At 39.8% G+C, this 117,619-nt stretch overlaps 6 protein-coding genes across 12 annotated transcripts; 3 read left to right on the top strand and 3 right to left on the bottom strand.

Moving 5' to 3' along the window:
• Window positions 1-5,562: 5,562 nt before the first annotated feature.
• On the top strand, window positions 5,563-60,785 carry nfatc3a (nuclear factor of activated T cells 3a). Of its 2 annotated transcripts, XM_077563133.1 has the most exons (10): window positions 5,564-6,144; window positions 19,262-20,447; window positions 22,923-23,085; window positions 37,272-37,471; window positions 37,853-38,025; window positions 38,385-38,525; window positions 42,079-42,134; window positions 42,818-42,944; window positions 45,392-46,483; window positions 58,978-60,785. In XM_077563133.1, the coding sequence occupies exons 1-10, from the start codon at window positions 6,054-6,056 to the stop codon at window positions 59,058-59,060; spliced, it is 3,312 nt and encodes a 1,103-aa protein (XP_077419259.1). In that variant the 5' UTR covers window positions 5,564-6,053; the 3' UTR covers window positions 59,061-60,785. The 2 variants fall into 2 exon arrangements, with proteins under 2 accessions (XP_077419260.1, XP_077419259.1); XM_077563134.1 differs by lacking the exons at window positions 42,079-42,134; window positions 42,818-42,944 and having other exon boundaries at window positions 5,563-6,144.
• A 129-nt stretch (window positions 60,786-60,914) lies between these two features.
• On the bottom strand, window positions 60,915-76,686 carry esrp2 (epithelial splicing regulatory protein 2). Of its 5 annotated transcripts, none has more exons than XM_077563136.1 (16): window positions 76,539-76,686; window positions 76,209-76,361; window positions 75,637-75,765; window positions 71,397-71,510; window positions 70,742-70,856; window positions 70,469-70,564; window positions 70,132-70,186; window positions 69,481-69,591; window positions 69,259-69,391; window positions 68,734-68,776; window positions 67,309-67,610; window positions 66,841-67,068; window positions 66,564-66,762; window positions 65,159-65,351; window positions 64,568-64,781; window positions 60,915-61,721 (listed from the first exon to the last, which is right to left on the bottom strand). In XM_077563136.1, the coding sequence occupies exons 2-16, from the start codon at window positions 76,338-76,340 to the stop codon at window positions 61,560-61,562; spliced, it is 2,226 nt and encodes a 741-aa protein (XP_077419262.1). In that variant the 5' UTR covers window positions 76,341-76,361; window positions 76,539-76,686; the 3' UTR covers window positions 60,915-61,559. The 5 variants fall into 5 exon arrangements, with proteins under 5 accessions (XP_077419262.1, XP_077419261.1, XP_077419265.1 ...); XM_077563137.1 differs by lacking the exon at window positions 76,539-76,686 and adding an exon at window positions 63,090-63,190 and having other exon boundaries at window positions 61,574-61,721; window positions 76,209-76,532; XM_077563138.1 differs by lacking the exon at window positions 76,539-76,686 and adding an exon at window positions 63,090-63,190 and having other exon boundaries at window positions 61,692-61,833; window positions 76,209-76,532.
• Window positions 76,687-79,560: 2,874 nt separating this feature from the next.
• On the bottom strand, window positions 79,561-81,372 carry LOC144050663 (leukotriene B4 receptor 1). The gene has a single exon (XM_077564154.1). It carries the CDS (start codon window positions 80,733-80,735, stop codon window positions 79,707-79,709), a length of 1,029 nt encoding a protein of 342 aa, XP_077420280.1. The 5' UTR covers window positions 80,736-81,372; the 3' UTR covers window positions 79,561-79,706.
• Window positions 81,373-82,133: 761 nt separating this feature from the next.
• On the top strand, window positions 82,134-92,178 carry LOC144050234 (E3 ubiquitin-protein ligase AMFR-like). Its single transcript, XM_077563319.1, has 14 exons — window positions 82,134-82,300; window positions 82,727-83,038; window positions 84,403-84,495; window positions 84,568-84,732; window positions 86,183-86,335; window positions 86,421-86,461; window positions 87,291-87,423; window positions 87,504-87,637; window positions 87,740-87,850; window positions 88,005-88,201; window positions 88,278-88,381; window positions 89,542-89,682; window positions 90,469-90,668; window positions 90,751-92,178. Exons 2-14 carry the CDS (start codon window positions 82,784-82,786, stop codon window positions 90,905-90,907), a joined length of 1,884 nt encoding a protein of 627 aa, XP_077419445.1. The 5' UTR covers window positions 82,134-82,300; window positions 82,727-82,783; the 3' UTR covers window positions 90,908-92,178.
• Window positions 92,179-92,795: 617 nt separating this feature from the next.
• On the top strand, window positions 92,796-97,380 carry gnpnat1 (glucosamine-phosphate N-acetyltransferase 1). 2 transcript variants are annotated; one of them, XM_077563322.1, is made up of 7 exons: window positions 92,796-93,012; window positions 94,085-94,155; window positions 94,771-94,938; window positions 95,359-95,421; window positions 95,549-95,676; window positions 95,802-95,863; window positions 96,565-97,380. In XM_077563322.1, the coding sequence occupies exons 3-7, from the start codon at window positions 94,785-94,787 to the stop codon at window positions 96,710-96,712; spliced, it is 555 nt and encodes a 184-aa protein (XP_077419448.1). In that variant the 5' UTR covers window positions 92,796-93,012; window positions 94,085-94,155; window positions 94,771-94,784; the 3' UTR covers window positions 96,713-97,380. The 2 variants fall into 2 exon arrangements, with proteins under 2 accessions (XP_077419448.1, XP_077419447.1); XM_077563321.1 differs by lacking the exon at window positions 94,085-94,155 and having other exon boundaries at window positions 92,800-93,012.
• Window positions 97,381-97,722: 342 nt separating this feature from the next.
• styx (serine/threonine/tyrosine interacting protein) lies at window positions 97,723-101,419 on the bottom strand. Its single transcript, XM_077563320.1, has 11 exons — window positions 101,174-101,419; window positions 100,867-100,899; window positions 100,227-100,280; window positions 100,049-100,146; window positions 99,910-99,970; window positions 99,783-99,819; window positions 99,679-99,718; window positions 99,361-99,411; window positions 98,761-98,833; window positions 98,361-98,451; window positions 97,723-98,270 (listed from the first exon to the last, which is right to left on the bottom strand). Exons 1-11 carry the CDS (start codon window positions 101,348-101,350, stop codon window positions 98,197-98,199), a joined length of 789 nt encoding a protein of 262 aa, XP_077419446.1. The 5' UTR covers window positions 101,351-101,419; the 3' UTR covers window positions 97,723-98,196.
• Window positions 101,420-117,619: the final 16,200 nt, after the last annotated feature.

Genomic DNA, 117,619 nt, shown 5'->3' with positions numbered 1-117,619 from the left:
ATACACGAAGACAAATTGGTGTGAACATGAGTGTGAATGCTTGTCTACATACAGTAGGTGTATGTGATTGAATGGTGACCAGTCCAGGATGTACCCTCATGAGGCCCAGCTATAGAAAAATGATGGCTGTGAATTTGTTGGCCTTTTCTTTAATATTGTAATCCATACAGCAATGTTAAAAGGTGTCAATCAACTGCGGTCAGGCAAGCACTGATCCTGCAGTATTGCAATGAGAACATTCTAAAGTAGACTTTTATTAATTTTTTCACAACTAATTAAAGTTTTAAGGTTGGTTAGTCTTTGTGTGCCTGCTCTGGGATTCTTAGGGGGATAATCCAGTGTTGCTGCTACGCCACTGGACATTTAAAATAATAACAGGTCACTAATCTCCTTTTAGTACCAAGAGAAAGGGGTCCGAAAAGGGGGTTACTCTTTTGAATGTGTTCATCAACATGTTTCAGTCGTCACATTTACTGTATGTGCTGCTGGCTGTTGTAGAATTGATTGCACACAAGCTGGTGTGCTGAATGAACTCAGCCCCAGTCATTGATTATCAGTATCATCAAGTCTGTCACAAATTAATGTTTTGGCTGTTGGAATCTGGACTCCAACCAGGAATTGTATTCATTCTAGTCAGGAAATACACTGTGTTTCTGAGTTTTATCACGTTCTTTTGGGCCTTCAACCTGCTCATCAAAGCAGTTTCACCAATTGACCACTAAGGGGAAGCACGAACCAACAACTCGCCAGTGCACTAAGCGTATGTCCCTGTATAAAATTGGAGAATTGAAATAGTAACATACTGTCACTTTACTCTTCTCATATCACACACTATGTATATTTCAAAACTATGTTTGGCTCATTAAGGATTCTAAGTTGTCCTTAGGTGTGAATGAGAGTGCCAATTCTTGTTTGTCTGCATGAGCCCTGTAATTGAGTGGTGACAAGTCAAGGGTGTACTCCCCCCTCTCACCTAAAATCATCTGGGATAGTCCCCAGCTCACCCTTGACCCCAATAAGCGATTTTAGGAAATGAGTGGATAAAGGGGTTTCTCAAATATTTGTTTCTTGGAAATTCATGGTTCCTGTAGCAAATTCATCTACTGTGTTGGACATTATGTTGAAGTCATGGGAATAGACTACGCAATGTATTTGAGTGTGTTTAAGTTCTGTGAGGGTCCACATTTCTAAGATTGGGGCAACCCTGCTGTGTGCTCTATTAGACATCTTCCACAAATCATTTTGCTGCCATTTATTGCCTCAGTGAGTCCTTATCTGTCCACATTCTAATACAGGACTGCACGTAACTTGATATTTGTTGACATTTAGCAAACACCTGTTGCGTAGGTGCTTACGTTTGCTTTTCTGCAGCAAGTGTGTGTGCAAATCCTTGAAAGGAGAGCGACGCCTCAAAAGCACACAAAAATAGTGTGAAATGGGGGGGAACGATGCCGCTTGCTTGTGTTTTTCTTCTAACTTTTCTCTCGAACAAACCACATCGGCAGCCTCCCACACAAATTGCCTTTGATATCGTCTGCCTTTAAATGTCATCTCCGATGATAAGAGGTGCAGGTATAATTGAAATGTGACATGGGTGTGTACGCAGAGGAGAAAGTTCAAGCCCTGTCAGGTGACTGCCACAAAGAAGGATATAGATTATTAAAAAAATATATATATTTTGTCGGTGTTTGTGTGTGAAATTAGCTTCAGAATAAAAACAGTGTTTAAACAAATGAGTAAACATTCAAATTGCATTTCTATCTAAATATGAAGAAAAAAATGCATCAAATTTAACCATTCAACACAGATTCCTGTGACTATTCTCATTCATCCAAGTCATTCTTTTCTTCGACTTCATCGGTTCATGCAACAAGGCTCGGCTAGAAGCTTCACATCTGTAACATAGACATGAAACAAAGTTCTCAGAAACACTGCTTGTAGCCTATGGCTAAATATCAGATTAACAACTCACAGGAAAGCAATGCAAAGTACTTTAATTTATACTGTAATTTAAATGTTTGAGTTGATAAAGAAAAATGCAACATAAATGTGAAACGGTTCTTGGAACGACCTCGATATTAGTCCATTGACTCACAGGAAAGCAGTATTTTTCAGTTTAACCGCTAAATCGCATATACTTTGTAGTAGAAGTTTGTGTTTTACAGAAAAATGCAATTTAGATGTGAAGCAGTTCCCAGAAACACACAACTTGTAGCTAAATATCAGTTAGTGACAAAATTATTTAAACTTTTTTTTCTTCGTTCATACAGTAAATGTTTGAGTTTATAAAGATAAACACAATAACTTATAATGCAAATAACCATCAGTTCAGTGGCTGACAAGAAATTAAAATATACATAGTACTGTGTTTATCAGTTTACACAATACATTTTTTGTGTTTGAGTTTGGCAAGAAAAATAAAAGACAGATGTGAAACATACACTTTTTAACTCCAAACATTTGTTTAATGTCTCCCTAACCTGGCAAATTTTAGACTAAACATCCCTTTGTATGAGTGGAGTGTTTTTCTTTTAGATGTGAATGGCACAAGAAAGTGACAAAAATCAGTGTGCAATTTGTTAGCAATATTGAAATGTTTGCCATGTCTTAAATTATTTTAATTATTCATGTTCACAATCTTGGAAAATTGTGAGGAAATTCAACCGATTGTTCTGAATGACTTTGTAACAATGAGATTTGGAACTCTCATCAAATCATTTTGGACATTGATATGCTGTACGTATTGATAATATGTACTACTGTCATGTTCGGCTAAAAGATTCTAAATTTAAGTGACGATAATTCAATGTTTGCATATGCTGTCTGTGAACATGATGTTTTTGCATGGAAATAAAAGACCACAGGAAATGTGATATTGATGCTTTCAGATGTCTTCTGTGCACCGAACGCCCACATGCATCTGGCCTCGGTGTCACAAATAAGCGGGTGCTGTCTACGATGAATGTATCTTTTCTCAAGAGAGAGTTTGGAAGTGTTTCAATGTTACAAATGCTCTTTTTCAACTGAACAAGTGAAATATGTACAGTAAAATAAGTCTAGGTCTCTCTCTTTTTATATATATATATATATATATATTTTTTTTTTAGCAATTATATAACAACTTTATGACTCGAATGGCACTCTGGATATAAATGCCAAAATCACTGTAACAAAAAGTTAACAAAACAAAGAGCATTGTATGTACTTGTACTGCAAATTATAATAAAAAGCAACACTGCACTCACCTTAATTAACTCTATAAAAAATGTATTGTGAAAGTTATGACGTTACACTTCAATCATTATATGTTTATTACTGACTGAAATAGCTTTAAAGCTTTGTTGCAGAGCTTATCTGATGGCGGCACACCTTTTGATCAAAAGAAAACATGACTCTCATTTACACACTGATGCATAATAGAAGAGCACATCGATGTTTAAGACATCAAAACAACTCATTATAGCTTTAGAGTGCATTAGCCTGTGTGACTGTGTGTGTGCAGTTGTGTATGGCCGCCGAATCGCAAGTGAAGATTAACCTGAACCTGAAGAGATGATGGGTTGGATGCAAACAGAAGGGTTAAAAGGAGTGGGGAAAGCCTGTACAAACGGATTTCTATTAGCCCTACTTTATCTTAGCTGCAGATTTGCGTCACAGGAAATACCAGGAATTGAATGTCGATGAAAGGCAGTACTAAAAATAACATTTTATTCATACATTTATTACTAGACCACTTGCTCATCAAAATGGTTACTGTGTCACTTTTTCTGCATTTCGCATTTTCATTTAGTGACATCATGGTCTTAATTATTGAATTGCATGCAATTGTCCTCAAGATGTTTACACCAAGTACCAACTCAAAAAGTAGGCTACTTGGCACCCAAAAGTAACGCCACATTAACCAACATTAAAATATGTAAGTGTACTAGGCTCGTAATAGATTGCGCTCAGCAAAAACAAGGCTGAGATTTTAGTTCTGAAACGTATGCAATGTTCAATATTATTGTGAGGCATTGGAACAACAAATGTAACGTACTGGATTAAAAAAAAAAGTCCCTGTAACATTACAAAACTAGAAAAATTCTTACAAAATTATGTACGGTTTATATAAATTCAGTAATTCAGTAATTATTTTGCATACCACTGGAGGGTGCCCACATACACTCGTGATAAGTACAACTCTGCCTAACATTCTGTCCCTTATTAACATTAAAGAAACAAAAAAGAAATATAGATCACCTTAAAACTTAAATGTATATACATAACTTAAATGAATACTAATTAATATTTTTTTAGAACGTTTTTAGTCTCTCACAGTAAATATTTTAATTGCATAAATTTTTCAAAATGGGGATCTGGCTGGCTAAGCGGTACCGTCGCTTGCCTTCGATGCAGGTGGCGTGGGTTCACTTCCTCACCCGGGCGGGGGAGACCATGTTTGTATGTGTGAGTGAGTGTGCTTAAAAAAAAAAAAAAAAAAGAGAGACCAAAAATTTAAAAAATAAAAATGGATCACTGTCTGCCACCTAAGAAAACAAAAAGAAGAAATATAAATCTGCTGCATAACATTAACATTGCTTATTCTCCCTGGGCACACTCTTGACAGTGACAGCACACTCCCACCTACTGTAGTGGATGAGTAATTACACTTTATTCTAGTATGCCCCCCCCTCCCCCAAAAAAAATTCCCTGGGGTCACATAATAAATTTAACTCATTCACTGCCATTGACGGCTATTGACGTAAAAAATTCATTTGAACTATTTCTATTAGTTACATTTTTTTCCACTTTTGTTAACAAGAGTATGAAAACCTAGATTTTTTTATTGTACATTTAGAACAGATAAAATTTATGATTAATCGTGAGTTAACTATTGAAGTCAATAATTAATTACATTTAAAAATTTTATTCACCCTGACGCAAATTAGAAAAAAAGAAAAGATGATTAAAAAATTAGGAGCGTCAGGCAATTACATTTTTTAAATCATTATTAATTGCATGACTTCACAAGTTAATTCACGATTAATCACAAATTTTATATCTGTTCTAAATGTACAATAAAAAAAATCTAGGTTTTCATACTCTTGTTAACAAAAGTGGAATTTTTTTTTAACTAATAGAAATTGTTACAATGAACATTTGCCGTCTATAACCGTCAATGGCAGTGAATGAGTTAATAATAAAATTGGCTGAAAAGTATTTTACTATTTTCCCTTAGTATTACATATGAACATTGAAATGTTTTAATCAATTGTATTAAACAATTAGTCAATCATAATTATGTCATCAACAATACAAACAGTGAAAATATAACGAGACAACTGTTTTATAATTAAAATTGAAGGATTTTACACTTACTCTTATTTCTTTTGATTTTAGTTTGATCTCATTTTAATCTAATTAAATTACAATGGAACTAGCGATTGTTATATGCCTAAAATCCATTTGTAACAAGTGGTGCCCCTACTGGCGCTCCCAGTCGTCCCCAGCAACAAGCGCGCGTGTGTGCGTGTTGTGTGTGCGTGAGGAGTGTGTGCGTGTGTGTGTGTGTGTGTGTGTGTGTGTGTGTGTGTGTGTTGTGTCTGCTGACATCACAGCTGGAAGTGCCTTGTCACGCGGGGTTAGTAAAAGTTGGGATCGGAGCTCCACGGGGCGAGAGAGACACAAGACAGGCCGGCGCAGAAGCAGCGAAACCGGGTTAGACGTTACCCGACCGTTCGCTGACATTACGAAGACCATTCAAACGCCAGCGGGAGACAACTCTTCTTTTTGTTTGTATAGAGAAAGAGTGGCGTACTCGGCGAGGGCGGCTTTCCCCGAAGTTTAATCGCTTTTTGCCAAATAAGAAGACTATTTTGGATTTGTAGAAGAAACGAAGAAGGACACTTTGGCTCCGAGGTTGAAGCGCCAAATGAAGCAAAGTTGAAGTTCGGCTTCGGCGTCGTGCCACTCGGTAAATGTTGCGACGTTTACGGAGAGCGTAAACCTGCTTCTACGGTCGAGCGGCGGCGTGGGGGGGTTTCGAAGACAAGTGAGCCGAGCTGTCAAACCCGATGACGACGGCAAACTGCCCCGGTAATGAGGAGCTGGACTTCCGACTCATCTTCGGGGAGGACGGGCAGCAGCAGCAGTTGGGCCCCGCAGGTCAGTGTGCTTGCCCGGTGCCAGCCATGTTTCCCCCATACATATACTCAACTCATTTATTATTATTATTATTTTATTATTATTCCAAGTTTTAAAAACGTATTTTTGCTACTTCGCCGTTTAACCCTGTGAATTTAACCTCGTTGGGGTTTAGTTGTGCTTGAGAAAGTCAAATGTTTACATATCACTTTTCTATGGCCGCCTGCCAAAGAATAGCAGCAGCTGTCATTAGCCTGACATGCTAACTGGTAATGTAATGGAAGGGTTATTGCTTCAAAAAGTCAAAAGCGATTTTTGCTTTGCTGTTAACATCTTTTGCTTTGTTTTGCTAGTAATATTTACTTGGCTGTTAACAAAATCAGGTTTACTGAAGTTAAATAAATAATAACAATCTAATTCTCACATGGTGTAGTATTCATTAATATTTACTTAATGGTTGTTTGGCATTATCAATATCTACATTAACTGTACAGGATTTGAGTGCATGTTTAAATACTAAATTATGTTATTAACTGTTTATACACAATAAAGTCTAGTTGGGTTGTGTCTCAATCAATCCAATTTATACATGTTACTGAACTATTTTGCTATGTTTTGTCACATAGTCAAAACTGATACCTGTGAGTTTAATTGCAGTACAAGGTGTCAAAACACTTCCACTACTGGTGTCTCAAAACTACAAAAAATATACAGTACTTCAAACCCAACTCTATACTGTGAGTTTTCATCTTCATTGCAGGCCAGGTAATCAACAAGCATGTCTACAAAATGATCCTACTGTGTTTGCTTTGTTCAGCGTGTGAGGTGAGCGCTGCAGCAGGACAACTTGAGCTGCTCACTTCCTGCATCCAAAAGTTCTTGGCAGAGAAGAACTTTGCCATGCAGGAGCAACCTCAAAACGTACACAACCTAGCTCTGTGTGATTTTTCTCCCCCTCTTTTACAAGCGCAAAGGGGTCATCAATGGGACTCATTATTAAGTTGGGGATGACATCAAGATGATGGTGGTTTGGAGGATTCCAGAAGAATCCTTCCAGGAGTGTATGAAGGCATGGCAGAGAAAGCTAGGAATGCGCGTTAAGACTCCAGGGCGATTACTTCAAAGGAGAAAACTTGTAGTTTGGATTTGAAACATCTTTTCTGACACCAGTCCTGAAACTTTTCTGACACCTATAAATTTGGACTAAGTGTCAAAACTGTCACTATCATAGTGTAAAACATTAATTAACAAAAAATGCATTTTCTAAAACATTCTTAACTGTGTACAAAGAACTGCTGTATAATAAAAGTCTTACAAAAAATACATTACAGGAAAATTACTCAGTGTAGCATTCAAAAAGTGGCTTTGGAGGCACACGTCCAAAAGTTAACTTCATGCATCATGCTTTTTATCATTGATTAGCGCCATACGAGTGATAAAAGAAGTCAGTCGCTCTATATTAAATCTTTAGCGCAATACAGTACATTGTCTGTGTTTAAAAACTCTGACGCAGGCTGGTACGCATAGAGATTATTATGTGTGGGAGGTGAGTGTACTCTTTACACATTACCACTAAACACATTGTGCTGAGAGATGTGTGCAAGCTCCTCACAGTAAGATCCATCTTGTTTTGTGATATGTTACCATACTGCATCTTTGGTACCATGCTGTGATGGATAATGCCAAAAAAGTAAATCCTTTTGATACATTGCATGATATTCTCACGTGTTGATGAGACATCATGTATTTTTACAACCTTTTTGAATCACACTACAAAAATTGGACAATAGTCCCTATCCTGACCATTTTAAGTAGCTTACCTCAGTTGTTATGTTTTTGTTATAACTTAATAAATCAAGGTACATGGCCCAAACAAACAAACAAGCGTTTTAATAATAAAGCCTCAAGTTGCTTCAAAGAGGATGTGAGTAGGTGTAGAGCATTTTGCACAATACATGTAGAATACTCCCAAATGATGCAAGATTGCAGCTATTTAAAAACAACACGTTTGAGCCATACTTTAGTTGTTGTAATATGTATTTGAGTCACAATTGAGTCAAGTCTTGTCTTTTCATAGGCTCAGCGAACTACAGTATAAACGGTTTGAGAGCTTTTTCTTTAATCTGTTCATCCAAGCTGTGTTTAGATGCTTATTAGTTATGTCATTAGTTATGTCATTGACTCAAAACCAGCAGAACCAATGAATGCTCCCACTGTGTATATCTTAAACTTTGGAATATATTCATGGAACCTTTGCAAGCCTAAATCCGTTTTTCCCTGGTTAGAATGGTTTGAACTGCCGATGGCTCGAGGGGGAAAATAAATTCATCACTTTGAATAAGTAGTGCTGTAGTAAGAAAAGTGAGTTCAGTGCTTGGATGGTCCGACTTGGCCCAAAAATGGGTGGGTGTGGGGGTCGGGGGTAGGGTCCTGTCTAAATGAATAAGCGGAGCGTAGAAGCAGGATCACAGTAAGAGGGAGTGTCACAGTCTTTTTTCCTTTCTCTGAAGGCAACACTCGTGTCACGGCTTGTTTTGTATTTTTTTGGTAGCAAGCTGGTGAACTTCTACTTTGTTTCGAACAGGTTTCTACAAAGCGCTGCTTTGTTCCGTCGCCTGTTGCGGACCGGGTTTGGGCTGATGTCTTTTCACAATTTGGAATTTGAGTCTTGTAAAAATATAGAGGTTGCACTCTCAGAAGCAAAACATAACAAACGCTTTGTTACACTAGTTTTGTTCAAAAGTAAAGTATCCTGTATACATTATACCCGAACCTGCATTGCCTATTCTATGATGCTGGTTGTTCAAAACAACATTCCGGTATATTTGTTATACTTAGTTCCAGAGTCAGAATTGTCATGAAATCATGTATTAGCTGCACAGGCAATCTTTAACTAACAGTCACCTTATTAATGGTCAAACAAGTGGTAGTAGTAGTTTACCATCTATTATTAACTGATAAAAGCCATGCAAAATTCTAAGCACTCAAAAAATAAAAATCAACCAATCCATTCGGTGGATAGTGTGAGAAGTTAACATCTTCCATTTTCCACATCTTCTCTATTCCCCATTTCTTGTCAAATCGCACAAACAGATGGTCTCAAAAGCACTGCAGCAGTCACAGAATTTCCAAATTGAAATCCTTTCATCAGGAAAAAAAAAGCTCAATGCAGGCTGAGAGTCCTATTAAGCCAATGGGAATAGAAAAGAAAAAAAGGAAGTAGAAACCTATCAAAATAAAACCACTGATAATACCACTGATATACAGTACATGGCTTAATAAGAGAAGGCACACTTCTGTTTAGTCATCCAACATGGCAACTGGCGATCATCTCCATCTATTGTGACATAAAACACTGACATACTCAACAAATGTACTGTATTTGGAAACTTTATGCTAAATCTGTAACTTAATGTACATTCTTCTTCTCCTCCTAGCTCCTTGTTTCAAAATATGTGTCACATCTATAAAGCGTCAAAACACCCGCAGAGTTAATCCTTTGACTCTGGCTGACATGAGGTTCAATGAGATTTTCTTTTATTTGCTAAGGAAATTACTTACACCGCAATCTCAACTCTCAGATGTTATGCTGCCTTTCTACTTGCATAAGTAAACACGAGACATTAATATTGATTAAAATCTGAGTAATAGTGTGCATTTCTGTACAATGCCAGAAGCCTCTTCTTTGCTTTTTCCATCCTGCTCCTCCTTGTCTAATTATACGTCTTTCTACCTTTTCTTTATCATGCTCTTTGTGTGTTCTTTGTCGCTCAGGAAACGACGTACGAGGCGAAAGTGAAATATGTCAGAGCTATTATTTAGATGCTCAAGCAAATTCTACTGGTTGGGATTTTCCCAGAAATTGCATGGGAATGGGCTGAATAGAGCCGCCCTTGAACCAGACTAATTAGAACGTTGCTGTAACTGCAAGTAGGAACATTTTTATGGAAAAAAACAATTGAAGGGAAAGACCAAATAGTAGGATTTATTTTGTTGCCCAAAATAATTACATAAATGGAGGATGATTGCTGAAGCGGTGAAATGTATCTATTGGAAACTGTGAGTGGTAGATATGTTGTACCTATCTGTAAATTGGAATTAAGTTGGCTATGTGTAGAGAAACATTGGAATGAGGATGGATTCATGGTAGAAAAGTGGTGGTTTGAACAGCTATTGTAGGTTGCAATTAAAAACTGGGGGATATTGTCAATGAACAACATTTTTGCTCTCACTCACCTTGTCTACTGCTCTTTTTCTGGTTGTCATTCCATATAGTTACACCTAGGGCTGAACTATCGTTATCATATTGATATCTAGATATGAACATTCAAGATGTTAGTATCGTAAAAATAAAGAAAAAAAAGCTTGAGGTGTTGTGCAGGGCATGCATAGCTTACAAATTGCAACAAAATAAGGTAGCAAGCCAGCACGTTATGTTCCATCACATGAAGCAACACGAGACAACAGTGTTTTTAGTACATCAAGCAAGGCTGAACAAGAATTTTGACAGTTCCTGCTTGAAAACAGACATGATCAACAAGCGAGTATTCTTAGTGAAGACTCTGTAGAAGTTGCAATGTAATGCTAATGCGTCAAGGCACGCACTGAAGAGTGAAGACTATAAGATATTGCGCTGTTGTTTCACCTTCCACCATCTGCAACATAATATATTTGTTATTTATTGGTACAGCAGAGCTGCAATAACAAAATTGAGTACTACTTGATTTTATGATGACTTCATTTAATGTTTGATAACTTAACAGTGATCTATAATCAATAAAACTGCACTTTCCACATCGTTTTGTATCTTAAATCTTAACTTAGCAATTTGCCTCGCTTCTCCATCTTTCTTTGTCATGCCTTTGAACAATACCTGTCAGAAGTGTATCTTGTAGCCATGGAGACGGTGATTACTGATTTAGGAGCAACTGCGCAATGTGTTAAGCCCACTGATCTGTACATATTACTAGATAGCTGATAGGCCAAGACTTTCAAAGCCTCCCACGAAACGTTTCTCAGCATACGATCTTATACATTTACAGTATCGAAATTGGAGAACATTTGAGACAGTACTTAGTAGAAACAGCATGATTTATGATCTTTTAAATTTGCTAAACATAAACAAGAGGACTTCAGACATTTTAAAACGTGCCTTTAATACATGTATAAATTATATGCTTAATGATGTTTACAGGAGGAAACGTGTATATATTTTTTAAATTAAAGAATTATAACTGTAATTCAACAAAAGATGCCTCTGCCGCAGCACATACCGTCCACTTGTTAAAAAATAGTGACCACCCCGCCATACAGTATTGGTTACTCAGAACAAAGACAAAGGTACCATTTAGTTGTGAATTCATAATGTCATAATACATTTCATTTCAAATTCTGTGGTTGTCATCAAGTATTGCTCATCTTTGCCTGGTACCCTTCAGTGGATTACAGAAAGTGACGTTAATGTGCTGTAATCGTATGATGGACTAAAGCCTACTGAGATAAGTTGAATGCTAATATGGGGACAGTTGGGGTATGCAAACATAGTAAGATAGAAACCTAAGTACAGAAAGCAACACATTTGATTGATAAGGATATTACTTGGTGCCTAGTGGTCAATGCTATTTCAAATAGCAATTTGTAACAGGCTGGCATGCTGGCCCAGGAAATTTCCCCCAAAATATTGATTGAATTGAGCGATTCCTCTAGATTTTGGCGCTTTCTGTTATTGACTTCTGAACCGATTCCATCGCAGTCCTCCTCATTCGGGGGAAAGACTGAATGACTGACTGAAATTACATCGCTCTCATGGTGAACTATTTTGAGCTCCCAAAAGAGAGCGGCACAGGGCAGACAGCAGTTTCTGGTGACTCGATCATAGTCAGTGTGCGTGTGGATCTGTCTCGTCCTAGCACGTCTTTGGCTTTTTTTTCTTTACTGCTTGGACACTTCATGAACTTAACGAGGAGAGGTGTAGAAGAATGCTGTGCGCCACATCTCCAGGTGAGTGTCGGCACTCCGAGACTACAGCCAGGTGTGCGTGTGTGTGTATGTAGACGTAAAGGTTGAGGGGTGGTAGCAATGACTCGACCCGTGCAAGTACGAGCTCATGAGGTCTGTCAGAGATAATGTTATCCTTTCCTAAAAGGCCAGAAGACACAAAATGGTACCTGAGCCCTTTAGCGACAGGTCTTGAAAGTTAGTTTACCATCCCTGCAATGGATGAGCAATGAGCTAAACTAAAATCCAATTTTGTTAATCTACCAGCAATTTGGAATTTTATTATGCTCCTGGAGGGCATACTGTTGAAATCTTTTACAGTTGATAGTTGTTAAGACTTATTCATTTGTAACTTTGTCCACCGTGTTTTAGATCACGCATTTAGAATTCCTCCACAACTCTCTTTGTAATTAAATTTTTCACTATCCCCAGATATTCTCTATACCAGAAATCTAGAAGTTCTGAACCAGACATTCTGAATGCATCCATCACTCTTTCTATGAGATTTTAGACTGTATCCACAACTCCACTATACATTTTTAATTTCCCCCTCCACTCTTGCCGCCAACAATGTAGAATTTCTCCACTCTCACCCTACTTGAAGTTGAGAGACGAAGAAGTCTCTAACAGCCAACAAGTGCACTTTTTGCGAATGACCATGACCCAAATGACTGAGAATCTGGCCAGATGAAATAATTGGATTTACACTGACTGTAGTTTAAAGACAAGTGAGACTGCATGCATTTTAAAAGTGACTTTAAGTCACCACCACCTTGTAATCTCCATGAAAATGTAAGCGGCAAAGAAGTCAGAGGTCAGACAGTCATGTACGAGGTCAACATGTGGAAGCAGACCACCACGTGGGCGCCCCTAACCCGACTGAACTTCGGGGGTCCCAGCACCCCGTGTGATGAATGAGACGTTTGTTTCCCCGGGGGCGAGGCATGACTAACTATGTGAGGCATCTGTCTAGTTTAAATTTAGTGTAACTGAAGCTACTGCTGGCTGTGCTGTATCAACATATCAGAGGCTGCATTACACCAGAGAGAAAGCTGTTTAACTCCTGGATCTCCTTTCATTTGTTTTTCTCTCCCTACTACTCCCTTTGTACTGTGGGGCACAGGGATTACAGTTGTTTGAATCGGAATTATTTTAAGAAACACCTTTAAATGACAAGAATACCAATACCAGTTGGTATTGTCATCTTTACCGCCAGTCTCCAATGACTGGCCAATGCGGGGATTGTTTCCTTTGATGAGGCAATTGTTAAGTATCCATAATAAGAGTAAATTCCAATATGTGCTGCACCAGTAAGAAAATCACAGGATGATGTTCCACATTCCAACTGCGGCCCATAAGGTTGTATGGACCCTACTACATGGGTCATAACCGGAATGCGGACCATGTGGATCCTGACAGCTGGGCAAAAAGGGCTTTTCGCGCCAACTGTGAATAGAGTTCCAACCATACGCATCACCTTTTATCCCTCTGACCGTCATAAACAGCATCCAGCTTCCCAACATCCGTCCTTTGAAGATTCCCGTTAAACGACAGTGCTCTTCCTATTTGGAGCAAAGCATGCTGTTTATTGTATATGCCAACCTTACAGGTGAATCTGACATGCTTGCTTTGTTTGGAGGTCACTGGATATTTTAGTTGTGGCACATTACAAGATTTTACAAGATTAACTACAAGTCTGATAAGAAGCTTTCTTAGCCTTTTTTTCAGAAAAAAACACATTCATGTATCTTTAAGACAATCGTGTGTCAACGGGATCTTTGTGGGTATTTAGTTCAGGTTGTTATTTGGCACTATATCCTTATCCCATCATGTTATCTCTGCATGAGATTGTTAATTAGGAGCCTAATTTAGCTGCCAGTGTATGTTAACGTTGGCTTAGGGTGAGCCTCTGTTGGCTAGTGAATTTTCTGTGACAGCACAGGAAGGCTTTATGAAGTAACCCTCACATAAACGTTGCATAACATGCAAACACACGAAATGTAATAATTCAACAGAGGCCAACAAATTAAGATGTATGCATCTTATTCACCCAGACCGACCTCTCAAACACTATCTGAGATTTCCATTTGTATACAGACTTTGTACATACAGGGAACCCCGGTAGGCTTGGCACAAACCCAGGCAGGAAGGTTTTAAGCCACAGGTGATGGCAAACCTTTGTAATACGTATGTGTGTGCGTCACAGGTTCCCATTTGAGAAAAGTAGGCCGCCAGCCAGCCCACGGGATCTAAAAATAAAAATAAAAAGCTTTAAAAGAATATAGGGTATGCGACTTGTTACTTAATGATTGTGAATGAATGACCTAATAAAAGTAATAGTATCATGTAAAATTCATTTTCATGATAACTTTTTGTGTTCCAATGAGCATCTGAATTTGGAATAGTATCAGGCACTTTAAAAAAAAAAATCCATTGTTTAAAGTGTGTCCCAGGTACTGAATTAACCCGACTATGGCATTGGAATATAAAACACTTACTTACTTACTTACTTAGAAGGGTCTTCTCTGACCTGAAAGGTCAAAAGTTCGAGAAGTGAAAGAATCTCTTGTTTTAAGAAAAAATATGCTGTTTTCACACTTTTTGCGAAAGTGGCTGAAGTCACCTCAGACCACTAACTTAGCAGAATCATACCACACACTAAGAAGAAAAATATAATTGAAGTGACAATTATAGTGTGATTGTTTCTCCTTGAGAGTCAGGGTTAGTGGCATAATTCTGCTGTGAGCTGTTGCCCAGCAGCAACTGACGTAGGTTGAAAGAAGAGAACAGAGCCCAGTGGTCAGAATACAAAGCCTTTTGTACACATGGGGTGTAAGCAGATCTGGTTCTAATCAAGTTGCATGCCCACCATAAAGGGAACCTGGGGTTAGGTTACCTCTAGCTCCTGTGCCACATGGTTTTGTGGCAAATGCGTAATCCAAGACTGTGATATGTTTTGGTGCATGAACATGCGTGCCCAAATGGCTTTTTACGGAAAAACTCTTTTTACTCATAATCTCAATTAAAACAGTATTGTCTGATCAGTAGTAGCTAGCTTTGTGCTCATACTTCATAGTGCAAACCTTTCATTTAACATATCTAAAAGTCAATTGCCTCTTACGTGTGTCATTTGCAACTAGAAGATACAAATTCAACAACTATTTTCACTTAATCTCAGAATTTGGATCTTAATAGAGGTTAAACTGAATGCATTAGTATTGGTTGAAAGTGAGGCCAACAGCATTAACCTGAATCTGCTCAGGGAGAGACTAACCCTACTTCTCTGTTGTTAACTGGACTTTCTCAGAATGTGGGCTTGTATGTCACTGCCGGTCACAGGACCCTGACACACTTTGTGTGAGGATGGGGAGGAGGAGGAGGAGGGAAGAGCAGAGTCCCTGAGCCTTATCCCCAAGCAAGAATCTTCAGGCGGTGTGTTACAATTACTCCAAGGATTAGTGAACTTTGTAACAGTAAACCCAAGTGGATGTCAGCGTCACCAACAAGGTTTCCCCGTAGTTATGGTCACTTTATGGTATGTCACAAACATTGTGCTTCAATGAAATGGTGTGGTTAAGCTATTAATAACTGAGGTACAGCAAAGCCTCTTAGAGATCTTTATTTAAACGGATTGGCTGTGATGTATGGACACTTGAGGAGTGTGTGACGCACTGGGGTTTCAAAAACTGCATAGGGGATTTACATCTAAAGGCATTGATGAAAAAACGGGTACGTTTCTCATTTGTTCTCTGTGACCTACTTCCGCAAGGTGAATAGGATTTGACAGGGGGTTTCCCCATCTCCCGCTCCTTTCCCCACTCTGGAGGTTTAAGGTCACGGGCTAATAATATCTGGGACCAGGTAGCATGGCCGTCCTCTGTATGACCCTGAAACACTGTCCCTGAATATGTGTAAGTAAAAAAAGCAGATGGACCTGGTGACATTTGACTTTGGCCACTCGTTCTCAAGTACAACAATAACATCATGAAAAGAGAGCAATAGTTTCATGGCAATTTATAATATGTTGAATTTGAATTGATAATTTATAGATTATGGCACTGAACCGTTGGATGAGATGGTTTCGTAATCTTGCATCTAACTACAGTGCTAAAAAGACAGACCTTAAAAGGTGACTGCTCTCGTTTCTACCACCAAGCCAACACAGACGGACGGCTCTCAGATACTCCTATTGCTTGGTTTTGGCAAATTATCTCATTATCTGGTCTGGCTGCATACCGACAAAACTATAATCATTATAAAGTGCCTATGGTACCATCTTGTGACTTCTGGTGATCAGAGTTTCTCAAAATGTACTCATCGTGGTGGTGCATCACTTGACTTCTAATGACAATCACAAATAATGTATGACTGAGAAAACTCAATAAGAAAAATATAGTTTCATGCCATTTTTGTGTCTGCGACCGCCTTCAGCTTAATGACCTTTATTTAACAGACTTGCGTATTACTATTTATGCACTGTTACTCTTTATGTTGTCTGCACTTTGTTTCACTCACTGTTTCCCTCACGTAATATCTCCTGTCTCATGCTTCCACTATGAAATTTGCAGCTTTGTTTATGTTTATGCGTACACGATGCCTGTATGTCGTCTGTCAGTCAGATGCTGTTGTCAGAGGAACCCATGCTCAGTCTTGTGACAGGCACCCTGGAAGCTGAGCAGCTCTAAATATAAAGCTTGTCGCGGCTCCCGCTGTTGCTGTTGTTAGGAAGAGAGTGTAGGGAGGTCAGCCTCCCTCTCTGTCCTTTAGCCCCAATATCTGATTTGACAGACTTTGGTGGTTACAAGTTGAGAGAAAGTTGGACGCTAACCACAAAATTAGAGCATAGCCCAATGTTTCATTTTTGCCATTTTATGCAGAACATGATCTCGAGAATTAAGGGAAGTATTGTGAAATCATTTCACAATATTATGTGACTGTTACACATTTTTTTTAATATGCTCTGTCTGCATGCATTTTGTAGGTCAAAAAAATACTTGTATAGTACACCCGTCACTACGTGACAGTCTCAAAGATGCGTTTTCACCTATGCCTCCTATGTGTGGTTTGTTAGCAGTGTAACTAGAAAAACTGTGTTACAGATATCCACAATAATTTTGTTGACGTGTGTTCCAAGAGCAAAGGAAGAAACCATTACAATGTTTGTATGTCCTCTTTCAAGAGTAAAAGCACAAAGGCTCGAGGTATTGTTTATTGAAGGTAGAAAACACCACAGTCAATATCCACAGAACATTTTTATGTATGCACATATACATACATGTGCCAAGGAAGACGCTGTTGAAGTGAATCTAAGGAAAAATGTGGACAGTGCAGTTTATTAATCAATTCAATTTTCGTCTACTACTTCTACTTTCTTGTGTCCTTTGAGTCACGATAGAACCATTGGCGTCACCCAGAATCAAATATAGTCTAGCCTGGTTGTCCCATGTCATCCTTCATGAACCCAGAAGTCGCCTGCTAGCATACAGACAGAAAATCAAGCACAAACTAAACGTTTCAGTGACCTGGTCGAGGTCTGCATTTGTAATATGTAATATGTAATTATCATCTGTAATTTAGTGCTTTAAATTTTAAAATGTCTCAGTGGTCTTGTGCCTAATCTGCTTTTTCATGTTGTATTTCTCTTATGTACAGACTACTAGGGGAAAAAATACCATTATCTAGAGCTATTATTTGGACTAGGTGGCTCACCATTTGACGAGACATTTTCTGGCCGGGAAACACTCCCAATAGGTGCTGCAGAGTGCATCCAGTGGAAGTTTATCAATAACCACTAACCCAGTGGAGCCAATGCGGACAATGTGCTCTTGACTATTTGTTTGTTTTAGTGTGTGTGCGTGTGTGTATTTGTGAATGTTTGTGTACATGCTGCCTGTGCTGAATGACTTTGGGTATAAATAGCCTGCCAGTGCAGTGTGATGACAGCTGACAGCACGCACCACTGTGTGAATTTGTTTCCTGAGTAGTGTTGTTCATCAGTTATCCCTCTTGAAACAATGCCTGTATGGCAGACAGTATGTGGTAATACTCTTCCATTTATATGGTGGCACTAGTAGAGAGATTCTATGACTTGTTTGGTCAAAAGAAGTGGAAGCGGAGGGAGTTACTGTTAGAAAAACTGCAGTATCAGGAGAATATCAAATAATTGTTTGAGTGCAGTGGAACCGGTAAGATCTTAATACGTTCCGCCAGTTTGGATCTGGAGGTAATTTTCCCTCTGGGAAATTATTAAATACAAATAATCCATTTCAGGGTCAAATTGTTGTCAATTACCAATATAAAACCTTTAATAACTCTACAAGTAATTTTATTTAAATTTTTTACAGTAGCAGTTAAGTGTCACCAGTCATATAGAGATTCAAAAAAGTTAGCCACCATTAATACGAACACATAAAAAACATTGGAAATTATATTCATTGTCATGAATGTAACACTTTGTTGGTTGATGATTTACACAGAACAGTTTTGAGATCTCAAGAGCACTCACTGGTCCTATTGCTGCCATAAAAGTACACGCTGCGAGCAGGATTCAAACCTGCGCGGGAAAATCCCATCGGATTTCGAGTCCAACGCCTTAACCTCTGCACGCATCACAGCTGTTGAGGATTTCATATTCAAGAATACTAATATAAGGGTGCAAAGTCACCTAGGATGAGCTCCCGCTCATCCACAACTAATTAGGAAAATCACTATTAATAATTAGATGCACAAATTAGTGTTGTTCCGATAACGTTTTTTTGGCCCCCAATACCGATTACGATACCCAGCTTTGCAGTATCGGTTGATGCCGATACCATACCGATCGATACGTACGTTTTTTTTTCTCAACATGAAAAAGCTTTCCTGCCATTGGTTCAGAGCATTCAAGGGACAATAGGATATCTTAGCTCGGCATGCAGTGAACATGTCACACATCAGTGACTGTCGTGTAAGAGCAAGACGCAAGATGCTGCATCCAAAGTCCTATATTAGTGTCAGAATAAATGGTATCGGCATGTTACTTGTAAGAACTCCCCAATATCGATACCACTGTTTTAATGCAGTATCGGGGCCTCGGAACAACATTAGCACAAATCCACGATGACTAAAAGACCATGTGTTAATATTCCATTTCTCCTCTCAGATCTGGAGCCAGACGACAACACCTCGTTCTACATTCTAAACGTCGGGCAGCCCCCATCAGTGGTCACGAATCACCAGTCAATCAGCGTCCCCCGTCATGGCATGCAGTCACACTCCCCGATCATCAGCACTTCGCCTCGCCTTCATGCACACAAACAAGGAACCATGCACCTGACTTATGATGCACAACACTCTAAGTATGGCACCTCCCCCTTGCTCCATTCTGCCCCAGTGGAGGCACCAAAAGCCTTCGAGTGCCCCAGTATTCAGATTACCTCCATCTCTCCGAGCTGCCAGCAGGAGATGGATGCCAATGAACAAGATCTGAGGGCAAATGGCCCTGACAGGGACTACCACAATGAGAGGCCTCTGTCCAGAGACCATCTGTATTTGCCTCTTGACCACTCGTACCGGGACTCCTCCCTCAGCCCCAGCCCAGGCAGCAGCCTCTCATCTAGGAGCTGGTTTTCTGATGCCTCTTCCTGCGAATCATTTTCCCATGTCTACGACGACGTTGATGCTGAGCTCAATGAAGCCGCCGCACGCTTCACCCTGGGCTCGCCGCTTACGTCCCCGGGCTGTGCCTCCCCTCAAATGGGCGTCGGCAATCTGGAGGAGCAGGCACAGTGGCAGCACCCTCACCCCTCCTTCGTCCAGCATCCCCAATCCGTCACGCTGTCACCTCGACAGTCCCCCTGCCACTCACCGCGCACCAGTGTCACTGATGAGAACTGGCTCAGTCCACGGCCACCTTCTCGGCCCTCCTCGCGTCCCACATCACCCTGCGGGAAGAGGCGCCACTCCAGTGCCGACATCTGCTATCCTGGCTCCGTGTCGCCACATCACTCGCCCTCACCCACGCCGGGACCTTCACCTAGGGGCAGTGTGACAGAGGACACCTGGGCTGGCAGTCCCTCAATAGGAATGTCGCCCTTCCAGTGCTGCCAATCTGAGGCAGACATCCCATCCAAGACAAGGAAAACTTCACAAGACACAACAGCTATGCAGCCCTCAGCAAAAGGAGAGTTGGGAATAGATGACAAAGGAAATATGTCTCCTAATCTAGACTCTCCCTCAGAAGAGGCTCTCCACAGCCTCAAGAAGGATGGGCCTGGGGAGCAGTTCCTTTCCGTGCCCTCCCATTTTTCATGGAATAAACCCAAGCCTGGACACACACCTATTTTCAGGTAATTCATTTCATGTTAATCAAAATGTTGCATTTCAAAACTCCAAGAAAGTCAAGTATGTTGATATTGTGATGCGGCGTAGCATTATAGAGCATCAAGTCTGTATAATGCCTCTGAAAAAACATATTCTCTCAAATAGTGGACGTGGTACATCATCCAGGGTAGAAAAATAAACAGCTCCCTCAAACAGGGAAAGAAAACAGATTGCAACTCTAACTCCATTCATTCATAGACGCTAACAGTCAACTGCTGACCCCATTTGACAACAACCTACCGATGCATACAGTCTCTCCGGTGTGTAGAGTCTTACCGCATGGTGTGAATGAGTTCCCTACACACTACTGAGTTCCCTACACAGTACTGATTGTACATGATCATTATTTGAAGAGTGTTTCTTATGGGGATTAGTTTTCCTGCAGACATAGGATTGCACTACAATGTTCTGAGTGTCCATGTTTACAGCAATTTACCACATCCACCAATTTTGCCACTGTTCGTGCCATTTTGCTACATTTAGCCATAATAGTCCTATTAATTTTTGTTTTAAACTCTCGTTTCACTTGACAAAAAGGTAACAGTGTTTATATTTTGTAGGGCCTGACCAATAAGGTTGTTTTAATGCTGATTCTGATGCTGATTAACCCTTTATATACATACATATATATATATACACACTAACATGTATATGCCCACCCCTAGTAAGCAGGTAAGCAAAATGTTTTTATTTGAACAACTATTGGGAATTTTCCTACAAGATTGCAATTCCAGACACTGACAGCTATCTCTTTTATGATTATGAATGCTAACACTACTTGACGAGAGTTGAAAGGCAATTAATTGGTCAAGCCCATAAAAGGACCCATAAACAAAGTTTGTGCACTGTTGTGAGCCGCCATAAAGATTGAACGTTTTGATCTTAAAGACAAATAACAGTGTTGTAAGATCAAAAGAGCATTGACTAACTCATCTTTGACTGGAACACTGTGCTGCAATGTTCAATAAAGGAACTTTGAGCTGTGTATAACCAGTATAAATCTTAAATTGTTACACTATAATGTCTATGAGGAGAGGTGTAAGTAATATCCACATTAAAGGTTGATAAATAAAGTTTAAAAGTTCATCATGTATTATTTTAGGTTAAAAGTCTGCTGTCAATTCGCCATATGAAGGCCTTCCAGGCATGCACTGGCCCTTATAGTGCTGTAAATCAGCAGAGGGTGCATATGGTAACAAGGTCAACAACACCCACCCACACACTTGTGTACACAGACTGATGTAAACATCTGAGGGTGCCTTGGAATTGGAGCAGCCTTTGTGTACTGTTATTTCATTGTCAACGCTCAAAGGACGCAGCCTCTAAATTGGGACAAATTTAGTCCCTAGAACCCAGCAAACAACCTTGAACTAGAAATTGGACAAAACACAACAAAGATAAACTGATTAAATGAAGTGCGTTGTAATTTTTACTACCTATTATTATTATTTTTGTATTATAGCGTACATCTGCTAGTAGGCAGAGCCTCTCTACAGTGGGACTTGGACAATAGAGATAGGTTATGCTGAGACAATGTATAGGCCTCCCCCTTTGTCTCCGCTCACGTTTCATCTGCCCTTCTCTACTTCTATTACCGTGGCAGCCTTACAAGTCACACTTGATCAGGTGGTTATGTAATGGCGCCTGCCAGGATAACGTACAGATGAACAAACTACTATTACAACTGTGGCATACTTAGTGACTTGGAAATAGTACAACTTGCTAAAAAGTGAACAAAGAGAAGAAACTTTTGCGATCGACATGGGGACCAAGTAATGGTTCTCCTGGGCAAAGTCTGGTGTTTATCTGACCCATCCGCCACCCGGAACACCACATGGGCTTTCTCGCTATATTTAGCTTTCACCACATTCCCTTCTTTACCTTACTTTTTGCACCAGGCTGCATTCGTCTCTGTTGTTTGTGTTTCATACTTTCCGACAAACTTACTCTTAAGTCATAAAGTAGTACGTGTATGCAAATGACTAAGTTACTACTTTGATTTTTCAGCAGACCTTTTTTTATGCAATATGTGTGAACATTGTTACCACTGGCAAGACAAAACGTTTCACATTTTGTTGGATGGTTAGTAAGCAGGATTGTGCAAAACTTCATACTATAAATAGTTTCCAACGAACTTTTCAAAAAATTCCAATTTTGGTGCATATTCAAATTAAGGAATTTATTCAAAACCATTTTACCTTCTTGATGCAACACTCCACCCTCAATCATAATGGAACCATTCATTTATTGTAGCGTATTTCGTCATCCACCATGCAAGAGGTTTGCCAGCTAGCTAACAAAGCCAGGGACAAACAAACACTTCTTTTTTTTTGCTTCATGATGTTTTGCTCCCCTTGGCAGTTGGCACACATCTTCTTACTGAATACTCTTTTAGTTTGAATGAATCGTTTGTGTGTGTGTGTGTGGTCTTCTCTCCTCAGGACCTCCTCACTTCCTCCCCTAGACTGGCCGCTGCCAAGTCAGTTCGGACAGTACGAACTGAAGATCGAGTTGCAACCCAAAGCACACCATCGAGCACACTATGAGACCGAGGGCAGCAGAGGAGCTATCAAAGCGACCTCGAGTGGCCATCCCGTTGCCAAGGTATCACAATTTAACACTTTGACACCAGCACATTGTTGCCAACTCTTTTAGTGCCATATGCTATTGTGCCATTAAACCAATTTGAAGCATACTATTTGAAAACCACATTGCCAAAAGTTCAACTCTTGCACCCTTAAATGCACGTTGTACAGACTGTTTCACAACTTTACAGGGATTTCCTTCCGCATTTGAGACACATTGTGCTTTTACCACGAACATAGAAACCCCCGTTTGAACTTGGAATACTTTTCATACTTGAGGTGCAGATGCCAGTAACTGATAATGTTATGGAACTATTTTTACTGCCTCCAACATCCTGGTGTTCCCTCAGTAGTTTTTACCAGATCAGTTAACTGTTCAATATTGTACAGCTGCTCTATGTTGATAATAAGCATCTACTGTGTGATTTTATTTTACATATATATTACACAAATTTTCAAACCAGCACTGCATTTGCCTTTAAAAAATTATTCTGAGGAACCAATAGTAAAAGACCTCGTTCTATTAACAATTTACGGCTGTGGAAACAAGCATCCTCCAATGTGATTAAAGTAGAACCTGTTGTGAACCCTTACAATGGCTGCGTTCCTGCTTTGAGCTTTAATAGTGGTGCTATCAGCCTATCAAGAACACTGCATACATTCCATTCCCCTTAACTCACAACTGTATCGTTAATGCAATCGTAATTATTTTAGTCGTATTTTCCAAAAATGAAGATATCTGTGTAACTTTACTTCATATTGCTTAATTAACAGTCTATCATGCCTCAAAAGTAGAATAAAAAACTGTGATATCAGTATATTACACAAGACCTACATCAATTAAACATTACCTAAAGAAGATTGTTTTATTTTTATTTTTTTACTGTGACTTTTTGTTATTTATTTATTTATTTAAAATGTGGAACACTTGGGGCACATCTCACCTTTCCAGCTTTAAATTTATCAAGATAAGACAAAGACATTTTACTGTATTAACATTTTACTTGTTGGACAGCAAAGAATCTAAGAATGAAAAAAAAGCCTCTTTGGTTGATAAAGGTTTTAAGAGGATTTTTTTTTTTTTTTTTTTTTAAATCAGAACACATCTGAGGCTGGATTACGTGTTTCTGGTCTCTCTGCCTTTGGCGTTTCTTTTATGTCATCTTTTGTTGGCTAACAGGCTCAGCAATGCATTAACTGTGCAGATCAAGCGCAAGATTAGACAGTTATAACCAGGTTTAGAAAGGTTAGAACAAAGTTTCAGGTGGAAAGGTCGTACAGCTGTTGGCATGAAATCCCTTGAAAAGAACCCGGAAGACCAAAGTCTTAATGTATAGTTGCCGCTTAAGAAACAGCCTCTGTCTGTTCTCACACATTCAGTCAGGCAGGCTCCCCCTCCAGGCTGATAATTAACCATTTCAACCTCAGCGTGACCAAGATTCTATCCTCCCATATGTGACGATGCATAATTTAGCGGTCAAAGTTTGTCAACCAAGCTTTGCTGTTCACTTGTCCTGATTTCTCATCGTTTGTTTGGGTAACGCTATTGCTTCACATCCTATAGTGTTTTATACCAGTATGCAATAAATTACGTATTTGTAGTTACTGCCATTTGAAGTTTTCTAGCTAAATGACCAAAACAACTGTGGAATTCGGTAACCCATTGGTGGCCTTTAATAAGACAGCATAAGGCCTACTTTACACTGACCATTTGTGGGCTACTTTTTTTCTCCACATAATAAACCATTAACTATTTTGTTTTTATTAGGGATGGGCAAGTACTAACCAGGTTTTGTATCGGGCTGATACCGCCCCTATTTTTAGGCATTGGGTACTGCTGGAGTCTTCCAATAAAAGACATTACTAAAGGCAAAGAAAATCTGACACTGATTAAGTCCTCCTCTGCAGTAGGTGGCGCTATACTGTGGCAGTTTGACACATCAGACTCATGATCTGTCAGAAAAAAAGGTTTTGTTCACATTTTTTTTTTGCATTATGTTAAAAATGAAAATTTTTAATTAAATATTAAAAGTACTGGAAGTGTCAGGAATCAGTATTGGTGAGCACCCGAAGAGTGATATCAGTCTGAAAAAAAGCGGTATTGAACATCCCTAGTTTTTAGTAGATGTCAATTTTAGTCCAGAAGATGTACAGGTATTTTGGGCCAAATAATCTTTATTTTATTAACTGTCTGGCACTAAATAAACTTAAAGAAAAATCAGAAAGCAGCAAAATCTAGTATCTCCCAGATGCTATGGTTACCTTAACATGTACTCATGTTGTAAATCACCAAACAGTGAAGCCGCTGTAAATCTAAAATTCACCAAAAGTCACCGAAAAATAAGCCAATGGTGGCGTAGTATGACTGTAAAAGAAGGTGGGACCTAAACAGAAGCCCAAGTCACAGCAAGAGGAGTTGTCTTTTTCTGAATAAATTAATGAAATCACAGATGATCTTAGAATCTCTGTGGGCACTGCTGCTGGTTAGTTTGCTGTCTTGAAATGTGTCCTTATAAGTGTCACCAAAACTTCAAAATAAACATCTGCCTGATGCGATGCGAAGAGTGTTTATTATCAGAACTTGCCCTTCAGGTCTCATATTGTTTACTAAACATGTCATGCGCCATAGTTTGTCTTCATCTTAAATCAACGTTATTGCCATTGTGACATCATTCTTGTTATTCCAAAAACATATACTACATACAAAACAATACACCTGCACCTTTTGCACACACTACATGCAGTATTAGGACAGATTAGTTAGTAATGTGCAAAAGGTAATAAAGGGTTAACTTTTGAGTCACTTGACCCACTCCACTGGTTGCAAGGGGGTCAGAGCACATGAGTGTAAACAAGCTTGTACATATCGTGTTTCCCAGGTGCACCGAAGGTGTGGATAGTGCTATTCCCTGGAGGCACAATCACACTTGTGCCAGCAAAATCTGATCACAGTCACCCAGCCGCGCAATTTGAATAATTATCAGGCATAATTGATGTTACAAATAATATTTTATGAGTTGCAAAGAGGATGACACAATGCAGTTTTTTTCCCTGCTTTGCATCTTGTCTTGTCATCTTATTCCACACACCAAGCAAACTGTAGTACTACTCCAGAAGCAGCACCAGCAGCAGCCCTCTGTTGCAGATTCCCCTCTTTCATTCCTGTGAGCCCTGCACTATATTCTCTGTGGGGCTTGAATCTAGTGGTGTGATGTCACCCGATGACGCCACGGCTGCCATATGGGCATGGCCATGACTTCCTTTTGTGACTGTGCTGTGCACCGCTGAGCTGCTGTATCAACAGAAAACAAGGACTGAGAACAGGGACTGCAGGGCCGTGTACAGTGTATACATATTATGTTTGTTTTTACGGGACTCCTTTGACTGGCACTGGTTTGTTTTGTTGTTGTTGACATTTTGGACTAAGAGGGTTAAATAAAAACAAAACAAATGTCTGCGTATAACTGCATACTAATAATAATGCATCGGATTTATATATATTTTCTAGACTCTCAAAGATGCTTTACAATGGAATGGATACATTATTAATGCACTCACACATTCACACTGTGGTGGCAGTAAGCTATTTAAGTAGCCACAGCTGCCCTGGGGCAGGCCTGACGAAAGCGTGGCTTCCCGTGTGCTCCTACGGCCCCTCCGACCACCACCAAACCTTCGCACCTTCCATACATGTGTGTGAAGTGCCTTTCCCAAGGACACAACGACACATGACTTGGGGAGAGCGGGGATCGAACAGCCGACCTTCTGGTTACTGAACGACCGTCTCTACACCCTGAGCCACGGCGGCCACAATTTAACTGAATTGTGGATTTTTGAAGTCTGATTAGCATTAGACCACAATGAAGCGCACCCCAGACTGTCAAGCACAGGCCAAAGCAACAATTGGCAGCTATTGCAGTGTGTTCTTCATATCAGACTGCCATGTAATTGAGTGGCAACCAGTCCAGTGTACGTCCCCTGCTTTTGGTTAAAGTCAGGTGGTATAGGCTGGATGGATGAATGGATGATTGTTGAACACGAGATCTTTTTTCATGTAATGATATATTATAGAATGGCCATATCTGTGCCCGACTGACTGCGGCTGTGTTAGCCATTCCTCAGGGGCTAGCCACAGATCACAATCGGTACACCTGTTGCTAGGAGACATATAAGTCCAAAGCCTCTCTGGCTGGCTGAGGTATCCTTGTGCGTATTTAACCAGCTTAATTGAGTGCTGCTGTGCCCACACAAATACAAAGAGCACTTTGGTAATACCTGCTGGGCCGCGGATGGAGGCAAGCAGACACAAGACAAAGGCTGGCGGATATGACGAAAGAGCATGCAATTTTTTGCAGAACATTATTACACAGCACATTTATCCACGCTGGACAATAATTGCGTACGGTCACGTTACAAAGATGCAAAAAAAAACACCCCCTCCCCCCCATAACGATTCAAATAACTCTAATTTGTACAGACTTTGTTTTGAGCTAACCACTGAATAATGAGGTTCAATAAAGCTAAACTAAAATTAAATGACTCACCCATTAATGACGCATGACGGAAGCAGGGAAAGGCAGGCTTGCCAAAGACACTTCATACAAATAGAAAACTAATTGAAAGGCTGATTATGAATACTTGGAACAAGTACTGTATATCATGTACTCACCATTAACTGTGATGACTCGTGCCTGTGAGATGAGTTTCTTCACCATATCACTAAACAGAACTAACCTTGCGGTATTCATTAGATTTTTCATTTTACTGATGTCAAACTATAAATGACTTATTGTACTGAGCAGCCAGGACAGAGACATGTGGTTGTCATCATCGGAAATTGTAAACAAGTTAGATGATTCAATCGTGCATTTTTTGTGACAGATTTGAGTACGTTTCTCCACAGAATTTGGGTTGAACTCCAAATTCTGCGACTTTAGGGGCAGTTGGCAATAAAATAAGTAGCTGATGCATCTGTTGAGTTTGACCATGTACAGTATATAAGCGCCTCAAACTATTATGGGAGATTTAGATTTATTGTTTTGATTGCTTAGCTCTCTCACCCCCTTTTTGTTTTGCAGCCCGTTTATTTCTACATGCCGGCTCCCTAAATAGACTGGCTGCCATAATTGGCGTGTAGACAACAATTCCAAGGCTTCTCACTTGAAGCTGCTGTTATTTTGCCGCCGGGCTTTATTTGATATAAACATGGTGGAAGCCGTTCGTCGTAATCAGGCTTAGTGCACAGCGAGGAGACAAGTCACAAGGAGTATGAGTTTCATGGAGAGTTCGGGAGAGGATAGAATGAGAAACAGGAAGGAGTGAGCGCAGGCCCGTCCTCCAAGGCCATATACAGCTCTGATCCAGTATACAGTAAATGCTTGTGCGTGTGTGTGTGCACATGTATTGACCTTGTTTAAACAAACAGTCAACTGGCCCCCTGGCTCCCTCTGCCCTCCCTTGCGTGCTGGGCAAACAGCGAACATCTGAAATCAACACAGTACATATACATGACAAAAAAACAAACAAAAAAAAAATAGAAAAGCAGCTTTCTAAACATTTTCTTCCATAGGAAGTGAATAATCTATTTGAGGCGCAAACGTTTGGCATTATAAAATCTTTATTTACTGTACACTACAGCCAATATTTTAAGTGGAATTATAAAATTCCTAATTATATAACTTTAAAGAGATGTTAACTACAATATTATACAAACGGTTCATCCATCCATTTTCTACAGCACTTGCCTCATTAGGGTCACGGGTGAGATGTGGCCTATCACAGCGGACTCTGGGAGAGAAGTGGGATACAGTACTGTACATCTTGGACTGGTTGTCAGTTAATCACAGGGCACATACTGTATGGAAAAACAACTATACTGTAGTGTAACACTAACACCTATTTAAAAAAAAAGTAGTTTTATGGAATGTGGGACGAAGCCATAGGACCGCCCTCTCTCTTTGTCACGTGGACGTTATTAGCCGCGATCGCCGTGACACACACACACGTCACACGCATCTTGTCTGCTGCTCCACCCCAGCCAGGTAACTGTTATGAATCCAGTGAAATTGTATTGTTTGTTTGCCCTCTATTCCAATCATTTTGTTGTGAAGTAGCTGTCTCATACAGCACAAACAACATAAGCGGGTACAACTAATGACGGTGAAAGGAAGCTCTCTGTGGTTCGTGCAATGAAAAGCGTTGGACTTGAAATCATTGTAATTTGATATGTGGGGATTATTTTGACTTCAAAATGTGATGAACTGTCGTTTGTGTCTGGTTTGTATTGTGCTAAGTAGTCACAGGCAAAAGCAATCCAATATGTCGTCGGTGGTCGAAGCATTTGCATTGAGTTGCATTGTGGAAATATCAGATGTCCGGATGTTTGAAATTGACAATTGCCTGTGAAAAGAACCCTTTTGCCTTCTTGTATTGACAACAGTCAGTTTTATTCATTCTCATGCCCTTGGTCATTGTAGCATAATGCCTGAGAGAGAGTCATGTTAACTAGTGTTTAGCACCTTTTAAAGCTCCCATTTTAATATTGATTTGGTCTTTAAGGTTAATTTTATTTAAAAATCTTAAAAGCTGTTGACATGTTATTTTCAAGTGGTTTGTACTAAATCAGCAGGCATGAAGCTATTATTAGCTAAATTATTAGCTATTATTTTGTACAAACCATAACTAAGTTATGTCTTTGCTACAAGTCTTGCAGTCATGTTGCACTAATAGGCTGTTATTAAAATGAGCTGTGGGGTAATATTAATTATTATTATTATTAGGCTATATGTATGAGTAATGTTTATTTAGTTTTTTGAAAAACTTCTATTGACAATTCTGAACATCCGGACATTTCTGATACTTCCCCAATGCAACGCAATGCAAATGCTTCATTTATACGGTGAAAACAAACGTCGGATTGTAATGCTTTTGCCTTTGACTATCATACAAGCCACACCGATTGTTATAGTAGTCAAATGATACCTCATCACATTTTGAAATCAAAATAATCCTCACCAATCAAATTACAACGATCCAAAGTCCAATGCTTTTCAATGAGCGGATCGATTTTGTTCACCAAATTGACCGCCATCTTGACTTGTGACATCATCTCAGAATTCTCAATAAGCTATTCCATATGCCCCCCCCCCCCCCCCTCAACCAAAATTATTCAGATGAACTCTCATGATACTTGCTGAAGTCTCGCCTGACCAAACTACTGTCTGATAAAAATGACCTTTGCCGCCATTGTGCTTGTTTCCACATCCGTCACATGCATACACACACACATACTTAAACCCGACTATTAACCCCTGAAGGACCATCATTTACACTAAAGTTAACGTGCTCCATCCCCAACCCCCTTCCTCTCTCAAGCATAAGTTGAAGAGCGGCAGCTTATGTGCGTATAAAGGCCCTCGCTCACTCGCATACATACGCACACACACATACTCAATTGCATACACAAAAAGTCTCACCATGGCAACGGTGCAGCAACACAGGGAAACAACTTAGCAGAGTCAGGCGCTGGATGTAAGAAAGTGTCGAGTTACGGCCTGGACTGAGGTGGACGGTGACAGAGCCTTGTGACAAGAGTCAGGAAGCAAAATTGTGATAGCAGAGTGTTGAGGACATGTAAACAACAAATTACTAGCGATTTGCATTTTACATGTAAGAAAAGATCAAAACATGAATTCATGCTAACAGGATAAGCAGTATAGAAGATGGATGGATCTATGGATGTTTTATGCTTGAGACTTGGAAAAGCTGTAAATTAAGCAGCCTTCATGTTACCATGACTGTATAGAAACAAGACTAAAATAGCACCATTTCATCAAGAGCTGCAAAACAATATCTCAACTGACTTACTTTACTTGCGTAGGGCAAATAGGCAAGCTCTAAATTTTCTCATTCCAATGTGTACCAGTTGTTTTTGGGGCAACGCTAAAGCACTTCATCCTATGCTCCCACCCCCCTTCCTCTTCTTCTACTGTGGAATAATGCCTCACTGGAAAATCAGCTCCCCCTAGTGCTCATACCCATGAACCGACACTTAATATCTCCAAGTTTGAACCAAATCTGTTTCCATTTTTTCCCATAGGAAATAATGGAATTAGAAATGGTCTGTTCCAGGATCGAACTGTTGCCATAAAACGTATACAAGTCATTAAAAGTACAGGCAATTTTTCCAAGTAGAATGTTAAAGGCCTTTTCACACTGCACTTGGTTTTTATGTCGTTCACCACGGGGTAGAGTGCAGAATGGCGTAGAAACAATGGTGGCCGGGTGTGAGTTTGTTCATATTTGGCACTGGTTGCTAAGCTACCAAAAAAATAGTAGCCTGGTGCCTTTTCCCGCTGGTTTAAAATATTTGGATGTAAAATATTTAAACAGAAAGCCCTGGCTTTCCTAAAAGGAGGAGCAGACGTGATGAAAGTGAAGCATGTGTTTATGTAGCTACGCTATATTTATATTTTAAGCTAAAATATTTTATTGTTAAAATTCTGAAATCAAATGTTTCTACGCTTTTACCCAACCTGGCATATTCAATATGGTGGAGATCTCCTTTCCATTCATCGCTGTGCCGATTTGATCAATTATCATTAATCATGCACACCAGAACTCGGTACAATGGGATGCCACCATCTCTCCTGAGATGAACATTTTTCAATTTAGGCGAGTCAATCTTACTAACGTGAAAATATGTTAACTACTTTTAAATGTTGAAAAAAAAGTCGTTAAAAATAGTTTGGACTCAAATGCGAAATAAAAATACAAATAGGCAGAGTATATGACTCTGTCGTCTTACTACTTGTTCTTTTATTGAGGCGGGTTACTCTTTTCGATTAAGTCAATATGAGAAGCAAAAAAATAAAATTAAAATAAAACATGCACAATACCAGTCATCCTCTGACACTCATTGAACTGTGCTTTCTTTAAAGTACCATCAAATGAAGTCCTATGATGCTGGTTCATCACAAATTCCAAATTATATGACCTTCAAGAGCGTTTGACTTCGACTAGCACATGTGCACGTAAATGGAAACCCAATTTGTGTTTAGGCCAGGTATTACCTTGGACACATCTTTGCCGCGTGTACAATTTCATGTTTACACGCAGCCCTGGAAGATGTTTTTGCCCCTGAGCTTGTTGCCCTTATTACTGGACCAGTGGAACAGATGAAGGCCAAAAATAAATGGGGACTTTATTTAGTGGGAGCTGGATATGTAACTGTATCCAGCTGTTTTATTTTCGGGGAGAGAGTTCATCCCCAGCCCAAATCCAGTCTAGTCAGAGGCAGCAGCAGCGGTTACTGTTGGTTAACGGCCTTTAATATAGAAGTGATCTTTTTTTAAGATCCAGCTTCTTGCTGACCCGTCAGCAAAGTCCATACAGTTTGCTGTGGACTGCCGCAAAAGATGAGTTAAAAGTGCAGAGACCACCCTCCTGCGGTATTTCACACTAAGCACAGATTTAGGGGGTGACTCCAGAATGTGAGAAGTCAAGAGTGCATGTGGTCTGTTTTTTGTTGTTGTCAAGACGCATCCTCAAACCAGGACCCCTTCTTTTACCCTCATAGGGCCTATGTTTTTAACCCCCAGCCCCCCCTTCGAAGAGTGCTTGGACTGCCATTCGTCTTTTGTTGTTTCATAAACACATTGTATTCAAGCCGGAGCGGTTGTGGCAGATGACTTGCACAAGGTCTAAAATTAACACGGCCAAGTCCAAACTAGGGTAGATTTTCCATTTGGGGCATAAATATCTGAAGGCTGAAGGCAAATGTTTGTACTAAAATAGTCCATGTCATAAAAGACGTTGCTGAGTGTCTTTACCACGTTTGATGTCATTTACAGGCTGTCTCAATTTGATACACACATCAACACACCAGCATGTGTCTCAACATGGTGCAACTGTCTGGAGCAAGTTTTTTGGCACTGTCTATACTTTAGGACCCAATCCAGCTTTACACTGTCTCCATGCTCAAAGTTGCTGGGGCTCCACACGATTTGCTACAAACCTGTAAGGTTTAAAGAAAAATCCAGTATATGACCTTGAACGACCATCATCTCTGGAAAAACGTCACTACTTTCTCCTTGCCTGAACTTTTTCCCTGTTTGGCTATCATTCTTCATGTAGCTTTACCCTTATGAGCGACGCATTTCGCGGTTCAGTTCTTGTTGTTAAAGTAAATGTTATTCTTCAAACTATCCCGGCTCATATGTTTATTTTATGTTAACAGAGACGGTTTTGTAACACTTGGGGGCTGATACTTGAAGCTCCCTAATTTTTAGAACTAATTGTAATTATTGAATCAAAGAGAGAGTGAATTGCAAATAATCAGCATTTTAGAAACATTAGAGTGAGCGAATAAAATAGTCCGTCTGTGTTGTTGCAACATGAAAGGGTCTTATCAGGGTTTCCTGCTTGCTTGGAAAGATACCCTGGCTTGCCAAGTGTTTATTAGTCATCACGCCATACCAAATCATAAAGAAATAAATTAAAGCTCCAAGAAGTGATGAACGGGCTTGCACCCCCATACAGCCATTACACTTGTAATGGTGGATGGATGATGTGTGTATTTCGAGTTTCACGAAATACCAAGTTTCAGGAGCAGAATGTCTTTTTATTTTAGCCAGTACTGGGTTTGTAGTTGTCAAATTTCGATGCCATCCTCCGACTCAAGGGCTGGTTTGTCTTTGAAAAACAACATAGCCAAAAGGACTCAAGAATAGTTGCAGTTGACTTTGTAGACATTTTTTTCCCCACCCGCAAAAACTGCCAAACAAATACTCATAAATATTGGAAGACCATGAATATTGCAAAATCATCCAAATTTATGTGGTTGAAGAGTAAATAACAGGCAATTTCAAGAGGGCTTAAATATGATGGGTTGAGGCAAAGAAGTGTAAACTGCACTTTTCTATTGCTTTTGTTTTTTGTTTACTTCCGGCCTGTGGCAAAACATTACATGATGTTGGACTTCATCAGTTTTGGTGGAGCTTCTTGTCTTTCCACATGCAACTCTTAACTCATTTTATACCGTCTGCGGCACATGTGCTGCTGCTGCAGATGAATGGTTTGCACTGCATTCATGAGCAAGCGCTGACCATCTGGGCAAAACAAGTGCGACCGTGTGGTTTTCTGAATATAAAAATCGTGTCATTTACACTCATGGCTCATTCAGACTTGGATGCATAATGACCTGTTAGCTTGTTACTAGCATGATTTATTCTTTTATGTGGCTCTTAAGATCTAATGTGGTTGCCAAAGATGAGCCCATGACTGGTTATTATGGAGGCCACATGCTGCTCCTTAGTGTAACTTCCTTCCGAATACATTTCAAGTGCCAGATACTGTATTTTACAACAGAATGAGATTCTCTTCACTTTATACTGCAGCAGAATTTATCTTCTGTTCGACTTTTTTTTGGTAATACTCAAATTGACTGTAAGCCCAAGCTTAAACTCAGCACACACTTACTGTTAATAAATAGTCATGTTTATCCCGTCATGCTTATACTGTCATGCTTCCATTGCGTAACACAATGAAAAGATTGTCTGAAATACACAGAATCTGTATAAACATCTCTTAGGTCTTTGCTTCACAACGAAGCCGAGGGCATGGAAATTTGTAGTTCAAAACGAAACACTTAGCAAATAAATGTATTTAAATGGTACCAAAAAAAAAGATCAACAGAGGTTTCGTGCCGTATTTCCTGCTGAGCAGTAATATTTGGACTTAAATGCAAATCTGTTTGAACTCTTAATTCGTCAACGCTTTGGGGTAAAGATAACATTACTCTATAATTTGCATTACATTTTCTGGTTGTGGTTGCTTGTATCTTTTATAATAAGCAATTATAATTAGAGAGATTCCCTCATAATTCGCATTTGAATTCTGAGAAAGGGCAGCTCAAGAAACAGCTACATGGACTATGTATGACACTTAAGAGGGCACACTGTATCAATCCCAAAATTCATTGCAAATACTGCATGCTTTATATAGGCAGTATAGGAATAATTACTAAATTTCCATTGCACAGTACTGAACTGGCTCACGTCTGCTCATCTCCTTTTCACCAATAGTTGACAAATTGTATCCCAGGAGAGACTGGGGGCAGCAAGAAAACGGAACGTTGCAGTATAATGTTGACTATAGAGTATAGCACTGCAGTGCCCAAAGCTAAAGGCAAAGCAGCAAGGCAAGCTAACGTTAGCATCTGTGTTTATTTTGTCATTTCTGGTTTTAGCAGTGAGTGACCAGAAGTGGTTTATGCCACCCATTTGGTTTAGGCTCTAGTACCTGCATTTGCCAATATAAACGTTCTTTATCTAGCCAGTAGAGACTGAACTAGCTGAGTAGTTAACAGGGATGTGATTTTTCCGCTAATTCGCGGAATTCCGCTTTTTTTATCTCCCCCCCAAAAAAAAAAATTCAGATTTTTTTTTTTTTGTAGTAGTAGTTCATTGTTTATGCACATGACTCCGACAGATAACATCTCCTGCTATAACAAAGACATTTGTGGTATGCTCTAATATGAGTTACTTTTCATTTGGTCATGATACAATTATTTGTTCATGAAATTTGAACTCTTCACCATTATTTATGTGTTAACTTAGTAATCACATTAGTTAGATATGATGATATTCTCAGTGATAGTTTTTAAAAGCAAAGGCAGTCCAATGTTTTTGAATGTGACTGATTTTGAGTTGACTAAAACTGCCATTTTATATGGGATAGTTCAATATACATTGAAAATTTATGCTGTTGTTTTGTCTATTTCTTTGTCATGTGAGTGCATTGAAAGTACTTAAAAACACGGAAAACCCATGAGCCCTGGACCTAGCTGGGTGCCAGCGGCCCCCAGACCCCCGGCTAAATTTTCAGATAATTTCACTTTGGTCAAATCACATCCCTGAGTTAACAAGCAGTAGTAAAGATGTGTAAGGGGCACTACTACTATACTGGGATTGCTTTTCTGAGCTGAGCATACTTTTGAATTCTAAGTAATTAATTGCCTTTTGATTAAGCATGTTGTATTCACATAGGTTAATGTAGTTCAAGGCATGATCGTGACTATTCACACAAGCCTTTTCACTCAGGTTGATTTTGGAACAGCTTGTGACAAATCCCACTTGCTCTCCCTTCAGTTACCACAGTATTGGACAGAGGGTTGACGCGGTGGCGTGTGACGCAAAGCTTAGATGAAGACGGGGTCAGTAACCAGCTGCAGCTCGGTTGAGGCTTGGCAGTTCCCAGGGTGAAAGCAGCACTGAAAGACCTTGTTCTCTGCGAGCCTCGCAGAGCTGCCCTCCATCTAAGCTGGGGATAGATCGGGGGGTGAACTATGAGGGCAGTACAGGGCGTGCAAATGTGAGCGGGGGTGCCATCCTGCCGTCAACGTGTCTGCCAAGCACAACATTACAACAGTAGTGGGATTGTGCGGCTTCTGGGTTTCAGAATAAGGTCCTCTCATTTCCATGTTGCCCTCGACTCTACCAGACACGCAACACTTTCCGCCATCAAATATCTCACCTGTCTTCTTGAGTGGAAACCGGGGTGCCAACTCTCAGGACAAATGGAGAAAGCAGCTGCTTGCCGTTTTGTGCGAGGCCAACATAGTTGGCAGGCGTTAGAAAACTGTATTTGAAAAGGACGACAACATTATTACTGGCAATTTTCTCTCCTTGTCATACTCTCTTGAACCATGAATGGGCTCTGTTTACACTCTACTTTAGAGGAAAGTGCATCATGCTACTTTTTTTTTAACAATGGCTTTTCCCTAGCTGGTACCCTGAAAGGTACTACGCTAAAGTTCTACTCTGAACAAGGTACAAATGTTTAGCTCTGGGTCCAATATTAGTGTTACGGTTGTAGCTCGCACCTTGAAAGACAGAAATGTCCTCGTTTTTCTTAATGTCATATTCTCGCTTTACCATAGTAGCCCGAGGTGAACTTCTGTTTTTGGGCATTACCGTCTCCCGTGCCAGGTATGGAATAGGAAAAAACGATTGAGGCCTATTAAGTGAATCATCAGTTAATGTCAAAATGCCAGATGAATCTCCAATGCCTTTGCCAGAACTCCAACAACCTTGACCCGACATTTGAAATCCCTCCCAAACAAAAGTCAGACAGCTGAATGTTTCTTTGTTCACACCTTACAGCTGGACTCACATATGTTTGATTCCGTTTTCTGTCATGTTTCAGCTGGTTGGCTACAGCGAGAAGCCTGTCAACTTGCAGATGTTCATTGGAACCGCAGATGACCGTTACTTGAGGCCGCATGCTTTTTACCAAGTGCACCGCATCACTGGGAAAACCGTGGCCACAGCCAGCCAGGAGATTGTAATCACCAGCACCAAAGTTCTCGAAATTCCTCTCCTGCCTGAAAACAACATGTCCGCCAGGTACATGTCACGAGTATTTCCAGGTAGCATTTTTCATTTACGAGCTTCCTGCTGTGAGGGAAGTCCAACCCTGTTTATGGGGTTTATGGCCTCTTCCAATGTGAACTTTTATGTATTTTTAATTTAAACCAACAGAAAGTGGTGAGCACCAAAGGAGTAGAGAAACAAACTTTATGTGGCTATTTAAGATTCTGCGTCATGACAATATTTGCATAAGGCCCTGTTTCATTTGTTTACATTGGAATTAACTGGAAAGGATGTGGTCTGGACTTTCCCATTTATTTTACATTTTAAATTTAATATGATTCTTCCAACTCCTGCTGTGATTATATTTGGTTTTCTCTGGATTTCACTAACTACTTTCCCGTCCCTTTCCCACAGCATTGACTGTGCGGGCATCCTCAAGCTACGGAACTCAGACATTGAACTGCGGAAGGGGGAGACGGACATAGGAAGGAAAAACACCCGGGTACGGGTGGTGTTCCGAGTTCACATCCCTCAGCCAAACGGGAAAGTGCTGTCGCTACAGGCTGCCTCCATTCCTGTAGAATGCTGTGAGTTGCAAACACTCACAACAGTTCACGTTTCTCTCAATTAAATTAATCAAAGACTTCTTTTCACCAAGCAGTGCCTTTTTGTTAAGTTTGGAATGATGTGAAATGAACACAGTACAATATGCTGTCAACCGCCCTATTCATTATGCATGTGCTACCGCGGTGCAATGGTGGAACACTTTGCTGCTGAGGTTGACAGCGTGCGGGATGGGCATCAGCAGAAACCTTGAAAAATTCAAACTGTACCGCTTGGTTAAAACTCCTGACATAAATGCCTTATTTTCCTTCACGTGTGAAAAAAGACAATTTAACAAATGATTACTCTTTTTTAACTGTAAGTTCTGCTGCGTCTCCCTCAGCCCAGCGTTCGGCTCAAGAGCTGCCCCAGGTTGACAAATCCAGTCTGACCAGCTGTCTGGTCAGTGGGGGAGAGGAAATGGCCATCACTGGGAGTAACTTCTTTCCAGAATCCAAGGTCATCTTCTTGGAGAAAGGCCCTGGTAAGAGCTTTGTTGGTGTATTTTTGGTTGTGTTTTCTGAAGAAAATGACTGGAGTTGGAAGAAAACAGATTCCATGATTCATCACTCACTTATCGTCTACTTTCTAGAGAGCTCATTAAATTTGTTGTAGCTAATGAAGTATGTCTAACAGAATTCTATTTATATGACTTTCTCTTTGCAATAAAACCACAAAAGCCGTTGCCTCACATTGAAATTTGAAATGGAGAACATTCTCTGAGCCAGTCGCTGCCTGCCCCAACCATCGTTGTTCTGCTCTGTTAAAATCTAGTTCACACATGGCAGAAAGTAAAGTCGTGTGAATGGGAGACCCTTGCATAGATCTTTGAGGGAAATAAGGAACAGGAATGTCTTCAGGCAGCTCTTTCAGGGGTATGCAGTGATGCATAGCATAGATATTGCAGCGTGGTTGAACGGTCCAAAAACAGGAGCAAAGGGAAACCTTGGAGAGGAGGTAAAGCTGGGCCGCACGGGTGCATGAAGGAAGTGGACTGTAGAAGAAGGCAGGAAAAGTGAACCAACCAGAAGGTTATGATAGTGGTGGTGGTGATGATGATGATGATTGAGGTTTGTTTAAATGATCATCCTCATCTCAACTAATCTTCCCGCTTTAGTGCAGAAAGGTCTTGATTGAAGTAATTGCTGCAATGGAAGAAATAAGAAAGAATGGAAGGCAGTGATTGATATTTTTCCATTTGGCCTAAGTGAAAAACAAGTAGTTGTGTGATTATAGGATGGTACAATAAATGGCTTCAGTCTGACAGTGATCCCTTGACTCCAAGCACATGTGATCCAACTAGGAAAACAAAACAGAAATCACTCATCAGCTTTTTCATGTGTACATTTGTAGTCAAGACTGATGATATGAGACCAAGACTAAGACTTTGGACAAGTCAAGAGTAAATCCAGACCAAGACGGTGAGTAGTTTAGAAGAGTCCAGACCAAGACTTTGTCGAGCTCAGACCAAGTCTAGGCCAAGACTGAGAAGTTGAAACCACGTCAAGACCAAGATTTTCAGAGGTCAAGACAAAATCCAGGCCTAGACTTTGAGGAGTCGCGACCAAGTAAAGACTTTGACCATGGCAGGCGGTCGTTGAGACCAAAACCAGATTAAGGGTTAACGTTTTTAAATCTCTAAAATGTGAGGACCACTTTATGAATAAATGTAATTTGAGGATCTAAAACTCATTGTAGACGCTTTCAAAATAATTTCTGTGGGGGAGGGGGTTACAAAATTATAATGAATCATTTGTGATGATTTAAACTACTGTTGTCCCTACAGTCTCGGTCATTTGGTTTTGCAGAATCAATTCTGATACTTGACCTAGAACCAACCAAAAAGAAGTCTTAAATTTTTTCTCGAGACCTTAACTAATCTTAAGTGCACTGCCATAAAGCGTACACCATTCAAGGTGTATCTTAAAGCTAAGCACTTTGGAGGCTTTTTTGCGAACACAGTTGGACAGCACAGTTTTAGCAGCCAGAGGAGGTAATTGTTAATATCAGGAATTATAAAACATAGTTTCTTTCATTGTTTTATTTGACACTTTTAACTCTCCGTGCAGTAAAACGCAGAGAATCTCACGTTGTTAAAAATTCCATAATAAAGTACCAATTCAATATATTTGTGTACTGTAGATTCTCAGTCATCCAGGTCATGCTAATCCTCACAGATTGAATTGATGAAACCTTTTCTGTTTGTTGAAAACGTTTCACCTCTTCAGTTCTAAATTTTAGGTGTGGAGTCTAGCAGAGGATATTAAATCAATGTTGAATGTTCAGAAGGTTGATTTAACATTGATTCAACGTTCATTCAATATTGATCCAGCATCCTTAGCTATTTGTATATGTAAGTGAGGGGTGTCCCGTGAGGGCGGTCAGAATAGGATTTTGTCACTAATGTAGAACTAAAGAAGACTTTTGGATAAAAGCTTGAATGTTTTTAACAAACAAACAAAGTCCAGTTACCTTAACTCAACTGTTGCAGACTAGCAATACAATGTTTTTGTTTGTTATTGGACAGCAATGGGGCAGCACGGTGGCTGACTGGTTAGCACGTCCGCCTCCCAGTGCAGAGGACGTGAGATCGAGTCCGGGCTTCGGCCTTCCTGGGTGGATTTTGCATGTTCTCACCGTGCTTGCGTGGGTTTTCACCGGGTACTCCGGTTTCCTCCCACATTCCAAAGACATGCATGGCAGGTTAATTGAACGCTCCAAATTGTCCATAGGTGTGATTGTGAGTATGGTTGTTCGTCTCTGTGTGCCCTGCGATTGGCTGGCAACCAGTTCAGGGTGCACCCTGCCTACTGCCCGAAGCCAGCTGGGATAGGCTCCAGCACCCCCGCGACCCTTGTGAGGAAAAGCGGTCAAGAAAATGGATGGATGGATGGACAGCAATGATAAACAGTACATAAAATTGTCTAGTATTTACCGTATGTATACACACCTTAAGTATTTATTTAGAATAGAATCGTACAATAACCACACTTCATCATACATTCAAGCTAAGATTAAATAAAGTATATCAACTTTACAAGGATGAAAGTGTATACAAATGAGGCTCTGCTGTAACTGCCCTCCACCTGAGCAGTGACAGAAACACGCACGCTATCTTGTTTCACAACATTTTTTCCCTAATAAAAGCCTAGTTGCAGCTTCTTTCTCCGCCTGACTCTGGCATCTGCCCGATCCAAGTCATTGTCTTAGCATGGTATGAGCTTCTTGTTGGTGCTTGTTGTCTGACAGAGCATGTGGGGCCCTTGCTCCAGCCTGTTGAATGTCAACACATTATAATGCACTGCTGTCAGCTGCAAAGACATTGAAGGTTGTTTCATCATCGGGAAAGGAAATGTCTCTCTCAATGGATATGCAACTGCCTACTGCATTACCACAACTGAGGCTTTGGTTGTTAGGTTAGATTGCAGCTACAGAAGGTTAGATTTAAAGCTACAGAAAAGCGAAAAGCCGAAAATGTTCCTGAGATTAGAGAGTGCACTCAATGTACACAAAGACTCACCCTTTCTGCAGACACAGATGTCTATGGTGGGAATTACGAGGTACGCCTTTGGTCTTTGGGGGAAGACGCTATGTAGGTGCAAACTGTGGTAACATCATTGAAACACAAACTTCAAATAATGCTACATTCTGTGCTAGGGTAGCAAGTCAAATAAACTTTTAGTCAATGGCTGCAGTGTCTTCCAACCACAGGGGCCTGTCAGTGTTCCCTATTCCGAAGTCTGGCCAAATAATTAGATCCATCATAGGAAAACGGCAAAGGATGTTTTTCTGTAGTTAAAATAAATACAGTCATTCCACTGCGCTCTTTATAATGTCAGCCAGACAAGACAAATAGAAGGATTATTTAGACATTTGATTGTGATTAAGTCACAGCTACTAAGATTTTCTCCACGTGGCTTCTGGGCCTCTAAAAGGACACGTTGCTCGTCAATAACAAACCCTGCAGTTCCTAAGCCCCATTCGATTGTGCAGATGGTAAAAGTTATTTTTCCCCTCTTCTCTCAACTGTCTTCTAGATGGCCGGCCACAGTGGGAAGCAGAAGCCAAAATCATCCGGGAAAAAACTCAAGGCGTGAGTAGTCTTTTAGTTACCTAAAGTGTAAATAGAGTGGAACCTCCGGAGTGGAACACAATCTGGTCGACATCTGATTTCCACACAAAATTTCCCATTCAGATGAATTTTTGAATAATTTGTCAAAAATGTCATCATAAAACCATCAATACAAACTATCTCGCGCAAAAGCAGACTCAAATGTCACACATCTAATTTGTTTACACTCACTATCACACTGAATACAATTACATCAACAGGTAATGTATTGTTAATTGTAAAACAGACATAAAACTCTACCTTTTCATCACCAGTGTCAAGCATTGCCGGCTTATTGGTCTCCAGCTCGCGGCTAATGCGAGAAGCTAACAGCAGCTAGCTAGCTAACATCTTCACTCAGTGCTACTTCTAGCAACAACAATAGATGGACTACATGCATGACACCAGTCTAATCAAAGCCAATTCCAAAGTAATTTATGGGAAATGGATGTGAACATTTAAAGTACACACACATAATTAGTATTTTGATGCTGGTTGAAATTAGATCAAGTGAGTTGCAGCAAAATTTGACATTGGTTGGTGAAACCCCAAATGTTACGAGCCATGAGACATTTGAGAGTTGAGGTTCCACTGTACATCTTATTTTTGGTAAGTATATGAAGTGCATTTAAATAATAATGTCGACTGTTTTGCCTTACACACAGTCATGTATCGTCGTGGAAATCCCTCCTTACCACAGTAAGACTGTGAGCTCAGCTGTGCAAGTGCAGTTTTATGTCTGCAATGGAAAACGGAAACGGAGCCAATCCCAACGTTTCACTTACCTTTCAGGTGAGGTTAAAAAAAAACTGTGATCATTTTTATCACCTGATTGTTATTATTCATCCGTTATTTTAAAATGTTGCTATTTCTACAGTACAGGCCTTCAGGGAGAATCTACAAAAATAGTCATGAAAAAAAAAAGCATTGCATGAGAGGTGTGTCCAAACTTTTAGCTTGTACTGTATATCGACACCTTCTTAAAATAATCGCTTAAGTAATTTGTTTTTAGATTTTTCAGGAAACGCAAAAAATGTAACCATTTGCATTGTGAGGAGAGGATTTAGGCAAAAAAAAAAAAATGCAAACAGGAGATATGCTGTTTAACCAATTCAATTTATTTATACACAGACATGATGCATTCCTCATTTTTAGTTTGCTGCTTCCTGTTTCCTCCCACGCTAATAGTTGTAGAGAACATTTACGATGACAGAACACTATTGTGTCAGTACCCCATTTCGTCAGTCTCAAGAACCTGACTGTGACGCAAGGGAGTAGCGCAATGACACAAACACCTGCTCGCTGTCTATTTTGTAGAACTTTCACCAACTCGCAAGCCTCTTTATGTCTTAAGTCTTTTTCTGCTCAATATAGTGGGTGAGTGTAGGTGAGTGTCTAATGCCGTAATTTGTGTGAGTGTGTGTGTGTGTGTGAGAGACTACACGCGGCGTCGCCCCTCCACCCCGTGTTCACTGTATTTCCGAGCACGCCCACTCAGGCGGTTCCTGTTCCTGTTCTCTTTTGACAGGTCGGGGCAGCCAATGACAGCAGAGCATAGTAAACCCTGCTCTGTTTGTTCGCAAAAGCAGGTTTGCTGTCACCATCAGAGGCACCGCAGACACTAGCTGCTTTATTGTGCGTGCGTGTGTGTGTAGGAGATGGTGGTCTTCTAATAAATCATGTTTCCTGTCTTGTTGTGGGCTGGGTGGTAACGACCCCTGTAGCAGACACCACATGCTAAAGCGTTAGACATGCACTATCCCACTGTCATACTGGAAATAGGAATCAACGCCCTTTATGCTGTCCTGTTATTGCTGATGTAGTCTGTTTTACAAAGTCACACTGGAAATTAAGAATTTTACTGATAGAAACAAGATGTTTTTTTGTTTTGTTTAGAAAAACAATTTATATCTTGTCAAGTTGTAATACAAGTCTTTTCATATCAACATTAGATTGGTTTGAGTATCAGGACTTTGGAGCAATTGTGTCAAAGACAGGCTTCGAGGGGTAGTTAACAGAACCCTTTGTTTTGTTTTGTTTTTGATTATGAATTATTCTGGGGGGGGCGGGGGGTAATTGGCTTGTCACCTTATTTTCATAAAAATTACAACTTTTTCCGAAAAATAATTACATATTAGATTAAAATGTATCTTCTTGAAAACTGAGTTATTTTTATTATTATTATAATTTTCATCATGACTCCTTGTAAAAATAATGTTTTTTGTTTTTCAAAGAAATGCAGTTTATTCAAAGTAAATTTAGACTTTATTCTTCCAGAATTAAGACTTGTTTTGATTACAACTTCATGATTGTAAAATTAAAAAAACAACAACAACAACTATTAAATAGTTTGGCACGGTACACCCTGGTCACCAGCCAATCACAAGGACACATATAGACAAATAATTATTCACACTCTCATTTACACCTTAGGACAATTTAGTCTTCAATGAGCCAACCATGCATGTTTTGGGAATTTGGGAGGAAGCCACAGTAGCTGGATAAACCCATACAAGCACGGGGAGAACATGCAAACTCTACACAGGAAGAACAAATCCATAGCCTGGATTTGAACCCCCAACATCAGAGCCGAGAACCATGTTTCACTGTCAACGAGATTCTAGGTTCAATTTCAAGTTGTTTGACTGGCAATCTGTTCAAGATCCAAGGCTCTGATGAAAATAATTTATTTTTGCATACCATCATCTCATATTTCTGTGTACTCATTGGGCTTCTTTTTTTTTTTTGCCACTCGTCCCTCCATCCCAGAGGCGTGATGGGGTGAGTCGAGGGCGTGAGATCAATGAACCCGTTTGTTCTGTTGCTCTGATCCGTGCTTGGGGGCATTCGGGCAGTCAGCTTGTCACACAGCGTTTCACGTGATGCCATCAGACACACTGGCAGCATATGCTCGCCCCCTAATTCTGAGCTGGATAAAAATGAAATAAAGAAAATCACAATTGGGTACAGTTGGGCACATCTCAGAGCTGAAGTAATTCTCTAGTCTATTATGTAAATGTAAAAAAATATATTTTGCTCAATCAGGGCTTGAACAAGAGTCCTTAGTCCCCGCCACATCCCTAAATCCTAATTATTCATCTTTTGACTTCTATTGATCCAACTTAGAAGGGACACTTTGAGGAAGACATACAAGTTTTAAATGCCGCCACGGTGCATTTCTGTGAAATGAATTGCGCAGTATTAAAGCGCTAAATTGATGATATATTTTCTTCTCGTAGTGATGGTGAAACAGGAGCACCGGGATGAGCTGGACCATCCCGCTGTCCCTGCTATGTCCATGCCCCTGACACATGCTGCGAGTCTGGTGCGCCCTCAGCTGCCTTCCCCCGATCAGGGCCACCCGTCGGAGAACCTTCTGTCCACTTCCCCGCACGGCCTGGCCTCCGGCTCGAGACCCGTCCTGCTGCCCCTGCAGGCTCCCTGCCCCTCGATGGGCTCCCCGTCCTTCCAGCATCTGCCTCACCTGCAGGGTCACAGTTTGCACCACGCCCCCGCCGACTGCCACATGACGTACCATCCGAGCTCCTCTCCTGTCCCCCTCCCAGCCACCTCCTCGCCCTCGCGGCCCTCGTACCAGCCCATGCAACGCAATCAGAGTCACCCTCACAGCCTGTCCTTCAACGGCCAGTCCAGCTTTTCACCTCAGAGTTATGACAGGATGCCTTTCCAGCAGAGTCCCAGTGCCGCGTCACACCCGCTGGGCATGGGGATGGTGTATTCCTCCTCCCCCTGCTCGTCCCCGTCAACACCCGTGTCGTCAGGCCCCATCGCGGGATCTCCGCAGGGCCACCAACCTCTTCTGGCCCCTTCGTCCCCACACCTTCACACGCTCGGGGGCTACCACTGCTCCCCGAATCCCTCTCAGGTGCCCTCACCTACTGGCCACCCACTCGTGGGGCCTCACACTTCCCAGCTACAGCGGGCAATGGGCTACCACCCAGTGAGTCAACGCTCAGCCTCCTGCCCCACGCCGTCCACCGCCCCTCCTCCGCATATGATCCCGTCAGCTCACTCCGGGCCTTCTTCCCCTCAGCTCCACTCGCTGCCCTACCACTCTCCCACATCCTCTTCGCCAGGTAACAGTCCCTTGGGTCCCTTGCAGCATCCGCATTCAGGACAGCCTTCTCCTCAGGCGGCCAGCCCGGTCATGGCCGGCTTGTCCCCGACTGCTGCCGGGTCTTTGGTGCACCCGCTAAGCCCCCAGGGGCCCTTCACATCGGAGGACGAGAGGCTGGACATCAAAGAAGAGCCGGAGGATAGGGAGCCCACCTTCCGCTCGATAGGCCTACAAGACATCACGCTGGATGATGGTAAGCTTGATCAGACCTTACTAAAGTGGGAACTCTGCATTTGAATGTGCAGATTGGAGTTGAAACACATTTTTGTGCCAGTATTGGCAAAAGGGAAATCACCTAACCTTATAAGGAGTTGCTTAGTGGCTAAAGTGGACTAGCATCACTGTCCTGGTTTCACAATCCAATATAGCGAATTCATGTTTAGTCTTGTTGTACCATGCAACTTGAATCCTCCCTCCGCTTTGTCACTGCATTTATCGTGCCCCAAGAATCAGTATACGTTTTCTTTTTCTTTTCTTTTTTACACACATACATATAAATAGTATTTTGTATTTAGCAATAATGGGCAAAAGCTGTCAAGATAAAATCCACACTGTGAAAGAAAACAATTGATCAAAACAAATACATTACATTCATGGTACATGATGGATGTTCGGTCATTTTAGAATTTTAAAATAGTCATGAATACATAAAAAAAAAATCACGAGAGACAATTCGGACAGTTATTGACTCCAGTTAAAAAACACATTTTAGGCAAATATAGAGAAACTATAAAATGTAACATTTTGTAGTGTTCACATTGGATTTCAAGATGGCTGACACAGCATTATAATTACAACATATACCAGACCAATTCACATAATCAAAAGCATAGACACAAAGTTTGTGATTGTGTGTAACTCACTATGTGGCTTATTCAACTTTTTAGAACCAGACATTTTGAAAATGGTGACGTAAAATGGGGTCGAGGTGAGGAAATTGAACTCTAATATCTCTGGCTTATTTGAACCCCACCTGAGCCAAAAAATCTTTTTCAATCAATGACATGCGGCACCAGACTAAAATGTGTGAATGATTGTTTGTATATGTGTGCCCTGTGATTGGCCAATCACCAGCCCAGGGTGTACCACGCCTCTCGCTCCAAACAAACTCATCTTGGATTGGCGCCAGCAACACTAATGAGGACAAGCACAATAGAAAACGAATAGATGGATGGCGTTGCACCATCAAAGTCCATCAATTGTCTTTAATGCCGTACCTCCTGCCGTTAAGATTTGAAAAGCGCGCAACATAGAGATCAGGTGAATCTCTGAGAGACAGTGAAGGACATTCGTAGCAAGTGCTTGCATAGATTACTGCAAGCATTCACATCTAAAACAAGACACCGCTTTGGGTTTCAATTACATCATGTGACATGCTAGGCAAATCCATACCCCATGATGTAAAACAATACTCGTCAGCATCAGTTTATTTTCTGTGAGCTAAATCCTTGGTGTTTGATTACAGTGATAGTGATAGTGTTTCATCTGTCAGTGTCGCTATAGAGGCAGAATTTTGAAATGTGTACGAACGACACACAGGACTGATAACCAAAGCATCAGATTAAGGCTCCAATCTATGGCGGCCATTAGGAGACTAATTACCTCCACCAGTCAAGGGTTAGCATTTGTTAGCTTCTCTAAAAAACAAATACATTTAACATATTAAATTCAGGCTTTAATCTGGATAAAGGTGGAGAACTAGGAATGTAGGCGCAGTTTTCCATTTGACTAACTGTCATGGTACGGTCCATACTAAAATCAAGATAGCATATTGTAACGTCTTATGGCTACGGAAGAGGATTAGGGCCAGTGAAGAGAAAAAAAAAAGGGTTGGCAGGATTCTGACTTTATTCTCAGAATTCTGTATTTAAAGTGAGAATTCTCACTTTAGTCTCAGAATTCTCACTTTAAATGAATTCTGACTTTATTAGTGCTAATATTATTCTCACTTTAAAGTCAGAATTCTGACTTTAAAGTGAGAAATGTGACAAATTCTGACTTTAAAGTCAGAATTGTAAGATTAAAGTCAGAATTGTGAGATTAAAGTCAGCATTTGTCACAATTCTCACTTTAAAGTCAGAAATTTTTGATTTAAGTCAGAATTCTGACTTTAAAGTCAAAATTCTGAGAATAAAGTGAGAATCCTGCCAAACTTTTTCTCTCTCTCTTCACTAGCCCTAATCCTTTTCCGCATTTGTCAATATGAATTAAAAAAAAAAAAGCTCACTAATAACTAACTAATAGACAAAAGAAATCTTTATTCGGTGAAACCTTTTATACTATTCTAGTTCCACTGCATCATTGTAAGATCATTGCAAATGCACAGATTGTGTGTTGCTGTGGTTATTATATCCTGTGTGTGTTTTCACAAGTGTAATTGGGATGCTCGAGAGAACATGTTGACTTAACAATTAGCAGTGAAGTCGGTGCAAACTGCAAAGCATGACGCCGCAGACTTTTTCTCCCCCTGGATTTCTTTTATCTGAAGTACATGTCTCCAAACAGCCTCTTATCTGCCACTCAGGAACTTGGCTAGTTCGCCATATTCAAATCAGGGTCCTGCGGGCAGGCGGGGGGTTAATAAATAGCCTGACGAGGCCATGTTGGGAGGTGTTACATTGTGTGCTAGCACGGGTCAGCCTAATTAACACAGGCCACTTGTCAATAAGTCATGTGTGAAAATCCAGTCAGGTTCATCGGGGAGCTGTATATATGCAAAAGCACACGCCACTGTCAAGATTTTTTTTTTTAAAGATTTTAAATTGAACGTGCACATTAAAGCATTTTTTTTTCTGACATACTCATGTACTTTCGGGGGGCTGTGCTCTTTTCCGAAAAAGTTTGCGAGTGACACAGTTCAGCCGGGAATGTGAGCTCCCCCTTTGAGCCCGTGGCTAAAAATAGCATTGTGTGCCAGCCCGGGCTCTGTAGGCCATGTTTTGAAGTAGCAACATGGAGCCTGGCCCCGCTCTGTGTTTTTAAGAGGTCACTGCCTACTCACTAAGTAGACCGGATTCATTCTGTGCCACTGACAAACCCGACGTCCATTAGCATGATGTATGCCTCGCTAGGCTTTCTGCTGATGAGTCATGACTAAAGGTACGATTACATGGCAACAAACAGGTGTTTCATTAGAAAATACTATATTATGCGTAGTGCTTCAAATAGCGACACTTCACCCTAAACCAGTGACTCGCAAATTTTTCGCCTAAAACCTAAAAAAAAATAATAATACGTACAGAAGCTCTATAAGTACCACCATCATGACCACATTAAATGCAGTAGCATTTCAATGAATTTTATCTGACTAAATGTGAATTTTGGAAGTTTAAAATTATACTTTTGTACCATTCTAAAATAATCCAGGTAACATTGACATTTGTTGCTCATTCCAGTCAACTATATCTTTATTACATCGGATGTGTTTTTATTAAGAAATTGTATAAATCTTTTTGGGAAGTTTTTGTTCAAATGAAATTTTAAAAAAATTATTAGGGGTGTCAGCCGATTACATATTTTTTATTGTAATTAATCACATGACTTCAATAGGTAACTCACGATTAATCACAAATTTTATATCTGTCCCAAATGTACAAAAGTGTGATGAGTGTGATATTGATTTATGTTGAGGTTATTTTTCTGCTACTAGATGGCATAATTACATTTGTAAGACATTGGTGACATTTCATATTAAGAGCTATCTAATCTTTAACATGAAGTAACTTGTGAAATCCTGCACATTTTAAAAATGGTAAAATACAACTTCACCGATATAAGCCAATATATGCATTATTGTTAAATTTATTGCTACCAAATTTTGATGTGGACGTGTCTGCTACGTTGCGAATGGAATTCCCCCAGTACAAGCTTTCCAAGTAAGGGGCGGTCATTAATAGCATGTTAAAAAAAATGGTGGCAGTAAAAGTACTTTAAATTAACTCAAAATTAAATTAACACACTCATTTTGATACCCATAATAATGATGTGAATAGCCTTAAAAATACATCTTAACAGCCAGTTAGAGGGAAGCTAGTTAGATACCCGTTCCTGAAAAAAGTCTCCAGCGTATGAATCATGTCAGGCTTAACTGTGAAGCATAAATAAGGGTAGCTAATCAGCTCAGTCGCCCGTAGGACACCTCCTCATGCCTTCCTGTTATATAAGAAGCAGATCTTTCTCAACATTATTTATCCACATTGATGTGAACAATAATGAATAAACTGCTCCACTGCAAAAGCAGCAGTAATATCACAGAAGCGCCAAAGTGGAACGAGTACAAACATAGAGTGTGTGTAGAAAAACTGCCCTCGTTAGTTAGCAGATGGCCCCTGTGACGCACAGGCTCGTGTGTGTGTGTGTTTGTTTGTGTGCGTGTGTGTGTGTGCGAGACAGACACAGTGAGAGATGATGATTCAGTGTCTTTGTGGCTACCTGTTCTATGTTGTTAAGTGAAATATTTTTAACACGTGAATGTTTGGAAGTCCTGCTTCCATGCTGTTGTCGCATTCAGCACAAAAATGCTACCAAAATGAGTCGTGTTAATTGATTATTCAAAACCAACCCATCGCTCGTTGCTGCACACAGGTGGTAAGAGGACAGACTGACAGACAGATGGGCGGACAACTTTAGCATCCAATCACACAGCAGGGTCGCGCAGCCGAGACACTCAATCTGGAACGTTGTGGGCATCAGACGTCCAGAGCGGAGCGTGCTTTGCTCTTTTCCAAAACATGCCGCTTCTTCAGCAGGCACGCGTAATCAAGTGCAGTGACGCTGGAACGATTCCAAAGTGTACAATTGACGAGCTCACGAGTAGACATGAGTTATGCAGTCCTTGCCGGCAAAAGGAGACTTGTAATTTCATCATTTACACAGGTATGTGTGTGAGTGCGTGTGGAGTTGCACAGCTGCCTCCAACTGCACGTGAGCCACAAGTATTGGCACAAATGTACACACAGGAAGTGAAGTGAACCGTATCGAATAGACAATCTGTGCCTCTCATGTCAACATTAATATGCAGTGAACTCCTCTTTATCACGGTGAAAATCTGCAATACAGAGGTAAACAATGACAATTCGAACCAGACATTGCGTAGTTATTTAAAAAAAACTTTTTCGGAAAAATATTTCGATAACTGATGAATCGACTTTAACTATGGGATGCTTTTAAAATCCAATAATTGCACCAAATATATATTGTCAGGCGATCAAATTTTTTAATTGTAATTAATCTTCTTCAACAGTTAACTCACGATTAATCACCAATTTTATACCTGCTAAATGTACAACAAAATGTTTTTTTTCTAAATTTTCATACTCTTGTTAACATAAAAGTGGAAAAAAAATGTTAAACTAATAGAAATATGGGGGCATCTTTTAGTCATTGAAACAGTAATTTCATAATAATTCATAAAATTGTGTTAAAACAAAAAAAAAATACTGTACTGTAAAAAATGAGTGTGATATTAATTTGTGTTGAGGTAATTTTTCTGCCACTAGATGGCATAATTGCATTTGTAAGACATTGATGGCAGCTTGGTGCATATTTCTTTTCATATAAGAGATAGCTATCTAATCTTTAACATGAAGTAACTTGTGAAATTCTGCACATTAAAAAAAAAAAAAAATTCAACTTCACCCCAGTCTCTACAGAGATATGCATTATTATTAATTTTATTGCTGTTCATTTTTGATGTGAACGTGTCTGCTGCATTGTAACTGGAATTCCTCCAGTACAAGCTTTCCAAGTAACGGGTGGTCAATGATCAGGCGTTAAAAAAAAAAATAGTGGCATTCAAGGAACTTTAAATTAATTCAAAATTAACGCACTCATTTTGACACGTTTTTTTTTTAAGGACAGTCAATGATCAACATTGTCCTGACTTTCACTCGATAGTGTAATTAGACAACATGTAATTCTCAAAGCAAATAATCGGGCGGATGCTGGCTTGTATCTAAAAAAAAAAAAATAATACATTTCAAGTCACCACTATAACATTACATTATGTCAGCATATTTGCATTCAAAGCAGTAAAATGCTCAGAGAAATTGAACAAATCCTAACAAAACCGAATGTTTGAGATATCGACTTTTGGAGAGGACAAACAGTTGTCGACCACAGGATTTACAAAGGGACATCGCCAACTATTGGTCAATCATGTCTATTACAGCACATTTTTTGCAGGTCTCTATGTGTACTCCACACTATATTCTTCCTAAAAAATATATATTTTTAAATATATAACAATTCTATAAATAGACTTTAGCACTGAATATCTGCGCCTGTGTTTTAGTGTGTACATGCAACTCTTTAATTCACTAATAGAGTTGTCCGGCATACCTCCTGATTGGCTGGCATTAAAAGAAGCTTGGAATCGGCGGAAAAATACGTTTCCATCAAATTAAAGTCAACGGCAAACGTTTGCTGCTGTTCCCCCGTCGAATGAAGTGGAAATGGACGTCATGTGTCATCTCTCCATACCATGAAGGTCTGACAGAAGCAAACGTTTGGCAGAAGTTCGGAAAATTGCGCCAATGCTCGCTTCCCCTTCCAGACAGCAGGATGGAAAGGCCTCGATGAGCACGCACATACTAAATTCAAACCATGCTTGTGTTGTTTTTCAAAAGCTAAAAAACACATTGTTGCGACCGTCGCGGTTCGTCAGCAGACGTCAAGCTTTACTCGAGGCCTAAATGTGACAAGTGGATTTGACTCTTCCTGTGAAAGCTAGAGAAATGTATACAATGTACACTATGTGTGTAAGAGTCACATGCATGCAATGCTACGAACGTGTAAAGATGTGCACTGATGATTTTTGTTGTTGTAAAGGTGACATGTGGGTAAACTGTCAGGAAGCAATTGTCACACATTGCTACTTGAGTGTCTTGTACAGTAGATACTTAAAGACTTAAGAACATTGTTGATCATTATTACAGTCGTTGAGTACCGTTTCACTGCTAAATATTAAAGCCTAAACGAAAACATTATTTGACAGATTAAAGAAAATAACAAAATAACAAAAATAGCTTGTGTTTTAAACCGAAGAAATACTGGGGCGGGGGTTTTCGTGACAACAAAAACAAATTGAAGGGCTATTTTTATTTTTTAAGAGAGATAAAACTATGACTTAAAAGCAAATGATCAAACTTGGACACAAATTAGAGGGGGGGGGGGGGGGTTAAAAAAAAAGTAAGAGGAAATGCAATCAAGTCTGACTAAAACATAAAGGAAAAAAATGATCCAGAAAAGTTCTTTTTGCGTGACTTTTCCTAAGAGCGCGACGTTGCTGGCTTTTGACTCGACATCCAGCATTTGCGAAAGACGTCATTACAAAGCCTCGCAAAGTGGAAACTCTCCTCCTCGGGTTTTTCTCTCTTTTTTTCGCAGGCAAATCAAGCCCCTTTCCACTGTGGCTTTTGCTAAAACCACGGTGGCCCTTTCAAGTTTCTCATGCCAGAACTTTTTGAGAATGTGGCTTAGTGGCTTGTGATCGGCAGTTGGTCACTACATATTTTATTTATTATTAGGCTGGTTCCTACTTCTGTTATGGTTGAGTGTGGTAACGTTTATTTAAAAAAAAAAAAAAAAAAAAAAGGCAAATATAGAAGAAAGAAATGCAGAGGCCTTAAGATTGAACCCTGTGGAACTCCATAAGAGAGTGGAACAGAGGGATTTAGAACTACCCAGGCGTAATTGTGTCCGCTAGATATGATCTATTCAAAGAGTGCTACCGGTAACGTGCTAGTGCATTTCAAACCACAAATAAGATCACGACTAGATGTTGACGTTTCAGGTCAGTGTGAAAGGGTACAGCAACCCTCATTTAACTGTAGGTGTGTGTATAGTATTTTTGAAGTAGGGAGCCCCCCCTGCTAGTCATCTGTAGAGGGTCTCCCTCTGGTTGAGGGGGAAGTATCTCTGCGTACGTTGTACCAGTACATTTGAGAGAGTGGAGCAGCAGTAAACGAAACTTCAGACTCCACTCAAATCTCTCTTTCGTTTGTGGCTTTCTGGTCTCGAATTTAAGACAAAGCCTGCTGGGATGTCAAATGTCACTAACGTACCTTTGTTGCACACTCATCGGAGAGTCATAGGTCAGAGCAGACGACTCATGACATTTCTTATAAAGGACACGACGAGCGCAGGCAGTGGAAGTCCGGTGGAGGCGTCGCGACAACACTTGATGAACGCTTTCGACGCCCAAATTCAAGTTAGGAATAAACTCTCGATAACAAGTTATATATTTTTACGTAAAAAATAAATAAATAAATAAATAAAAAAAATATATATATACTTTTAGCAGGTGAAATATTCTTGGACAAAAAATGCCTGGTAAGAACAAATATGTCAAACAAAGTAATACATGAGAGAAAATTCAGATTCTTTGTAAATAGAGTAGAGTGTTCCCTCGTTTATCGCGGGTGTTATGTTCCAAAAACTACCCGTGATAATGGAAATCTGCGTTATTTAAAAAAAAAAAATTAATTAATTAATTAATTAATTTTTTTCGTTTTGGTATGATTTTTAGTTTGTTATGAATGCTTTTTCATTCATCATATATGTTTCTTTTTCCATTTACAGTCATGTATATATATATATATATATATATATATATATATATATATATATTAAATATATAAATATATATATATATATATATTTAATAAATATAATATAATATTTAAATATTTAATTCCCCCTCCCATTTATTATATATGTTTTTTCATTTTCGTATTTTTAGTTTATTATGAATGCTTTTACATTCATCATGTTCTTTTTTCATTTACAGTCATTTTTTCCCATTAAAAGTATGATTTTTTTTATTTACTTATTTATACAGCATAGTATTAGCAGTTTTATATACTTTTCTCTGATAGGCGTTAACATTTTCCCACATATTGTATCTCTTATTTAAATAAAGTAGGCCTATACACTCTCAGTGTTCAAACCTTTGTAAATGTCAAAATAATGATAATAACAATAAAATAGAATTAAACTAAAATCCAAAACATTTACTGTATTTATTGGTCCTTTTGAAAAAAATTAAAAATAAAAATCAACTTCCACATATGACTTTTGATTTGTGTCGTATTTGATACATCCGGTCACAATGCTTTAAATTTGTACATTTATAACTGTTAAAAAGTATAATAATAAACAGACATATCAAACATATTAGTATTTCTAAAATTCCAAAAAAACATTTCCCAATGTTAAGGTGTCTCTCCTTTCTCAATTGTGGCGATCTTGCAAGGAAAAGTTATCAGCTGGCTGTTACTGCCCTCTAATGGACTATCCGTGCAATGCATGTGTCAAATCACATGTCAGGGTTTTAATGGGGATTGTATTTATTTATCTTGTATTTATTCTAATACGTTTGGCGTTATTGGCTGAATCTTGGTTAGATTTGAGTTTTTGTAGTCGACTTCCACCTTTTCAGTATTTATCCCCCATCATCAAAAGGCCTCATACATCCCAGCAACGGACTTATTTTTCTGCTCGACAGTTAAGAATGTTCCTGAAAACAATGTGAAGCAAAACATTTGCGTCATTTCACATGGGAATTTTTTTTCTTTTGAAATAGGAACGCGTCAAGTGGATTTGACCAAAATCAAGTCATCTTTGCTCAAAGGTGTCAGTCAATATCACGGGAGGGTGTGAGGTGACAGGTCGTCACGACGCATTGTCGAAGTGAGGTGAATCATATTTTATTCAAATGGCTCGTCACTGTGTGACCTTTGAGTGGGTGCGGTGGAAAAGCGAGCGTGCGTTTCCGTAGACGCCCACGGGACGCCGCATGTCTTCCGATGGACACTTTTGACCCTCGCACGTTCACATTTGGGTCAACAAAACAAACGGACTCTTAATGGTAATTTAACGTTGCTACAAAAACATCAGCGACAAGATAAGTGACATTTTGCGGCGATTTTGACATTGTTTTGTTTTTTTTTTACATGTTGGTCCTCACTTTCTTAATTTGTTTAAAAACATGCATGGTGGCAAACAAGTTAAAACTAGGTAAAGTGCGTGCGTGTGGTTGTGTTGACATGGGGAAGGAAGAGCCTCCCACGCCAACAGGATGACGGGACCCGTCAAAAAGCACACACGTGCACATGCGGCGCAACGAGAACGCTCTTTGTTTTAACGCCGCTCGTTGTCACATGCGCATTTATTTGCTGGCCTTTAATGAGGTTTATGTTGACGTTTTGCTTCAGCATACAGTAGTGATCAATTGCTCACTTTAATCACATGATAGAATCAGATAAGATTCTTTTTCTTAACAACTCAATTCAAATTTGCAACACTAGAAAATTATTGGGACAAATCAAAATATCCAAAATATATTTAGATTAAGGGGGGAAAAAAAAATCTATATTCATATATTGCATTTTTCTACTTTGTTAACTCACTGAAGAGGAATTATCACATGACCATACTTTTTTATTTAAAAAAATAATACTTTTTTTTACAGCTCAACTAATTAAAATTTGCAACACTAGAAAATTATGGGGACAAATAAAATTATCAAAAAGTATTTAGATTAAGGAAGAAAAAAAAATCTAAATTCATTTATTGCATTTTTCTACTCCGGTAACTCACTGAAGAGGAATTATCACATGACCATACTTTTTTTTTTTTTTTTTACAACTCAACTGAAATTAAATTTGCAACACTAGAAAATTTATGGGACAAATCAAAATATCAAAAAGTATTTTGATTTTGAAAAAAAAAATCAATATTCATTTATTGGATTTTTCTACTCTGGTAACTCACTGAAGAGGAATTATCACATGACCATACTTTTTTTTTTTTTTTTTTTTTTTTTTTACAACTCAACTGAAATTAAAATTTGCAACACTAGAAAATTTATGGGACAAATCAAAATATCAAAAAGTATTTCGATTTTGAAAAAAAAAATCAATATTCATTTATTGGATTTTTCTACTCTGGTAACTCACTGAAGAGGAATTATCACGACCATCCTTTTTTTTAATTTTTTATTTTTTTTTTTTACAACTCAACTGAAATTAAAATTTGCAACACTAGAAAATTTATGGGACAAATCAAAATATCAAAAAGTATTTCGATTTTGAAAAAAAAATCAATATTCATTTATTGGATTTTTCTACTCTGGTAACTCACTGAAGAGGAATTATCACATGACCATACTTTTTTTTTTTTTTACAACTGAAATTAAAATTTGCAACACTAGAAAATTTATGGGACAAATCAAAATATCAAAAAGTATTTAGATTTTGAAAAAAATAAAATAAAATCATATATTGGATTTTTCTACTCTGTTAAATCACTGAAAAGGAATTATCACGACCATCCTTTTTTTTTTTTTTTTACAACTCAACTGAAATGAACATTTGCAACACTAGAAAATTTATGGGACAAATCAAAATATCAAAAAGTATTTCGATTTTGAAAAAAAAAAATCAATATTCATTTATTGGATTTTTCTACTCTGGTAACTCACTGAAGAGGAATTATCACATGACCATACTTTTTTTTTTTTTACAACTGAAATTAAAATTTGCAACACTAGAAAATTTATGGGACAAATCAAAATATCAAAAAGTATTTAGATTTTGAAAAAAATAAAATAAAATCATATATTGGATTTTTCTACTCTGTTAAATCACTGAAAAGGAATTATCACGACCATCCTTTTTTTTTTTTTTTTTACAACTCAACTGAAATGAACATTTGCAACACTAGAAAATTTATGGGACAAATCAAAATATCAAAAAGTATTTCGATTTTGAAAAAAAAAAATCAATATTCATTTATTGGATTTTTCTACTCTGGTAACTCACTGAAGAGGAATTATCACGACCATCCTTTTTTTAAATTTTTTTTTATTTACTTTTGTGAAAAATAATTGAAGTGACACGTATATTCACAAGATTATGTATCTGCAAAATTAATTTCCAATTACATAGAATTAGGTATAAGACACAATTATCTGTACTTTGATAATTTTGTGTAATTTTAAGGGGGAAAAATGCTATATTGGGATTTAAAAAATTATTATCACATAGTATGTAATTATGTAATGTGGTTATATTTGTATTTAAGTATACTACTGATTTATTTGAATTTATTTAGACTATGTGTCTATTACATAATTATCATGTCCTGGTATATATCAATATAACTGATATATAATACGATACATACAAAATGACATAATGATTAAACAAGAAAAAGCAATTTAAGAGTAAGAATACCATATCACAAATTTCTTTCTTTCAAAAGTCATTTCGCAATGACGGGGGCGTGAATTGCGAAATGACTTTTCTTCGACTGAGTCGAGGCACGCGTGATCTTGTTTTGCCGCGTTTCTTACAACGTGACGTGAACGCGAAGGAAGGTGAAAAGAATACATGCGGAATTCCCTCACCGGCGGGCAGACAAGCCGGAGTCGTCTTGCCGCCCCAAACCAGTCCGTCCTGCCTGGTCGCCGGCAGGAAACAAAAACGCCCGCGCGGGAACGACTGCGTGCAAAATATGACACGAGGGATTTGTTGTGGGCAAGAGCAACAGAGGTCACAAAAGTTCACTTAGCTGATTGGCCAACTTGCCTGGTGCATTGAGGCTTAATACAGTACATTTTTCCTCATAAAAAAAAAAATCAAAAAATAAAAGCAAAATTGTGTTTTTTTTCTTTCTTTTCCGCAGTGAACGAGATCATCGGCCGAGACATGTCGCAGTCGCCCAGCGGCCGCGGTCCCGCCCGAGCAGCCCACGGCGCGCAGTCATAGCGAACCCACCGGACGCCAGGGTACTTAACTCCCATGATGCAACACCCGTCAGGAAAGCTCAATAAACTGTACACACACATCAAGAGCATCAATCGGGGTGATTCATTTTATTTCTTTTTTTTTTTTTTTACACAAAATCACCCTTTTTGAAACGATCAAAGCATTTATGATCCCAGTGAGGAGGAGAAGCTCAACATTCCGCAACTGTCAATCACCAGGACATCACTCACGCCCCCTGCTGGCAACATGTGTAACTGCCTTATTTGTATTTTTGTTATAGATATATTGTAGATGCCATAAGATGGCAGCAAATCACATTTTTCTATGAGATAAATCTATGGCCTAGCTAAAGGAAGCTCCACCATTCACTTCAACATTGTAGCTTGGCACCAAGCTGCCACTAGATGGCACCAAAGCAATATGTTTTTTAAATTAGACATGGCTTTGGCCTGAGCACAAAAACATCAGCTAGCTAAATAGGAAAAAAAAAAGGCAAACGCCAAACCATGAATAAGCGGGGTTCACTGTATTATTTGTTCTAATTATTATTATTATTACTTGTGTAGCAGCATTGAATGGCAGCAAAGTTCCCTTTCCAACCAAATAAACGCCATTTTATTCACGGGATAAGATGGATGCTCGTCTTCTCTGTGCAATAAAAAAAAAAAAAATCTCCCCGTTGTGCCTTGTTTGCAGCAAGACTAATTTTGTCCAAGTATTTTCTAGTAAAAATATAGTCCATAAAATGTAGTCTAATCTATGCATTCACCTTCAGCCTAATAAGCCTTCTCAAGTCCGAAAATGAAACCTGTAGAACGGCCGGGCAATATAAGACCCACCGAAGCAAATGATCCAAGCCCGCCCTCATCTTTTTTTTGGGGGGGAGAAATTTCCAAACATGAAGTGAGGAAACCCATCCCTGATCGAAACCTGAAGACAGCCAATGCGCCCAGTGTGTGTGAGAGAGATGAGTGTTTCTACCAAATGGAGACCAGAAAGTCCTTTTTTTCAAGCATACGTGTGTCTAAGGCTATGCAAAGTACAATAAATATGACAAAAGGAGTTTGTTTTTTACTTCACAGCTGCAGAAAAGAGAATTTTTTTGAAGATGCCTTAACTCGTTTGTCAGTGTGTGTGCTGTTTTTCTTTTTCAGGGGCCGGGGACAAAAGCGTTGTGGTTGTTTTTAAAGCTTCAAAACAAATCATTAAACCGTGTCGTCTTCGGCTGCAACCAAAGAGCGAACAATACAGCGTGTTGTATTCCCACTTGACAAAAAAAATAACTGTACTCAAATCTATTTTTGATACTTTTTTTCAAATGGATGTCATTCCTTTAAAAAAAATAAAGTTTGGGGACATATATTGTATGAGTGTTGAACGTGATATATAGGTATAAATATATGACAAATAAGGACGACACGTATGACATGACGTTGACAGTGTTTGCAGCTTTTTTTTTCCTTTTGTGTTACCCATCTGTATACAAACTTTTTTTTGTACAGAAACAAAAATTCAAAAAAAAAATTCAAAAAAAAAGGGAAAATGCAGGTTTAGCTGATGTTTACCAAGCCTTGTATTGTCAACTGTTGTATATTTTGTATGTTAAAGGTTTTGTTTTTTTGTAATTTTTAAGACTGCAGTGCTTTTGGAAATTATTCAAAGGGAATAACTTGCATCATGCTGTAGGTTTTCAAAGTAGTGACGATCAATAAAATGGAAAAAGTTTGCCTTGTTTTATTTTTCCACTGATTTCTTTCCTCTGTCGCCATTTCTATTTTTTTTATTATTACTTTTAAGCCTGCTGAAAGGTACAGTTAAAAAAGTTTTTTAAAAAAACACACAAAAAACACCCAATCATCAATAACACTTTATTGTTAACATTCTTATTCACAATTCTAATATATATAATATATATAGCATCATAGTTGACATTCAAAGAAATTAAACAAAACAAAAAATATATATATATATATCCTCAGCTATTGGAGGTTTATCAGGCGCTCCAGTGTTGCACTCTGGGTAATCTAGGCACATTCTGGTAGAAAGGAGGGGAGGGAAATAAAATAAAAATACCCGTCAGTAGTTTTGTCACAGGAAGTCAAAAAAGTGGCTTGCTTGCTTCCTTGCTTCCTGGGAGAACAAACATTTCTCCAAAGCGAAGGTGTGTCATACTTAACGTTTTCATTGGAGTCCAAATGGAAAGAAAAAAGTTAGTTCATCAAAACAGTTTGTCATAATCCAACATCTGAAGGCGGGGCCAAATGTATCCAATCGCACAGAAGCGTGCATTCAAAATTCCCTCCTCCTCCTCCTCTTCCCCCCACTCGAGTAATTTTATGGCTTTCGGCTGCCACTCGGCTCACACTGGCACAAAAGAATGATCGATTTGGACAAAAATAAGAAATGATAAGTTCAAGTGCGCTCAAATGCTTTTGTAGGGAGGAAGTGGGCCCCCCCCCCCCAAAAAAAAGAAAAAAAAAGTGTTTGGAGTCGGGTCAGTCAGTTGCAGAAGCTCAAGTGGACCTGCTGGCCGTAGAAAGCGTGACTGGAGCGCTCGGCCACGGCCCGGCACGCCGCCTCCTCGCTGGGGAAGGTGACCAAGGCCTCGCCGCTGCACTGGCCGCTGAAGTTGTACAGGATGAGGACGGCGTCCGGCGGGAGCTGCGCGGCAACCCAAAAAATAAATGACACGCTCAAGAAAAAGTGTGCATGCGCGCCCTGTGGCTGGCCCATTTACTTAACACCAGGGGGAGCCCGCGAGTCTGAGATCACACTGGGGATGGAGGGAGAGAGGGAGGAGGTGGCAAGGTTACAAAAGGTCATTTGGATGCCAGCAGACCACAGCTCACGTTGGTTAGTTAGCTTAGCTAGCATGCGAAACCGGAGACGATAGGCTGCGTTCAGGACACAAACTGTTGCAAGCTTGCTAAAAGTTAGCATAGAGTGCAGAGTCATACTCACAAGTAGTGTTCTTTACGCCACATATTAGAGGTGAGGCCTTCATACAAAAATGCTACTGTACAATAATGTACAGTACATCAACTCACACTAAAGTGAATACTAGGGGTAATGCATTTATTTATTTATAATAAAATAAAGTCATGCATTATAATTTACAGGGTTTTGGTGTCAACTGCAAGAGTAGCAGGCAGCCCTAATTCATGCAACCAATGTAATACATTTTTTAAATTGTATTAAGTATGAATTCTTCCGCTTACAAAGGAGGCTTTTATCCAATACTTAGATTTTAACCAATTCTAATATACTGCAAATAAATGCTTCTTTTTTTTTTTTTTAAAGAGTACCAGTCGTCTATAATTGGTTATACATTTATTATAGAAGAAAACATGCAAATTCTGCTTCTTTTTTTTTTTAAATAAAAAAAATATGGATAAAATGCATTTTATTCCGTCTATATTGTATTATCATACTATATTTTGAAAATGTTTCACTTTCATGGTGTATGAAGAGATTTTCACATGAATTGAGACAAGGATATCAAGTATGTAGAATTTGTTTTCTAACTATGTTGGTGCTAACAGAGACATATTAAAAGTTTTTGCTGTGATTTGCATTTTACTGACAAAGAAAATGCAGGTGTGGCATTCACTTAAGTCAATCATTGTGATGCAGCTCCCATTCCAAGAAATTTGGCAATTTTAGAAAAAACAACAACCTGAACCTGAATAAATATGACAGAAATTGTAATCAAATGTATTTTAGTTGTTACACTCCCTGCTGTATTCATGCACAAGCACAATGTAACGTACAGCACTTCCAAGCTGCATTCTTTGAACAGGCCACCAAGGGGCGCCACTTGTGAGCAGAGCATTAAATGGAGGCCATTACAGCAGAATTCCCCGTTCAGCAATCGGAAGAACTCGCCCAAAAGGGAAGCAAGGATTCATTTGGGGGGGGGGGGGGAGCATGCAGGTCGACAAAAGCGAGTTAGAGAGCACGCGAGCACCATCAAGCCAAGCAACGGGGGACAGCCGCGTCCCGTCACACGGGGGTCCGGGGGCCGCTTACCTTGGGGTCAGCCCCTACAGGCAGAGCCATTCTTTGGGCTGAATCAGACTCCTGGCCTGTTCGCTCATCTGAACCATGCTGCCGTACTCCTCGGGGGCGTACTACACATAGCATCATAACCAACACAGTCAGGCTGACGCCGGTACATTTACTATCACACACACACACACACACACACAATGATCTCAAGGTTCTTTCTCACACTGCAAGAGAACCACCAAATTCAGGCAATGCAAATGTAGTGCTACCTTGACTTTCAAGTCACCCAACTTAAGACTTTTAGTGAAAAGAGGCAAAGTGTTAATTGCCGCGCCCCATGAAATTAAAACAACAACAAATGTGTTTATTTAATCAAAACAACTTTCGAGAGTGTTATTTTAAGGGTAAGTAGTTAGAAGCCTTTAACCAACAGCCATTTGAAGATAAATTTTAACGATACTTTAATTACAAACATATATTTACTCGCTGTGAAACTCTTCCTTTGGCTGTATTATACTGCCACCTGGTGGCCAATGCAGGCACACACAAAAAGAGCACAATGTCAATGGGCATTGTGACACTTTTTAATTCTTTACAATCTATTTAATAATCTTGTTATTGCCGTTTCTTTTGATGAGAACAATTCTGTAGAGTGGTGTTTTTTTGTAAAAAAAAAAATATGTATACAAAAATGTCAGTGTTTTTTGGCGGTGGCATTTCCTTTCACTTCAATGGGGAAATATGTTTTGAGTGTGGTCACGTCACGGAATGGATGAAATTTGCAAGTCAAGGTCTATTGGATGCTGTAGCCAATAGTGATGGGCATGTGAACAAAAACAATCAATTCACTTTCCACTTCTGTGGCTTTCAGTTAGTTACACTTTTGCATTCAAGGGCTTTCCCCCCCCCCCCCCTTTTTTTTTTTTAAATGGCCAGATGGGTTAAGTCATTTGTAGACAAGCTTAAAAGAAAAAAACTAGTGTAAAATAAATTTTAAAAAAAAAAGTAAAATAATAATGAATATTATTTTAATTTTACAATTAATTTAATTAGAATCCAATTTAAAAGGGGAGGTTAATCCAAAAATGTTATTCAACATAATATGTTCTATGCAGCCACACTAGTCTTAACAAAGCATTCTGATTAGTATTGTTTGTGGAATATGAATTAAGCAGCAAATAATCAATCAATAACTCACGCCCATCCCTACTAGCTGAGAAAAGCAAAATCAGTTCACTCAATTCAACAAGAGTAAAAGTAAATAAGATAAAACAACAAAAAAAATCCCTCCACCTAAGACCCAGCCACTCTCTAGCTGGTCGTGTTAAGTCAAACCTCACAGCGCCACCTCATACAGTCTGGCAGCAAAGGATTATGGGAGGCAAAAATGGGCTTGAAATGAAGAGTGCAGTGACACACCAAATGGACGTGTGGCCACCGTCTCCAATCAATCATTTGGGAATCAAACCTTAACCTCTCTCTTCAATGCAGGTACTGACCTGGTATCCTTGGAAAAAGCCGAGGATGTCCTTGACGCCGGTGTTGTAGGGAAGGCCCTGCATCCGCACCAGAGCTCCAGGTTGAGGCAGCACCGGGGACGAGGCGGCCGCCGCAGCGGCGGCTGCGGCCGCATGGTGGGGCTGGGCCGCCACCGCTGCAGCCACAGATGGGGGGGCCGCGAAGTAGCTCATTGCGGAGGGGGACACTGGCGGGCTGCGGAGGGAACCAGACAGCTGAGGAGTTTGCTTTTTCTTTTTTTTACTGAAATGGTTGTGATGGGCATAATGGATCAAGGTGTGGAATTTTGAAATGATTTAGCCAAAAATAATTATCTGCTTGGGAAACTGGTGTTGTCAGCAAAATGTGCGCTGCTTGACAGCAACCAGCAGAGGGTACTGTTGATTGCGTCCCATTTGCTGGCCAAAGAGGTTATGACTGCGCATGAACAGAAAGCCTAGCTCACAATTTGGTTTGGGGAAAAAAAGTGACAATAATGTCTTTGTAAAGAAAAAAACAACTGCTTTAGTGAAATACAATTCATAAAAACAAGGAAATGGTGTCATAATCGAGCAAAGAGGTGACGTGCGTACCTGGGGTAGTAAGCCGTGTAGTTCATGTTCATGTTCATGTATAGATGAGGGTGAGGTGGGTAGTAGGCCAAGGCTGGGCTGTGTGTGGCCTGATGAGGTCTGGGAGCGGCCAGCAGGGGGGGCTGGTAGAGGGCTGCCTCGGACAAGATGGCAGGTGGGGTTGGGAAGGCGTAGGCTGTAGGGGGAGATAAACCTAAAAAAAAGAGAAAGAAACATACATTAGAGAGCACATTACACAGCCGGGGCAACTGTAAAGTCTACTTTTAGTGAGAAACTTAAATGATGATTTAGTTTCACTTTCCAAATCAACCTTTAATGATTTGGTATTTTATTTACAAAGCTGACTTCACTCCATCATTGTCACAAAATAAACAAAGTTAAATGGCAGCATGGACGTATTTACATACAAACAGCCTCTGTCCAGTCTGAGGCTGTGGGCACCTCAATGGGGAACATAATGAGAAGACGCCAAAGAACACTTTAGGAAAGAGATCGTTGGTGGGGAGAAGAAAAAAAAATCTGTCTACCAATCTAATCTCTACAGATAGAAAAGAGAGCAAAGGGCAAAGTGCAGTTTCCCTGCATACGGTCAAAAGCGGCATCCTTGCTTCCGACTCATTCATTCTGACAATTGCATAAATTAACACACACAAAATCATATATTAATAATAAAGTAATTTAAGTACAGTGTGCCCTCGTTTCTCGCAGATTTTTTACAGCATGCTTTCCCCCCCCCACAGCTTCAGACGGCTCACCCGCCCCACGGTACACGCGAGTCTGCGCCGGTTGCACGTGCGCTTGAGTGGAGCGACCGCGGCGATGGGTTTACGTGTCATGCCTCGTATCTTTATCATTAAAATTAAGAGTGTCATTTCTAATAGCTGTTTTGTGTGTTTTTATAATTATTATAAGATCTACAAAGGTTTGACCACAGAGTGTGTAGGCCTACTGTATTTAAATAAGAGATACATTATGTGGGGAAAATGTTAACGCCTATCGGAGAAAATTGCATGTATAAAGTGTGGTGAGGCGTTAGCCTTAACGCATTTATAATAAATGAAAAAAATATAGTATGAACGAAAAAAAACATAGAATAAACTAAAAATATATATACTGTGCTATATAACTTGACTATAATAAGTAAATTAAAAAAAACATACCGGTACATGATGAATGAAAAAGCATTCATAATAAAATAAAAATCCTACCCCAAAAAAAACATCATAAACGACAATATATAACGGAAAATAAATAAATAAAAAACGAACGCAGATTTCCATTATCGCAGGAAGTTTTGGGAACTTAACACCCGCGATAAATGAGGGAACACTGTATACCCAAATCATTTGTGTTGTAAAGGAGACTGTGAGAATGTGAAATTTAGTGTTCGGCAGACGAGACTTACAGGGGAGTTTGCAAGGCGGTGGCGAAAGGCCGCTGCGGTTCAAGGTTCCTCCCATCAGTACGATGCTCATCTCCTCCGTGGAGCACTGGAACACTTCCACGTAGCGGTCCTTCATGGTCTTCTTGTGGCACTTCTGGGACACCATAAAAGCTTTTTCCGGGTACTTCATCTGGATGAAGGCGTCGCCCGAGGGTCGGCCCTAAAACACAAAGCAAGCAATCAGCTTCGTGCTGACATTTCGGATGTAAAAATCACAAGGCGAGGCCACGGGTCTCACCTGCTGGTTGAGGACCATGTGGACTCCGTGGGGTTTGATGTCAGCGGTGTGCTCGCCCATGAACTCCAGGATGTCTTCGATGCCGGCCGTGTAAGGCAGGCCACGGAGGCGGACGCAATCGCGGGTGTTGCTGCCTGTCGGCAGAAAGGGCTGCGCGGCGAAGACGGGGACGATGGGCGAGGCGGGCAGCGATGATATCAGAGGGGTGGACAGGTAGCGAGTCAGCACCTACCAAGCACAAAAAGGTAGAAAGACAAAATCAGCGTGAGGAAGAAAGTAAAAGCGAAATAACAGAAAAGCACAACTGGATTGCAGCTGCTATCTTCCCCCCCCCCAAAAAATAGCATAATGGTTGTCAAATTTATTTTAGAATTTATTATAATTATAAAAATGCAATTTAAAAATATTTTTAAAAAGATCAAATACAAAATAATAATTAAAAAAAATAAAATAACGGTCTAAACTGACCTGTTGCACCTCCGCCGCAGTGCTGCGAAAGAGCTCAATGTAGCGCTTGCCAAGGATCTGCCTGTGCTTTTTCAAGGCGTTCTGGGCGTACTCGTCACAGGAGAAAAGCACAAAAGCATCCCCGGTGGGTCTTCCGTCCGGGTATTTCACAAACAGCAGACCCTCTGTACCGTCTGTGACCGGGCTCTCGGGGCCGAGGAAGTCCAGGACTTCCTGCGCCGTGGCAGTGAACGGCAGACCCCGCATGCGGACGATCACTTGGTTTTCTTTGGACAGGAACTGCGTCACCTCGTTAGATGTGCCTGGTGTCAGAATGACATAAGAATATCGTATGTAAAAAACCATAACATTAAGACATATACTGTACATTACTGTATTCCTGAGGGGTCCATTTTTAGTAGTTCACTGCATTATATAGTGTACATTTGTTGTACTGTTTTTCTCTATTCGTCTTTCACGTTCAGTTTTTAAAATGTACTTCACATTAATAAAGTGAAGAAGTACACTCTATCTTAGTATTTCAGTACATCTGCTTTAAAACTGGCAATTTATAATGTGAAGTCATGATGATAATCATACAGTATCAATTTTCTGGTGGATGGTTGCCGGTCCGCAGAAAGCATGTACATTGTATGAACCACGTTACTAATATAATTTATATATGGCTTCAAGTCAAAACTGGCAAATTACACAAACACACGCAAATAATGGCATATATCCCTGACTGGTTGTTACTGATAGATTTCCAAGTGCATCACTTTTATTTCCCCTTTCATAAATGATCTCATCTCAACTATTTACTCAAAGGCCACTGTGTGTCAATCTGCATCGATCTGAGCTCATTCCGATTAAAGTCCACTGTGAATTTCTTTGCGTGCTATCTCTGTTGTGTTATTGCTACTCAGTGCACCTGAGGCCCTCGGCCCCAGCTTTGTCTCCTCACACCCCCTTTGTATCAGCACTGGTCTGGTCATAGCCCCCGCCACCCCCCAGGGGGAATGTGGACTTTGAGGCTGAGCAGAGCAGGTGAGGGTACAATTTCTGTTCTACTAGTCTGCGAGGGTTGGGCTGGAGGGAGGACGAGATGAGGAAGGGTGGATAGTGTGGTGGGAGGGGGTGGGGTTGGGGGGGGGTTGGGTGTTGCTCCTCACAAAGCATCTTTTATGAGTCCAAGATAAGCTGCCGGAGATCACTGGGATGAGGAAGGCACACAGGTAACAGGAGACAGCAAAAGAAACCTTCCTTTAAAGCCATTAAAAGAGTTGCTCTTTTAGAGATGTGTGTGTGGGAGGTCTTTAAATAGTTTTAAAAAATTATAATAATAATAATAATAATAATAGTAGGCCGCTGTACCAAAACGTAAAGCTTTTCACAACGATTCCTCATGCACATAGTACAGAAGGGAGAAAAAAAATTATATCTAACCTCCAGCAATCTTGAGGAATTCCTCTCCTGTGGCCTTGTAGACCTGAAACAAAAAAAATAAGGAAATATGCATTTTGACTTAAACTCAGAAGACTGAACATTCTAGACTCTTTCTATTCCATTCAAACATCATGACACTTTATGTAAAGGACAGCTTCTGCTTGGACCCCTAAGGTAATTTTTTGGGGCAGATGTATGACAGTTTAGATACTCTACAAAACAAACATAAACGCGTCTTATTAATTTGTTGGATGCCTACAGGCTGATTTAGCACCTTCATCTTCATCTTCGGGGGGGGGGGGGGGGGCTTTAACGCCCCAACAAGCCTGGAGGAGCCCATTACGGGCCTCCACAAAGTTGGTGCTGAGATTTCACTTTAGACAGTGATGCAGCCCTGCAGCAAGCTAGTTTTTGACACAACATATTTCGCAGCCTCAAACTGCTTATTGAAAGGAATGACACAAACACTAAGGTATGCTTCATATTACTATGACAAGTCCAGTAGAAATCCATGTGCAAGCTGACCTCGATGTAGCGGCTGCCCATGTGGTGCTTGTGGCGCTCCAGTGCCAGGTCTCTGTGTTCTGAGTTGATGAAGCGAACCAAGGCCTCGCCATTCCTCCTGCCCTGGGCATTGAGGCATAAGGCCACGCCCCCTCTGAAACAAATCATTACCTTTAAAATAGCCGTTGAACTCGCTACAAAAGTAAAACTGGTTCAATTTAAAATCCATAGAGTCACACTTACTTGGCTATATTGAGGCCTTTGAAGAAGCGAGCAATGTCTTGGTCTGAAGACTGCCATGGAAGTCCTCGCGCCCTGATTATAGTCTCGTTGTCCACTGGCTCCGTCTTAATGCTGCAGGAAAACACAGCACTGGAACATCACTGCTAGCAAGTGTTGGACCAAGCAGCAACCCACAACATGATCCTTGACATTTATTGTAATGCAATTATTGACAAAAGGATTTCCATCCAAGTATTCAAAAGTGTGGCTAAATGTGATATTTGCCAATTGTCCAAACACTTTTATAAAAAAATGAAAGCTCAATGTCTACAGTCACTCTACACTCAATCATTAAGGGCCAGACTCCTGCTATTGTTCAAATGTTTTATAAAACCATAAAATCTATTGTTAGTTGTGGTGTGCTGATAAGGGACTGAGAAAAAATATTGCTTGTCCTTATGCCATTGCTCAAAGAAAAGAAGAAAAAAACTATAATGGTACAATTTAGCACAGTACAAGGCAATTTATTTGTATGTATGTACCTTTCAATCTAAAAGACTGTCGACTGACGCTATAGTTTATGCTAAATTTAACACTGTATGCTCAATTGCCCCTGAGCCTGGTTTAAGGTGTGACAGGAACAAAGATGTGTGTCCATAGGCTTACACTTACCACGTGCCAGAATCAAATTTGTACTTCACGGTCTCAACACAGGAAAAATTGTGATCTAAATGGAGAAGAAATGAGGAAAATCTATCAGAAAGATAGCACCAAGCTAAAGTTTACTGCTCAACAAACATTCTTCCTGTTGACATTCGGGTTGGGCTAGTTTTCCTAAAACGAGCAAGACCGGTTGTGTGCCAAAAGTGACAATTACATGAACAATCAGGTAATGAAAGCTAAGCACTTTAATTGTGTTTTCATAGCAGGTTGCCTGTTGGCAAATGTATGCGTGCTCGTAGCTTACGTCGATGATGTAATGATGATGCCAAGAGTGGTGGATGCTTACTGTGAGGCTCAGCCAGGATGCAGAGGATCAGCTGCACCATGCTCATCACTTCCCTCATTCCCATCAGCTGTTCTGACGCTGCAGCTAGACCCACATCTGCACGTCCAGTTAAAGTTATGCTACTGTTTTACTTTGCTTTAATTTACTTATCGATCTCAAAAATGACCAAACAAACCGAGCACAGCAACAAACGTTTGTTAGAGAATCCAAAATGATCTCTTTATAATTGTTATCCATTTCAGCTGAGCATAAATTTTTTTAAAAAAAAGATACGTTCTAACATGGAAGAGAGCTCCAGCTTGTTTGCAGGGCCGGCGTTGGGGCAGCATTTCTCAAACTCTTTTCTCAAGTCCACAAATGAGAAGAAACACTCGGGAAGGACGAGATTCTGTGTAGCAAGATACCAGAAGGGATGCTCAGGCACAAGACAGTATGTCATGTCAAAAACATGCAGGAGTCAAATAAATACATAATGACAGGAGTTTAAAATTACAACAATAACTGTTGTGGTTTTGCATAATGTTTTTACTGCTATAAAAGCAGTGAAGCAAGGCTGTCCAGACACAAAATATTTTGTTTGGCATTTGGTGAAGGCGCTACTGTCACAAAATATTTTTCCTTACATAACATTTTAATATTCTAGAAGCATTTATTTGCAATACACTAAATCAAATGTGTACGTTTAATATTTACTCATGGGAACTCTTAAAGGCTGTGGAATACTCACTACCAGGGCACAAAGAAAGAAGAAAGCCCACTCTTATTTAATTTACATTCATCCAGAGTATTTTATCTGGAAAATTATCAGCTTGCATTTCTTTCTGGTACTTGTCTCCTGCTTCTATTACATTAACCAGTAGGGGCACAAAGTAAAACAGCTGACGGGATGTTTTTTTTTTTTTTTTTTACATCGTGGAAACTCTTTTACCTTTTTAGATGCTTCTGGGTGAAGAGCCTGTCTGATGACCAGGGGACTGTTGACACAAAGAGTGTAAGAGCTCCTTTTGAGACACTCCAATTCCGATGTCAGCGACTGCTGAAACTGCAAAACCAAACAGAGTCAAAAATGTCAACTGTAATTTCTCAGATAATGCTCAGGCATTGCTTGTAGTCACTAGCAGGAACACTAATTATTTTTTCAAAGGAAAATTTACAGACAGCTCTAAGAGAGCTCATCAGGTCGTGCTGGATTTATCTAGTGGTAACTGAGTTGACTTTTGTAACAATTACTTTAGGGTTTGAGCACAATTCACAGCACATAGTGTGAATTAAATAAGGGACTTGAAAATGAAGGGCAGACAAGTGAAGGTGGTGTTATGTTTGAGGTTTGTATTGCGTGAGTTTGTCATCGCAAACAAGGCTCGTCTGACGGGTTTGACTGTTTGTCGAGTGTGGGAGGGGAGCGAGGTCGGCTCGTCAAGAGGCCATACGGGTCTAACCTGTATCGTTTAAATGATGCTAACACCCAATCCTTAAGACCAGCATCCCGCACATTCGTGTTTGTTTTATTTAAACTCAGATATACACAATGATTGTGTTGTGTCAACCTAATGCTATTTAGTACCCACATTAAACACCCTGCATCATACAATAGCTGTTTGTAATATTTTGGATACAGTACCTTTTTTTAAAAGCCATATAAAGCTAAATGACATCACAAAAACATTGTGACACGTGTAACTAACTGACAGTGTTTATTAAAACTGATTTTATCTTTTTTTTTTACTTTTATTGGATCTTTACCTTTTTAACACATTGAATCTTCACCTTGCTTAAGATTTCCAATTTGGGTCTTAAGTTGAGAAAGTTTAGGGGCCCCAACAGATGCCATAGGTGACAACATAAATGAAGGGCCAGTGAAACTGGCTGACAGCCAGGAGTCTCACATGGCCACAGGCTACATATGACTGATAATCAGACAGCAAGTGTTACAGGTGCATGTTTGGGCCCGTTTCTCAGCGTAGAAAATGCAGGGCCACGAGGCAATGTCAAACATCTGCTAACAAACGAGGGGAGTCATAATACAAAAAAAAAAAAAAAAAATGAAAGCGTTTCACTAATGATACAGCATCATCAAGTTCTCAAAAATAATTCTATTAGCTTGGTGCTCATCCTCACCAACTACAGATTTTACACTGGGCAAATACAAGGGACAGATCTTACAAAAAAAAAAAAAAAGTTGTTGCTTAATTAGCATAAGAGACAAGTGTTTCCCACGAATGACACCCAGAAAGAGACTTCCTTATAGCACAACAAGGATTGCCAAATTATTAAGTAGGCTGGCAAACAAACACTCTCAACAGCAGCGTCACACCCTGACTGACCTCTTCCCTTTCAAACTGAACGAATGTGTTCAAATCTTAAACCAACCGCAACATTAGAGAGACGCACAAAGATACAAGCCCATGAGTCCACCTCTACAATAGGCCTATGCATAAACATCTAAACAGTGGAACAACCAAGTCCAATGAGATTGTACTCATTTGACTTTAACATTTTCTATGGTATGGTATGCCTTACTTTTTTTCTTTTTTTTTGGCAACACTCCAAAAGAAGGTCTTCCATGTTGCATTACAGTACATCACACATGAGCTAAGTGAAGAAGAGCTCTATTGGATAAGTTTTAAGATTTCTTCTACACACATTTTCTCAACCTGTCTGAACAAGGACGGTTAAGAGAAGAAGAATGTAAGAGGAGAAGCAGTAAGCGGACTCAAACAATACAGACGCAGATTTGACTCCAACATACTTCAACCAACTACAAGGTATTTTCACAAATGAGGGGGAGGAAACGGCCTTTGAACGTGGTCCTATCACAAGTCTCTCTCTCTCCAGTCGAGTGTTTTCATGCAGAGGTGAGAGGAAGGGTGTTGCTGGTGGCCGCAACAAACTCCGATAAGTGTGTCAGGGTGTGTCATGGAAGTCCATAAGTGTTAAAGGTATTCAAGAAACCGCCACAATGATATGGTATGATTATTGTCAACCAATAAGACAATCCTACCCCGACTTTTGTAACATAACTTTTTGCTTAAAAGTGCATTTCAAGCTACAGTGTCATACGTATACTGTGACAATATTCTTGTATATAGCATTCATTTGGAATATTATCAAGGGTAAATATTAGTTACTTGAAATATGAGTGTTTACAGTTACACTAAAGCACAAGCCTTTGAACTTTACACACGCAAAAGTAAAGTGCAAATTCAACATCCAAACGTGTAATGTTGCAACACTTCAATTATTTTATGACACACCCAGCAGAGATGATGCACTGTTTGACTTTAGCTTTGTGACTTTTGCCTGTTGATTTAGCCTCAAAATCCCCTTGAAGTCAAGGTGAGCTTTAGAATGTTGCAAAACAAAGGTGGTAGTATTTATTGAAAGGCGGTGAAGTGATTCAGTTTCACCCTGAGAATAAAACGCACGCATCACTAAAACAGGCTGTGACACGCTGTAAATGTGCCAAACAAGAAAGCAACTTTAGGCGTGTTCCTAAAACGACAATAGATAATTAAAGCTGTGACGTCCGAATATACACGTAAATTGCATATTTCAACACTACCACCACCTGCATCAGCAGAACAGGTTTTCAAGTTTCACAACTTGCTGTCAATAACAATCTTGTGAGTCCACTTCATGGTAACTCGGACTAAATTTGTTAGTGTCCTCTCATGTACTGTTAATTAATTATTTAGCTAAACAGATTTGTTGAGTAGAACAATGCTGCCCAGTGCGTCCTAGTCAGGATGTAGTTCAACCATTTTTATCCATCACAGGGGGCAGACATTTTGCTTCTTGTCAACTGAAAACGACATCACAGTTGCTCAGGTAACGAGTAACGACCAATCACGGTTCACCTGTTTCTTGAATTTGGTCAGGTTGGCAAGCCGAGCCATGATTGGTTGTTTCCTGAGCCCGAGCAATGTGATATCATTTTCAGCCAACAGCAAGTGGCAAAATGGCCGCCTATCGAGATGGTTAAAAATGGCTGGATTTTGCTGCTTAAGTCGTATTCCACAAACACAATATCAAAATGTCATGTTTAGATTAGTGGAGGTGCATATAACATATAGTTGTAAACAAATTTTTGGGGTCGACTTCCCTTTAACAAACTCAATCGGTTGCAAAATGATCAATTACTTTCAATTTGGTCTTTGAAAGGACCAATAGCAAGAGATTAATGGGTGACACAAAGGAATGAAAAGACCGGAGTCAATGCTTGGGTTAATATTTGAAGGTTCAGCACACCAACTGTCCTAAGGTAACCAGCCTTGTTTGAAACGTTAACCATCCTTTTGCATTTCACTCTGAGCAAGAATACAAAGCAGCGCTAGCATTAAGCCCATGACAGCATTATAAACACTGGCAGGGGTGGAGAACGGAGGACCCAGTGCAAACAAACACTATTGCAAGGTTGGTCAAAAAACATGTTTGACAACATAAGCACTATTGGCGAAACACACATACTGACAAGGAGCAACACAAGCAAATTGTATCTAAAAACGCCCTGTTTAAGAACCTCCACACCACCGTCCCCTCCCTTCCCCTCTGTCTGTCCTCCAGCTAAGAGAAAGGTGCGGTCGCAGGCAAACAACCTACCTTCCAGATGTCTGAAGCAGGCATCAAGCAAAGACAAGACCGGACCTGTGACTATTCTTAATCTCCAACAACCTCGGGCGACGCGAGCTCCTGAACTTCTACACACTGTCAGAACACCAACCCACCCCCATAAAAGGTCATCAAGGAGATTTGCAGTTCTTGTACACATGACTAACAATCTCCTTGAATTCTAATACTGTAAAGTGAAAATGTAAACGTCCCAAAAGTCATACAAACTCAACACCAGATGGATAGCGCCAGGATTGTTTGTACACTTCTTAACATTAAATGTATTTCTCATCTATAAATTCAACTCAGTGTTTGATTGATTTCACATCTTGATGTCAACCATGATTGACTTATTTTTACACTAAGTTATAAGAACACTAAAATGTAACTTATAAAAATGCTTTTAGAGTTAGTAAAAGTTGTAAAAGGACAACCCTGGAGTACCTCATTACCTGCGGGAAACTGTTTTTCAAATAAGTCCGTGGGGTAAAAATAAGTTCCATTGAAGACGTGCTGCCAGTCAGCAGTCTGAAGATGCTCAAAGGGTCTTCCAGACTCACCTGTTGCAGAACTTTATCCAGGGGCTCGGCATTGACAACGTCGTCCAAACTGAGACCCGTCTCCTCTTTGCACTCATCTGCAAGCTCCAAAGTGTCTGGCTTGACAAGACATCTGTGAATCTTGCCCACCTGAATGGAACAAACTTTTAGAATTTCATGCCTCGGTAACAAGAGACAAGCTACTTACAGCAGCAGGCTGCCCTCCCATACAGGAAATTGACATTTAAGAAATAAAATGACAACGTGGTTGCAAAGGAGAACTTAATAGACAAGGGGTGGGTTGACATTGCAAATCAAAAGGGTGTGTTTTTGCTCCAATTAGGTAAAAAGCAGAAAAAGACAGAAAGAAAGAACGAAAGAATTAAAGTACCCCCACCCCCTCCCCCTCGTGTGCCCGCTACATTTGAGCTGCACACCTGCACAGAAAGTGGGCTAAAGAGCTAGCATTAGCACACACCGTGTTGATTTTATGTCAAACAACAACAGTTAACAGACACGATACCGAATTAAAATACACACGCACACACACGCACACTCTAGTACAAGAAACCGAACGAATGAACGGGCCGTACCTTTTTTTCACGTAGGTCCACAATTTGCCACACCAAGAGAATTATTTCCCTCTCATCCGAACCCAGTTTACCCCCATTTGCACCAGCTGTTGCCCCAAAGAACACCACCAGAGTATCACTGTGCGAAGCCATCAGGGACCACAAGGGTAAAAACTACAATTAAAGCAAAGATTAAACTAAAAACAACACGAGAGTTCACCTTTTTCCAAGTGATAAGAGGAGCGACCAAAAAGGTCTGGAAACTCAATTGAGGTAAGGGGAGAGAGCGAAAAATGAAGGGAGATTATTTTCAGAGGGAGCCACGAAGGAGTTTGCGGCCAGTCACTCTACCTGTTGCTGTACTTGAGAGCGTTCTATCCAGCGATACTGGTTTGACTGGTAAAAAAGGGTGGAAATCCGTGTTTGGTTCACACGAACTCCATAACAAGCCTTGGAGGGTTTTTTTTTTTTTCTTCTTCCGTTTTTTTCTAGTCACCTGTGTTTGTCTCAGCCCTTGAGCCAGACGAGTCCGCATGAGTCTTCTTATTGGCTATTTCACAAAGGTGAGGGCGGAACAATGAAGCGTATTATGTTATCTGATTGGTCAGTGGCATTAAACCAGGAAGTAGCATGACAAAATGAGTATGTGGTCGAAAAACCTCCATGAGGTATTCCTGTGGAATGTTGAAGATTAGTGACTGAGAAACACGCACACAAAAAAAACCTACCTGCTGTCACTGAAAAGTCATCTTTTAGATGGTTAAATTGAACGTCTATGAAGTTTACAAAAGTACTGGCTGTGTAAATTTATATTAAGCACACTTTCAAAACAAAGACATTTGCCATGTTATGGTGTGTTTTTTTTTCTCTTTCCTTATTTGTTTTAAACAGTTTTTGAGGGACATATCATATTGAACATCCACTAGTAACTAAAACGTAAGGATAGAGTATTCGGTATAGTAGTAAAAATTCAGGAAGGACTACAGTACTGTATAACCTTTACAAGTGAAATATCAGCCTTTAAATTAAAATGTCCAACTTTTGAATATTTTGTATATTTTGCTGAACTTGCTCTAGCTGAACAGCAACATTCACAACAGATGTTTGATCCATGAATCAACCAATACATTTCCAAGGATGTCCTCTTGCGCCTTTCTGTGTCACTCCCAGTCACAAATTGCTGATGACATTGTTTATTGTTCTACATTACAAACATTTGAAGATTAAATATGTGGAGGATTTTATAGCATTTCCTCAGTGGTTTTATTTGTTTCATGTAACATTTTACAATGTTCTTTTTTCATGAAAGTCCTCATCGGCCATGTCAAGAACCTCAAATTCCATGTTTTGTTAACTCTGACACACCCATCTCTTTGAGCGTTTCCTTGTTTTTTAATTGATCAAATTCCACCTTTCTTTGTCCTAGATCAGATGAACCAGTCCGAGCAGTAAAGCGACACTTGGGAGATTGATCTGAAATCCAAGAAGTTGAATGCGTATTCCATCATGACAGTGGAGAATATTTATTGAATGGCATGTTTATGCATGCTTAGAAACCCTAATTTCAGCAGTCGCTTCTGCATACATTTATTTCAATGTTAGCAGAATACACTCTCATTCATCTGCTGCTTATGTGCACAAATGATGCTCAATGTTATTTTTTTATTTTTTATTTTTTTTGGTGCAAATTGGGCACTTCTGTCTTTGTCTTTTTCACGGCTTGCCAAGGGGTGTAGACATGGGAATTTTGAAACTATCACTAGTTAAACCCTTGCCTCAGACACAAGAGGTTATGGGTTCGAAAATCAACCTTCCTCCTGAATTCCAAAACATGCAAGTTAGGTTAACTGATGACTCTAAATTGTCATGGTTGTGAATGTGAGTGTGAATGGAGGACCCAGAGAACATGCAAACTCCACACAGATCCCTTGACGGTGAGGCCGCCGTCCCAATGATGTGAACTTATGAACTATAAAAATTACAGGTAGGCTATTTGTCGCAACCCTAGACTGAATACATAAGAATAGACAGCCTCGACGTGTGTAGTGCAGTATTGTGCTAACTGCACTGCAGCATGCAGACACAATATCAATTAATTAATATCAATCACAATATCATATCAGAGGAGCCAACTTCAATGCAAATACAGTGTGCACACGCCACACAGGTTTTATGTCAGCTAAACAAGGATGACATCAGAAGAAATTGATTGGACTTAGTGTTAGGATCTTTTGACATCCATGACATGCTAAATGGTACTTAATTTATTGTATAGCACTTTTCCACTTGGTATCATTCACCCACTGATGACACAGCATTAGGAGCAACTGGGAGTTCTGTACTTGTTCAAAGATACTTTGACGTGGTCACAATGGCATGAGATCAAACCGACAACCTCTGGGTTGCAAGACGACCACTAACACTGAGCAACGGCGCCTCACTACACTATTGTCACACATTGGTTGCTTTTCTGTCATTTGAATGTGATCTCCTTAGCAGAATACAGTATATCCAATAGTTGGATGTTTGAACTGAGAAAAATTAGTAGCTAAATCGCCCAAAATTTGACATTTTATTCACTTTATTATTTGGGTATTTATTGTTTCTCTTTATGCTTTTAATGCTACTAACAAACAAAAAAATAGGAACAATATTTGTTTTTGTTTTTAAACGTTGGTAAAGCCAGAATTTTTGATTGAGCTCTTTTATCATGTCTGGTATACAACGTAATCAATAATAGAAAAGTAGTAGTAACACTGCCATCTACTGGTCGAGTGTCTGGTGACGATGCTTTTTTTTTTTTTATCCCAGTTTTATTAAGTGGCTTGTTTGATAGAAAACGCAATGGTTTGAGTGTTGTAAAACTTCTAAATATTTTAAAAACACACATTAATTCCGCATTTTGTGTAACAACAAAGGGAACATGCAACTTTTCATTTTGCAATGTCGTCATACAGAGGAAGTAAACGGGCCTGAGTCTGACAGTTGTCTGCTGTGAGATTCAAGAAGTCATAGCTTTCAAAAACATTTTACATTTCTGAGGTGCACCCTCAAATGGCCACCACCTGCCAGCCACTCGCAGGGCATTATAGCTAAACAACCATGCACACTCTCCTTCACGCTTAAGGACAGGTTAGTGTATTTGATCAACCTGCCATGCATGTTAGAAGCTGTGAGAACATGCAAACCCCAATGAGGTGGCCAGAGTCCGGATTTGAACCCCGATCAGAGAGCTGTGAAGCTGATAGCCACTTGTTTTGACTTTTAAACCACTTATAATACAAAACGTTTTACTTTTTTTATTGACTCAAAGAAGGATTAATTTCATTTGTAAATATTTTTTTATTGTAATTGTGGTGAGAAACACAACATTTGATGATTGATTGATTTTATTGTACTTTCAAGCTAAATAAATGTACATGTAAATAGTTACATTTCAGATACAATAAACAAAAAAAAAAGGGAGATAGATACTGTATATACATGCAGCTACATACACCTTTTCTTTGGCTCACATTGCTAGGAATGGTTGTTTTCACAAATGTCATTTGCCTCAGAGTTACACTGAGAGCTGCTGGTCTGATTGTTTTGTCTCTTGGACACAAAGGAGAACTCCCTGTTGCCCTCACCTGGAGAGGTGCTGGATATGTGCCGGAAGAGTTTCCGGATGCCCGTGTCTCGCAAAGAGCTGCGAAAGGAACGGGCGGCAAACATGTAGAGAACGGGGTTGATGGAACTACTGATGAAGACCATAGCGCCGCTGATGTAGGCCATGTTATTGTGCACATCCTCCAAATGACCTCCGATGTGGGGGAAAGACGCCTGCCTGGCCAGGATAATTAGCGAGAGTACGTTTCCTAAGTGGTAAGGCGTCCAACAAATGGCGAACACCACCACCACACTGGCGATGAGCACCGTAGACTTGCGCTTGGACTTGAAGGTCATTTGAGTAATACGGCTGCACAAGCAGCCATAGCACACCACCAGGATGGAGAATGGTAATACGTAGCCAATCAGAGTCTCCAGCAGCACACACACCAGCTCCTGAGTGTGTGAAGTGTACTTGTTGTACAAACAGTGCTCCTCTCCCGATTCCTCAACAACAACCCGCGTGAGGAGGGCGGGGACACTGAACAAGAAGGCCGCAGTCCACAGGAACAGCAACGCTTTACTTAGGGCCTTTTGCCTCTTCCATTGAGCCGAGGCGAAGGGATAGCGCACGGCCAAAAAACGCTCCACGCTCATGAGGGTGATGAGGAAAACGCTTCCATACATACAGGCGTTGATCAAGAAGCCCATGACTTTACAGGAGACCTCTCCGAACACCCATGAGTGGACCAATGAGTAGATCCACAAGGGCAGGGTGATGAGCACCAGAAGGTCGGCGGCCGCCAGGTGCAGGATTAGCACCACCGTGTGCGAGCGGTGCTTGACGTGGCGCAGGATGGTCCAGATCACCAGCAGGTTCCCAGGGGTACCGACCAGAAAGGACAGGCCTAAGATCACACAGACCGCCACCAATCCGACACCAAATTCCTCGGTGGCCATCTCATCCGGAGGAGAAAGCTCGCTTGAATGTGAGGTGCTGACAGTGGTGTCTGCATGAAAAACAAAAACAAAGTGCAGCAACAGCAAGGCCTCACTTCCTCTTTTTTTGCATGAAAAAGTAGGCGATTTCCTGTGACGAGTGACTCATGCTTTCACCATAAGATCAACAATTGGTTTGGAATATGCATTCATGCTTGTCAACAACATATCTTTAATGATCGAAAAATGCATGCGACAGATTGTACAACATATAATCCGTTGTGTAGAATTTTTTTAATGTTCACTTTAACAGTCCACTATAAATTTAATCAATATGCAAAAAAAACATGTTCTATCATATCAACGTAAATTGTTCAAATATAATTGTAGGTCTAGTAATCGCTAATTATGTTACATAAGTCGCACCGCGCCTTACTAACATGTTTCACCGTCATTTTTCTGCTATGGATACGCAAAAGGAGAATAACTTTGCAAACATAGTAATTGGTGGTTGGCTTGCATAGTGTGGACTCTCTGAGGCACCATATTGCGCATGCATTTTAACAGTGATTAGTTCATCACAAGATGGCATTATTTTCTACACACTGTTAATTTAAGGCGCATGACCATTCAAGCAATATCAGGAATTTGGCCTTTTAGTCTGCTGTGAACATCTGTGTGTGAGTTTTGGCCTATGGTAGGTCCTTTTTGTTCTCTTTTTGTATTTTTGTGTTTGACTGTTTGTCCTATTCAATAAACAGCGGAATCATTTACGGCACTAGATTCTATACACTGTCCCTTTTATGGAAAAATGCTATACTGAGATACATTTCTTTAAAATTATATGTCATTGTTTTTTTGTACTGGTGATATCAGTATTTGGATCGGTATTGGTGACTACTCAAGAGTTGAGTACTGGTATCTATTGGTCTGGGGGAAAAAAAGTGATATTAAACATCCGTCTGGCTCCTTGTAATCAATAATATTGCTAACAATATGAAACATTATTTTGCAGACATTTGGTTGACCACATATATGCATAAAAGTTGTATTTTACTGCATTTATATGGGCAATTATGACCTATTGTATTTTGAATCCACTTCTACTGAATTTCTTGAAGTAACAGCTTTTTTTTAATTTTTATATTAGGTGATTCATTCGTAAGTTATTTAGATTTCTCCCCTCAATCATCTTTATTAATCGATGTACATGTGCATACAATGAAATGGAAAAAAACAAAAGTAAAACTAGTATAAGCGAACCAAAACAAGTCAAATGATTCAGATTCGAATTATAAGCCTTCGTAAATGTTATTAAGCAAATTATTACACAGACACGAAAATGTACAGAAGATACTTATTCCATATGTTTAGTGGCCGACGACATTGAGAGGGGACGTCGATCTCTTATGATGACGTAGTGACAAGGCGCACGCACAAGACAGGAGCCTCCCCCTCAGCTTGGCTGCAGCTCGGCGAAACAAACATGACGATGTTGACAATTACGTTGTTTTTAATGGAGCACTCCTAAGCAGCGTACGATACAACGCGCCGGTTGGATATTGTATATGAGATTCCGGGGAACTGTAAGTGAAAGTTTAATACGTGTTCCATATACCTTTTCTTGAAGCGTAGAATGATTAGCAAAGTAGCTAATGTTAGCAAACTTGGAAGCTAGTGTTAGCATAACGTTAGCCATGCGAATAGCTCGAATTCAATATCGTTTAGCTTGGAGCTTGGAAACTCAATTGTTTTCTTTTAAGGAAATGTAAATAAATGAGCTATACATGTTTTAAGGCGGAGGGTTTGATGCAGAAATAAGCATGCAAGTCTAGGTCGTCGTGCTAACAGGTAAACGTCTCACCTGTTTAACGTCATTCTCAACATTCCTTGCACAATACGTAGATCATCAGAATGAGCCTTTCGTCAATGTAGTTACTAATTTCAGTGAATTTAGCGGAACTCCTGAGTGTGACTACCCTTTTTTAACGAACTTTATGTACTCTTCAAAGGTCTCGAACGGGGACAGACCACAGTTTTAACGAGTGGAGAGAACGCTTGGAGCAGAAATGCCTCTGCTGTTTCTGGAGAGGTTCCCTTGGCCCAGTCTGCAGACCTACACGGCGTTGACAGTGGTTCTGCTGGCGGGCAGCATCTTCAGCGCCTACACCACTGTAACCGATCCCGGCTTTGGGTCTTTGGAAACGGATGAATCCCCAACGCCCACTGATGTGGATCTTGAACACTTGAATAATGATATTAGTAACACAGAACTGGTTACCACTGTCTTGTGGTATCTGTTGACAGACAGCCTATTTGTATGGGTGAGCTTCTTTTTTTTCCCTTCTTTTTTTAAATTCTAAGAACAATGGCACGACTATGATCCAGAGACATCAAATAGTTTTCATTGCGGGTCACGCTCTAGTTATGACTATGATTCCTGGTACTGAAATGATACCACAGTAAAAGCAGCGGAATAATAGCTGTTAAAGCAACTTCATTTCTTTGGTACTTTTAATAATTATATAATAGGACTGCCAGTAATTAATATTTAATTAATTGATTAATCTGTTGATTATGTTAAGTGGTAAATCAGATAAATGTTTTAATTTCCACCCCTTTTTTAAAAACAAGACATTCTTTCAAATTAACAGTGCAGATGACATAAATTATGCTTTCGTTACTGATTTGGTCCATAACACGGGCTAAAAACGTTGCTCATTGGTTTCCAGAGTAAGCACAATTATTTTATTTAATTCAACACAAAGATAATCAGTCTGCACTCTGCTGTCATGGAGAACATCTGAAATGGGAGAATATTTGCTATTGATAAGCTGAAATTTGGGGGATTTGGTTGTTAAAAAGATATCTAAAAGATAACCAAAAATAATTATTTTGAAAATGTATTAGTTATACACTAAATCATTGCGCCTCTAATTTCATCTATTAGGACACTAATTAGGAGTCTTTTGATAAAGTAAAACATAAATTACATTTGAATACAAAATAAAAAAAATTTAAACCCAAAAGTATAGGTTCTTAAAAACGGTTCTTAAACATCACGTAGTGCCGTTTTTGCCGACAAGGTACTGTGGTACTTTTTCGGTACCGGTACATAATGCTAACTAACTAACTAACTAACTAACTAACTAACTAACTAACTAACACTAGTTGCTTTAACTTTGAAACTGCATTAATACGTAATAGCTTGTAAATGCTCTGCCAAATATCACGGTTCGTTATGTATCTTAGTTTTAAGTTTACGGTTTCCCTATGTTTAGTGAACAAAATACAAAAGACACAGTTTGAACAATGTGAATTAAGCTATAAGAAAACACTGGCTGTTGCTCGAATTGCATTTATATTGTGCTTTACATTATTATTATTTTTTTAAACATGTAGCTAGCCTTGACGTTTGTTGGCTAGAAGTGTTTGTTTACAGACTGGGCTTGTGGTTTGAGCAAGTTCCACTTTTTCTCCCTTACCTAATATGTACTGTTTGGGAACCTTTATCATTGCCCCATCATATGGCTCCTGAATTTGGTTATTGTTCTCATGGCCATTTTGTAGGCGAAATTAAGGAAATATTTGTCAAACTTTATACAACGTTGTGGAAGTGCCGGATATATCTCACAGGCCGTTAATAATTTAAAAGTTAATGTGCCTGCTTTTCCTCTTCTCTTTGTAGGTGCTTGTGAACACATTCTGTTGCTCATTAATGTTAATAGCAAAAATGATCCAGTACGTGGTGTTTGGCCCTCTCAGAGTCAGTGAGAAACAGGTGAGTTTAACATTTAAATACCCATAGCAAACATGAGTGTTTCTAATGATCTTTTAACTTGAACTCCCCCAGCACCTAAAAGACAAGTTCTGGAACTTCATCTTCTACAAGTTTATATTCATCTTTGGCGTGCTGAACGTACAGACAGTGGAGGAAGTGGTCATGTGGTGTCTGTGGTTCTCTGCACTGGTCTTTCTTCACCTCATGGTGCAGCTCTGCAAGGACCGATTTGAATATGTAAGTTTTTATTGAGCACACACTTTTTTTTTTTTTTGCATACTTAGTTGTACTACAGAAACCCAAAGACAAAACCAACATCTCCTGACAAAGAAACCAAAGGTCAATGTACTGTATGTACTAATACCAGCAAATGACAAATGAACAAATATGTGAGACAAGCATATTGACTAACTGATAAAAATGCAGTAAAACCTTTATTAACTGTACAGACAACGTTTAGTGTTACAGTTTAACATTATTTACCATCATACAAGTACAAGTGTAAATTAACGAGTCTATGAATGCATCCGAAACAAAAAATACTTAATTTAAACAACCTCTTCATATCAAAGACATCACTGACGCACTTCATAGCTCGTTTTAAGATAAATATCACACCCACATAAAATGATATCAAACTCTAGTTTAATGTACAATAATATAAAATAAGATCACAAGTGTCAAGCATGTCATAGCCAGCCAGTTTGACAACATAAACAGAGGTTATCTATTTCTGCTGGCTGAAATTTATTCTATTGAGGTGCACTGACTGCATGTTTGATATATGTGATGTTGCATCATCCACAACTGTCCATTTTTTAGGCATTTCTTTCCCCCAAATTTTTGAATTTTACGAGCTCTTAAGTATATGTGGAGGTTTCTACGACATCTCAAGATGAGTACGACTCCACAGGCATCATATGATACTTTGTTTTTCGCCACATGATACAAGAGTGTGTTACACTGTAGCAAGGGGAAATGTATCAGGGACCTAACAGGCTGTGACATTCTGATGCTATTTATAGTACTAAGGGGGTCCATCTCAGGCCTTACAGGGACCTCTGTGTGTCTTTTAGATGAAGATCTTTGACTACAATATTTTGTTCTGGCTTCTTCAAGCTACTGTTTGTGCTTGTCGTTCTCAATACACAGAAAGCTCTGTGGAAGTCTGTAAAAATGTTCAAACTTCGAGGGCAAACAAAATCCCTTCTTTAAGCAGGCTCTGTTCACTTGAATAGGAGCTCAGGTGCGGGTTGTTTCAAATGAGCTCCAAGTGGTCACTGTCTGCATTGTTTGTAAACTCAACTGAGGGTCAGTTCACCTGAGCGCCAAGCAGTCTTGGTCCACTTGTTTTTGAACTCGGGTAGAGTTTGGTTCACTTATGCTCCAAGTAGTCAGTCTGCTACGATGTGAACTGAACACTGCAGACGGAGACCAGCTTTAAATTGACAGCAAAGCAGAGGGAAATCGCAAATGTAGTACAAAAAATCAACAAGTGACAGAATTATCATCATCATCATCATCATCATGTTCTCGGACAACTTGTAAATTGAGCACAATACATCGCACTGTATAATATACCTTAAAAAAAAGTATGTAAGCTAACAGACACCATTTTTGTTTGGCAAATGTGTGTAGCAAGGGCCAATCCACCTTTAACTCTCCTTGTCATTATTTGTTGTTGCAGCTGTCCTTCTCGCCCTCCACTCCCATGAACAGCCATGTGCGAGTCATGTGTCTACTGGTCTCCCTCCTGCTGGACTGCTGTGGTCTGGCAGTGGTCTGTGGTCTGCTGGGGGCATCCTACGGAATGCACACCCTTTCTTTCATGGCCGCAGAGGTAAATGTTTTGATATGTATTATTTTTGCTTGTTTGAAGCAGTCTGATATGCTTGATATGTTTATCTGTCTACTTTTGCCTTCAGTGTCTGATGGTGACTGTTCGCACAGGACACGTCATCATGCGGTAAGTCCTTTTAAAGCCTCCTTAAGGCAGTAATGCACGTGCGTACACCAGTTCAGCATGCGCTTGTGATGCCTCTGCAGATTTAGATTGGGGTTAGCGGAGGTTAATCAAAGCAAGACGAATTGTTTTCCTCGAAGTCTCATAACAGCATTTTTGCTCCACAGAGGCTGGATTATAAGGCGCACCTGACTATAAGCCGCGGTTGCTAAATTTGGGGACTACTTGAGTTTGTTACAGATATAAGCCGCACCCGACTGTAAGCCACAGGTGTTTTAATGTTCCGCTACTTTATTTTCCATAATGAGGGCGCAAATTTGCTCTGCCTGACTCGCTTGCGCGTTCTCTATAGTGCGCCCTCTTGTGAGCTGATGGATAAGCCGCACCTTTGTATTAGCCGCAGGGTCGAATGCAAGTGAAAAAAGTAGCGGTTTATAGTCCAGAAATTACTGTAATTAGAAAAGCCCTGTAGTCAAAATCAGTCTCACAGAGGCGCTTTTTCCAAGTATTGAGCCGACACTTAGTTGATGTCCTTTTATTTCTTTGCGTTCTTTGTTTTATTCCTTTTTCTTTTCTTTACTTTTTTTTTTTTAAATAAAAAAAATGCTATTTTCTTTAACAAAAACAGCACATCATTGGGAAATATTTAATGTATGCATAAATTGAGTTATGAGCTTGGTCATGCAACATATTAAACTACTGTATGTTTTTTTTTTTTACCACTTGATTTAGATATGAGTAGTTAAGAGTGGATGTCATGACTAGATTTACAAAGTAGTTTGAATGGCCCTATATCATGACTTTTCTTGTTTGTCTCTTTGTTCTTTTGTAGTTACTCCATCCACCTGTGGGACCTGAACCACCCAGGAACATGGGAGAGTAAAGGAACCTATGTCTATTACACAGACTTCATCATGGAGTTGGCAATGCTCTTTCTAGATCTCATGCATCACATTCATATGCTGGTGAGTGGAAATGAATAGGCCAACCTGCTTCGACCTCATCCTCCTGTAATGTTTAACTTCCTTAAACATTTTTTTTTCAGCTTTTTGGTAACATCTGGCTGTCTATGGCAAGCTTGGTCATCTTTATGCAGCTGCGATATCTCTTCCACGAGGTCCAGCGACGCATCCGCAGACATAAGAACTACCTTCGTGTCATCAACAACATGGAGGCCAGGTGAAAATAAATCAATATTGATTAGAGTATCATTTTTTATTTATTTTTAAAGTTTTCTTTTTCTTTTAACATGCTTATAATTTTCTACACACTCTCATACAGATTTGCAGTTGCCACTGCCGAGGAGCTGGCAGCGAATGACGACGATTGTGCCATTTGCTGGGATGCTATGGTGACAGCACGCAAGCTTCCGTGTGGTCATCTCTTCCACAAGTGAGATTGATTTTTAAATGTTCCTACAGTTCATCCTGACCTGACATCCCTCCAAAAGCGTCTTTTCTGAAATGCATTCTTCCGATGGACAAACGGCCTATCTGAGTTTGTGTCTGTGTGTGTTCTTTATTATTTATTTATTTATTTATTCCAGCTCTTGCTTGCGCTCTTGGCTGGAGCAGGACACCTCGTGCCCCACTTGCCGCACATCCCTCAACATCAACGGGGAAGGCGAGCAGGCGGGAGGCCAGCAGCAGGGTGCCCGCACAGAGGACAACGTCGGTCCCGCCGGAGCCGCTGCAGAGCCGAGACCGCACATCAATCAGCACAATCACTTCTTCCACTTCGATGGTCTGCCTCCACGCACAACCTTGCGGTTTCCACACTGTGTGCTAGGTGGCCACTTTAATTGGGCATTCTCTTACAGGCTCACGTATTGCCAGCTGGTTGCCCAGTTTCTCAGTAGAGGTGATGCACACCACCAACATCTTAGGGATTGCTCAGGCTAACAACTCTCAACTGACAGCCATGGTAAGTTTTTCTTTTTTTTCTTCTTCTTCTTTTTTTTTTAAACGAATAACACCATTGTCATTGTGGGAGATGTGGTGATAGTTGTTGTGTCCCACCTCTGGATACAACCTTGACTTACAAGTGACCCGACTTACAAACTGTCGCTTGGTCACAAGTGCTAGCTATGATGGCAGAGAACTTCATACTAAGCAGCAGTTTGTCAGATAGTGAACAAGTCTTTGCTGGCTACCAGCTGCTTGTTGTCACCAAATAAATCAATGCATTTTAACAAATGCAATCACACATTGTGTATTTAACAAAATCACATTAACTTTGTCTGCTAGCTTCATGCTAACACACAATGAAAAATGCTTTTAATGGGCTAATGAAACTAACATTAATGAAGCGGACAACTAATTGGAGACAGCATATACAACACTGTTCTTTATATTCTGTCAAAAACTACATTTTAGAAGCTTGTTTGCAGTGTTTTTTTTTATAAAGTATAATATTGTACACAGTAAAAATTTTAACACAGTGCAAAAAATTTGGTTGGTGTTTTTTGAGGCGCTGGAATGGATTAATGACATTTCCATTCATTTCAATGGTAACATGATTTGTGTTTCATATTTTGAGTTACAAGTGTGGTCACGGAAGGTATTAAACTTGTATGTCAAGGCTCATGTCATTGTCATCATATCTTATATATCTTTCAAAGACACCAAGGTATACAATTTTTTGGGGTCACAACCCCCTTTCACACAGCCTGTAAAAACACTGTTGTTGTTCCATATAAACAATATCAATACCATAATGTATTTTTTGTAGGTATTGTCAGAGGCTCGGCGCTGCCTGTGTCTAAGGCTATTCAAATTTGCCAGTATGGGGCTGTGAAATTTAATTTGCCTCTCCAGCCAGTCATGTTGAAAGCAAAAATTGCAGCCTGAGCATGTTGCACCAGATGCCAATACCAATTTATTGAGTTAATTATCTAATTGCGGGATGCTGGGTTCTGCATAAAAGGTACAGGTGAATAAATGCCAGTGCTTAGGTTTAGTGTTGGCAAGTGTAGTTTCTATAAATTTGCGTATATGTCACAAGTAGTCATTTTCTATTCCTTCTGTGGTCTTTTTTTTAATGCCTATTGCATTGTGATTCCTGTTGTACCTGCGTGCCATCAGGCCCATCAGATTCAGGAGATGTTCCCTCAGGTGCCCTCCTACCTGGTTATGCAAGACCTTCAACTAACCCGCTCTGTGGAAGTCACCACTGACAACATCCTGGAGGGACGCATCCAGGTGCCTTTCCCTCCACCCGCACAGGTCTGTCGGCTGTCAAATTTGAAGTATCCTCACTTGGCACTTGCATGCTATCGCTGAGGAGTAGGACTCAATAAGTGTTTTTTTTCCCTTCTTCCTACTCCCTTTTGAACATGTTAATTGTGCTTAACAATCACTACTGACTACTTTCTCTTCTTTCAACTTTTTTTTTTTTTTAAACTCTGTACTACAATATCTTCTGCTACTTGCTTATATGGTCGATAAAACAATCAAGCTATAACATTTATACCATGAGTGGGCAAAGTTTTGTACTGAAGGGCCACATTTGATTTGGAACAGACAGATGGACCATATGGACCATATCAGTAAATGTTCTGTAAAATGTTCATTTTTTTTATTCATCAACCTTTTGTTTAATTTTTTTACTAAAAATAAATTCAAAATTGTTCAATTTATATTGGCAGCCTAACAATTATTGTTGGCCTAATTGCCCAAGTCATTTTGAACTTTTTTAGGAAAACAAATAAGCACAATCTATTTGCCTCAATTCAACCTTTATGAATTATTATAACCGGATAACCGAGAATCTACACAGACATAATGAAAAAACACATTTTAGCAAGCACATTGGTATTTGTTGTTGTTGTTGCGCTAAGTGAAAAAATGACATGGGCATCTCCTGTATGCCATTAGACTGACCATATGTAAAATAGAGTCGTTATTGCGTATCACGAGACATTGCGGCAGGTAGCTTGCAGGCCATACTTTGACCACTCCTTGTCGTGTAATTGCTTGAGTCGAACATGACAAGTGTCGATGTGTTTGCAGGCCATTGAGCGCGGAGCGTTGCAGGTGAATCCTGCACTCGACGAGCAGGCGGGGCCCAGCGGAGCCACCGCCACCGCTGACGAGGGCCCCAGCGAGCCCGAGAACACGGAAGCCCGAGGTGGTCGCTTCTCTAAGTCAGCTGAGGAGAGGCAGACAATGTTAAGGCAGCGGAAAGAGGATCTCATCCAGCAGGCGCGCAGGTACAGTAGCACCTCTAAGCCGGGGGCGGGCAAGCTTACCTGTTTTGCTGATGAATGATTATGGTTGCATTACTACTTGCAGGAGATACCTGACCAGGAGTCCAGAGGAGCGGGCTGATGATGTTTCCGGCCTGGAGGATGTGGAGGAATCTTTCTCAGTTATAGAATCGACAACACTGAGGCGTCGATCCACGGCGTCAGCCGCGGAGAGACGCATGCAACAGGATGCCGAGCCCTGAAAATCCAGCTTCAAACTTCAGCATCCACCGCAAAGGCATGACCTGATGACAGTGTTTTTACCTCCTCCCCCTCATGATGTACAGTACAATCGTCGGGCGCCGTTACTTATTCAAAAGGCCGGACTATCGAGACGGGCCTCGGCATCACCAATTGCAGCTAGACTACTGGGAGCGTTGTGTATGCCAATGCTCTTTGCGTACGTGCCACACGTTGTAAGCAGCAGCTTGAGCAGGCAGGAAGCTACAATGTAGTTGGGCTGCTGGCTGAGAAAGCCTAAGAGCATGCGTTGCATTCGGAGAAACCAAGTCTTTGAAGAGCGGTTTGTTTTTTTTGGTTTTTCCTTTTAGGATTCTGATGTTTTCTTTTGGAAAAAACAAACAAACAGAAAACGTGATGTGTTGCTGTGTAATTTTATGGCTTTCAACTGTGAACTGCAGTAAGTGTAGGCAAAACATATTTTTTGTTTGCTTCTTACCTTTGTGTAAGAGAATGTCACTTTAGTGTTTTTCAGTCAGGACATGAATGTTTTTAATGCTGCAAACAGAAGTCTTGACGTGACAGCAGTGTATCATTTCCAGTCGTTATTTAACCAGCAAGGGGAGTATAGTGTACATTATTCTGGTTCCTAATATTCTTCTCTTGTAAGCTACAAACGGGAAGTATTGTGTTTTGTATAGGTGCATTGGGTTTCCTTCCTTGAACTACTCTCTGTTGCTAATTTATTTTCCAACGAGTATTGGCATCCCATGTCTGTTATGGTGTTATTTTTCAATATGAAAAGGTTATATGTAAGCGTTTTACCTTTGTCTATTCATATGGGGGGGATAATCCTACCAGCAAGCAACATAATCATCAATCACTAACATTTGTTAATGTGGAGATATTAGAGTGCAACAAGATATATGCACGAGTTTTGCCACGCCTCTTCTAAATGCTGACATGGGATGCTATTTCATCACTATTTGAGGGGATGTTTGGGGTGTAATTTGGATTGTTCAAAACAGGAAGTATGGGATGTTTGGGGTGTGATTTGGATTGTTGAAAACAGGAAGTATTTGTTTTTTTTATTTTCACTTATTTAATTAAAACTTAAGTTTCTAAATTTATAGCGAAGAGACAGATTTTGGACTGAACGTTACCAGTGTAATGTGCCTACAAATCAAGATGGTTCCCTCATGGGTCATTTGTGTAAATGATAATCTATTTTTTTTTTTGTAATGTAAAATACAGTATACAGAATACGTACTCAATAAAAAGAAGAGTGGCTGCAGCTTTTTATTCTTTTTAGCAAAAATAATGTAACTGTTTGTTATTCTGAAGAGTGTACAATACAGTATCTATAATAAGCTCAACATGAAAAGCTAACCAAGTATGTACGCTGTGTATTTGTTGTTTGGACGTTATTGCTATATAACTACACTATCTTACTGAGAGTTTTCCTTATTTGGCTACTACTGTACACTTTTAATCACACTCAACAGAAAAAAAGCACATTGTTAAATGAATATAATTTATGATTAAGTCAATTATCACGTATATGTTTGCATATAATTCTACTTTTGAATTGGACGTTACTGTTTACAAAGACTCCAATATGGGAACAGTGTTTTATTTATTTATATCCATGAAAGATTTGTTTTTAATATATCATACAAATATTTACTCCACTCTACTTTTAGGTACACAGGCTTCGCGGCTACACTGTGACATGTGAGTCATTCAACTTACTATAGTACTGAAAGTGTCCGTTGTAATGACTGGTGTGCGTTTCATAAATCATTAAAGTGTTGCTATCGAAAGCACAAGCACACAAGAAACCTTATTTTCGCCCATTTTTAATTTAGGACACGTCCAAGAACCCGTTGTTGAAAGACGTCATCGGGGCGCGCCCATTACAACCGGGAACTTTGCCACGTCACAGCGTGTCAGACGCAAACACCCACCGCGGTGGTGTGGCTGAGGCCATTCAAAAATATGCTTCATTTCGAAAGCGAATTGTGTTGCTTGACTTGCCGGATAACTTGTCGAAGACTTTAACTACGAAGCTACCATAATTCACCTCGGAATTTCCACTCTGTCGTCTGTTCTTGCTTGCTGTTTACCGGTAAGTACTTTAGCTAGCCAGCTAAGCGCTTAGCATATAGAATTGTCTAAAATTAAATAAGTGTAGTCAACTGGAGTGACAGTTTTGCTTTTTGTAACTACTATTTAGCGTCAAACTTGGACTGCTTTCATGGTTTCTTGTTAAACATTGCAACGAGAGTTTTACTATTAACATCAACGCGTCACATTTGGATTTATTTATTTTTTGATTGAATAAACACGGTCACACTAGGTAAGGGAAACAAAATGGACTTTGAACACATTTGACGTTTAAGCAACTCTAATAAAAAATTAAACCCATCCCTCCTGAGGATTTTATTGTCCAGAGTTTATCGGAATGTGTTTGACAGGTAAAGATTACGTCCAGTAACACCTAATATCAGTTTTTGAGCATGATTTATATTAGGGTGTTTGTATTTTATCTTGCTGGCGTGTGACTAATGTCTAGTTGCAGTCTGTGTAACTAATGAACGACTGCAGTATGAAGTTTATGTTGTTATGACAACTTCCGTCAATAGGTGAATGTTTCCTAGTGTTGAATGAGCCCTTTGTGGGATGGGCTCATAGCGCAGTTAGTCCAGTATCCTGTTCTGGGCTGAGACCTGGGCCGGATCCCGTAAAGACAAATAGGATTTTATGACTCATGATGGTTTATTGTCAAGCACACTAGCTTGAAGTAGGAATAATTGTTCCAGGGACGTACTGCTCCCTCATTCAACCTTAACCCACATTTTTACCAGTCCGAGTATGAGTACAAAAGTATCATTACCCCTAATATATTGGTTTCTTTCTCCTTTATTATAATGTGAGAGCGAGAGAAACCCATTCCGAGTGATGGCATACAAGGTGCGATGACTACAATTTCAACAAATCGGCAGCGTCTTCATCAGTGGAGATTTAAATCATGTTCATTTGGTTCATCTACTAACTACTTCACATACGGCATGCAGACTGTGAAACAAGAGGGTATACAAATCTGGACCTCCTGTATGCCAATGTGAATGGGGCATTCGGCCCTTTTTCTCTCTCCCTCCTTTGGGGATTTGACCACAATTTACCGTTGAGACCAACAGGCCACGAGTGGAACAGCAAGGCGACCAACATAGGAGCTGTTTAGTCTAAAGACACAGAGGAAGTACTGCAGGTATGGCGGATTAGGCCCTTCAGCTACAGTTATTGTTTATAGAGCAATTTGCTAGCTTCCGTCACAGTTCTGTAGCAAATATTTGTTTTACGGTGTGGAGCCGCTTACCCCTAACCAAGCCTCATCAGTTGCCTCCTACGTGACTTGCTTGGTAGGGAGACAGCAGTCCTACTCTGCGTACTTGACAAGTGTCCCGGGTACTGCATGAGATGTTGAGAGGATTTAAGAAGGGAAGATGCATTATTACTTATTAATCAAAGTTAATGTAAATATGACTTTTTTTTGCCCCATGATTTAAAAGTTCCCATCTTTCCAAGTCATTTTGGTAACATACTAAAGTTTCTGTTTTGGTAATCTGTACCACTGTGTCGTTTATATCTTGCTACCTACTCAGATTATTCTTGGTGTAAATATGTTTGTAAAGTGACAAAAAAAGTCTTGTAAAAGTGCTTGAATTTTACTCCGGTAAAGGTATATGAACCCTTAACAGGCGGAGAATTTGTGTTTGACAGGTCAAGGTTCTACATGAAGTAAAACAAACATACTGTTTGAATGGGTGTGTATTCCCCGCGTGAGCTCATTTATATTCTTATGGGTTTCTTATGGGTTTCCCAGGCCGAGGTTGTGGAATGCTGCTGGACGAGACTCCCCTGTTCGATCCTTCATTGCTGCGGGAGTTAGAATGGAGTGACAACAGTGTCTCCTTCTCACCCCTCATCTCCCCCTCGAACCCGGGCGAAGGCTTGGTGCTCAGGCCCCTCTGCACTGCTGACTTCAACAGGGGTGAGTGGCACATTTGGTTTACCTACAAGTTCAAATCAAAATAGTCTCTCTTTTTAACTGGACATTACTTAACAAGTGTTTCCTTTCATATATGTGAATCCACCTATTCTGTTTTTGTGTTTAGGCTAAAGCCCCTTCTAATATAAAAGTACATTTTTGCACCATCTTGTAGCATCTAGGTGCCAAGGAACTACATAGAAGGGAGGGGGAGATAAAAAAAACTAGTACATTACTGCCATCTTGTGGTATCTATAGGAATTTCTAAACTATTTTTGGGAGTGCCGTCTAACGACCATACATACATGTATATATACCAGTAAGATTTTTTCCTTGCACAAGATGGCAGTTTAAAAAAAAAAAACAGCATAGAAGGAATAAGAGTGTAAAGTAACCAACCCGTTTCTGTTTTTTGTCTTTTAGGGTTCTTCAAGGTTCTATCTCAATTAACCGAGACAGGTGATGTCACCGCAGACCAGTTTATAAGTAAGTCAAAGTTACTTGACATAATTAAAATGGCAGGTGAGCAGTGTTACTAAAATGTATTTAAATTCATTCTACCTCTTTGTAAGCTCAATAATAATAAAAAAAAATGTTTTCATTTTTCTTTCAGAAAAATTTGAGCACATGAAAAAAACAGGGGACTACTACGTGGTGGTGGTGGAGGACACCAATCTTGGACAAATTGTTGCCACGGCCACCTTAATCACAGAGCACAAATTTATTCATTCTTGTGCAAAGGTCAGTTTATGTATTCCTTCATACTAATGCCTATGAGGAGGTGACCGAGGGTCCTGCAAGCTAATGCTGCATACTAGTGAACTTTTGAGCTGGAATGAGAACTATCTGCGCGGGTTTGTTTGCAGAGAGGCCGAGTGGAGGAGGTGGTCGTTAGTGATGTGTGCAGAGGTAAACAGCTGGGAAAACTGTGAGTACAACTCAGACGCTTTTGCTATCTCCACCGAAAAGTAGGTTACTTTTTTAAACAAAATTGTGTTTATCTAGAGTGTAAATTATTCCACTTTTTGTTGGGTGACCGACTGCATATTATATTTCTTGAAACAGTTGCCTCAACTCTAATAGATGCAGTCCTTTAATTAATCAGTGTCGTGATGTGCGCAATACCTCAAATAAGTGAATCCTGGTCCCCTTGTTTGTGTCTTGTCAAAAAATAAGCGCAGCACCTACAATGCATCCTTTTGCCTCCTCAGAACTAAACAAATAACATGTACGATGACTGATACCATGTTGCTGTGGATGTCTTTACCGCAGATAAACACCACACCTCTAGTAAATGCATCTTTTTATCCTTTGCGTTGTCTTTATGATTAAATATGCACCACGATTCAAATACGTTTAGGAAAGAAGGCTTTCCTTTATTTTGTATCGTCCCCTTGAACAAATGAGTGCACTCTATTGTCCTTCCCTCAGAGCTATCCTTTTTGGGTCGTCTCTTTGAATCAGTGCAACGTCTCTCATCTCATCTGGCGCACTCATTGTCAAATATCTCAAGTGACACATGCCTTTTAAGTGTTTTTCAGTTTGGACCCTTAAAAGTGCTTGTTTATGGGAAGAGGACTTTGTTTGACTTCCTCTAATTCCAGCCTGTCCATCTTTTGTCTCCCATAGGTTAATGTCCACACTAACGCTTCTCAGCAAAAAACTCAACTGCTATAAAATCACACTGGAATGTGCACCCAAAAACGTGGCTTTCTATCAAAAGTTTGGTTACGGGGCTTCCGAAGAGACTTACATGCAGTGTCGCTTTTCCCACTGAGGAACTCTGGACCTTGAACGTAACTTTTCACGCCACCCTCTTGACGTCAGCCAAAGAGTACATTGTGTTTTGGAGTGCGTCATTTAGAAACTTTGGGCCGTCCTTAATGGCGTCATCCTAACCTCTGAGCAGAAGTAAACAAAAACACATGTCGAAGACTCCCATCCGCCCCGCCTTTTTTAATTTTGGTAACCATGGCTACCTCACAGCAGTGGAGCTCTGAAGAAGGGATCATAAGTTATTGCAAATGTAATTTTTTTGTTACAGTGGTGACAGAAAATTGGAATGAAATCAGCCAGCCATTTACTGAAAACATCCAATAATTCATCAATAAATTGTTGTCAAAGGCAAGTAACCAAAGAACAATTCATAGAAAACTACTCAGTGCCGAAAAATGGCTTGCAATCTGTTGAGGGTAAATCCTACAGGAAAATCAGTATGTAAGACAACATAGGTTTGTATTATGAGTGTAAGAAATGTAATGTTTTATATTTGCTGCATTGATCACATTTTGTGATGGGTGACTGGTATGGATACACAAATGAGATTTGCAGATTCCTATTTAAGTGACTTTTTCTTAGTTGGGCAGTGGGAATGTATTTAATATAATTTATTGCCAAATATGTACAAAAGTAAATAAATCTGCAGTAAAATATAAAATAACCCAATCTGATTTCTTTTGCTTTTTGGCTTTGGGACTTAATGAATTCAGAGGGTAGCACATCTGCTTCATAGATCTCAAGTTGATGGTTCAAATCTGTGCTTCGCATGTTCTCTGTTTTTGGTATATCCCATCTCTCATCCTAAATTAGCTCGGATAGGCTCCAAGTCACCCGGCTGAGACCCAAAGATAGAAGTGCTGTAGAAAATGGATGACGTAGACTATTACAACCTTACATCTTTAGTGTTTTAATGTTCCAGATACTATTGCAACCTGTGCAGTGCGCCTCAAAATACAAACCAATAGTCCTCATAACTTTTTTGATAAATTAAAAAGACAGAACAAACAATTCCAAATGATTCAGTCAGAACTTTTATTCAACAATTTCAACCTATTCAACATTAAGCCTGTTAGTAGTTAATCCTATGACACCAAAAAAAAGGCATTAACTATCCCTCTGATGGGCGATGCCCTGGCCACTTTCCATGCTTGCCCCCCCCTTTCCGTTCATCTACACAAATTCAAGTATCGAAAGTGCATTATTGCAATACTGTCCCGCTGCAAATGCAAAAATGCTTTAAATACTATAAAACTGCAAAAAGTTTCCCATCAGTGCATACAGCTCAAGAAACAACAAAAAAAGGTTATCAAATTTACTTATCCCCATCAGACCTCCATGTCTCAGACATGAGTAGTCCCCCGTCCCTCCCCACTTAGAAAAAGGTTCAAATGTCTACATTTTTAATCCCATTAAAAATGTAAAAAAACAAAACCAAAAAAAAAAGAGAGTGCAACATGCCATGTGGCTAAATGTAAGCAAGGCTCATCCATTTTGTGCTGCTGTGACCTGCATTGCTCCAAAGTCGTCATCTTCCTCCAGGGTGCGCTTACGGCTTCCTGTTCCAAGAAAGATCATGACAACTCAGTTAGACCAATGTCAAACACCATTTTGATAATCATGACTGGGGAGGCAGGTTGTGTACGGACCTTGCATGCCCGCTTGTAAGAAGGAGCGGCCCAGCTGCACTGGTGACATCATCTTAATGGTCAGTTTGGCGAGGTAGATTGCTTCATATTCCTGCAAAGCAAAATGCTTATTAAAATTGGACATTTTTGTGATGGACAATTATAATAATATATAATAACCTTTTTTTTTTTTTGCAATGCACCATGCTGTAGAGAAGTAGTACTTGCATCTATGTCCTGGCTACTCACTCAGTAAAATATGGCCTCACCTCAAATAGGGAGTCACCTCCAGGTAGGACAAGCATGTAATCTTTCTTTGCATTTGCACCACAATTTGTTTGAATCCTCTGACCTCAATATTGTAAGGGAGATATACCTGTATATTGACTCAACTGGTCACTTGTTAAAGGGTGAAGCTCACCTGAAGCTGATGCACAAATCCCATATTGGGGTTAATGCAGAACCTCCTCTCCTGGATGTGGCTGAACGCATCCCTACAAGTGAATACACGGGTTAGAACAAGTCACCAGCAAGGTGGGCACCAGGTAACCAAGGTGGTTAGTTGTCTATTTAGCACAGTAGTTGTGAACAATACAAGTTTTCTGTTGCAGACCAGTTGCTGTTTGGAAGCCACTTTTTTTTAGGTAATGTCAAGACATGATGAAAAATGACTTCTGATCGTTTTTGAAAAAGGAACATTCCATTCAGTTTTGGGATGTTTATATAACGCAAAACACATCTTTATTCAGTTTCGGCTTCAAACCAGTTTCTAATCGGAATACGAGGCTCCATGTTAACCCTTTCTTTTCCCAATTTGACTTCTTTTAGATCATGACTCAATAAATTCTAAGTTTTATCTAAACTGTCCTCACTAATCAAACATGTGTCCACAACTTCCAGTAACACTGAATTATCTTACAATATGTCCGTTAGCATCTTAAGAAGAATTTCCAAATGCTAAAGAGTGTGCAATGAAAAAGCGATTTGAGAGTCAAAGATAAAATGGAGGACAAAGACTTACCTGTATTTCATTCCAAACGTTTCCATTAGGTAGGCAATCACTAAGGCAGCACTGAAAGTGGAAAACAAGCAGACATTTTTATAGCTCCAACTTTATCTATGCCCACATGGCTGTTTTGTGACCTTGTTTATTTAGGTTCTAAGTGATAGGTTTGAAGTTACTCACATTTCAAAGCAAATGTTCTCATTTAGGGGCATATAACATAGACGTTCTGCTGTATTGTAATTCATGTCATACAGACAAAACTATACAACTCCATGCTGTCAAATGAGGTTACAAATGAATGCAATACCGAAGAAAAATAAATAAATGCAGTACCTTCTTGAGATCCCTGCATTACCATGAACCAGTACCTTTCCTAAAACAGAAGGGAAAGAACAAACTCAATCTTTTAAAATCGTGTGGTAACTTTGTGATCTCACCTCCAGTTGCTAAACAGCCATCAATAAATTCTTTAGTCTGTAGACAGAAAGCCAGCACCGAACATTAAACAAATATGTCATGTTGTGAAAACGTTGACATAAGGATGTGAATAGTGTTTAAACTCACCGTGGGAAAAAATTTAATGATATTTTCCACTGGATTGTCTGCAATATCTAACACAAGGTATCTACAAAAAAACAAACAAAAAAACACTACAGTGAAACAGGGATAACAACTAAAAAAAGTACAAATTCACAGTTCTTACCGAAACGTATGAGGAAAATTAGGTTTGATAAAATTGGCTTCGATGTCTTGCCGCACACACACGACGTGCGTGATGCCCTGTCTCTCCAGAACCTGCAGCTACCACCGGCAAACACAAATAATATTAAAAACGCATTTTATTAATACACTATATATGGCACTGTTTTATATATAATTACCTTGCTTTTCATGGCAGCAGAATAAGGACCTAAAAACAGTCCGGGTAATATTTCCTATCAAAATAAACAAGAGAGACATGGGAACCATTTTGTGAATACTGGATTGGCTATCACTTGATTGTGCAGGTGTACCTAATGATGCATCCATCCATATACTGTACACTAATCACAAAAAGTTAAGGATATTGGGCTTACTGGCGAAATTTGTCAAGATGAACCTAAAATGCAAACTCTAAACTTTACAGGTGACCTTTATTTGGCCTTCTCAAAACTTTGTACGCCTTTTTGTGACTCTTCTAGTATATCTGTTGTAACCTGTTGATGACACCAAGTGGCAACTTTATGTTGAAAATCTTTCAATTGGTAGATGTCGTCCTGGTTAATTTATAGGGCTGAACGATTAATTGTATTTGATAAAATGCAGTTTGCTAATCGCCAACGATGCGATTTGACTGGTCTAAAACCTACTTGCTAAATCACTTTGAGTCATATAGTTAGGATATAGTTAACTTAGCAGATATATTTTCAGAAACTGCTAGTTGGCTGCTGCCAAATACCATGCAATGATGAATGGCTCTTCCTTAGAAACCCAGTAAATCAGTAATTGTCGACACTATCAGTCAGTTATTGATGAACATACCTGCATTTCACGTCTCATTGGATAAGCCCAGTCCTGCAAGAACATGAAATAGAAAATTAAAACGTTGAAGTCAAGGCAAACTACTACGTGACGTGGCTAATGCTAACAGGCTATGCGAGTTGTTAACTCAGAGAGAAAATAAGATTAATTTGATAAGAATTCGAGTTGACTTTATGCAATATTCGACTTTCGTAACACGATTAAAAAGGATCTTGATCGCCATAAAAATGACACATATGCACAAACCGTGCATTTAAGGTGTATTTAACGGTGGCTAGCTGAGGTTAGCCAGCCGTCCAGAACCCACCAAGAGCTCCTCCTTGGTGACGGGCAGAGACGGGAATTGGAGCTTCGTCTCGTCGTCCATTCCGCTGAGGCGTTCGGCCACGTTCGCCGTACCCGGCTCGACGCGACCCGATTTGGTTCTTGTCTCTCGGGAGGGGTTAGCTGGAAAGTCGGTGTAATTCGTCGCCAGCCTCCACATGCATGTCCGCCATGCTGTTCCCCCCTGACACTCCGGGTGTCACGTGACCACACGACTGACGGGAGAGACAGGAGAGAGAGAAAAAAACAGCAACAGCGACACCTAGAGGAAAATATAGGAGATGCACAGCGGCGACACCCAATTAGAAAATGGTTGATTTAAAAAATAGGGCAAACTTTTGTCTTTAAAATCTCCATTATTGCTTTAAAAAAAAATCTGATTTTATACTAATATAATAATTTATTGTAATTCAAATTTTATTGTACGTATTGCAGACAGTACAGTATTTCTAATGCATTTTTACATACTATATAGTGTCGTCGGTTTATTTACAAATTGTTTTTAGAAACTATCCTCTTATTTGCTGAAAAAATATCCAATTCTGTTTTTTATCCATTTACTTTAATTTTAAGGGGTGTCAACTATTGTCAATCAGCTGCGATAGGCTCCAGCGCTTCAGGTGGATGAATCTTCATTTTAATACCATTTATATAAACATTTATTCATTTTTTAAAAATTGAACATGGAATTGCTGCTCTATACTAAATATAAAATACATATCAGAACGACAAATAAACATCATCTTGTGGATTTATAATTGCTTAATGTGGCCTTTAGTATTGTTTAGACTCTGAAATTTCATCAAGGTCACTGATGTAGTTGTGAACCATGCATTTTGCATTTCGTGCTGCAGTAGCCTCAAAAACTCACTAGATAGAAGCAAGAGACCACCTTTGAAGCATACACCAGCCCCCGGCTATCACACTCAGCCTGCCAGGTGGTGTCTGTGGGGAATGCTGGATGTTAATTGGTTGCAGCACTTTACATACTACTGCGTAAATCCATCCATTTTCTGTAGCCTATCACCTGACCTTAGGGTCACGAGTGAGCTGGAGCCCATCCAAGTTGACTTTGGGTGAGAAAATGGGTACACCTTGGACTGGTTGCCAGCCAGTCGCTGGATTGTAAAAAATAAAATAAAATAAGAAATACACACAAATCCAGGTAACATACACAAATGGTAAAATGTAACTTTATTCTAACAAGCTGATGACATCAGATTATGCGTAAAACAATACATCCGAGGAGACTGGTGCTTATTTTTAATTGGAGGAATGAAATACTAGCGCCCTGATACGTAAGCCCTTAATTGTGTTTACCGCTCTATTTTTTGGGGAGGGCATCCGTCCCCTGGCTACTTGTGAGGAGACGCGTCATAAATCTTGTCTCATTAAGGACGCAGACCATTGAACGTCAGACCATTTATGAGTCAGGTCTCTTCAGAGGAGTACACTCAGGGAAGAAATCATGACTAACTTGATTGATTCATAGCTTGCTCTTCATCATCATCATCTTCTTCAAGGAATCACTACTGGCTGTACATGCCTTCCAGAAATATAAAAACCTCTACAGATGCTTTGGTCTACAGTTTTACTTTTGCTCAACTATTTCCAAACATTAAAACAACAAAAACTAAATGTCAACCAGGGACACAAGTTGACAAACAATATGTTAACCAACATATGATCAGTCTCGACTTTTCTTTTTTTTGGACCATTTGGCAACGTTTTGGGAATACAAAGTCTGTGTTTGATCCCTCCACGCTGCTGCCCAAAACCAAAGCAGGCATGGGGGAGATCACTCGAGCTACTCGCAGTCAGCTCCCAGTGGGCTGCTAAATTCCAACCTAGATCAAACCCGCAACTTTTCTGGAGGTGATATAACACACTCATCTTCACACCACCGCAGATGCGCTCATTTATTCATGACACAAACTCCCGTGAATTTTGTAGTAGCGCAAGGAAAAGTTGAGCTCGATATTTTTGGAAACAAGTCTGTTAGGGGAAATTGCATAATCATAAATCATCATCATAAATCTATTTTAAAGCCTGTACAGTTTAGTGTTTTTGTTTGTTTGTCTCGTACAATTTAGTACTGTATTTATATATTATTATAGTCTATCTATCTATCTATCTATCTATCTATCTATCTATCTATCTATCTATCTATCTATCTATCTATCTATCTATCTATCTATCAAGACTTAATAATGATTTATTTTGATGTCACCATATTTAAAAAAATTATAAATACAAGATTACAAGAAATACAGATTTGTACTGATTTTTCTCCAATATTAATTTTATACTTAATAAAGAGATGTGCTTTTTTCTTAGTTCACAATGTTTGCATCAATGTCATTGTTGATTTTTATTCCTCCCATCACAATAATACCAATTTTCACCATCACTGGGGCGTATATGATTGAGCCCATTAAAGTCTGCATAGCAACAGAAGACCACACGACGTGACCAGGATGATAATCTGCATTTGGATTGTTTTAATTACTGGAAAAAAAAAGAAAGAACAAGTTTTGACTTTGAACAAATCGTTTTCAACAACATTCTGTGTTATATGATTCAATTTCCACAACCTGGCATTTGATCAGGAACTTAATGAGCTCTAGCCAGACAAGTAGACACTGAGTCGATATATTAACATAGTGCCAGATGTAGCAACGCTTAAGGAATTTTAAGAATGTTTAATTAAATATCCCCTCAAATTGTCTGTTTTAAAACAAGCAATTCAACATACACTAATTGAGTGGAGAATTGTCGCTTTTGTTGGAGCCTTTCATCTGGTTTCTACGGAGATTCCTCCTTGCTATGTAAAAGCTGTGCGGGAGTGTGTGAAGCTCATTTAGGATGTGAATTTAATGATGATCGGCATTAACCTTCAAGAGAACACAAACGTCCACAATGTGTTTCCAATTTTCAATGGCAGGACTCTCACATTTTTGAATTTCCCAGTGTTACCGGGAATGTGTGGCTTGCGCATGGGAACGTGATCCAAGGCGTGCATAAGGCAAGGCCAATCTAAATAAATTGGGATGGCTCAGCTCCCATCAAGTGCAGCTGCTCCACATGTCCCCTACCCCCCACCCCTCATTTTTGATCTACCGGAAGAGATGAAAAATAGGGCTCCAGTGATGACTGCAATGGCGTCGTGTTGGGAATTCTGTGTTCATGTAACACTTGGTTTATAAATAAATAAATAGATCAAAAGTTTTACCCTTATTGCAATATATCGTTTTGTTCATTCACTCCTTATCTCACCTCTCTACTTATGCCCAGGCAGACATTTTATTTGGCGCTCACATCCCATGCCTTTCCCCCTTTCTAATCCTCTGGAGGTCTTATTAACAGACACACACGGTCCTCATGTTTTATTGCCTATGATAAAACCTTGCCTCTGATCTCTCATTACCGAGTGGCTCTTTGGAAATGAGCCCTACAGCATCAGATTAATATTGCCTGTAATGGGGCAAAAAGCTAAACGCACGTTCGGAAAGTGTCAGGAATCGTGCCGGGGTCCCCTTTTGCATGAATAAGCCATTAGCGCAATCTAGGTTGGGATGCATTGTGGGAAATTTAACACAGGAATGTCTGCGGAAACTGTGCTTTCAGACATTACAAGACTTCCACGTGTAGACTTGTTCATGTACATGAATATGCGCCGTCAGTAGAGACGAGACGTGATGCATTATTCAAGCGTGGGCGTTTTACATGTTTGCTCAAATGTCTTACATGACGGATTTCAGTCACAGTCTGTCTTACTTCTCTAGGGTCCTACTAACATACTTGGTCCCTGCAGGTCACTGGCTTGATAAAATACAATGCTACCCTCCACCGAGCTGTCAAGTTGCATTTCTACCCCCTATGGATTTGTAATTTGTACACTTGTTGGTCATACATAAAACAACATTCCACTAAGTGATACACTCGGGTTTACTGTTTTCATTTTAGGATTTGACTCGCCAAATGTTCAAAAGTGATGCCTCATTAAACACATCACTTTCATTTTGAGGTGCTAGCAAAAACAATGGAAAAGAAGGAGGGGTAATGTGCCACACATTTTCAATGGGAGACAGGTCTGGACTGCTGGCAGGTATAGTACTATTTTACTACCATTATACCTGTAAAAGACATTGCTTGCACTTGTTGCTCCAAAACTTGTATGCATCTTTCAACATTAATGGGGCCTTCACAGATGTGCAAGTTACCCATGACATGGGCCCTAATACATCGTAATACCATCACAAATACAGGGAGTCCTCGAGTTACGGCCGAGTTCTGTTCCTAAGCTGACTATGTAACCTGATTTCAAAGTCAGATTTCATTGTTAAAGTCGATATTTACATAAAAATACTTTGTACAGTCATTTTGAAAAAGCATATTTGCGCAACCTGTAAGAGCCGGCCATAAAACAATATTTCGTGTTTCCGCACGAACATTCATTGCTGACGGAAGGCAGAGCGGAGCTAATTCAAACTTAAACATGGAAATGTGACGCGCCTGATGGCGAGCCGACATGCTCGATGGATGTCCGTTACTGGAGGTAACAGCAACACAACTTTAAATAACTTTAAAATGGCGTGATTACTGTAGGAAATTAACGAAAAAGAAGCTGCCATGGACAAGGCACGGGCGCCGTAAACTCGAAACAACGTAGGTCGCGCACGAGGTAACTCGAGGACTGCCTGTACTTGATTTTGAACTTGACGCTGATAACATTGTCCTCTTTGGCCTGTAAGTTACGACGTCCATGATTGAAACGTGGACTCGTCAGACCACAACACTCTTCTCACATAGATGAGCTCAGGCTCAGAGAAGCTGACTGCGTTTCTGGGTGTTGTTAATATTTGGCTTTCACATTGCATACTAGCGTTTCAACTTTTTAATATTCCTGTGCCGATGTGGCAATATTCTTTACATACTGATGCCTGTCTATGTAAATAAAGATGACTTGACTTGTTTTTAATGTAGTGTTGCCCCAGTTTCCAGCCTTACCGCTTATGTGCAGAGATTCCTCCAGAGTCACAGAATTTTTGATGATAGGTTTGCATATCACCCCAACTTGTCGAGAACATTTTTCAAGCAGTCGGAAAATTGAAAATGTTGTGTTTGACACCCACACTTTTCCTGGTGAAAGGGTTCGACACCTGCACTTTCCCGCTGTTATCTATGTTGGCTTCTTTTCGAGCGGTGGACAACTTGAAGATATTACGGTGCAACCAGTAGGGTCGCGAGTTTTGACACTCATTTTTCACAGTGAAAGGTATCCACACCTTAGCCCCCACCCCGTACTACACCACTCACACTATTTCACAGCTCGCTTTGCCTCTGATAGAAATATTTGTCGAGCGCATTCAAATCAAGCCAAGATCGGAGACCCCGCCCCACGTTGATCACCCTTGTTGATGTGCCGTCGTCTCCCCTCATTATCAGCCACTTGCCTGCGCAGCTGCTCCTCTTTTACTAATTAGCTTCTCAGTGTAAAGGGGGCACTTGGGCTAACGGGCTCTGCCAAATTCTTGCTAAGTAACGATTAGAGCGTATCAAAGTCAACCTGTTGCAAATGGCTGCAAATATTTGCGCAATTAGCGAAAATCATCGGGGAGTTTAAATACTGTTTTAGTTTATTTACTCAAATGCAAATAGGCGAAGGTGTCTATAGGCGGGATGTCTTTATTTGTACAAAATGTTCAAATAGTATTACCGATACAGTAGGTGTTGCTGTTTCGGTTAGAGGAATTCAAATGAGCACAAGTCACCGTACACTGGAACAGTATTTACAGTAAAAGTAACTGCAAGATCTCCACTTATGCGCATTTGAAGACTGCCTTCAAACCCCGATCGTGTGTCTGTGTGTGAGGTTTAGGGGTTAGGGTTATGCCCTCATATATTGCAAAGAGAGCTTTTTTATTTTCATGGGTAAGTTGCCTAACCAACATGTTTCTGATTGAGTATAATCCATTTTCATTACGTACCATTGATTTCCATTTGACACCCTTGGAAGGTTCCAATTAAATCTTTTGGGGATAATTTTGCTATGGAAGGTTACCAAAAAGTTTGCTCCCCTTTTACAACCCTAATGACAATTAACAATGTGAAAATGTGACTTAAACTTTGCCTATACAGATAATTGAGGTATTTCAATTCAAATTTAATTCACTTTTGTCCTTGTGCTATATATATTTTTCCAGTAATTGTGCTTATATACATTTTTAAAAAATACAGATTGACTGAGATGTTTTTGTTTTACAATCCAGATTGTTCCACAAACTGACACCTTGAGTTGAAATACATCGTTCTTTTTGTTTTATTCTATATTTAGGTTTGGAAAAAATGACTGTTCTTCTTAATTTGTACTCACTTTCCCTTTTTTAAATTAGATTTGTATATTGACTGGTAAAATTTCATGATGGGCTTTATATATTATTTTAAGGCGGTTAAACTCCATTAATTCATCACATTTTAAAGTTCTTAGTTGTATAAATAATGGATTAGTGTGGTCTCTGTATCCACATCCGAAAACGACTCAAATAGCACGTTTCTGTAGAAGAAAGATGGGGTTCAGTGTAGATTTTTGGCTGCACACCTCCACACTTCAATGCAATAGGTCAGGTATGGAACAATCAATGATTACAAAGCACCCCACAAGTTACATAACTGTGTTTTGATTGTCTACTATTGAATTGAACATATTGTTTTCTATTTATTTATTTATTTTTAAATAACTGGTAACCCATTGACCTCTTATACCATATTTAAACAATTTACGCAATGATACTTCCTGATCTAAAGTGTCAAATGCTTTTTGTAAATCCACAAAGCACTTACTAAAACATGTTTTTTATCCATGGCTGCGTACATTTCTTCAGCTATCTCCATTGATTCCATGGTGGTTGAGTGATTGTAGCGAAAGCCATATTGGCTGTTACTTAAAATTGTATACTTATCTATGAATTTATTTTATCTTGTCGCATAAAATTTTTAAATTTAGAATAAATGTTCTATTAATTGGAAAAGCCGTAAATCCAGTGAATAACACACACCCGTTTATAATACACCCTCCCTAAACCACCCTTAAAAAGTTTATTCTATGTACTTATGTATAAAACAGTCCCCGATTTGCTGCTATATGCTATAATCAGAGTGATCTCAACAATGTGAAAAGACACCCCACATTTAGCATTTAAAAAATAATAATACAGATTTTACAGTAATTGATAATTAGAATGTTTTGCCAGTCAACCAGCATCGCAAAATTGTGTCTGACTTTCAAGCTTCCACCGAAATTGGATTAGAGTTGCGTAGTCGAGTGTTTAATATCCACGGACGACAGGCTGCTTTATTCCACTGTTTATGCTTCCCCCTGCTCCGGCCTGCTGTCAGTCGGCTGCAAGCAAGCAGTGATGCAGCAAATCATTAACACGCTTTGACACGCTGCTCTCAGCGAAGACTCGCTTTCCAAGCTTTGACTGACAAGTGAAGCGTCGGGTTCTCAACTGACGATGCTCCCGTCTTTTTCCGCTGGTGTATCGCACGCTTTTGCTGTTTTGTTGTTGCTCAGCTTGGCCTTTTGCTCCTGTTTTTTTGCTACAGCAGGACGCCTCCAAAGAACACAGTGAGAGCTGCGAGCCCCCTCTACAAACAAATCCACGCTCCCGCTGGCCCTCCCTGACGTCTCCTGCTCCTGGCTTTCCGCCGTATCTTTCCCCTCTGCAGGTATTGTTGACGTTTTTGTTGTACTTTCTCCCTCCTAAAAGGGAATAAGAGCCACATTTGTGTGTAACTTTTTGAAATACGAAACAATTCATCATTATTACACGGTGCATTAAAAGAGTAATGCAATATCCGTGAAGCAGGAAACTAATACAAACTACCCTCTGACTAATAAAAGCGATCAAACAAACTCATACTGAAAGCTTTAATTAGTCCAGCAGCCTCGGCACAATAAAAACGTAGAACCTGAGGACTTAATTAGACGTGTTGTCGTATTTAGTGTCGCCCACTCGTCCAGCGCCACCTGAGAGTCACTTGATTGCGCTTGGATTGGAGTAATGGAGGAGGCGTGCAGTTTCGCCTCGACTGCTTGTTTTCTATTCCGCCAGCACTGTCATGAGGTCACGTCTCACTCGCGTTGCCCTTGATGAATGCTTTTAACACACAATGCAGCAGGCAGTCATTCCCCAAAAACCTTTCTGAAAATGACAACATGAAAGTGAATCACAATACTTGGGGACTAATAGGGAAAGGTGGAGGTATGAAACTGTACGTATGCATAATTCAGTTCCAACTCGATAGAGTTGATACTAAATTCTCATGAGATCATATTGCCGCATTTGTTTGTTTGCATTTGCATTCATGTGTCACTAGTGGACAATCAAATCACTTGTGCATGATAAAATGGCCAATCAGTGTTGTTGTTTGGTCACCGGCGTGCTTCTTGTAATCAGACGGTTGATGAAGCTACAGGAGAGGACTCTTGTAATGGAGACTCGTTGCCGTTTGATTGGCTTCTCAACGGCGGCGAGGGCGGCCGCCGATTCGCGTGATCACATCCTCACCCTGATGCTCTGCATCACCCTCGTAGTTTGCGTCGAGGGAAGCTATCAAGAGTGAACCAAAGTGTCCTAATCAGTGAAATCATCATCATCGCGCCTCTTCGAGGTCACGAGCGAGAATGTGATATGAAGCCAAACATACTCAGGGCTGTAGTCGTAAACTTTACAATTGGTGTTTGCAGCGCTTTGGGTTTATCTTACAAGCAACCTGTTGTGGCAATATTTTTTGATATTACGGTAATAAAGATGGGGAAACGGCAAGAGGGAAATAGTTTACACTTGTTTACAGTTACTTGGAATAAATAGCCAGTACCCAAATAACTTTTGGAAATGAGCCACATTCTGCTTCACCAAGTCTTAAAACAAATACGTTATTTCTAGGGATGTTCAATACCATTTTTTTCAGACCGATAACAGTACAAGTACTCAACTCTTGAGTAGTCACTGATGTCAATACCAAATAACGATACCACTAATACATTTGCTACATACAATTTTCCCCCAAAAAACAATGACAAATAATTTTCAAAAATGACTGATACGTCCAAATATAACACTTTCCCTTAACATTGCATGAAAGTAATAGCAATTACTAGTCTTCTAATTTCAACTTCCTGATAAAATGGCCGCACGCGAGTACAGGTACCTTGAAATAAGGCCAGGTATCGTTACTCACCCATCCCTATTTACTACAGAACTATTTTTAGTTATTTCATAATGTAATCATCAGTATGACAGAGTATAGCAGATTACATCATCTATAGTCCGCTAAGAACGATGCAAAAATATAATTTAATATGAAATATATCATAAATTTGTTTAAACATTTCTTCTAAGAATATGATAACTTTATTCTTGACTTTGTTGCATTTGAATTGCAAATAAGCATTTCCCCCAATCAACATGACCCTAATACACAGAATAGTAGATGGTACTATAATACATTATCAGTTTTGGCCCCGCCCCTCCATCTGTGTTGGCCAATCAGCTCTCTCTCTGCCCTTACATTTGACTCTCATCAAACTTGCCTGTTCATGATTTGTTCACTATTTCTGTGTATACAGTACTACTGTACAATGTTACTCTATTGCTTTTTTAAAAATAATATTGTAGTTTTTCCCAGAAAACAAACACATTTTGGTGATACATGGTTTTCAGATGACAGCAAGCATATTTGTACTAGCTCATCCTTTTTTTTTCTTCCCATAAATAAATACAGTAGTTCTTGTAAGGGCAACATTTCACAAATTGTATACCTTGACATAAAAAAAAAAAGTTTTAAAAAATACTCAATGTTGTTAATCAGATTCTTTGCATACCCTTTTTAAATACAGTATGGAAAAATGAAAAAAAAAAAAGTTTGTAATATCCTTAAAAAATCTCTCACGATAAAAGAAGAAGTATTTCACTTTTTGAATAAGGCCTTGGCATCTTCTGAACATCTCCACAAATATGGCACAGCAATGCGAGGGAAATGAAAGTAAAATAAAATGTTGGGTGAAAAAAATATAACTTTCTTTGGTACATATTAATAGTAATGAAGACGAGCATCAATCAGTACAAGCCAGAGGCAAAACAACATCTCCAGCTCCCTCAGCGAGAGTCACCTCAACGTTTGCTGCCTCTTCTGATAGAAACGTTCAACACTTAAGCTATGTTGTAGTCCCTGGGGGAGGTTGCACTGGGATCTTTACTTGCTGAACTTCATGCCTGAAAAAGGATTGATGGAATTAAAATGATTCCAAACAACATCCTCATATAAATGCCTCGGAGACCATGTGGTATAGCTGCCTGAAAATGGGACCAGATGTTGATTATGGTACATTAGACCTTCATCAGAAGGAAAATTGATGCTACTGTGCGGGCTTGACAGGGAAGGAGATGAAGAAGAAGTGCCGGCCACCAAGCAACAAAATATGTTTCATATGAGTTTTTCATTTACATTAGATTCTTCCTTGAATCCAGTTTGGATAAAATGCTACCTTGTTTTAGCTGCTAAGATATATAAAACAATAAAACCCAACAGAGTGTATGTTACGTTAGAGACTCAACTCATACAAAGTGCTGTATATGGAGCAAAAAATGTTTATACAACACGTAATTCAGTGAATGGGGACTTTAGTAGAGTAATAAATAAACTAATCAAAGAGTCATTTCACGGCCAGTGGTGTAGGAGTTCACTAGTCTTTCACAAGGCAGAATATTTACCAGCTTGAGTGCAGGCAGGAGTCAGCCAGTGCGGCCCCCCCCCCGCAAGCTGCCGCCCGACATCCTCCACAATTAACGGCGTGATAGGATCCACCTTAATGAGACGACTGCTTGCCAGCAACACACGCTAATGATAATTGAAATAACGACTATCATTTCTGCGATGTTCTTCCCTCTCATTTGCATTCTCTGCGTGCCTCATCCTGATTCTCGCTACGCCACCGCTACAGAACGTTTTTGAGTGTGTTTGTGGGTGATGATTATGGTTGTTCAAAGACTTCAAGCAGAATATCATGATGTTCAGCAACATGACGCCGGTACGGGTAAAGCGTAAGCGTTTTCTGAAGACTTTGCTGAATCAAGCTTTTGTTGATACTGAGTTCCATTGCAGCCCCTGCAACCTCAACCTTAGTGACCCATTGATTAAAAAATAATAATTGTTTTTAAATTTTAATTAATTAATCTATTTATAACAAACATTTGTTTTTAAATTTTAATTCATCAATTTTTTACAAACAGCGCCTTACAAAAAAATCTTAAAAAAACACTGATATACATCCAATATACATAGTTTTTTTTTTAAATGACAAACTCAGGTTAAATGAGGGGGGGGAAATCCTGTAAAACAAAACAAAAAAACAACAACCAAAATATATAAAATAAAAAGACAAAAAAACAAATGTCCTCTAATATGTGACTTTTTAGATTCCAAACTGTGACTATGCAGCAACTGTAGTTTTAAATTGCAATATCACTTTTCACTACTAGATGGCAGACATGGCTTAGTTTATACTGTTTATACTGGGATTACACCGCATGCGTGTGCGTCTCCGCTCCGGTGCTGCATTTTCTATGTTTGCCGGACGACGAATTTTGTCCATATCTAAAATAGCATTTTATGCTCAACATCTGGTTGGGAAGTGTGTGGTCCTATGTGGCCCCCCTGAGTACCACTACTGAAAAATGATGACCCCTTCCAGCATTTAAGTCGCCCTTCCCCGTGTTAGACAAAAACAGTTCCTGTTTTGAGAAACTTGCAGGTGGATCGCGTAAATCATACTACCCTTCGGAGCAGTGTAATGGCCATAAAGCTTCTCAAACTGGCTCTGATCTGCAGTCGGGGACAGAAAAACTTCTTGCCAGGTGACAATTTTGCAACACTGCTCCAATGTCAATTGGTGAGACGTAAGCAAGGTATTGACATTCTTACAGAAACTGCAAAGTCTATGCTGTCAAATTCTGTGTTCGTGCAGACCTCTCTGCGTTTTCCCTATGGTCAATGCCAACACCACAAAAACAAGTTCTTGCCCTTCTCACATCCCTTCACCTTCATCTGGACACAAATAATCTTTTACTTTGTTAACCTCAGAGTATTCGTCTTCTCTTTTGCTATTGAACTCTCAAACGCACGCCCACGTGGTCTCCAATTCCGTTGCAGACTTTTCACACCATCTTCCTTCACGGCACTGTATTTATTCCCGTCTCCATCTACCGTTTCTTTTCCTGTTCATTTATTATGACTTCCCTCGACTCAAACTGCCAGACGGGCAACAAATCAACATCTCTTTAACGTTAGCACCACTTAACTTCTATTGTGCTTATTCTGCAGCTTGTTTGGTGTTGGGAGATGGATGCGGAGTGTGATAAAGCGATACGCCGTTGCAGTGCGGGGCGCTGGCTGCTCCCGACAGCGACTTAAATCAGCGTTATTGCGCCTGGCGCAGCCGACTCTTTATGAAATACCGACATCAACTTGCTGTAACTCAGACGAATTTCCTTTGAGAGTCGACAATGCGTTCGGCCATGGAGGAAATCAACGTTCGTTAACGGCTTGTTAGTCGTAAATAAAAGGCTAACACGTGTAATGCATGGTTAATTGCGCAACTTATGAGAGCCCGCAGAGGCCGAGGCATGTTGAGTTGATCATTTTTGTACTGCAGTGATGTTTTGACACTTTCACCAGATGAGATACTGAGAGTGGCATTGGTTAATGTGAAGGGACAGATGTTTCCATTAAGTATGTATGCGGAGACTGACAGATGCTTGCATTATGTGTGTATATCAATGGCCTGACACTTTGCTTTATGTATGTACATGTTGTGTTGCGTGTTTATGTTAATGAACAGACAGATGCTTACAGTATATTGCATAAGCTGTGTATATCAATGCGCAGACGGATGTTCGTGTTTATGGACAGACAGTCGCTCTAAAGTTACGCCTGCTCAGACCACGTCTAAAAACTGGCGCAGGTAACACGATGCTGGTGAATTTGATCAGGGTACATTTGAACAGATCCTGAGCTTGGCGCATTTCATTTATGAATGGCACAACAGCAGGCATTAAATACTGTGTCATTGCAGAAATCAAATCATTGAATGCATTATCATTATTTAATTATCATCATCCTGATTATATTTTTGTAAAACACCTGCTGTGGAGCTAGCAGTACCACTAAAAGTGGTACCAGGCCTTCGGGAATTTCATTATTTTCCCGAACAGCCGGCCCATTTTCAGGCTCGTTTATGCCATCTCTTCCCATCTTTATCTTGGTGTCAAAAATCTTTTTTGGGGGAAAATTTTAATTTCATTGTGAGACCTATTCAAACTGTTCCAACTTTAAACTGTTCGGCTCATTCCTATTACAATTTCCTTTTTCCAAATTTTAAAATAAAAGCCCATAATTTAAATTTTGTTGGTTTTACCTCTAATTAATAAATTTGACTCTATTTAGTCTCAGTTTTCGAGTAATATTTACACTTGGAAGAGAGTAAAATAAAGAATTGAAAATAATTAAATAAAAGTCACTCAAGGAATGAGGAACGAACTCACGACTTTCAGCTTGGGAGCCGATCTACTTCCTGAGCCACGCAGCTCCTGCTATGTGTTAGTATATCGCTCGTCAGCTGGAATCTTCCTAACTCCAAGAGACCAAAGTCTCCTCTTGGAGTAGGAGGGGCATAGCTCAGTTGGTAGTGCGGCAGTCTCCCAAGCTGAAGGTCGTGAGTTAGTTCCTCAACCCTTGAGGGACTTTTATTTTATTTCCCCCCATTCTTCATTTTACTCACTTACAAGTATAAATATTAGCCTACTCTAAAACTGAGTCTATTTGGTCCCACTCTAAATAGAGTAAAATTTACTCTAATTAGAGTCCGAATTTACTGTGTATTTAAGTAGCGAGTGGTTATCATCAACTCACCGTCAAGTGCAGTGGCAATGATGTCTCCATGCACCACATTTTAAGGGAGTGAGAGTAGCCACTTTTATTGACAGCAAACAGAGTCAGATGTGTTCACTCCCACAGCGGCGCAATTCACAGGCTTGCATATGTAAACACCACCGTCACATGTACCAACTACAAAAACTTGATAAGACCAGAAAGTTACTAATGTAGCAACACGCTGGAGAATGCCGCCGTGATGGATGAGTTTGGGCACCCCGAAGTGAGTCGAGTCGTTCCACAACATTGACAGAGAGACACAGTGATGTGTATATTGTGAATAAGAGACTGCAAGAGAAAGAGGAATGATTTTTGTGCGTGTGTGGAAATTTGAGGAAAAGCGTGCGTGCTCTTGCATGTATGTGTGTGTATAGTGTCAATGGCCACCGTCCAGCGAAGTAGAGCGCAGGGCTGACAGTGATGGAGAGGTTCAAGGGAGGAGGGGAGAAGTAGATAAGTGGGGCGACAAGAGCGGCGAGGACGAAAACTTAGTGCAGTCGATGACTCCGGGAAGAAAGGAGAGCGAGGGACATTATCAGAAAGTGGCAGAGAGAGCGAGTGAGAGGTCGAGATTGGCGAGAGAGGCTTGGATGATTCCATTACTTGAGTGAAGAAGTTGTTTGTCTTTGTCTGAGTCCTGCAGGAAGGCGGCAGAGTACGAGTTGAGCCACAAGCCTTAAGCCTGAGTGATATGAGTCCTGCTAAAAATAACTTTCAAAATAAGATCGACCGGCGTGTCAAAAGCAGTGGACGCTGGATAGTGGTTTACTTCGGTCAACTAATGCTCATTTTTACTTCAATCTGTGCCATTTAAGAGACCATGTCATTAACTCATTTCCTCCCAAAAACGTATAAATATGTTCTATTTTAAATATTGCCATGGTCCCCAAAAACTTACTTATACGTTTATCGCTTTTAATGCTAGAGCATACAGAAGGCTTTAATGCAGCTTGAAGAAATTGTAGTTATTACAAAAACGGCCAGCAGGTGGCAGCAGAGTATAAGAGATCAACCAGGGCTTTGTTGTAAAAAGCTCTTTCCCCACTGTTTTAAAGAGATTTGTGAATAATGATGAAACTTAGCTATATTCTCATGCTATTTCCGCAAAACAGAAACAGATAGAAATATATATAATTTTTCCTGATGAAAGAAGAGACTCTAATCTTTCTTTTGGTATTCTCCATGTTTTTATAGCAATAGAACACAATATTCTGTGGGCCTTGCAAAATCAGTCAAAATCCAGTAAAACAGGAGACAAGGGGGTCGCTTCAGTGAAATGGCTGGGAGTGAATGAGTTAATGTAACCTTGTGAGATAAGCATGAGGCAGTATTTCCTCAAGTAGTGTCTAGTGGAATTTATATACTTGCAAACTACAACTACTACATTTGTACAAATATTTTTGGACTAATATGAAAATAAAATACATGTTAGTGTTACTGCTAAATGACAATTTATGTCAAGGACTAATGCAGAGGAACTTCATCATAGACACATACAACATTAGAGGGAAGATTTGTGGATTATGCACCCGCCCGGTGAGTATTAGCAGGAAGTCTGCTTTCCTTAATATGAACATTCTATAACTTGGTGCGGAGCTGGATAAATAAATTGTTTACTTTTTAAATAAAGGTGTAAATTTGTTTCCACTGTCCATTTTACAGTCCACTTACATTGGGGCCACAGTATCACACCCAAATGGAGATATTGTGGGGGAAAAAGCTTGTTTTGTTGCGGAGTTTGTACTGCACCTGCAGTACTGGAGTGGATCAGCATTGCGTAGTATTTGTCAGCCGAAACATTTTTGGATAGCCAATCACATGCTGCCAGGCTGTTCATGTATTCATCGGGATGTTTTGACTTGGTCTAACATAGGCTGAATATTAATTTGTAACAGGACCACATTGTATAAAAAAGATACATGAAAGGAGCCTGACAGAGATATAAAGCATCGTTCCTCATGCTCTCCATCTTCAGCCAACATGGATGACTTTAAGTGATCCAGACAAGCAAGATGTTCAAAATGCTATTAGAAGTATTCCAAATATCCCTGGAGAGCGGTTGCAATAGAAACAGAGAATGCATAATACTGTCTGATGTTTGTAATGACGCTAACCTGGTAGCAAGATTGTTTTGATTCCAGAAGGAACATGACTACCGCTGCCTTTTTAATCTCCGTGAGTGATTTTCAAACCTTTGTTTAGATGTCAGGCAGCATCCGGTGAGGCTCTCCCTCCCCTATGACCTCGCCGTCGCTACGACAGGTCCCCGGTGGGTGTCATGCACCGTATTAGATCAGTTCTGCCCCAGCTGAGTTATGGGGCAAAGTCTGCCTGCTTGGCTAGCTTTAAAACAGATGCAGTTTGCCTAATGGACTAAGTGAGTGGCTGCTGGAAGTTATGAGCCACGTAACAACTCTGCCAGAAGACGGCGCTG

Source organism: Vanacampus margaritifer, chromosome 4 (assembly GCF_051991255.1).
Source record: "Vanacampus margaritifer isolate UIUO_Vmar chromosome 4, RoL_Vmar_1.0, whole genome shotgun sequence".
In the NCBI taxonomy this organism is placed as follows: Eukaryota; Metazoa; Chordata; class Actinopteri; order Syngnathiformes; family Syngnathidae; genus Vanacampus; species Vanacampus margaritifer.
The sequence above is the reverse complement of the archived record's forward strand: the minus strand, read 5'-3'. Positions and strand labels throughout refer to the sequence as shown.

What these genes read in the sequence shown, in the direction of transcription:
- gnpnat1 (XM_077563322.1), top strand. Translation starts at nt 94,785, where the DNA reads ATGCTGCTGGACGAGACTCCCCTGTTCGATCCTTCATTGCTGCGGGAG. An exon ending in CACTGCTGACTTCAACAGGG is followed by an intron (nt 94,939 to 95,358) that starts GTGAGTGGCACA and finishes TTTGTCTTTTAG; the next exon opens with GGTTCTTCAAGGTTCTATCT. An exon ending in CACCGCAGACCAGTTTATAA is followed by an intron (nt 95,422 to 95,548) that starts GTAAGTCAAAGT and finishes TTTTTCTTTCAG; the next exon opens with AAAAATTTGAGCACATGAAA.
- LOC144050234 (XM_077563319.1), top strand. Translation starts at nt 82,784, where the DNA reads ATGCCTCTGCTGTTTCTGGAGAGGTTCCCTTGGCCCAGTCTGCAGACC. An exon ending in TCAGAGTCAGTGAGAAACAG is followed by an intron (nt 84,496 to 84,567) that starts GTGAGTTTAACA and finishes GAACTCCCCCAG; the next exon opens with CACCTAAAAGACAAGTTCTG. An exon ending in CTCATCCAGCAGGCGCGCAG is followed by an intron (nt 90,669 to 90,750) that starts GTACAGTAGCAC and finishes TACTACTTGCAG; the next exon opens with GAGATACCTGACCAGGAGTC.
- styx (XM_077563320.1), bottom strand. Translation starts at nt 101,350, where the DNA reads ATGTGGAGGCTGGCGACGAATTACACCGACTTTCCAGCTAACCCCTCC. An exon ending in AATGCAGGGATCTCAAGAAG is followed by an intron (nt 99,412 to 99,678) that starts GTACTGCATTTA and finishes TTCCACTTTCAG; the next exon opens with TGCTGCCTTAGTGATTGCCT. An exon ending in CTTACAAGCGGGCATGCAAG is followed by an intron (nt 98,271 to 98,360) that starts GTCCGTACACAA and finishes TTCTTGGAACAG; the next exon opens with GAAGCCGTAAGCGCACCCTG.
- nfatc3a (XM_077563133.1), top strand. Translation starts at nt 6,054, where the DNA reads ATGACGACGGCAAACTGCCCCGGTAATGAGGAGCTGGACTTCCGACTC. An exon ending in CTCCATTCCTGTAGAATGCT is followed by an intron (nt 38,026 to 38,384) that starts GTGAGTTGCAAA and finishes CGTCTCCCTCAG; the next exon opens with CCCAGCGTTCGGCTCAAGAG. An exon ending in AGACATCACGCTGGATGATG is followed by an intron (nt 46,484 to 58,977) that starts GTAAGCTTGATC and finishes TCTTTTCCGCAG; the next exon opens with TGAACGAGATCATCGGCCGA.
- LOC144050663 (XM_077564154.1), bottom strand. Translation starts at nt 80,735, where the DNA reads ATGGCCACCGAGGAATTTGGTGTCGGATTGGTGGCGGTCTGTGTGATC.
- esrp2 (XM_077563136.1), bottom strand. Translation starts at nt 76,340, where the DNA reads ATGGCTTCGCACAGTGATACTCTGGTGGTGTTCTTTGGGGCAACAGCT. An exon ending in AAATTTGATTCTGGCACGTG is followed by an intron (nt 69,592 to 70,131) that starts GTAAGTGTAAGC and finishes GTTTTCCTGCAG; the next exon opens with CATTAAGACGGAGCCAGTGG. An exon ending in TGGGCAGCCGCTACATCGAG is followed by an intron (nt 68,777 to 69,258) that starts GTCAGCTTGCAC and finishes TTTTTGTTTCAG; the next exon opens with GTCTACAAGGCCACAGGAGA.